At 40.0% G+C, this 121,896-nt stretch overlaps 1 protein-coding gene across 1 annotated transcript; it reads right to left on the bottom strand.

The window, feature by feature from the left end:
• Nucleotides 1-276: 276 nt before the first annotated feature.
• GRM3 (glutamate metabotropic receptor 3) lies at nucleotides 277-105,177 on the bottom strand (the record flags this gene model as incomplete). The annotated part of the gene is made up of 5 exons (XM_081243959.1): nucleotides 277-350; nucleotides 13,937-14,111; nucleotides 25,039-26,105; nucleotides 83,222-84,077; nucleotides 104,710-105,177. 5 exons carry the CDS (start codon nucleotides 105,175-105,177, stop codon nucleotides 277-279), a joined length of 2,640 nt encoding a protein of 879 aa, XP_081100085.1.
• Nucleotides 105,178-121,896: the final 16,719 nt, after the last annotated feature.

The following is a 121,896-nucleotide window of genomic DNA, read 5'->3' as shown; positions in this document are numbered from 1 at the left end:
GACTGACCCTGTTAGACCCTGTCACCAATGCTCAGCTCTGTAAACAATGGTTATTTCCATGTTCTGGGGACTTATTAATAATAGGGACACTAAAATCAGTCTAAAAAGTTCTAGCACGTCACTATATACTGTACAGTCCTTAAAAATAATTTATTGTACTGTTTCTAAAAAAAGGTACTAGGGGTGATCTTTTGCTCTGTTTCCACATTCCGGAGTTGCACGTGAGCACTTTCATCTAACAGCCTAAAATCACGAGAACTGAACTGCAATTCACAATCACAGAGACGAGGTGGTGGAGTCGAGGACTTCCCGCCCGTTGCACACCGTCGGCACATACGTGCTTGCAGAGGCTGGAAAACAGAGCAGGACAGAAAATTCTGGATTAATCAAGGGGGCCACAGAGCTACGGGCATGGATAATCCTAGACACTAGTTAAAAGTAAAAAAACTCATTTTAACTTGGCTTTGGAGAATGCTAGGTGATTTAGTGCTGTAGTAGGTCAACCTTCTCAACGTGCTCTGCTCAAAATTAGTCTGTATCCTGGAACTTACCTCCATTACTGTCATACCTCTTGGAGAGAGTTGATAAGCATAATCACTGTTGAAAGAAGCCACTTGTGGGTTTAGAATTAGCTTTGGTAATCTTTAAACTGGTTAAAATACAGTGTGCAGAATTGAAAGCTCACTGCAGTTTCCTTAGACTGTTAAATTACGTAATATTTTCCATACCTTAATTAATTTTGTTCTCTCTCGGCCGTAAGTCATCTGTGAACTCTACTGCCGTAGAGGATGGTTTGCTATATTTTCATTGTTCAGTGGATAACCTCTGTGAAAATTCTACTGAGGGCTGGGGTGCTAAGAACTTCAATTTCATAATAGTTTGCAGACAGGAAGAAATTCCAAAGGGATGATGCTCTTGTTAATGACAATAGTGACGATGGTGTCGGGGTGTGAGTATAATACGGATATGTATATTCATTCTTTTTATGGCTTGTCGTTTTCCTAGATAAAATTCCTAGCTCCGAACTTGTTTTAAACAAAAGTTTTGTTTTTGTGAGAAGTCTAGGGACAGTTAAGTGATACCTGGTTTGCCCTGAACGCTTTTTCCTTTTCCTGAATGAGAACAAAAGCAAGGAGCCCCATCCTCCATAGGATGAAACTGTATGGCCAAGAGAATCAGTTAGCGATGGCCTCACATTACCTTTTGGAGCTGATGACGTCCCATCGCCTGACCTGTCCATCTGGACACACTCTGCCCGGGAGGAGCTGACCCTCTTGGCTACCTGACCACAGCTCAGGTCAAGCTGCCCAGTCAGCTGTCCCATCCTTTAAGGGCATAGCTCTTGGTTAATAATCAGATAAACCAATTTCATGTCATGCTAAAGTGTTCATGTTCACTATCATAGTGGAAATATTCTTGCTCAATGAAATTGCATTTTTCCTAGGAATTTCTTTAAACACGAAGGAAAAACTAAGTATGAAATTGGATACTACGTGGCATTAAGTGGGGTTACATTCACCATCTTTGGGGCACTGAAGTCTTTCAGCAGACACCGCCCCAACTAGGGAAACTCCAGCCTCTCCGTTTTGCACTGATTACTTGTCTAGGTTTGTGAGAAAATTACAAAGTCAAGTCTGTGTGGCTGCTTAAGGTTGCAGTGGAGTCATGTGACCTGGTAACGCTTTTGGAGATATTTTCCTCTTATCATTTTTAGAATGAGGTTCAGTTTCTTTTACAATATGAGCCCACTAAAAGCTGCAATATCTTGGGGGACAGGGATGGCATAATCGACATTTCCTGAAACTTCTACAATGAAGACATAGTGTGTGCCAGATAAATGCTTGATGGAAGGTGGTGGTGATAATAATTCCAAATGTGAGGGCATCAATTTATTCTTTGCAAAGCTTCTTAGTATACTTTATCTAATTCTCGCTTCATCAAAGCTAGGTAAGGCAAGAGAAAGAACAAGGGGAAACGGAGTCCAAGCAAGAGTGCTCCTGGCTATTCAATATGTGCGTTCTCTGCAGCTTCCTTTTAACCACCTGTCTACTTGGCATCTCCATGTGGCTGTTTAATAGACATTTCAAAATCAAGTGGCCAACGCATACCTTTGGATTCCCTAACCTGTCCCCATTTAGTCTTCCTTTCCTCAGTGAATGGTCTCACCATCTGGCTAGTTATCCAAACCGAAAGTCTAACATTTAAGCTCCTTTCCTTTTTTGTCTCTCCTTATGGGTCAAACCCGTGCTCAAGTCCAATCAACTCAGGCTCCATCTCCAACTACTTCTGTCTCTGCATCCAGCGCCCCGGTCCAAGCCAGCATTCCCTCTCTCTGGGCCCCTGGAATAGTTGCACTACTGGGCTCTCCGTGTCCACCCTTGCTTCCCGGCAATGCTTTCTCTATACAGTAGCCAGAGTATTTTTAAATGTAAGTCAACTACCTACACACCTCCTGTGGCTTCTCTTTGTGCTCTCCTTACTCTGGTTTATAAATCCCAGCACGATTCAGACCATGCCTATCTTTCTGAATTCACCTAATTCTGTGCTCCCGCCCCTACGCTTTTTTGCTTTTGTTCTCAAACACAGAATACCTATTTCTCAGTTTCTGGCCTTTTGTAATAGCTGTTGCCTCTGCCAGGAACGTTCTTCCCTCTCTTAATCACATATCTGGCTCTTTCCTGTCATCCACATGTGAAATGTCACCCTCTGAAAAAGGCTGTCATCAGGCCACCTAGTCTGAAGTAACCAGCCAGTTTCTCTCTGTCACGTTATCCCACTTTAAAGCTGAGTTTTTTCCTTGCCTTTTTTTTTTTTTCTTTAGTGTCTTACGTCTTATACTCTTGACTAGAAAGTGTGCTGGGGCTCTGCTTGTCTTTTTAATTATTTTATCCCTATTGCTCGTCATGGAATAGACACTGTATAAATATTTTCTGAATGATTGTGTGAATGATTGCCTTTCAAAGAATGGGGGGAACCAAGAAGTTTAAAGAAAGAAATAATCTATTATCCTGAAGGAATGACCAGCAATTGTGAGGCCTTTCGGCAGCCTCATTTTGGAGCAGGTTGGCCTTTCTGCTCCTCAAGCCACATGGTGGCATCGACCATCACCCACGTCTGCAAAGAACTGGCTGGGGCTGTGAGCATCCCATAGCAGGCATGCTGCCTTTGACATTTTGGCTAAGCTCTTCATCTTTTCCGGGATCAAGTTTTATTATTTCTGTGCAGGATTTTCATTTTCAGAGGTTGAAGAGGAATGATGTGTCATGGGGGTACGTCTAGGAGAACCAGGGATTAGTGTGTTAGTGCTCTTTGCTGTCGACCTTGAACTAGTCTAATCCCCTCTCTACCTGTACTTTTAAAGATGGTATCAGAAACCTACTCCGATGTTCCCCATGCTATTCTGGAATTTAGTGTAATTCTGTTCTTAAGCGTGCACTTAGGATTTGCTTGCTCACTGCATTCTAAGTTCTTAAAAATTGGGTATATTTTGACCATGTAGGTAAGAAGTATATGGGCTGCAAAGATAGCCACATGGAAAATCCGCAAGCTCATTAGCGTCACACAATCTTCTACTAAACACCCTGTGGACATCATTATGGAAGGTTACAGAATAACCTGGAATAATCTACCTGCTTTGGAGGGACATTAAAGGGAACCTTCCACTCTTTGAGAGGAAGATAATGCAAATTCAAGGTCTTCTTGCAAGGAATAACAATAGCAAAAAGCCCCACAAGACGCTGCAATTATTTTTTTTTCCCTAAACACTTTTTAGTGTATTGAAGGGGATTGTAACTTGTATTTTTCTGCTTCTCTTTTTCTGTTTCATCTGTAGCTTTTGCCAGTGCATTTTTTTATTATGTTAAAAATATTCCCATTTTGGTACATGCTGCTGAGTATAGCAGAGGAAATTACTGTTTTATGAGTTTACCATCTCAATTACTTTGCCTTTCATAAATATTTTACATATGCTCCTGTATTAGCCCATCTGTTATTCCCCAAGGTAGTAAAATATGTGGAAGAGGAAAGTGCTGTCATTTTCGTGTGTGTGTTTGTGATGAGCTTTTCTACGATTTTAATGAAATTCTCACGAGATTTTTAATGGCGTAAGTTTAACCTATTTTCTTAAGTGAGGTGAGGCAGATTTCTATAATCATCCTTTCTGTCAGAAATAAGAGGTGTGCAGGCTTATTTTTGGCTTTTCTGGGAGTCGGGGTGAGTAGCAGCTGTTACTCTAGGCTAACGTGGTACTTTTTGCTATTTAAAGTGAAAAGTGAAGATAGCTGAAAAAAGACCTAATAAGTTCCACAGCTGACCACAGAAGGACCATTCACACCCATCAAAAGGTACGTTTTGCTTCACAAACTTGATGAAGCTTTAGAGATCAACGCAGCCAAGTGGCAGCTTTGTCTAGCACCGTGAAATCCACTTTTCTTGTACCAGTAAAGCAGAGACTGGCCAGGCTTTGGAGAAAATGACCCGATTTTTTCTAACTGGGCCCTCAGTCAATGCTAAGCATATTTATTTAATAGATTCTTATGGATGCCAAGTCTGTTAGTCAATTTAGTGACTGAGACTTGGTTCCTGAGAATCAGTGTGTTACTCTGTGTAGTAGATCAGACTTGGAAAAAAATAAAACAAACATTTAAACAGAAAGGACATTCCAGTCTGTTCCCAGCTGTTCCATTTCCTTGCTCCTGGTGACCCCAAATAATTTCTCCCAGCATGTCTGCTTGTTTAGATATTTTAATTCTGTGGTCATGGAATACAATTTCCATCCGTTATTTGTTGACTTGTCCTCCTGCTTTGTCATTGAACCTCGTTTTTTACTCATCACCTTAATTTACCTGTGCTAGGGCCCCTTGGTCCCATTTCAAAAGAAGTATATGTGTTGATAATGTTGTCTGGGCAGATGTGACACTGCTAGCCACTTGTTTGGTAGCCTTGCTATGTCAGAGATTTCTCAGTGGGAGACTGAGAATCCATTATTAATAAAAGTGGGCTAGATTCTCAGGGGGTGTTTCCCCCTTTAGGACCAAAGTAATTGTCATAAACTGTTACTAGTAGTCTTAAGAGGAAATCATATTCATTATGATGTTGGATAGAAATCTGTAAACATAAGATTTAGTTTCCAAGTGTGGAGTTAGAACTTATGAAAGCAAAGACTTCTTCATTCAGTGATTCATTTCTTAGGAGACGAGATTCATGGGAAGAGGAAATACAGCATGTACCTTTTTATAGACTGCGATGCAACTTAATTACCTCATGAACAGAAATTCCACTTGGTCTTCAACTTAATACCTCAGTCCACTGTTGCCACATCATGAGGTCCTTTCCAATTATGTTCTTTTATTCTCTCTTCCCTCCCCCAAGAAGTACCAAAGTTGGATGCACAATAATTTGTAAATAAAAGGACTCAAGAATTTTTTGTACTCTTCTTCCTATTTTTCATTCTTCTCACATCCTCTTAGTTGCTTAACACCCTCTTTTCTATCCAAATGTGTTTTCAGGCAAGGAGCAGAAACTCATTCACCCCAAGGCTCAAACAACTAATAGGAGCTATAAGTGCTACTACATCTAGGGATCCAAATCAAAAGCCAAAAGGGTTAAACTCTAATAAAATAATGTCAGACATTACTCCTTCTTTCTAGTGGAGCTGATCCTGTCAGCCTCACCTTCCAGTTATCCACAGCATCTGCACACTGTATTAGCTTCCACTGCTACCAACCTGATTTAAGCCACCATCATCTGGGTTAGGCAGTAGCCTCCAGAATGAGGTCTCTGCCTACTTGCTGTCTTATATTTTGCCCACACAGCCAAAACCATGCTTTTAAAGTCAGTTCCTGCCACAGTGCCGATGAAACCCTTCAAGTGTTTTCTCAGTTCTTGCAACAGAAAAGTAAAAGTCCTTACGGTGACTTCCAGAGTCCTCCAAGATCTGCTCCATCTTTGTCCTCATCTCCTGTCACTTTCACCTTTATTCATTTCCCTCTAGCCTCATTGGCCTCTTGGATGTTCTTCTAACTTTGGACCTTCGCATTTGCTGTTACCTCTGTGTGGAATGTCTTTCCCCCAGACGTTCCCCCAGACAATGCCTGGCTCCCTTCTTTTGTTTCCATCGTGTCTCTGCTCAGTGTCATCTTATCACTTCCTTCCACTCTATCAAAACAGGAACTCTCTGCATCCTCAGTCCACCTTACTTGCCTATGTCCCGTATTATTTTCTTCGCATCACTTATCAGCACCTGAGTTATTAAGCATTGTCGGTTTGTCTGTCTGTGCCCCCTCTTGCCTGATTAGAATGCAAGCACCGTGAGTGTAGAGTTGGTCTGTTTTGTTCATTACCACATCTCCAGTGCCTAGAGCTGAGCCTGGGCACAAAAATTTCTTCAATGAAGGAGTGAATTATCCATCAAATTGGTCACATTTACTTGGTTAGTGGTTTCTCTCCCAAACCCTCTGAAATTATTCCAGGTAAGGCAGACATGTTAAAATAATTTTTTTCCATATGAGTAGGCATTTTCCTGCTATAGGCACAGAGATATTTCCATTTATAGATGTCCTCCAGAGAATTTCACTAAAAATGAAAAGGAGGTCATAGAAATAGCATATAATAAATTGAGGTTGGACCCTTTGCTTTGTTTTAAGGTTTTGATCATCTGAGATCAATGTATGGGCAGTATTTGATTAAATACATATTTTCTTTTTTATTGACATATAAACATAGTTCTCAGCATGGTACCCTGTTCCCAAAGGCGTTAATAAATTTGGGGTTACGTGGAAATGCAGATGACTATAGGTATCTCTCATACAATATCAGACTTGCTGGTTTAGGAACTCTCTTTGAGCTACTATGTTTACAATCTGTTCTAATGTACAATACAGAAGGGAAACTGTACAATGTAATGTAATTCAAGAAAGTGATGCTTTTAAAAAACTATGGAAATGAGAGAAATTATATCTGACATAAACATTAACTATATTCATCTGTCTTCATCAAATCACATTTTCTAAGAAACTTAGTGTGTAGCCTCTTTGGAATATCAATGCCACACCTTGTCTGTGTGCAGCCTGGGTGTGGGGATCACTGGGGGCCAAAGATACATGATTTATGCTGTTGAACTCCCTGGTATGGGCTTTTGAGAGGAACACAAGTCTGTACTCATGCTGGTAGAACAAGATGCTGTCATGTGTGGTGCTTAAGAGAAAGCTTTTAACTTGAAAAAAAATCATTGCATGTGCAGATGCTAAGATTCTCACTGTCAGAATAGTCTCTGAGATGAATTTTGTAACTGAGCTGGGGCAGAAAATCCAGAGGCCACAGGAGCCATAGAGCAGCTTTTGAGAGTTTTATCTATGACTTCAGTTATCAAATTCCTTAAAGTACCTAATAGATGGAACCCTGGTTTTCTCATCTATAAATGTGTTTGTTAGAATAAATGATCCTTAGCATCCCTTCCAGCTCCAGTCTGTGTATTAAAGAAGGTGGGCTATAGCTGCTTGGGGAAAACCTAGCAAAACAGTAGAGGTAAAGAGAAAATGATTTAAGGGTTGCTTTAGAGTGGTTGTGAGAGAAGTAAATGGAAATGTCAAATAAAAGAAGGAGAGGTATTAAACATCAATTTCCTAATGTATATAGGGTTACCTATTATAGCTGGAGACTATCCTCCCGTCCTCAATGAGGGAATGAAAGGGAATAGAACGAATGAGGTTCTCAGGAGTGCTGTGGACTTTGCTCTCTTAAGGGAAAATGGATTGACATCTATCTGATTCGGATGTACTAGGTGTATTCTGCCTGGAAGCAAATGGCTCAACTTGCTGAAAACTCTAGGCTCTTCCTACGTTGGTCAGAGAGGATTTATGTTTATAATATACTTATGCCTGTGGCGAAGAAGACGTTCATTTCAGTCTGGGTTGCCAAATAACTTCCTAATTTGCTGGCCAGTCATCATGGGACTCCCTGAACTGTAAAGTGCAGGTATATTATGCTGTTTTTCTGGACTAGCACTGTAGAGAAGAAACTTGGCATTATGTGCTTTTATTTATTTATTTTTTTTAATAAAGTCCTGTTCAGAGTTGAACAATGGCTTGCCCCGGCCAAGCGGGGTATCTTCAAAGCTTGGCCATTGATAAATGCAAAAGCTTATCCTCAGGCACTTGCTTTCTGTTGCTGAAGCTCTGTGGCAAATTATACTGTGAGACTAGAAGACGGTTCCCTCGATCTTTTTAGACTGCTGCTTTCTTATTATAATGTGCAAATGCTTAGTGATAAAGAATAATTCTATTAATTGAGCAGTTCGCACATTACCACCTAGACAAGTGACTTTATGAATAAGGTTGTGGCAGAGAAAATCAATCTCCATATGCCCATGGCTCCTCCGGGACCCAAATCTGGGCATCATTAATTAGCAGAAGCCTCTTGGCTGATCTTAATGATAATGACATACGTACATCTGAATGATCACCATGAGCAAGAGAAATACACATCCCCGTAGGACCACGTCTGGGTACATAATAGCTCTGAAGACTGTGGGACACACTCCATTTCTTTCTTCTCCCCCCAGTCTACGCTGATGCAAACCCATATTAGTGTCAAAAATATTCTGACCTGCGCAGGGCCTATAGCATTTTATGCTGCCAAACCTCACGTGTGCATCCAGCTTGTCTCCCTCAAAATAACACCATTCGCTTACATTCTGCACCCATGCTGGTAGCACAAGATGCTGTCGAGTGTAGTGCTGAAGGGAAGGCTTTTAATTAAAAAAAAGAAAAAATCATTGAATTTGCAGATGCTAAGATTCTCAGCATACGTTCTTGATTGCCTGTCTGTGGGAATCAGCTGTGGGAAGCTCCTTTGCTTCTAAAGCAGAACAAAACAAAAAATGACCTCTTTTTTTTTTTTCCTTTTCCAAATACAAAGGATGTTTACTTATGTGTGTGGGTGTGGGAGCAGCATTATAAATATGAGCTTAGGATTTCAGGGTCTCTGAGTTCTACTGCTATTGGAAGGTGCATTCCCCCCTTGAGTAAATGTTTCTTGAGTGGCCAGGTGCTCCTATGGGGGAAATGCCTTTGAGGGTTCGGAGAGCAATGGGGGAGATGACTGTGCTGGGATGTGGCTCTTGACATCATGAGGCAAAGGATGGGACTTCAAGGGCCCCTCCTTCTCTGAACCCAGGGCCTCCTTTCTCTTTGAGGGCATCTAAGTGGAGCTCCCTGCTCTGCACTGATAGCAGTGGATGAAGCAGACGGGATGGTTTGGGCCAAGGTTCTCAACCCGTTTTCCTCAGACCATCTCTGTTGAACTAGCTGGAGTATCTGTTACCGACCAGACTTCTGACCTTTACCAAGACCCCATGATACAAAGGGTGGGGCCTGGGAATCTCCATTTCAAAGATTTTTTTTTTTTTAATACACAAATACTGGGGACAACTGGCCTATGGGTACACTTAGTGGAGAAAAGTTACTGTTTCCTTTATTTTTATTATTCTGACTCCCACTGTATGTAGTTAATCAGATACAACTAAAATTGGTCTCTTTTGCATATAGTACTATGTAAACATTTCTCAAATGGTGAGTTTTCCAAGATGTCCTTAACGATGTTCTTTCTTCCATGCCTGCTTCTGAGTTTGGCCATGCTTTTCTATCTTTTTGGAGCAACTGCTCAGATTTTAAAACCCACTAACTGATCTTCTTTCTGCTGTCAGCCACCTTAGCTGCTGTCAGGGAGCTCACTTAGACTCCAGAGTGATGTGGTATCTCTGCTACTCTCTCGCCAGAGAATTAACCCTGAATTAATATGGCCGCACCTTCCAGTCAAGGTGACTTCTTGGTATTGCATAAGGTTAAGTGTGTCATGTCACTTTTTCCCTGCTAAGAGTGCAGTACCGGTTGGATTTGGGATTTGGAGAGTGCAGCATAATAAAACTGGACATGAATTCTTTGAGCGGTGGAGTCTGCCTCCCTCCCCTTGAATCTGGGTGGGTTCTGTCATGCTGTCTGGGTCCCATGTGGAGAGGCATGCCACCAGGGCACCATGTATGAGAGTGAATCACTGTGGACCCTCCAGATCAGTTTAGTCTCAGCTGACACCACAGAAGGACCCCAGTCAAGGCCTTGCAGAGCAGGTGGACTGCTCAGTCAAGCCCTGCCTGAATTCCTGCCCCACTGAATCAAGAGAGATAACAAAAGGGATTTCTTTTAAGCCACTAAATTTGGGGGAAGTTTGTTATGAGGGAATAGATAACGAAATGTGTCTGTGTGTGGTAACTCCGTTGCTCTACCACCTTACTCTCGTCCACACATGGGGTTTTTGTTTTTACCTCTGGAGGCACTAAGTCAGAAAAACAGCAGCAATACTGGTAACAATAATCCATTGGAATAAAATGCCTTCAAATACTTAACCAGAAGAACATAAATTATGTGCAACCTAAGAAAAACACATGCTGTACTTAATGAATGCAGAGCAATTTAAGGATTTTTCTTGATTCTTTAAACAGCGTACTTCCCAGTATTTAGGAGGGAAATGGATATTAAATGAGCTAAATCTATAATGGAGGAAACAGGCACTGAAATATTAAACCAGTTGCTTAAATTTTCATCATAGTGGGTCAGTAACACGTTTATACATAGAACTAGATCCCATAGGCAAGTGGCTTTCAAATATCTTTGATTGCAGTTCATAGAAATAAATATTTTACCTGAACCTGGTACCCATACATAAACTTGAGCAAACTTGGTGAAATACTATTTACCCTGTTACATATGATGCACTCTAAGATACTTTATTCTCTTATCTTTTTATATTTTTTATTATTTTTCTTTAAATGTCCAGGTCAGTTTTATTATATTTTATTAATTAAATAATTAATTAACTTGGCCACGCCGTGCGGTATGCGGGATCTTAGTTCCCTGACTGGGGGTCGAACCCGTGCCCCCTGCATTGGGAGTGCAGAGTCTTAACCACTGGACCACCAGGGAAGTCCCTCTATTTCCGTTTTTAAAAAATGCTGGTCAGGGCTTCCCTGGTGGCGCACTGGTTGAGAGTCCGCCTGCCGATGCAGGGGACGCCGGTTCGTGCCCCGGTCCGGGAGGGTCCCACATGCCGCGGAGCGGCTGGGCCCGTGAGCCATGGCCGCTGGGCCTGCGCGTACGGAGCCTGTGCTCAGCAACGGGAAGGCCACAACAGTGAGAGGCCCGCGTACAGCAAAAAAAAAAAAAAAAAAAAAAAAAAATGCTGGTCAAACATGCCAAATAAATTTCATGACCCACTAATGGATTACATTCTACAGTATGAAAAACACTGCCCAGGACACTAACCTTCCTGGGACCAGGGATTCTGTCCTATTCACCACTGTGCTTAGTAATTTCTGGTGTATAGAAGGCATTCAGGCATTTAATGACTTTAATGAATTTCATGACAGTGGTTCCAATTTATTAAAATGGGAGGGATACTAATCACAAGTCAGGAAATCCAGTGTCAACTCTTGAATCATTGTATATCCTTGAGAAGTAATTTCTCTTCTTTTCTCACCTATAAAATAGAACTTGTGATATCTTGTACACATGGGATAAAATGAGCCCACAAATATTAAACTATCGTGAGTAAAAGATAAAGAGTTACAAATAAAAATAAAAGATCAATGGATTCGTTACTTATGCACTTTGAAATGCCTAGAGATACCACTCAAATGCTTCACTTTGTTACTTTACTGCCACTTCTTTAATTTGGATTAATTAGAGGAAAACTGTGGGAAAAATGATATCTAAATTTAGACCTTTTTAAAGAAAAAAATTAAATTTCACTGAGTAACAAAGTAGTCCTAAAATGTTGGGCTGGATAGACTCCTACCTTGAAGTAATAGTTGGGCCACTAGCAGATGAGATACTGAGTGACAGCTTAAGCAGGTCCATGGCAGTTGCAGTACATTGTTTTTGTGTAAATGGACATTTCTGAAATTCTGAGGGGAGACTCGATTGGGTAAAGTGTCCTTGTTAACTCTTCAGGAATTTATTAATTCCTAGTACATACATTAGAAAATGCCACCATATCTAAATTACTGAGGTTTGGATGTATGAGATCTGAAAAGTATCTGTGGAAGACTTAGGGACTCTGCTAAATTGTTTTAATAACAGCCAAGAGCTCTAAGCCTCTTTCTGCCCAGAGGTAAATCATGCTGCATAGCCTAGGGTAATTTTCCTTTTGTTCTCCCTGGAAAGTCTACCAAGTAAGTAGTTCATGGGAAATTTCCCGGCTTGTTTTCTGGATGAAGGAGCATGATAAGGTGGTTTGGTGCCCTGGCTTTGAAATCAGAGAAACTGGCTCTTAAGTTCTGGTTCTGCCACTTTCAATACGTGTGACCTTGGGTAGATCTCCAAGAGTTGTGAGCGTTAAATAAGCTATATCACACGTGCACACATGTATGAAGTACTTAGCACAGTGCCCAGCACAAAGGAAACAATAAATGATAGTTCCTCTTAGCTGTATTATTGTTGTTTTTATTAGTTATCATTATTAGTTATATGCCAGTTCTTTCTGGTCTGGACTAGCTAGCTTTTGTAGTTCAGCTGCTGGAAAAGAGATTTGTTTGCTCAAGAAATAAGCAGGTTTCTTTAAGGTTCAAGGAAAATTATTTCACAAGTTTTACCAGGTCCTGGGACTCAGCCCTCGTGACACCTGGAAATTTAGCCGAAAATGCAATAAGGTCTCCATCTCTATAGCAGCTGAGACGGACGAGTGGTATGCACAGCGCATCACTGGACATGTGCTGTCAGCTATCAGTCTTCCCTTTGTTTGCTAGGAAAAGGGCAGCCCTATGAAATTGTGCACTTTGTTGGAGAAACTGGGGCACTAATGCGATTGCTCACTTTGTGATGCTGAGCTATTTCGAAGTTTCCTTTCTAATCGGCTCAGGGCAAAATTGTGAAGCAGTCATTTGTCTCTGTCACTTCCAGTCCTCCTGCCCCCCACCCCCCTCCCCCCTTCCTCTCCCCCCCTTCCCCCTCATCCTTCTGTCAGTGACTTTCTCCTACTTCATACCATAGATTAGCTGAAAATGGCTTAAAAGGTTGTCCCCTTTAGCTACGTTTGTGTTTTAGATGCCTCTAAAGAATTAAATGATTCTCCAAGGCTACTGTTGCAGATATTTGCAGGCCAGGAGGTGAGAGAATTCTGACTGGGAGTTACCCTGGTATCTTTCAGTTAGCACTGCCTTCTCAGCTGAAAAACCATTGTGTCTTTGTCTTTGAAATAGGAGGAAGATCTATTCTAGCGTTTTCCAAAGTGTATTCCATGGGATGTGCAGTTGATTTTACTGTGATCAGTTACTTTTAAGAAACTGTAAATAACAAAGTGAAACAGGTTTCCCTGCTGTAGAGATTCTTAAAAACCTTTATCATGCTCATGTGAAAGGAGGTGCTTTGAACTTCCAAGTGGGTATTTAGGATGTAGCATTTTCCACCTTATTTGATTATCTTCCTCTTTGAATTTTTATGAAGCACCTTCAGCATCTATGTGACACAGAACATGCTTTATAGAGCACCTATCTAGTCCAACCCTCTAGGCCAACTAAGGAAGGAAATAGTAAAGTGATGGCTCAAGGTTACCTGTTGACCTAGTTGCAAAGTCAGGACTAGAAATTTGGTTCTCTGGCTCTACAACTTGGTCAAAAATCCCATTTATGGTTATGGATTTAATGTCTGTCATCCCTGCTAGACCGCATACTGCCAAAACCGAAACTTGACCTCTTCCGCTTATCACTGTATCCTTAGCACCCAGCACAGTACCTGGCACACAGTGATCAAACCAGCACTTACTAAACTGAATTGAGATTGATTACGGGGATGGACATGTGTTGCCTGTTTCTGTCTATGTCTGTTGCTCTCCTTCTAGCCTGCTCCCTACTCTATATGAAGGGGTCAGTGTCAAGTTCCATACTTACACTGAGAATACGTGGTCCCAGTTCCACTGACACTGAACCTGTTCAGGTGCATTCTGTGTGTGACCACATTCTTCTGGGGTTGAAACAGGATGATGTGCACCTTGGGTGCAAACAAACAGCCCAGGACCACGAATCCACTCAGGCTAACCGAGATGCACATGGTCGTTGTCTGCACCTATAAGAAAAGATTGCCTAGTTAAGTGTCTTGACCATAAATTCAATACAGTGGCCAACTCAAGAGAGCACTGAAAAAAGAGCAAACTGAAAAAACCCAGGTCATCCACAGTTCTGTTCTTATTCTAGCCAAACCAATACAGCAATTATATTGGATCTTCTGAGTTTTGGATGCACATGGAAACATTGCTTAGGATTTGTAAGCAAACACTCTTCGTGTTTGGTGTCCTGAAGGCTTGCCAAGACTTCACACAGATTTTCTTGTTTTGTTTGTTTTCTTCTTTACTTTGTATAAAGATATTTCTGCAGAGCCACTGAAGTCAGAATCTTAAAGAGTAAAATATCAATATTCAATGATGAAGTGACCAGATAACTGATAATTTGAGTCAATCAACTTGGCTTGTTTAAGGTTTACTATATTATGAACAAATCTGGTCCAGTTTCGTATTTCCATTTATCTTTCTTGCTGGGAGCTCTTTCAGCTCTTGGTTTCCCTATTCAACACTGGGGGACATTATCAACTTTCTTCTGGGGTACCTATTCTTTTAATTATTTCATTAGCATCTCTCTGGAATTTTGATACATCAGGTACTCACTGTTCCATCTTTCTGTTCTCCAGGCTTCTATGCACCCATCCTTGACAGAGAATTTTCCCTTGCTCCCTCTTTGCTTCCCCTGAAAGCAAACCTCAGAACTAGGTTTTGTCATCTCTTCTGTTCATTCCCTGGTCTGCACTCTTCATCTTCTCTGCTCTCCTTATTTATCCTGGCTTCAGCTCCCATAGATTTTCTGGAAAATCCCAAATTAGATTCTACATATTTAATCACTTTCAGTATGAAAAATGGAAATTAATTATTTCTTCTATCAGTTTCTACTCAGAGTAACTATGGTAAATCCTAGAGTCACTTTAGAGTTCTTTTTCCTTTTTCCCCAGCCGATGCTATTACCAGATAGCAATAATTTCTCATGCCCTAAAGTGTCTGACTTTCTTCTGTAATCAAAGGAAGCTGAAGACTGAACAGTTAACTGGAAGAGCCACATAACTTTAGAAGACTTCTTTCTGTTTTTGATTTTTAAAAAATCAGGTTACGCTCGTATCATAATTCTTCAGACTCTGGTTTTACTTTAATTGCTGAAAGTAAATCTCTCCTCACTATCTTTTTTTTTAAATTTAATTTTATTTTTGGCTGTGTTGGGTCTTTGTTGCTGCATGCAGGCTTTCTCTAGTTGCGGCGAGTGGAGGCTACTCTTCGTTGCGGCGTGCGGGCTTCTCACTGCGGTGGCTTCTCTTGTTGCGGAGCACGGGCTCTAGGCGCGCGGGCTCAGTAGTTGTGGCTCATGGGCTCTAGAGTGCAGGCTCAGTAGTTGTGGCTCACGGGCTTAGTTGCTCTGCAGCATGTGGGATCTTCCTGGACCAGGGATCGAACCCATGTCCCCTGCATTGGCAGGCGGATTCTTAACCACTGCGCCCCCAGGGAAGCCCTCTCCTCATTATCTTAAAGCTCTTGCTCCCCTAACCACTCCAGTGCTCTCCAACTTGGTCCCCAGTTTCAGGTTCTTCTCTCTTTTGTCAGCTTCCCAGAAAAGTCTACTATCTAATTCCATGATGGAAAAGCCTTGATAAGTCATAACTATGTTATTTATAGCAAGTCCATTACTGATGTAAATTTTTTTTACATATATGTATAATATGATATTAGAACTGTGCTGTTCCTGCCTCGGTTTTGACCGTGGTACCAATGTGAAAGCTATCAGATATTCCAGTGGGGGTGAGACAAGTTCAGATGGGCACATTTTCAAGAAAACCTTCTATAACTTTGAAACTCCTCAGATACTTTAAGTCATTACAAGGAGAGGAGAAAGGAGGCTTCTGTGAGGAGATCTTGCCCAAAGCTGTGCTGTGAATTCCATGCCCTCCACCCCTTAGGGGGATTGTGTCCATCTCTTCACTTAAAGCTTACAGAGGAGGGCGTCACTGTGGCCCTTCACAGAAGGTTTGAGGTTTTTCTGTGGTTGGGAGGATGCTCTGGCTGGGAGCCTGATTCCTGTCTTGAAAATCTAGAAGGTGAGAAATGACTAGTCACTTTTGTAGCAGAGCGAGGAGACTTGCTGATGTATTGAGATAGTCTTTACTCTAAAAATTTATCAAAACAAACGCTATGTGAGTGGTATGCCAGACAAGTTGAGCCATTGTGGGTCGTCTAGGGCCCATATGGAAGGGCCTGGAGTCCTTCTCAGAAGGAGGCTAGAGGGGAGTAGCTGGACTGTGACAACTCAGAGTAGTGAATTGCCAGCCAACTCACTCAAGGACTTGCGGGAGAAAAAGGCCAGCAGGACCTTTCTGATGATCAGGTGAAAACACCCTTTAATCATCTTCCAGGTTACCCCAAGGATGTGTCTTTAGCCACTGCGGACTTAGAGATCATAAAGTCATCCTGTTATGTAAGAACCATCCTACTTCTTCCTTATTACCCTCTAACCGGGCCTGAGAGGGAAATAGCAACTGGTGGACTGGGGAGTGTGAGCTGGGAGAAAGGGGAAGCCAACCACTGCAGCTCCAAGGCAGGCCAGACCTCAGGAGAAAATGATACTGAATGTTACGTCATGATATGATTTGATAACTACATAGGACAAGTCATTTGAATTTCCTACTAGAGACTTTTTTCCATTGAAAATGATTGTAGGACCTTTTGTCACCTAAGGGCACACAAATTCATGGGCCTACCAAGGTCATGAGAGTTTTCATTCATTGATGTATCCCCGGCACTAGGATGGTGTCTCACATAAGGTGAACAGTCAGTGTTTGGATGTATCCACTGGAATTTCCATCCAGGGGTGGAGGGGTGACTAATCTCACCAACTACTAAAGGGACACTGGGAAGCATAACTAAAGGTGCATTTTGGTCATAGTTTATGCTGCATATTTTTCAGTATACCTGTTTTAAATTTGATACCTTTTAATTTTTTTCAAAGCCCAAGTATCAGCCTCCTAGTTTCAGTTGCTCAGTTTCCTCTATAACTCACACTATAAAGAGTCTGTATTTATCTATAATTATTTGTTCTGAGTCTTTGAACACTCCCAGTCCATGCTGCTTTGTTTTCATCTTCTTCAAGCTCCTAGAAACACTTGACATGGTTAATCACTTCCTGGATACATCCTTCCCTCACTGGACAGTTCCTTGTCTGAGTTACCTTTGCTGACTTTTTCTCTTCTACCTGAATTCTAAGTGCTGGAGTGTTTCAGAACTCAGTTTTGGACACTCTTCTCTTTACCATCTCATTGAGTTCCATGGCTGAAGTACCTCCTATGTGGATGATATTCATATATGCAGTACTAGTTCCAACTTATCTTCTGGGCTTCCAGACCTATACATTCAACTGCCATCTTGGCATATTGTTGTGGTTGTGTAGTGGGCAACTCAGAATGAATATGTAAGCAGAACTTGATCCTTTCCTCCAAGTATCTCCATTTAAGTGACACCAAATGCCACCCACTTGTGCAAGCCAAAAACCTGAGAGTCATCCTTCATTTTGCCATTTCCCTTACACCCACACATCCAATCCAGTAGCAAGTTCTGTTGGTCTTTTGGAAGAGAATCCTTTATGGTCTCTTGGGCTTCTGTATGTCTTTCAAGCAGCAACTCCAACTGCCTTTGTTCTGGACTTTCTTTTCAATGGTATTTTTATAGCAAAGAGCCCTAGAAGATAGAGGTAGTGCCTGTGGAACAAAGGACCAGCATATCACTCATTAGAGAAGATTCAGGTTCCCTAATCTATCTGTTCTTCCCTGCAATGCCACCGCTGACTGTGCCGTGGTCATCGTGCCCTTTGCATCTCCTGTGGGAAATGGGGCTCAGGTAACCAGAGCCAGTGCGGAGCTCTGGCTACTGCTGTTGCTTTGAGTCAAAGTCCTTTTTGTCAGTGTCAACAAGACTGTGGCAAGCTAACATGTTAAGTTAGAATCAGTCAAGTAAAATCTCAGACCCTTCAGTCTTTGACAGTTGTGACAGTGAGATTGGAAAGGCTTTCTCAAAGAGGAAGGATGAGGGCCTTGTGGGCTGATGAAGAGGCCTTGAGAGCAGTCCATGGGGATCCGTAGCAAACAGGCTGACCAAACTGTACAGCCCACCAGGCAATAAATAGTGCTCCACTTTATTGCCATTAAAGAAGAGGATTTGGGGGGTGGTTCGCAGGCTGAGTAACAGGAAGTAGATTCAGATAGAGCTGCTAGACCTGTACTGAAATTGTTGCTGACTCACCTCTGGGGGTGGCGTGGATTTCCTCCCTATTCTGGTTCAGGTCCTTGGTGGACAGAAAGTTCTACTCTTTTTTCACATAAAAGTTGCAGAGACAAGCACCTACACTGACCCTGAAAAGAGAAGCCTTCAGAGAAGCAGAGACCAGGTGAGTCACTTGAACTTTGGCTGGCCCCCTTGGGAAATGAGGGAAGAGGGCGACTAGTGCTTGTGAAGGAAGAATGGCAACAGCTAGGCCCTCTTAGGGCTCATCCCTTGCTATAGTCTCTCACGCCAAACTTAGATCCATTCTGCGATGACAGAAGTCTCAGTTTTTTACAGTGGAACCTGGCTGCAGAAAAGGAGCTTTGACCCTCTCTGTCAGATTACCCTGAAACAGGATAATGCTCTGGGAAGCCATAGATGAGGCACTGACCAGTATTTGGGCTCTTCCTGACCTGGATTGGGTTTAAAATGCTGACAAAAGTGCTGCACCAAAGAATGAGACTGACGCAAGGAAATCTGGACAAATTCTTGCAGTCAGCTGCAGCCCTGGAAAGCTTGCTTAGCCCTTATGCTAAAACCGGGCAAGACGCTAAGAGATGTTGTCACGATGAGACAGCAAATGCCCTGGATTAAGATGAACTCCTTGACAAAAGTTGCTACTGTCTGTGCAAGTCAGTGGCAAGTGAGCTGAAATATGCAAACCACGTGGCCCAGGCAGATAGCTACCGATATCTGGCTCTGGCCTCTGAGTCAAGGGGTCCCCAAAGTTGAAATGAACAGTGACAGTAATGATGACGTTGCCATTCAATTCAGGGTTTTGGGTGCTCAGAAACATTGGACCTTCGTTTGGTTGAGCCATGCGTAGCTGCTGCATGCTTGAAACACAGAGCAAATGTGCCTTCCTTCCTGGCATGGAGATGTCCATGCTGCCTGATTCCTCCCTTACTCTCTCCATCCTGATTGTAGCTGCCCTAAGAAGAAAGGAAGGAGAGGAACAATGTCTCCCCATCCCCAAGGGTGGCTGCCATCCATACGCACCAGACCCAGTATGCTGGGAAACTCTGGGGAGGGAAGAACTCAAATTTTTATGCTCTGCTGGTTACAGACAGCCAAGTCACCATCCTACCCAGACCTGTTAGGGAGAAGGCAGGCCTGGGACCAGAATGAGGCAAATGAGGAACTTGCTTGAGATAACACATTTAAGGAGGCACCCAAAACTCAGTAATCAAGACAAGTAATATATATATTTTTTGTGTGGTATGCGGACCTCTCACTGTTGTGGCCTCTCCCGCTGCGGAGCACAGACTCCGGATGCACAGGCTCAGCAGCCATGGCTCACAGGCCCAGCCGCTCCACGGCATGTGGGATCTTCCCGGACCGGGGCACGAACCCGTGTCCCCTGCATCGGCAGGTGTACCCTCAACCACTGCGCCACCAGGGAAGCCCCAAGACAAATAATATTTTATTGCAGTATTTTTTAAAAATAAAAATTCATGCTAGGGCCTCCCTGGTGGCGCAGTGGTTGAGAGTCCGCCTGCCGATGCAGGGGATACGGGTTCGTGCCCCGGTCTGGGAGGATCCCACGTGCCGCGGAGCGGCTGGGCCTGTGAGCCGTGGCCGCTGGGCCTGCGCGTCCGGAGCCTGTGCTCCGCAACGGGAGAGGCCGCGACAGTGAGAGGCCCGCATACCACAAAAAGAAAAAAAAAAAAAAAAAAAAATTCATGCTAAATTCTATGATGAACACAATACCAACCTTTTAAATAAGGTTAAGATCGGTAACAGTGCTGGGCTGTGATGTATTCAAAGTGAAGGCAAAAAGAAAAGTCAGCAATACTGATCTTATCATGATGACTGCTCATGAAGGTGTTACCGGGCCCCCTCTGCACTGCCTACTGGAAATTGGGACTTGTGGAACCTACACAAATGCTGATGTTCCGGCTACAGTGGTGGCTGCGGGTAATAAAAGTCCTTTGTCTCTGAGTTAGGAGTCTCAGGTCTTCTGTCAGCATCCCCGAAACTGTGGCGGGCTAACCTGTTAGATTGCAGGATGGATTAAAAACCCTTCTCGGTCCTTCACAGGTTCTGTCTCCATCACTGACATCCTACCCTGGGCTCTGGCCACCATCATCTCTGACCTATCGCAGTCACTTAACTGCTCTCCCCACCCCTGCTTTTTCCTTTCTGTCATACGTTGTCTTTAGCAGCTTGATTTTTTTTTTCCCTAAAATGTGAGATCACAAAATATGAGATTATTAAACTGCTCCATTTAAAAGTATTTCAGTGGTTTCTTCTTCCATAGAGAACAAAATCTAAACTTTTTGCTATGGCCTATAAAGTCCTATGTGGTCTAGCTGCCCACCCTCCCAACCGCCTACCTCTCATATAAACTCACTCTTCCATCTACTCATTAAACTGTAGCCCGATACACCTTTCTTTTCTAAGACATTTTTGCCTAGGGCTGTTTGCGCTTGCTGTTTCTTCTGTCTAGCGGGTAGAATTCCCCTGGTTGGCTCCTTCCCATATTTCGGTAGGGTATTATGAAATAGGCACTAGTAGGGGTGGCAAACATTTTTTGAAAGAATGAGATGTGATACATTTCTTTAAATCTTCAAAATAGTCAACATGGGAGAATTGGAATTTCTCTGCAAGTACTTAAACCTTGTAAAAATGCTAAAGTCACCTCCAAGTCTGCCTAGGCAAAATGCTTTGCCTGCACCAACCCCAGTAAGAATCCAGCATCTTGATACCTAGAGTACAGTCCTTTGCCTAGCAGCATCTCCATCATCTGGGAGCTTGCTAGAAATCCAGAACCTTGGGCCTCATCCCTTCTTACTGAATCAGAATCTTTAGCAAGATTCCCAGGTGGATGCGCCTTAAAGTTTGGGAAGCACTGTAGTAGCATAACCCCGCTCCCTTCCATCATAGTACTCACCCCTGCATGAGTTATCGTGAATTTTCACTTGTTAATTATTTACTCACCATCTCTATCCTGCTCTCATTCCCCACCAGATTGTAAGTTATAAAAGAGGAGGGGCTTGTCTATGTTGATAGCTGTATCCCCAAGGCCCATAATAAATGCTCAGATACTTTTGGAAGACATGAATGAACGAAATACTCAGTAATTACCATTTAAACTTTTTATGGTAAACTTTCCACCCAAACGTGACTTAGTTTTTCTTTACAACATTTGAACTATGTATTGGATCCCTGATGAATCGGTGTTTGATTCTTATGGTCTCTGGGATGGTTTTGTTGTGATACAGAAGGAGGCAGGCTGGATATTTCTCAAAGATCCTTTGAAGTTTTGTATTCTTACCCAAGTTTTTGCTTGCTCTGTCTTGATGTCTCTTACAGCGTTGACTAGTCTTGCTTGTTCTAGGTTTTACTCCTACAAGTCCATTCTTCATTTTAAGGATAGATAAGTGTGTGATATAGTAGGAAAGGCATGGATTTGGATCCAAAAAACTAGTCCTACTGTTTTTTAACTGTGCCACCTGGGAAGTTAATTGCCCTCTGAGTCTGTTTACTCATCTTTCTAATGGATAATGAAATTCGCTTTCCAGGGTGCTAATGAGAATACGTGAGCTCATGTATGCAAAAGCACTTAGTAGAATAAGGTCTTGGAATTTGGTCAGGAAGGCTTAGTTCCTTTCTTTCCCTCTTACCTTAATCATGTCACTTTTTGCCCAAGTGAGCAACCAACCAAAAGAAAGCAAGAAAAATTTAAAAATCACAAGACCTCAAAGCCCTTAAACATTACTTAAATGAATTCCTCTACCTGGTATAATCTGACCAAGCTGCCAGTTCCCATTCACTTCTCACTAGACTCCCCCTATCTTGCATTTGAGCGTGACCGATATTATTGCATTCTTCTTGGTTCATTTCTATTTTGCCTCAAGAATATTCCCTGTAGGCCCTATATACTCTAACTACCTTACTTGCACTTTCCTACCAAGGTACAGGATGAAAGCCCACCTCTTTAAGGAGATTCCTGGAAAGACCAAGCTCTTACTGATCCAACTCTTTTTTGAAACAAATAGGCATATAAGAGTTTATATCAGCAATTTAATTATAAACTATTCTGTGTTAATCTTGAATTCATTCGTGCTTGTTATTTTTTTCCCAACTGAGATGTAAGCTTTTTGAAGACTAGAATAGTGCTTTATATTTTTTTTATAACTCCCAGTGGGTGGCAAAGTACTGAGTCATAAACCTTGTTGACCGATGGCCAAATTCCTAATGCTGGTACTTAGATTATTATTGGGTACCTTTCTGATGCTGCTGATTCTATCCGAGCCTCATGGTTTCCCTCCAGGAAATTTTAAATCGCAGTCTAAAACAAGGGTCCTGAGTTCAAATACCTATAGGGCTATGCAGATTCATACGTGAGGGTAACCACGTGTAAGCATTCAGGGGCTGGTGGGCGTTGTGGGCAACAGGAGTGAGAGGGCTCTGTCTAGAGGCATAAGCACTACTCAACCAGCTAATTGTGGGTCCCCATGTTTTATTTTGTTAAGAGAAGCCAAGAATCTAGATAGTTATGTATAATTTCTCAATTTTCTTACTTTGGCAAACATTTCAAAACAGTGCAGGCCAAACTAGAGATATCTGTGGGCCAAGAAGAGCATGTGATTCATCAGAGCAGGGAGTTTCAATCCTGACTGCAAATGAGAGTCACTTGGGGAGCTTTGAAAAATCCTGATGTCTAAGCCACAGGTCAGGCCAATTAAATCAGAATATCTGGGGCTGTGCGCCAGGTATCAATATTTTTTTTTCAAAGCTACCCAGTTGATTCAGTGTGTGGTTGAATATGAAAACCTCTGTGTTGGAGGCTCTGGGCTACTGTCTTATTTCTTTTGTAAATTTAGGATTGGGATTATTTGCAAGGATAAGTGAGACCTCAGATGATCTCTGTGGGATTCATTGCCTTAATTAGCATAGCCCTTAAAACACTCAACTCTACAACCTCTGCCCCATTTTCCTTGTAACTTCTGCCCTGTGGTAAAACTTCTGGTATCTTCAGCTAATTTCATTTAATCATGATATTGCTATCATGTTAAAGGAAGCAGTCATTTTTTTATGTTTTAGGAATAAATGCTAGTTCATTCAATAAAATTAAATTTTTTTCTCGGTAGTATTTTTGTTTTATTTTTTCATTAGCTTTTTTGAGAATGAATAGTTTCAAATCATACGTGAGGATAGAACAAATAACATTGTAACTATTTTGCATTTCCAATACCCCAAGTCCTGTCTACTAAGGATGGCTTCCTAAGAACTGAAAAAAAAATCCTTCCAGATCTATAGGAGGAGGATGTGTATAGAAAGACAAAAGATAGAATTGGGGGCATTAAAATGCATTAACTGTAGTTCTCCATTTAATCCCCACACTAGAAAGATACGAACTCCCGTGTGCATATAATCTGACCTTTGATTTTGTTGATTTAGTTCTGATGTCTTCTCTTTTGACAGATTTTCAAAAATTTTTATAGGTAGTCTTATAGAAAGCCTGACCGTTATCCCAACATTGAATGTATATTCTTTATTTTTCTTGCTGCTCCTTTAAGGTGGTCCATAGGTTTCAGTCACAACGTTGTGGATAATTTACTAGACTAGACACATCAAGCTTTGCCAGTCTCTTGATCTCTTGCTTTAAGTAGCTTTGTCTTATTTTTGAGCTGCAATATTCAAGAGCTTGGTAACGTAGGAAGTGCTGATAAACAGAAACATTTGAGGACTATTCCAACCTACAGAGGCAGTTTATTTTGTGAAATCATGTTGTAACAAGGAAACCATAAGGCCTCTGGAAAACTTAATGACGAATTAAGAAATATAGAGAATAAAAACCAATTGCCTTAAGAGGAAAAAATTCTTATACTCACTCATTGGACGATACGAAAATGAGAATTATAAATGTGAGAGCAACTGATTGATGGTTTCAACAACTTGAGAAATTTTGATGGAATCATGAACTGTTTCTTTCAGGAGAGATGGTCATTATATTGAAGCCCAGAAATCTGAACTAAATATTACTGGAGACTATATGAATAATGACTTAATTAGGTTACCTGGATACAGACAGTAAAAGTTTTAACTGATTCAGGGATTACATACATATACCACATCTACAGGAAGTAAAGTTGTAGAAAAAGTATAACAAATATCACATTTTAACTTGTTTTAGAGAAATAATTATGCTTATTTGAAGCTTGAGTGAAAGTTTTTAGATCTTTAAACTGATCCTGGCTAATGTTGCAACTCTGCTTTAATTTACAGATCGATCTGTGGTAGCCAGGTCCTCTCGTGTCTAATTTAAAGTCTTATTCTCTTGTCATTCACTTTCTAAATTAAATTAAAAGTTTTAAGGGGCGTGTGCGTGCGTGTGCGTGTGTGTGTGTGTGTATTATACTTTTCTCCCACTAGATTATAAATTGCTTGAATGACCATGCCATTTACATTTATCTTCCTCTCTGTGCCTAGCACAATGCTTTCCACATAGCAAGCACTAATTAAATGTTTTAAAACATATTGAATTAATTTCCATATACAATATGGTGGTGCATCATGGCATTTATAATTTAGCTACCTAATTGCTGAGATGAAATAAAAGGAGTCTCTTTTAAATTATACATAACAAAACAGTGGCAGGATACAAGAAGAAGGAAAAGGAGAAACCATTCCGAGACTTACTCTGTAGTCACTTGAAGTCACATAAAATATAGGGAGGAAGGCCAACCAGATGATGCATGTGGTGTACATGGTAAAACCAATGAACTTGGCTTCGTTGAAATTTTCTGGGCACTTCCGCGTTTTGAAGGCATACACAGTGCATAAGATGACCAGGACCACATCGTACGTAAGTGAGAACAACATGCTGGAATCTTTGACATTGCATTTTAAGATGACTGTTTCCCGCTTCTCTGGAAGGGTATACCGCCTGGTGCCTGGAACCTCCAGGATGAGCCACACAGACACTACCACAATTTGCACCAGTATCAGACCCAGGCAGATGAAAACCTGAGAACTTGGGCTGATGAATTTTGGCCTCTGAGCGCCATTCTTTACCCCATCGAAGACACGGGCAATGCAGTTTGTCTTGGTCAGCAGGGCTGAGTAACAGACAGCGAAGGAGGTCCCCAGCCCTAGTCGGCGCAATGTACAGATGACTGGTGACGGCTTGGAAATGAAGAAGAATGTCATGCAATAGGACAGGCCAACCCCAAACAACAAGATGTAACAGAGCTCCCGGCCTGATGCTTTGACCAAGGGTGTGTTGTTGTGCTTGATAAAGACAGTCACAACCATGCATGTACACATGAAACCCAGGCAGGCAATGGAGACTGGACCAATGGCCCAGGCATCTTGCCACCTGATGTAGTCCTCAGGAAGGTCAAAGCAGCCAGATAGGTCTGCAGTGGGCCACTGCCCAAGGCCGCAATCCATACAGGTAAACTCGTCAGCCAGGTATTCGTAGGGCTCGCAGGGGATGCAGATCCAGCAGCAGACATCCCCTGGTTGCATATTCTTCATTTCATTGGGTGCACAGGGGTCGCTGCACTGGGACGTGGGGATTGAGTTCCGGGACCAGTGGATAGAGTCGACATCTACTGATAAGGTTTCTGCCCAATGACCAACCTTCAAGTAGGAATACTTGCCGCCCATGTACTGGAAGTTGAACACGTTGTAACGTCCTATTCCATCTCCAAAAGTGTCAAACTTGACAATGCTATCTGCACCTTTATTTGGGTTGAATGGAGCTGTGACATGTAAAGTAAAAGAAAAGAAAAAAAAGAACACTGTTTAGGTGTCTTAAGTGTGATCGGTCAATGACTTTATACCATACACTTAGCAAAACTGAGATAACAGGGAATAGGAATTCCAAGACTGAGACAATTTATCAATTACCATTGAATTTGCATATTAAAAACTACTGGAGTCTTCAAGCATTCATAAATTCATTCACTTAACATTCCTGAGTGCCTCCTGTGTGCCAAGTGCCAGTGATAGTCATGAGTACAATACAGTGTCTGCCTTCAAAGGAGCTGATAATTTAACAGGGGAACCGGTGAACATGTAGTCATATTTTAGGTGGTATATAAATATTCATTTCTTGAAAGATTCCACAATAGGAATTGGACAAAACTTTGAATCTCATCTCTATTACGTATTTATATATTTATGTATAGAAATTAAATATTTTCATGAACCTATATAATTAAAAGGAGGAATTTTTCTCCTTCAAATCAAGAAAAAATGTTTCATTGTAAATGGATGGTATGTTTCTTTTAAACAGTTTAGATAATTCAGAAGGAAAGAAAAAAAGAACACTCATCCATAACCCTTCAACTGTAGTATTTTCATGTTTTGGAAGCTATTCATTCTGACTACATATTTGCATGTGTCTGTGTATAGCATACTCCTATCCACATACATACAACCTGAATATTTTGAAGGCACCTACAGTAGAAGCTAGGTAATTGCTTTAAAGCTTGTTCCTAACTGTACAGGATCGGTAGCCCTCAACCCTGTCCCTTTCTTACAGCCAGTGCCTAAGAGCAGCGTGTCTCTAAGCATCTCTGGTTCCTCTCTCCTCTCTTCCAGCTGCTGCTCATCGGGTCTCTCTTGCCAACATCAGCTGCCATTCTGTTCACCATTTTTATGCCACCTTCTCTGGTCTACTCTGTGCCTCCTATTTCACACTGCCTACCTTTACTCTTTCCTTAAACGTAGAAGAATGAGGCTGATGTCTCTGTTGCACAGACAAACTTTATTAGTCAGGGTAGGCTTGCCTCTGTTGGTAAATAGACCCCAAATTGTTTAAGGGCTCAAACACAATGGAAGTTTATTTCTCCCTTGTGCAGTAGGCTAAGGTCTTGGTTGGTGGGTATCTCTCCTCCACACAGTGATTCAGGAACCCACGTTCCTTCCATCTTGAAGCTGTACCAATTCCTAGGGCCTCCTTCTCATCAGCATCCATGCAGTGGAAGGAGAAAAAGAGTATGAATTAGGTACACTTGCTTCCTAAAAGTATAAACCTGGAAGTGGCACGTGATTTAATTCACATTTATTGACTAGAAATTAGTTACAGGGTCACACCCAACTTCGAGAGCAGCTGGGAAATGTGGCTTAGCTGATGTGCCCAACTACAGCTATGGATGAGAAAGGGGAATTTGCAGGACACTGCAGTCTCTTACTCTGCAGGTCTTTGCTGTCTTTACTACCTCCTCCCTGAGCTCCATTCTGTCTTCTCTGGGGCTCATGTTGTTCCAGCCAGTGGGAAACAGCTTACTCTTCTTGGGTCTAGTTATTTTATGGAGGAAACTCCCTCAATGAGTTGCTTGGGTCCTTGGTAAAAGAAAACCTCACATTGCACCTGATAGCTCTTGCCTACGTAGGATGTATAGATGCTTCTAGAGTGTCAGGCTTGGTGTTTCCAGTAATGTACCATATATAAAGTCTGTTAGCAAATGTAATTCAATATGCCACATTTATTCCTCACTTATTATGATTTATTTTCTGCTAGTGATCTTGTTATCTCACTTACATTTGACTTTGCTAAACTTCACCTAGTTTTCTGCCACATTCTTCAAACCCATCACCTATGTCTGTGTGTGTCTGTACTGCAGTTGGGGATTGGCTTCAAGTTCATCGCGAGACACGCTGTAGTCGTAGATGAGTGCATGATTTTGGATTTAGATGGACTATGCGTGATTCTCATCTCTGCCTTTTAATAGTTGTATGTCCTTAGGCAAGTTAACCTTTCTGACTCTGTTTCCCAATCAACAAATTATAATATAAATACAAATTATAAATAAATGTAAAAATGCTAAATAAACTGATCATTTTCTACTGGTTTATAACATTTGCCAGATACTAAATTGTGGGATAATTCATTTCTCTCTGTTATTTGTTGTTTCTCTTGATCTCTTTCCACAGCAGTATGATCTTTTTTGCAACTACTACGGCTTTAGACTATGTTTTAATATGTTAGAACAAATGAACATAGGAGTTGAAACATTATTGCTATATTTTCAGGAGTAGGAATCAATATCACGATTCTTAGATCACATAAAACTAAATTTATTTAGTCCATGCTTAGAAAAATTTCATTAAAAATTTTAGAGACTCCTTTCACATGTTACAAATAAATAAAATGTTGAATATTTTAACATAGTTTACATCAAGTATAAGAACCTCAGATGTGTTATTAATTTTTTTATTCTCAACTACAGTCAATCTCCACCATTGTTCAGTGGATGTTGTTAGGTCATTCTGGAAAAGATTTGTAAAATAAATATATTTTATAGCTTTAAATATTTCACTATTTTCACAGCTATTCTTGAATGTAAAGATTCTTAAGAATAATATATTTGAAAGGTGAGAAAATTGGTTGTTTTGCATAATCTGAGCCGGAGAGGGTTATTGATAAGATTGTTGGCATGTGAGCTAATAATATATACACTAAAGATGTAAAACATTCCTTTTATAAATCTTTTTCGGAAATCATCTGATATCATTAACTGAATATTGGAACAGACTGGTGGCCTAGTTGAGAATAACAAAACTAATAACACATCTAGGGTCTTAAATTAACACTTGATGTAAAATGTTTTAAAATAGTCAACATTTTACTTATTTGTAACATGTAAAAGGAATACCTGAAATTTTTAATGCCTCTTTTCTAAGCATAGAATAAACAAACTTAGCTTGATGTAACATAAGAATTCTGATATTGATTCCTACTCATGAAAATCTGGTAATAATATTTCAATTTCCATTTTTTTCTTAATCGTTTGAATATACAGAGCATTGGTAGGTTTTTTTTTTTTTGCGGTACGCGGGCCTCTCACTGTTGTGGCCTCTCCCGTTGCAGAGTACAGGCTCCGGATGCTCAGGCTCAGCAGCCATGGCTCACGGGCCCAGCCGCTCCGCGGCATTTGGGATCTTCCCAGACCGGGGCACGAACCCGTGTCCCCTGCATCTGCAGGCGGACTCTCAACCACTGCGCCACCAGGGAAGCCCGGTAGGTTTTTTAAAGAGCCTAAATGAGGACTTTAGCTCTGGCTTTTACAAAATATAGGCACTTTTTAAAAATTGGAGTACAATTGCTTTACAATGTTGTGTTAGTTTCTGCTGTACAAAGAAGTGAATCAACTATATTTATACATATATCCCCTTCTCGTGGACCTGCCTCCCCCCACCTCCTTCCCACCCATCTACGTCATCACAGAGCACAGAGCTGAGCTCCCTGTGCTATACAGCAGGTTCCCATTAACTATCTGTTGTACACATGGCAGTGTATATATGTCAGTCCTAATCTCCCAATTCATCCCACTCTCCCCTTCCCCTCCTGTGTCCACTCTTCCATTCTCTGTGTCTGCGTCTCTGTTCCTGCCCTGCAAATACGTTCATCTGTACCATTTTTCTAGATTCCACATATATGCGTCAATATACGTTTGCTTTTCTCTTTCTGACTTCACTCTGTATAACAGACTCTAGGTCCGTCCACATCTCTACAAATGACCCAATACCCTGAGAAAACCATATTTCAAAAAGACACATGTACCCCAATGTTCATTGCAGCACTATTCACAATAGCCGGGACGTGGAAGCAACCTAATGCCCATCGACAGATGAATGGATAAAGAAGATGTGGCACATGTATACAATGGAATATTACTCAGCCATAGAAAGGAATGAAATTGGGTCATTTATAGCCACTATTTTTCATTAGGCTATTTTATTTTTTAATTTTTTTGAATTTTATTTTATTTATTTTTCATACAGCAGGTTCTTATTAGTTATCCATTTTATACATATTAGTGTATACATGTCAATCCCAGTCGCCCAATTCATCACACCACCACCCCACACCCACCACCAATTTCACCCCTTGGTGTCCATACGTTTGTTCTCTACATCTGTGTCTCAATTTCTGCCCTGCAGACTGGGTCATCTGTACCATTTTTCTAGGTTCCACATATATGCATTAATATATAATATTTGTTTTTCTCTTTCTGACTTACTTCACTCTGTATGACAGTCTCTAGATCCATCCACGTCTCTACAAATTACCCAATTTCGTTCCTTTTTATGGCTAATATTCCATTGTATATATGTACCACATCTTCTTTATCCATTCGTCTGTCAATGGGCATTTAGGTTGTTTCCATGACCTGGCTATTGTAAATAGTGCTGCAGTGAACATTGGGGTGCATGTCTCTTTTTGAATTATGGTTTTCTCTGGGTATATGCCCAGTAGTGGGATTGCTGGATCATATGGTAATTCTATTTTTAGTTTTTTAAGGAACCTCCATACTGTTCTCCATAGTGGCTGTATCAATTCACATTCCCACCAACGGTGCAAGAGGGTTCCCTTTTCTCCATACCCTCTTCAGCATTTGTTGTTTGTAGATTTTCTGATGATGCCCATTCTAACTGGTGTGAGGTGATACCTCATTGTAGTTTTGATTTGCATTTCTCTAATAATTAGTGATGTTGAGCAGCTTTTCATGTGCTTCTTGGCCATGTGTAGGTCTTGTTTGGAGAAATGTCTATTTAGGTCTTCTGCCCACTTTTGGATTGGGTTGTTTGTTTTTTTAATATTGAGCAGCATGAGCTGTTTATATATTTTGGAGATTAATCCTTTGTCCATTGATTCATTTGCAAATATTTTCTCCCATTCTGAGAGTTGTCTTTTCCTCTTGTTTATGGTTTCCTTTGCTGTACAAAAGCTTTTAATTTTCATTAGATCCCATTTGTTTATTTTTGTTTTTATTGCCATACTCTAGGAGGTGGATCAAAAAAGATCTTGATTTATGTCAAAGACTGTTCTTCCTATGTTTTCCTCTAAGAGTTTTATAGTGTCTGGTCTTACATTTAGGTCTCTAATCTATTTTGAGTTTATTTTTGTGTATGGTGTTAGGGAGTGTTCTAATTTCATTCTTTTACATGTAGCTGTCCAGTTTCCCCAAAACCACTTACTGAAGAGACTGTCTTTTCTCCATTGTATATCCTTCCCTCCTTTGTCATAGATTAGTTGACCATAGGTGCGTGGGTTTATCTCTGGGCTTTCTATCTTGTTCCATTGATCTATATTTCTGTTTTTGTGCTAGTACCATATTGTCTTGATTACTGTAGCTTTGTAGTATAGTCTGAAGTCAGGGAGTCTGATTCCTCCAGCTCCGTTTTTCTTTCTCAAGATTGCTTTGGCTCTCAGGGATCTTTTGTGTCTCCATACAAATTTTAAGATTTTTTGTTCTAGTTCTGTAAAAAATGCATTGGTAATTTGATAGGGATTGCATTGAATCTGTAGATTGCTTTGGGTAGTATAGTCATTTTCACAATATTGATTCTTCCAATCCAAGAACATGGTATATCTCTCCATCTGTGTGTATCATCTTTCATTTCTTTCATCAGAGTCTTATAATTTCCTGCATACAGGTCTTTTGTCTCCTTCGGTAGGTTTATTCCTAGATATTTCATTCTTTTTGTTGCAATGGTAAATGGGAGTGTTTTCTTAATTTCACTTTCAGAGTGTTCATCATTAGTGTATAGGAATGCAAGAGATTTCTGTGCATTAATTTTGTATCCTGCAACTTTACCAAATTCATAGATTAGGTCTAGTAGTTTTCTGGTGGCATTTTTAGGATTCTCTATATATAGTATCTTGTCATCTGCAAACAGTGACACTTTTACTTCTTCTTTTCCAGTTTGTATTCCTTTTATTTCTTGTTCTCCTCTGATTGCCATGGCTAGGACTTCCAAAGCTATGTTGAATAATAGTTGCGAGAGTGGACATCCTTGTCTTGTTCCTGATCTTAGCGGAAATGCTTTCAGTTTTTCACCATTGAGAATGATGTTTGCTGTGGGTTTGTCATATATGCCATTTATTATGTTGAGGTAGTTTCCATCGGTGCCCACTTTCTGGAGAGTTTTTATCATAAGTGGGTGTTGAATTTTGTCAAAAGCTTTTTCTGAATCTATTGAGATGATCATATGGTTTTTCTTCTTCAATTTGTTAATATGGTGTATCACATTGATTGATTTGCATGTATTGAAGAATCCTTGCATCCCTGGGATAAATCCCACTTGATCATGGTGTATGATTCTTTTAATGTGTTGTTGGATCCTGTTTGCTAGTATTTTGATGAGGATTTTGGCATCTATATTCATCAGTGATATTGGTCTGTAATTTTCTTTTTTTGTAGTATCTTTGTCTGGTTTTGGTATCAGGATGATTGTGGCCTCATAGAATGAGTTTGGGAGTGTTCCTTCCTCTGCAACTTTTTGGAAGAGTTTGAGAAGGATGGGTGTTAGCTCTTCTCTAAATGTTTGATAGAATTCACCTGTGAAGCCATCTGGTCCTGGACTTTTGTTTGTTGGAAGGTTTTTAATCACAGTTTCAATTTCTTTACTTCTGATTGGTCTGTTCATATTTTCTATTTCTTCCTGGTTCAGTCTTGGAAGGTTATACCTTTTTAAGAATTTCTCCATTTCTTCCAGGTTGTCCATTTTATTGGCATAGAGTTGCTTATAGTAGTCTCTTAGGATGCTTTGTGTTTCTGCAGTGTCTGTTGTAACTTCTCCTTTTCCATTTCTAATTTTGTTGATTTGAGTCCTCTCCCTCTTTTTCTTGATGAGTCTGGCTAATGGTTTATCAATTTTGTTCATGTTCTCAAAGAACCTGCTTTTAGTTTTATTGATCTTTGCTATTCTTTGTTTCTATTTCATTTATTTCTGCTTTGATCTTTATGATTTCTTTCCTTCTGCTAACTTTGGGTTTTGTTTTTTCTTCTTTCTCTAGTTCCTTTAGGTGTAATTTAGATTGTTTATTTGAGATTTTTCTTGTTTCTTGAGGTAGGCTTGTATTGCTATAACCTTCTCTCTTAGAACTGCTTTTGCTGCATCCCATAGGTTTTGGATCTTCGTGTTTTCATTGTCATTTGTCTCTAGGTATTTTTTGATTTCCTCTTTGATTTCTTCAGTGATCTCTTGGTTATTTAGTAACATATTGTTTTGCCTCCATGTGTTTGTGTTTTTTAAGTTTTTTTCCCTGTAATTGATTTCTAATCTCATAGTGTTGTGGTCAGAAAAGATGCTTGAAATGATTTCAATTTTCTTAAATTTACTGAGGCTGGATTTGTGACCCAAGGTGTGATCTATCCTGGAGAACATTCCGTGTGCACTTGAGAAGAAAGTGTAATCTTCAGTTTTTGGATGGAATGTTCTATAAATATCAATTAAATCTATCTGGTTTATTGTGTCATTTATAGCGTGTGTTTCCATATTAATTTTCTGTGTGGATGATCTGTCCATTGGTGCAAGTGAGGTGTTAAAGTCCCCCACTATTGTGCTACTGTCAGTTTCCTCTTTTATAGCTGGTAGCAGTTGCCTTACGTATTGAGGTGCTCCTTTGTTGGGTGCATATATGTTTATAATTGTTATATCTTCTTCTCGGATTGATCCCTTGATCATTATGTAATGTCCTTCCTTGTCTCTTGTAGCATTCTTTATTTTAAATTCTATTTGATCTGATATAAGTATTGCTACTCCAGCTTTCTTTTGATTTCCATTTGCATGGACTATCTTTTTTCATCCCCTCACTTTTAGTCTGTATGTGTCCCTGGGTCTGAAGTGGGTCTCTTGTAGACAGCATATATATGGGTCTTGTTTTTGTATCCATTCAGTGAACCTGTGTCTTTTTGTTGGAGCATTTAATCCATTCACATTTAAGGTAATTATCAATATGTACGTTCCTATTACCATTTTCTTAATTGTTTTGGGTTTGTTTTTGTAGGTCCTTTTCTTCTCTTGTGTTTCCTAGTTAGAGAAGTTCCTTTAAATTTGTTGTAGTGCTGGTTTGGTGGTGCTGCATTCTCTTAGCTTTTGCTTGACTGTAAAGCTTTTGATTTCTCCATTGAATCTGAATGAGATCCTTGCTGGGTAGATTAATCTTAGTTGTAGGTTCTTTCCTTTCATCACTTTAAGTATATCATGCCACTCCCTTCTGGCTTGTAGAGTTTCTGCTGAGAAATCAGCCATTACCCTTATTGGAGTTCCCTCGTTTGTTATTTGTCGTTTTTCCTTTGCTGCTTTCAATAACTTTTATTTGTCTTTAATTTTTGCCCATTTGATTACTATGTGTCTCAGCGTGTTTCTCCTTGAGTTTGTCTTGTATGGGATTCTCTTTGCTTCCTGAACTTGGGTGGCTATTTCCTTTCCCATGTTAGGGAAGTTTTCGACTATAATCTCTTCAGATATTTTCTCAGGTCCTTTCTCTCTCTCTTCTCCTTCTGGGACCCCTCTAATGTGAATGTTGTTGTGTTTAATGTTGTCCCAGAGATCTCTTAAGTTGTCTTCATTTCATTCTTTTTTCTTTATTCTGTTCCATGGCAGTGAATTCCGCCATTCTGTCTTCCAGGTCACTTATCCATTCTTTTGCCTCAGTTATTCTATTGATTCCTTCTAGTGTAGTTTTCATTTCAGTTATTGTATTGTTCATCTCTGTTTGTTCTTTAATTCTTTTAGGTCTTTGTTAATCATTTCTTGCATCTTCTCAATCTTTGCCTCCATTCTTTTGCTGAGGTCCTGGATCATCTTCACTATCATTATTCTGAATTCTTTTTCCAGAATGCTGCCTATCTCCACTTCAATTAGTTGTTTTTCTGGGGTTTTATGTTGTTTCTTCATCTGGTACATAGCCCTCTGCCTTTTCATCTTGTCTGTCTTTCTGTGAATGTGGTTTTTGTTCCACAGGCTGCAGGATTGTAGTTCTTCTTGCTTCTGCTGTGTGCCCTCTGGTGGATGAGTCTATCTAAGAGGTTTGTGCAAGTTTCCTGATGGGAGGGACTGGTGGTGGGTAGAGCTGGCTGTTGCTCTGTAGGCTATTTTAAATCAGTGGGTGCAGATTATAGGTAGAGTTTCACCAGTTTTTTTTGCTTCCTACCTTTTTTATTGTTGTTGTTAGTGGCAATTTTATTTTATTTTTTATTTTTAGGTTTTAATTTTTTGTTTTTATATGATTTTTACATGTTACTTTCCAGTTACAGTTATTACAAGTATTGGCTATATTCCCTGTGTTGTACAACACATCCTTAAGTCTGTCTAATACCCAATAGTATGTACCTCCCACACCCGTCCCCTATTTTGCCCCTACCCCCGCTGGTAACCACTAGTTTGTTCTCTCTGTGAGTCTTCTTCTTTTATGTTATATTCACTAGTTTAGTGTATTTTTTAAGATTTCACATATAAGTGATAACATACAGTATTTGTCTTTGTCTTTCTGACTTATTTCATTTAGTGTAATGCCCTCCAAGTGCATCCATGTTGCTGCAAATGGCAAAATTTCATTCTTTTTTGTGGCTGAGTAGTATTCCATTGTATATATATACCACAGCTTCTTTATCCATTCCTTTGTTGATGGACACTTTGGTTGTTTATGTCTTGGCTATTGTAAATAATGCTGCTATGAACATTGGGGTTCAAATTAGTGTTTTAGGTTTTGTTGCATATATACCCAGGAGTGGGATTGCTAGGTCAACTACTTTCTGACCTTTTTATTTTGAAAAATTTCAAACCCACAGTAATGATGAAAGAAAAGTATAATGGACATGATTGCACTGGAATCACCTAGAATTAATGAATTGTGAATGTTTTGTCACATTGTACGATTCTTGCACATATGTACCAGGAACATGTAAATGAATGTTGGTAGTACTGTATATAAGTGAGAAAAAAAAACTGGAATCAACACCAGTTTCCAACAGCAATCACAAATTATTTTGTGGATTATTAACAATATTATATTGTTGTGAAATTAAAGTAACAACAGATAAGTGTATTTTAAGAGCTATAATGTGTGAAAAGGCAATGTAACTCCACTTTCATAAAGTTCTAAGATAAGGAACACTAAGTTGTAAGATAAACACATCTAAACGTATCATTTGGGAATACATACAGAAGTGATAAATGAATGGTAATGAATAAACTAAATGAATGAAAGTGACAAAATTCAGGATAGTGCATATGGGATGGAGTGGTGGTATGCAAAGGATGGGATAGGGAAGAGCACAAAGGTGGATACCAATTTATTATATTTTGTTTCTTGTTTGGATGGGGTGTTTTTCATGGATGATTATTTTATTGTTGTGCTTCATAAATTGCACTGAGTTAAGTATATTTTTTGTATGGTTTAGTATTTCATAATAAAAATATTTAAAAATTAAAATTTGAGGATATACTATTCCAAACACAAATAAAATATATTAATTAATCTTGTCATTCTAGGGGACTAATGCTGCAAGATTTATTTCTCCTGGCTCTCCCATGTGGGGACTGGGAATGTTGTAATGATCAGTTGCTTCTGTTGATACAATGAATTCCTAAAAGATTTGCTAAGACATATTGGAAAAAATAGTTTATATATAGAAATTATAATCAGAAAGAAAACATTCCACTTAAATGGCATCAAAAACAAACAAAAGAAACCACCTCAGGATAAATTTAACAAAATAAGTGAAAGACCTGTGTGAACACTAATGCTGGAATCAGTGAAAAGACATACCACGTTCTTGGATAGTATTTGATTCTCTCTTAGTTGATTTTAATAATAATAATGATGATAGTAATAATTTATAAATAATAAATTTCAATAAAAATTCCAACTTTTATATTTATATTCCAACTTCTCTGAAGAGAAATGAGGAAGTGTTCTATGTTGCACATATTTTGAAGCTATAAAAAAAATCTAAAAGTCACACAATTATCTGTAAAACAAAGTATAATACAGTTAATTTAACATTTAATATGCTATCTTTTATGTAAATGGAGAAAACAGAAGAATCTATTCTTTTTTCTCTTCTATGCATAAAGGAACTCTTGAAGGATGCCCAGGGATAGCGGTTATCAATGTCAAGAGATGCAAAGCGAGCAGATGCATGACAAAGATAGGAGGGAAATTTTTACCAAATTCTTTTATATGTTTTTTGTATTTTGAAGCATATGATTTTATTACCTATTCAAAATATAATAATAAAAAAGGAAAACATACATTTACAGTCGAGGATCACCAATATTTGAGTAAACTTCCAACCTGAAAGAGAAAGACTGAAACAATCAGAAAAGGAAACTTGGATAGAATAGAGGCAGCGAAGGGAGCAAAAGATGAAAGCTTTAAAACAATAATGAGCTCAGAGAGATAAGAAAAGATGCTGTGTGTATGAGATAGGTACAGTCTATTCTTAAAAAGGAACATTCAGAGAACAAGAATGAACTTTTGGAAATGAAAGCAGAAAGAGAAATTCAGTATAAGAATTGAAAGTTAAATTTGAGAAAACTCTTAAAGTTTGACAAAAATGCTGAGAAGCAAAGTAGAAGATAAAACAAAAAATTGAGAACATTCTGTGGAATTTCAACAGTCAATCAACAGACCTTTGAGAAAGACAGAGAAAATGGAGGACATTATCAAAAGAGTCAAAGTAAATAATTGAATGAACTTGGCCTGGGAAAGGGTGACAAGAGACTATTGCTCTTTCTTATAAGCTTGTCAAAGTCACGTAAAAAAATTATGTACTTTTGATAAAAATAAATTATAAAGTTGAAAAAAGTACAAAGAATAATTGAGCTAGGTCAGCTTGCAAAGTAAATAAATTAGGAAAATGATACTGCTGCAAATATTATCACAAGTCCTTGACAACTGGGTGGTGAACAAGTAAATAGTCCTTTGGTGGAGTTTTGTTTTTTAATATAAATTTTCCCCTTACTAAATTTGTCTTGTTAAATATCTAACAAAATGTGGTCTAGTGTCTAGATCGTTTAAATCAAGAAAGCATATTAAAGTCTTTCAAATGAACACATTACAAATTTTAAACAAAAATCCATTGTCAGCAGAAGTGTCCTGATCTGTAGTTTGGAATAAAGGGCTGCTATGTCTATACTTAGAAGGAAAAAGGATGAAAGGAGAACCTAGAAGAAAAAGGAAACCACGTCGGTCAAATATTTCACAACGGAGAATAGTCATCCTGTACCGGAATGCTGATCCAAACACGACCGGCCTGAGAGGGTAGGAAAACCAAGCGCTTTCTCACGTGCTGCTGGGGTGACTTGAAATGACAGAGCAGCGTGAAAGTATTGATCCTGTCGCCTTCCTGATGCGCTTAGCATTGCCTCTGAGTCAGATGACTCATCTGGGAAATAGTTCAAGTCCAGTGAACCGGAAGCATGGTTCTCTGGAGCTGAGCTGTACAGGAAGCTCTGGAGTTTCTTATTTCTCCAGTTGAATCTCCCCAAGGGAGCAAGCATCACTCAACATGGAAAAGTAAATCACTTCACCTTCGTTGTTGTAACAGCACGAAAAAACCCAAACTAAAGGGGTGGGGGGAAGAACTGGAAAGATGGCGGAGTTTTATTTTATTTTTTCCCCACAAAGACTTAGAGCCTTCTCCAAAATCTGCTTCACTGCCCCTAGTGCCTCAAAATCAGGCCCTCATTTTACAGAAGGAACCTGATCTGGCCTTGAGTCAGGAGAATGACTTCTCAGTTTAGGTCATCAAACGATCAGTTCTGACCCCAGTTTCAAATGGATTTATTCGAGAAGTTTTGTACCAAGGTGACCAGCCCTCCTAGGGCTCATTTCATAGAGACAAGGCAAGTCTATGCCTTACAAATATCATAGGTCAATAGCAGGAGAAAATTAAATCAGTTATTTTTTCCTCTCAGACAGAAGTCCAATTAAGGTCGGACAATAATGTGGCTCTTAATAGGCTCTCAATAATGGGACTATAACTGCCGCTGCTTGGGTTCGCATCCATAAATACTAATGAAGATTGCAAAAGCTACCAGCAGCAACATGGCTCCAATTTTACAACCAGGCCATCAGTGAAATTTCCGTGCACTATTTTGATGGATTGGAATAAAGACATAGATGAGAAGACAGAAAATGGCTTTTCCTTTGAAAGACCTTGTTAGGGGTCAAGGGGTAAAGAAATCAAAATCCTTTGGCTAGAGCCAACAGAATCTTTTACAAACATCCTGCGGCAGGAAGACAGGAAAGAATAAAAATGAATCCTCGGCTATCTGTAATTAATTTACCTACCGATTAGGAACACAATTGCTGAAGCGTTTCCATGGCTATTTATCAACTGAGAGTAGCTGCCGGGGCACAGCACCTTCTAGATGTCTGAGGTGCTGTCTCACACATGAAAAATGCTCGGTAAGTACCTAAGGTGCTAGCGAGAGTGAGTGTTCTAGAAAAGCTATTGAAAGAACAAGCATGTTTTAGGGTGTTAAGACTTCGGTAAAGACCTCTCTTCAGTTCTCCTGAAAAGTTAGCACAGATAACACTTCTGATGCTTCATTATGTATTTTACTGGTTTCCCTACCTAGTATCTACATATTATGGCTGACATGTTCAGCACTCAAGGCAGCTCAGAAAGGAACAATCTACTCTTAGACTAAGAATGAAGAGTGTGGAGGCAAGGCACAGAGAAGATAGCAGTGAGTGGAAATTACTGAGATTCCAGTCTCCCTCAACCCCAATTCAGGGAGCAGGCTTAAGGCCTACCTTTGCTTATTATTTTCATTTTAGCTGGAAGGTTCACGGTGGCCCCCAAATCTTTGGTTAGGGACCCTCTTTAATGTGAGCTAATGTAACTCTCACATCTTTTTCTACTCTTTCTTTCCCAAGTCCTGATCTCCATTACATAATCTACTGCTTTTCTCACATTGCCCTATGATGGGATTTTAAAAAACTTTTAAGGGGAATACATATACAGAAAAAGGGTAGAAATAAGAGAATTGTCACAAAGTGAAAACTCCCATGTAACATTATGGATGTTAGGAAAGGGAACATTACCAGTCCCCTTGTTCCTGTTCTACCCTTCCTTCTTCCCAAAGATAACCACCATCATACCTTTTAGGACCATGAACAAGTGTTACCTGATATTAAACTTTAGATGAATGTAGTAATCATAAAGTATGGATTATGTTATTTCTAATATCTTTTGCTCTAAATTAAGTTGGGTGAGATTCATTCAAGTAGTGTTAAGGTATATTTGGTTTACTTTTATCGCTGTATAGCATTTTAGTATATAGATGTGCCACGGTTTATTTAGCCGTGCTTCTGTTGATGGACGTGTATTTTCTTTTTTAAGTCTTTAGCTTATATGAATAATGCTGCATCTTTAGCTGGGTTATCCCAGAAGTAAACCTTAAGACTAGATTTGGGTTCAAATAGTTGATTTAGGAGTTTATAGGGAAATGGAGAAATAAGATATAGACAGGAATGAATCCAATACAGAGTATGTGGATGAGCGCCAGTGGGCCTCATTCTCCCTGGGGTCCTTTGGGAAAGATCATAGAATGGGGGTTGGGACAGAAAACCACAGGTACTCACTAGCTTGGATGGAACAGCTCTTGTCTGTCATTGGTTGATGGCTGCTCCAGGAATTGTAACTTCAGGCCCTTTCAGCTGCTCTAGGTAAGGCACAGCATGGCCCTGTGGCCAGAGAAAGCTCCCTGGCAGAGAGTCACAGATTAGGAAGCCCTTGACATGTATGAGAACAGAGTGCTAAGGGGATTTGGGAGAGGCACAGAGAGCATCTCCTACGTGCTGTGACCATTCCAATCCATGTGTGCATTTCTGGTGTGTGTGTGTGTGTAGGTGTACAAGTGTACATATATGTGTACATGTATGCAGTAGTGAAACTGCTATGTATATGAGCTCCAGTTGCTTTACTTCCTGAATGTTGCTGCTTTTGAACTTTAGCAGTTCTGGTGGAAATGTAGTGATATCTCAAACATTGTGCCATTAGGCTACCAGTTCCTCCTCTGTGCTGACAGAGTGTCCTGAACATTTAACTTTAAGGAAATGGAGTACCTCTTGGGAAAGTATCTACTGTGTGTCCATCTCTTCACTAGATCCTAAGCCTCTCGAGGCTAAGGACAATGTCTCATTCATCTTTGTACTCTCATGATCTAAGGCAGTGCTGGGCATGTAGTAGGCGTTCACTGATTGTTCCCTAAACTGATGATTAGACTTATTAGACTGAAAAGCATCATTTTGGGAACTTCAAACACATGGCAACGACTGAGCCATACCAGAGCCCGCTTAAACATCAATCTTAGGAAATGGGCTTGCACTTGTGTTTTGATAGTTTACTGTATTATTATGCAGCCAAGGTTAAAAACCAGTGGTTCTCAGCCAGGGGTGATTTTGCACCCCTAGAAAATATTTGGCAATGTCTGGAGACATTTTGGTGGTTATGACTCTGGGCGGGGGCTACTGCTGCCGTTTAGTGGGCAGAGGCCTGGGGAGCTGCTAACCGGTCCACAGGCACAGAACACACCCTCACAACAAACAGTTATCCGGCCCCAAATGTCAACAGTGCCAAGATTGAGAAACCCTGGTCTAGGGTAATACCTGTTTGGATTTTTAGAAATATTTTGATAATCTCAAACCTCTTTAAAAATTGAAAACACCCATGCCTGAGAAATTCTTTATTGGTGTTTTAATGTTGAGGTTATGACTATCTAGTCTTTTTTTTTTCTTCCTACAGTCATTACCAGCTTACAGAGTCCTTTCAGCCTTCTTCGAAGTCCTCTCCTTTTCATGTTTGTCAACAGCTTTATTGACCCCCGTCCTCACCTTCCTCTCACCTCTACCACAGACCCCATTTCATACAGATCTCCATGATTTTCCTTTTATCCCATTTGAAAAACCGGTCAACCTCGCTGGGTGTCTCCTTGCCATCAATCACCTTGTAGGAAAGCAGCACGCTCTTGTGTGTCGCAGGGGTAGGTGTCGTAGACCCTTTAAGAGCAGACTCACAGCAAGGAGAGCTGTTGGTGGGGAAAGCGGGAAGGGGGGTCCCTGCGGGAATTTTCTCCCCCTTTAATGTCATGTCTCTGGCACAAACCTAAGCACCCAAGAACGCTGTGACTTTGCAACAGTTACCAAAGGTTTTCAATTTTGTGAAAAGAAATTCTGAATTCTGAGGACGAATTTAATCTGTCCTCGTGTTTGTAAAGGTGACTATGTCACGTAGTAGAACATAGATTAAAAATATGCTTCCCCCAAAACAAAGTTGGATGCAAGTACAGGACCACGACTTTGTAAAAAAAGAAGGCACCCATTTCCCGTTGTCCTGCCCTTAAATCACTTCGCCTGCTGGACTCTAGTTCTAAATCCTGCAGGAGAGTGAAACGTGATATGGACAGAAGGTGAAAACGCCTGAGAAACTCCCTCTCAGAGAGGTGATAGTCAGTCAGCAGTGCAAACTATAAAAAAAACTCATTTGAAAAATAGTTGCAGAGCTAATATTCTGAAGAACATAATCATGGTCGCAAGAATACTTGATAAAATGAGCTTTCCATTTTTAAGCAAACAGTATACTACTTCATATAAAAAGCTGAACAGCAGAAATTTTATTCAGCCTTCGAGGATGAACTTCCAAAGATAAGCACATCAGCTTAGCATGCAGTAACTGCAAGTTCTATGGGGGCAGCAAATTAATTTCTAGTCTCTTGCTTTATGCATGCCTGGACATGCATTTGACTCTTTGGGTGATATCCTGCAAAGAGAATACAGGAAAATAAATTACTTCTCCTCCCAGCATGCGGGTCTATTGTTACGTTGTCATGTTTTTCCTCAGCCACCGTAGGGTAGCCGGGTCTTCGTCTTCACTGAGAGGGCTGCGTCATTGAACTCCCATATTTTAAGTGACCTTGTCAGGGCATCAAGCACTTTCACACACGGTTAAAAATCCCAAACCCACATCTCCCTGAAAGGGTTTCTGTTCCACTGGAAATAATTAAGGTGACAAAATTGAAAGTAATTGCTTTACATTTTCACCCCAATTTGTGCCATAATTTCTATTTTGAATTATTCTAAAAATAAGGATGCAAAGGGTATCATAAATCTGGTTATTTTGTTCCTTCTTAGAAAATATTCCTAGAAATTATTCAACCTCAGAAATCATTTTAATTCAGATGTCTTCCACTCTTCCTCCAATTGTGTTAAAAGTAATAAAGTAGATTAAAGTAACTGGCTAATAGAACTCTAACATATCCCTTATATTATAATTATATAATATATTGATATGTAATTATCAATTATATAATTAGACAATATAGACATAGTATCGATAGCATTTATTATATAACATATTAATATATACTTATATATAATGTATAATTGTTATGCTTAAATGATATGTTAGGATTCTATCACCAAGTTAATTTTATCTATTACAAAATCATATATATATATATATATATATATATATATATATATATATATATAATTTTCTTGCATAAATTCCCACATTTCCCAGATGGTATTTTTACTGAAAAACCACGGGATGGAGCATTGTTAACATCCAGGACTTTACCCAAAGTCATCCTTGAAATCGATGGAGAACATGATAGTATTTGCATATCAGCATCCAAGCAGGTGTGTAATTATGAAGGAGACACAAGTGTCCTTGGGGCTCTTCCATTTCCTTTTTTTTCTGAGCATGCCTTCTTGTTCCCAGTACCCCAGCTTCCCATGTAGCCCTAGGCAAAACCAATTCCCATCAAAGTATTGTACTAGATTCTGTTTAGGTTACCCCTTTCAGGGCTATTCATATTGAAAGAGATCATAGTCAGAGGACAGTGTGAAAGGCCATCCTGGATACATTATTGATGATGGAATCTGATATCTCAGTGGAGAAAGAATTTTATGCAGAAGATTTGTCCATCTTTCCTAAAATAATATCCTTTGGGGAAAAAGGAATGCTTTTATTCCCAGATCATGTTTTACCCTCAGCCCTAAGAAAGGGGAATTTCTGCTCCTTAGTTTACAACCTTTTCCATCTTATCTTTCTCCTCCACAAGAGAGAATCTGTGGATGTGATTGGCAAAGTCCAACATTCATGGATTGTCTTTCCCTATCTGGCAGACTCGCAGTGATGAAGAGAGACAGGAAGGTGTTCTTCTCCCTCCCATGGCCAAATGATGGAGGGACCAACCTCTCATGGCCGGCCTGGGCCATCTTCATGCCCATGTTTGCACTTCTAGTCTCCAGGCTATGCAGACACGGTGGCCTTTCCTAACAGCTCTGACCCTCCTCCAAACTCTCTGTTGCCCCTGTATGGGGTGGGGGGTGGGGCGGAGGGCGGAGGAAGTCCTGATAGTTACTCCTCATGCAAATGGATGTTTGGATAAGTAGGCTTGGAATCTGCTCTAAAGATCCAGCTCTTTAGAGAGGGGTTGTGGGAAACCAAAGCCTTTTTGCTGCTTCTGGCCCCTGCCTAGTATTCTAGCTATAATATCAGAGCAGTCTCGTAGGGAGAGGGGTGTGGGAAGGAGATCAAGCACTTGCTCACTTCTTAACAAAAATTGAAGTTTGTTTCCTCTTGGCTGTTGATCCTTATGTGTTAGAACCCAGGAGAAGAAAAGGAGAAAGTAGGATTTGGCATAGTTAATGACCCATTTTCCCTGTTAGTTTTTAGCTTATGACATATCTTAAAGAAAGGGCAGAGAGCAATAAAGAGAGGGGAATGAATCTCAATTATTGGAAAAATGGTTTAATGGCAGCGTTCAAATGTCAAATGTTTGTTTTCTTTCAAATGAAGTTACAGGGCACATGTACCTGTGCTAGGGGAGAAAAGACAGGGAAACATTATAGAGGAAGCTGAGACAATGGGAAGGGAGGTGATGAATACTGGTTGATCTATTTTTTCCCTGAAACTGGAGAGTGACTGCTGTTTTTACCTTAATTCTGGCTCTCATTACACTATGTACAAGATGAACAGCACCTCATGTGATATCTGGAGCACACAGGGAGTGCTACATGATAGAAAACCATTATTGTTACTATGGACTATTGTGATCGCCTCCTAGATGATTTTCTATACTGGTCTCTCCCTTTTTTCCTGGTTCACACTCCTCGTACAAGGTCTTTAAGGCATCACAACTACCAGTAACCATCACTCCATGGCATGAGGGCCTAAATGGCTTTCCTGTTGCATCCAGCAACATTGATGGAATTTTATTTTGTGCCTTTTGGGGGTAAAAACGAATGTTCTAAGAAAAAAAAGTTCTATGATCAAGTAATAAGCCAGGTTAACATAGCTAAAGAGATTTCATGACTAGATGCAGGGTCAGTTCTTAGAGCATCTAACTTGTGAATCTGTTTTAAGAATCATCCAGAGATTGATATGGTATAGAGCCTTTCCGCAAGTTTTGGACTTCCAAACTTTATTTTATTTATTTTATTGAAGGATGCCTAACATCTTGTGTATTGGTGTATTTTGGAACTATACCCTACAGAATAAAGTATCACAATGAATTGCACAGTCCTGCAGAATCCAGTCTGCCTCACCGTTTGTATCTTTCACTTTATCCCTTCACAACCCAGAAGAAATCCTAACAGCCCTCTTTCTCTTTGCCATGATGCAGCCTGCATTTTTCCACCTGTGCAGCTTAACTCACCTTTCCGTGTGCTTCATACGCCCTTTGTTACCCGTAAGTGCCTGTAAAATTGCTCACATCCTTCAAGGCCAGCACAAATATTGCATCAGCTGCCCTTTGCTGGATCTTAGCCGGAAGTGTAATTCCTCTCTGTGATGTATAATGTTCCTTTTCTTTGGAACTTATCATCTTTCTCTCACATATAATTTTTTTTCTCTCTCTCTTCCATTACTATCTTATCACTATGTTCTGAGCTCCTCAAGGGCAGAAACCAAACTTTAGTAACTTTCAGACAGAAACTGTAACCTGAGATCTATAGGCTAAGATCAGCCTGAGAAATACATTGTATTTGTCCTTCACTGTATTTTCAAAACACCTGAACTAGCATCCTTTATTAAAATATTGAGAGAAAAGTTTAGATTTTTTTCATATCTTGGAACAGAGAAAGACCAGGCAACCCTGGGCCTTAATGAGAAACAGCTATGGTTGGAGGGAGTTGCAGTTCAAATACATACTTGAAGTATTTGAACTTCCACCCCTCAAACAATGCCTAATACAGAATAGGTTCTTGAAAAACAGTTGTTTTAAGCCAGGTGTAATTACCTCAACACATATCAAGGGAAAGGGAAAAAATCCTATTAAGTGAGAAAGAAAATTTTAGATTTTAAAATTTGATTTTCTTTTCAAAGTGAGGAGAGAGGGAGTAAATGAAGGAACTGTGTGGGTGGAGAATGCAAGTAAACAGGTGATGCTTGACCATATGTAAACTTTCTTCTGGGATTCCAGAGCCCATGGGTACACCTCTAGCAGAGAATGATTCACAGTCAATAAGTTGTTTATTTGTTCTGGGGCCCCCGTCTATACTGAGAGCCCCACGTGAACTGGGGCTGTGTCATGCATCATTTTTCCCTGGAGCCTGCCTGCCTACATTGGTATCTTGGTTTCATCACTTACTGGTTACTTCACTTACTCATGTTTCAGTGACCCACAGGATTCCTGGGAGCATTATTGATAGTACTTAGGCCAGTGTCTAGTGTATAGACAGGCTCCATAAGTCTAGGCTTGTTTATTAGAGTATCTGCCCTCTGGTAGGTAGTCAACAAATGTTTGTTAAATGAACGAATCAATGAATGAATGAGTGAGTGAATCAGTGTCCACCGTTGTATAGCCACTGTGTTGTCAGCCAGCTGGTTCTCTGAGCCTTGGTTAATGGCTTAGGTCTGTTCCAGTAATTATGCTAGGAACCATAGCTAATCTAAGAACCATAGTTCTTTAGATTGCAGACTGCATTGACCTAAATTAGACTAAAACCACCTAAATGTTTATAACGTAATCTATTTCTTTCTAGTTAAAAAACCCTTTGCTCTTTATTCAGCCTGATACCATAGAGTATATTATCTGTAATACTGTCTTCCTTTCCAACTTTGCAAATTGCTTATGAATTAGCTGAATCCCACCCTACCGCCCTGAAACCTTACATATCTGTTAGAACTGGCTGTCAACACATACACACACACACACACCCCACACACAAAGCTAGAAGTAGTGAAGAGATGTTGGACCTCATCTGCAGGACATAATTTTCTCTATGGAAATGAGGAAGAAAGAACCCGTGACTTTGTCCCTCTGTACCTCTGTACACTTTTTGCTAGAAGGTGGGCATTGGGGATGTTGAAGAAGAAAGAGCCTGGGAGGCTTGAAGCATTTGCTTTGGAGAGTTTGTTCTGGTTCTGCTTTCCTAGCTGTCCTTTTCTTTCAGAGAACCTATGAAATTTTTGATAGCAGGGATTTTTGTCTTATTAATTGTTAAAACCTTTGTACCTAGCACTTAAAAATCTGTTCCAGAGGAATGGATAAAGGAACCAGAAAAAGAAAGAAAGAATGAATAATATGAGGCAGAAAGCAAGGGACCTCCCCAAACATCAGCGGATAAGTTGATAAAACTCTTATAAACATATATGGCAATAGTATATATTATTATAGTATATTATTATGGTGCTATAAATATGGTCACAACACTCTGAAGAAACTTTGTATATTTAGGGTTAATGCTTCAAAGCTTTCATCTGAATACTGAAAAATGTTTGGAAATGAAGTAGATTATCTGCTTGAATGAGGTACTTAATATATATTACCTAATGAACTTATTTGGAAAAACCCAATTTAAGGTTTTAATTCATTTCCATTATCTATTTTTTTTTTTTTTTTTTTTTGCGGTACGCGGGCCTCTCACTGTTGTGGCCTCTCCCGCTGCGGAGCACAGGCTCCGGATGCGCCCGCTTAGCGGCCATGGCTCACGGGCCCAGCCGCTCCGCGGCATGTGGGATCCTCCCAGACCGGGGCACAAACCCGTGTCCCCTGCATCGGCAGGCGGACTCTCAACCACTGCGCCACCAGGGAAGCCCTCCATTATCTATTTTAAGATAATGACTTAGAGATAAGGTAACACCTCCTCGCCTCTCCACACAAGACCAAGGCTGAGATCCAGATGGAAATCGGAGAGCACTTGGCCATGCCCTAAATGCAGGTCTGGTCTATTCCCACCAGGACTAGCCACACTCATAGCTATTTCTAGGCATTGGCATTGAATGTCAATTAAATTGTGACTACCTAGTTTTCTTTCCCACAACATTTATACCCTTTCCATGTGTTATGAGCCAGAAACCTTCTCCACATCAAAACTTCCCCCCAGAAAGGGTGTGATTATTGGTTATAGAGACCGGAGTATAAATTTAAATCACTGTAAGAGTTCGATCATATGTTCATTTTGTAAAACTCTGCAATCATATTGTAGAAAATGAAGGCTTTGTTCTAGTTAATGGGATTGAATATGGTCATCTGGGAACATAAGTTTCGGAAGGGTGGGAAGAATAAGTTCAGGGACAGTGGGGACTCTTTCTCCTCTCCAGGTTTACCTAGAGTTTGGCAGATCCCATTTTACTTTGATTTCAGAGTACCTTCTGTGGAGTGTGGAGTGGAAAGGGATTTGTGTGTGTATGTGGGTTTGCTTTGTTTTTTGTTTGCGTTGTTTTTTAATCTCTTTTGGTTTTGACTATTTTCACTGTAGCGAGGGCTTTCCACTTCAGAATTAATGACAGACAGCTTTGGAAGGAGGTGGCGATGACTTGTGATTTTGGCATTCAGGGGCTAGAACATTATACATCTTTGATCAAAGGCCTCTGAGTAATTGCACTGCAGAAATTGCAGTTTGGAGGCGAGTTCATTGTTTGGTTGCTTATCATAGGCATTGTGATGTGTTTGTACCCCTGGGCCTGCTGGGCAGCCTGGTATCAGCTTCACCTCAGCCCCTCCATCTCTGACTGCTGCTGCTACAGTGGTCAGTTTTCAATACTTTTCTTCAAACAGGTTCAAAATTGTCCTTGGAGCATTTCTTTTGCTGGCTTTCAGGTGTATGATTGTCCTTAAATGTACTATATGGTAACTCATTTGAAGTGCAAGCAATAAGCAATAGCATTTTCAAGGTAGCAATTGGAATGAATGTAAATTCCTTTTTTTTTTTTCCTGAAAGCTTCTCTTGATAATGTATGATTTGAGAGAGAAGAAATTTGCAAAAACTTTGTTGCAGGAATAAAGGGGAAAGATGGAAGACAATTTTTTTTCCTGAGATTTACTGCTTCCCACACATGCATAAAGACATACAAACAATGACAGCTATTACTCTCTTTTTTCATTTTCATCCTATGAATTCAGCAAATGGCATCAAGCGTCTCTGGCTGTGATAATTGCCACAGAAAGTGAAGTCTTCTTTCTAGTGGAGTAGTTGGAGCTATTGGAGCAGGCTCGGCAGGGATACATTTTGCAGGCAGATACATCTTACAGCAATGAAGTTGGAGACAGATGTTTTGGGGTCACTGTGTGATGGCTGGGGGATACCCTACGGCGTCTTTGCCCAGTTCCCATCAGAGATCTGGTCAATGAGATAACGATTTGCTGCCAGGAAGAGAAGCTTACGGTCAAAAGCATACATCTGCAGGTCCAGGAAGCTGACCACATCATGCGCCATTGCTGGGTCAGACCTTCCTCTTTTATTGCTAATTGTTGTATCTAGTTTCTGGATTGTAGGTGTTGCTGGGAAGTGACTAAGGCTGCAGGCTTCTTCTGGACATTGAGGCATTTGGCATACATGCACCTTCTTTTACTGGATAATAAATGCCCTTGTTCTAGTACCTTCTCAACAGTTCCTTCTTATACTCATGTAAGGAAGGAATCATAAATTATATTTATGATTACTGCTGTGTATGCATCTATTTGAGTTGTGCTAGTATCCACTCTTGTGCTTTCCATACATCATCTCATTTAATTTAACCCAATAAAGTGGGTCCTTATTGATATTTACAGAGGAGGGAAGTGAGCGTGAAAGAGGTTGAGTCATGAGACTAGTATGTGAATGACTCAGAACCAAACCCTGGTCTGTATGACTCCAGCACCTGTGTTGTGAACTATGGTCTATGCTATCTTGGCTCCGCAGTCCAGTTTACATATTTGTTCATGGTGCTTCCATAAACATTGAGTTCATCTACCGTGATTTTCACATGCTGATTTAGTTGTCTTGAAGGCAGAAACCATGTCTTATGCATCCTTACTATTTAGCACAGTAAGAGACACATAGTGAGCATTTCAATAATTGTTAAATGAAGATTAGGAATGACAACCAGGGCTTTTAGGCAAAATAAGCAAACACCTTCAGAGTGTGATTTGAAAATGTCTATAAATGGGACATTTGAGAAGGAATTCATTTTTCTCCTGTCACCATGGAAAGCAGTGATCCAGACTAGAAATACTGCAGTCTGCAATATGAGAGAATGTCTAAGGAGACAGCCATGTGTTGTGTGTGTGTGTGTGTGTGTGTGTGTAATGCATGGTCTACTTCAGTAGATCCAAATCCCTTTCTGGCTCAAGGCTGCATACTAGATAGTTGCTTTTGTGGTATAAATGTCTTCTGGATAGATTTAGTGTTATTGCTTTGAGCTTCTCATTGATTAATAACTTTTGAGACCATTTTGTGAGTTTTAATTGTGAGCAATTAAAAAATGGCTTTTTTTTTTTTTTTTTGCGGCACACGGGCCTCTCACTACTGTGGCCTCTCCCGTTGCGGAGCACAGGCTCCGGATGCGCAGGCTCAGTGGCCATGGCTCACGGGCCCAGCCGCTCCGCGGCATGTGGGATCTTCCTGGATCGGGGCACGAACCTGTGTCCCCTGCATCGGCAGGCGGACTCTCAACCACTGCGCCACCAGGGAAGCCCCCAAAATTGCATCTTTTTAATTAGGGTGAAGGGAGAGGTTGAGAAACTTTAAAAGACCCTGAATTCTCTCCATCTTCCCTGATTCACACGCATTAATTCTTTGACTTCTAGGAGCAACCCGTGAGGCGGGTTCCATTACTATTCCATTTACTAAAGCAGCTCAGAAAGACTACATTTATGGACTTCCAGGGAAGGAGACTTTGCAGCCTAGTAAGTGACTTTCCACACTTTAGTTGAGACCACCTCCATCCCTTCGCCACCCCAATCCATTCTCCACACTGTGGCAAGAACAATCTTCCTAAAACCATATTTGCTAGGTCCCCTCTTGATCAAAACCTGTCAGTGGGCTTTTGCCTTCATGAAAAATAGTTCAAACTCCTCAACAGGAGACTCGATGCCTTTGACAATGTGATCCTTTTACTTCTCTAACAGATGCTTAACTGTTCACTCCCCCTCCTTCCTTCTCCCCAATGTGTGTCCTCACTACTTGTGTCCCAGACCATCCTTCTCAAGCTCTGTGCTCTGTGAGTACAGAATCATTTTCCACTCCCTGAAAGTTCCACGTTCTTGCCTTTTTTCCTTTCCTTTACCTGACTCCCTCTAACTAATCCTTATTTATGTCTCAAGATATGTATTATTTTTTGCTGCCCCCCCCAAATTAGGATATGTGACACTCCTTTATATCCTCATAGTATGTGATTCTAACTTGAATTGATTCATGTATTTGTCTAGCACCCAGCAGATGCTAAGGCTGTATGTGTGAACAACATGCCTACGATCCTTGCCTCCATGGAGATTATCCTAGTGGGTTACAAACAAACAAACAAACACATACTCTAACTTCAAATTGTGATCAGTAAGTGCTATGACAAAAAGTCAAGCAAGGTAATGGAGTAGAGAATGACGGGTCATGATGGTTGGGAGGATTCTTCAGGGAAGTAATATATGAGTTGAACTTGAAGACAGGAAGGAGTTAGACATTCGAGGCTCTGGAGGAAGAATATTCTAGATTGAAGCAGCCGAAAATACAGTTTCTAAGGTTGGAACACACTTGGAGTGTTTGATGGACAAAAGAAAGCCCGTGTGGTTCATGCATAGAGAATAAAAAGAAAGTGGTGCAAGATATGAAGTTGTCATGGCAGGCGGGGGACTGGATCCTATAGGGACTTATGGACCCTGGTAATGTATTTAGATTTTATTCTATCATCACTGAAAAGTGTTCAGGGGATATTCTGATTAGAGTTACATTTTTAACAGCTCACTCTGGCTACTATGTGGAGAATGAACTCTAAGAGCGTAAGAATGGAGACAAGGAAAACCATTAAGCTCCAGTTTCAGGGATTAAAGCAAGAGATGGAGATGGATGGCTTGGAAGAGGAGTACAGACAGTAAGAAGTGGTCAGATTTAGGAAATATCTTTTTTTTTTCTTTCTTTTTTTTTTTTGCGGTACGCAGGCCTCTCACTGTTGTGGCCTCTCCCGTTGCGGAGCACAGGCTCCGGACGTGCAGGCTCAGCGGCCATGGCTCACGGGCCCAGCCGCTCTGCGGCATGTGGGATCCTCCCAGACCGGGGCACCTGCAACGGCAGGTGGACTCTCAACCACTGTGCCACCAGGGAAGCCCAGAAAATATCTTTTGAAGTGGCGCCATGAGCTGAACATTGGGAATGAGGAAAAGAGAGTCAATCTTTGATTGGCTATAAAATTTTATTTAAATAAACAGATGATGGTACCATTAACTGAAATTGGTAAAGGAGTCGTTGTGCATGTTTGTGTGTGTGATTGTGTGTGTTTTGGTGCAGGGAGGAGAGGTGAAAATAAAGACCTTTGAGTTGGATATGCTAAACTTGAGATATTTTTTGGCTATCCAAGATGAGATGTCAAGTCATTAAATATACAATTCCATATGCCAGCAGAAAGGTCAGGGATGGAGAAAATTCATTTGTGAATCATCATTACATGGATGATGTTCCGTGTTAAGGATTTGATGCGATAACTATACAGAGAGGATTGGTAGGATGGAGCTTTTGGGCATCCCAATATTTAGAGTCTGGACGCAGGATGAGGAGAAGAAGCCTGCCAAGGAGACTGAGAGAGAAGGGCCAAAGAGGAAGGAGAAGACAAAGAGGGTATGGAATCATGGAAGTCATAGAAGAATAGTGTTGTGAAAAGAAATAGAAGCCATAGAAGCCTAAAGAGGAATGAATAAGGAAGTGAAAGGTTCATTGTGTCCAAAGTAGGGTAGATTTATCACACTGTATTGTAGTCACCTCTTTACTCGTGTGTATTCTCCAAAAGATTCTGACTTTCTTGAGGGTAGACATTGACACCTTTCTAGCCTCAATGTGTAGGTACCGGGCCTAACATGTACTGGATGCTTATTAAATATTTACTGAGTGGACAAATTAACACTGAAGCCTAACAAGACAACAGCTGAACTCTGACTAGGCTCAGGAAATCTGAGAAATATTTGCTGTTCCTTGCACTGACCTCCAGCCCAAGTTATACTTTAAATTTTCTGTAAAGGTTAATATAAAAAGAAATCAGAAGCAGGCCCCAAACAGCTCATTGAATAAGATTCATTAAAAAATGATGGACAGCATGACAGGTTATACCATACAGGAGGGAGTTGGGGAGAATGACTGAGCTATATTTCGAGGTAATTTTATATTCATAAATAAGATTGGAATTGTAGCTCTGCTTTGATTTGCCTCACTGAAAGTGAAAAGGTAGAACTGAGTATTTCCCCACGGGAAATCTAAAACTGAATATAGCATAGATGGTAATAGTGTTTTTGCATAATTTTCAATAATGTATCATTTTATAATTTAATAACAGTCCTAGGGAAATACATTAGAAGGGACACACAGAGCATTTAGGGTTCCTTGGAGAAAGGTATTCATAAGTTTAAAATTATTGTGATAATTATTAGATAAGCAGGAAACTTAAAGCTACATCTGATCTACACCTTGACAAGGTTCATTTCTTCTGAGCTCTACCTACATTCCCAAATTGGAGAGAAGAATGAGATATTTTTTCTTTTTGTTTTTGTTTGTTTGTTTGTTTTTTAACATCTTTATTGGAGTATAATTGCTTTACAATGGAGTGTTAGTTTCTGCTTTATAACAAAGTGAATCAGCTCTACATATACATATATCCCCATATCCCCTCCTTCTTGCATCTCCCTCCCACCCTCCCTATCCCACCCCTCTAGGTTGACACAAAGCACCGAGCTGATCTCCCTGTGCTATGCAGCTGCTTCCTACTAGCTATCTGTTTTACATTTGGTAGTGTATATAACTCCATGCCATTCTCTCACTTCGTCCCCACTTACCCTTCTCCCTCCCCGTGTGCTCAAGTCCATTCTCTACGTCTGCGTCTTTATTCCTGTCTTGCCCCTAGGTTCTTCAGAACCTTTTTTTTTAGATTCCATATATATGTGTTAGCATATGGTATTTGTTTTTCTCTTTCTGACTTCACTCTGTATGACAGACTCTAGGTCCATCCACCACACTACAAATAACTCAATTTTGTTTCCTTTTATGGCTGAGTAATATTCCATTGTATATATGTGCCACATCTTCTTTATCCATTCATCTGTCAATGGAGAGTTAGGTTGCTTCCATGTCCTGGCTATTGTAAACAGAGCTGCAATGAACATTGTGGTACATGACTCTTTTTGAATTATGGTTTTCTCAGGGTATATGCCTAGTAGTGGGATTGCTGGGTCATATGGTACTTCTGTTTTTAGTTTTTTAAGGAACCTCCATACTGTTCTCCATAGTGGCTATATCAATTTACATTCCCACCAACAGTGCAAGAGGATTCCCTTTCTCCACACCCTAGCCAGCATTTACTGTTTGTAGATTTTTTGATGATGGCCATTCTGACTGGTGTGAGGTGATACCTCATTGAAGTTTTGATTTGCATTTCTCTAATGATTAGTGATGTTGAGCATCCTTTCATGTGTTTGTTGGCAACCTGTATGTCTTCTTTGGAGAAATGTCTATTTAGGTCTTCTGCCCAATTTTGGATTGCATGTTTTGTTTTTTTGATATTGAGCTGTATGAACTGACTGTATATTTTGGAGATTAATCCTTTGTCAGTTGCTTCATTTGCAAATATTTTCTCCCATTCTGAGGGTTGTCTTTTCATCTTGTTTATGGTTTCCATTGCTGTGCAAAAGCTTTTAAGTTCCATTAGGTCCCATTTGTTTATTTTTGTTTTTATTTCCATTTCTCTAGGAGGTGGGTCAAAAAGGATCTTGCTGTGATGTATGTCATACAGTGTTCTGCCTATGAGTTTTATAGTGTTTTATAGTGTCTGGCCTTACATTTAGGTCTTTAATCGATTTTCAGTTTATTACTGTGTATGGTGTTAGGGAGTGTTCTAATTTTATTCTTTTACGTGTAGCTGTCCAGTCTTGCCAGCACCACTTACTGAAGAGGCTGTCTTTTCTCCATTGTATATTCTTGCATCCTTTATCAAAAATAAGGTGACCATATGTGTGTGGGTTTATCTCTGGGCTTTCTCTCCTGTTCCATTGATCTATATTTCTGTTTTTGTGCCAGTACCATACTATCTTGATTACTGTAGCTTTGTAGTACAGTCTGAAGTCTGGGAGCCTGATTCCTCTAGCTTCATTTTTCTTTCTCAAGACTGCTTTGGCTATTCGGGGTCTTTTGTGTTTCCATACAAATGGTGAAATTTTTTGTTCTAGTTCTGTGAAAAATGCCATTGGTAGTTTGATAGGGATTGCGTTGAATCTGTAGATTGCTTTGGGTAGTAGTCATTTTCACAATGTTGATTCTTCCAATCGAAGAACGTGGTATATCTCTCCATCTGTTTGTACCATCTTTAATTTCTTTCATCAGTGTCTTATAGTTTTCTGCATACAGGTCTTTTGTCTCCTTAGGTAGCTTTATTCCTAGGTATTTTATTCTTTTTGTTGCAATGGTAAATGGGAGTGTTTTCTTAATTTCCCTTTCAGAGTGTTCATCATTAGTGTATAGGAATGCAAGAGATTTCTGTGCATTAATTTTGTATCCTGCTACTTTACCAAATTCATTGATCAGCTCTAGTAGTTTTCTGGTAGCATCTTTAGGATTCTCTATGTATAGTATCATGTCATCTGCAAACAGTGACAGTTTTACTTCTTCTTTTCCAATTTGGATTCCTTTTATTTCTTTTTCTTCTCTGATTGCTGTGGCTAAAACTTCCAAAACTATGTTGAATAATAGTGGTGAGAGTGGGCAACCTTGTCTTTTTCCTGATCTTAGAGGAAATGGTTTCAGTTTTTCACCATTGAGAACGATGTTGGCTGTGGGTTTGTCATATATGGCCTTTATTATGTTTAGGTAAGTTCTCTCTGTGCCTACGTTCTGGAGGGTTTTTATCATAAATGGGTGTTGAATTTTGTCAAAAGCTTTTTCTGCATGTATTGAATTGATCATATGGTTTTCCTCCTTCAGTTTGTTAATATGGTTTATCACATTGATTGATTTATGTATATTGAAGAATCCTTGCATTCCTGGGATAAACCCCACTTGATCATGGTGTATGATCCTTTTAATCTTTTTTTTTAAATTGTTACCATACCGGCTAACTTTTTGTTTTTGTTGTTCCTTTGAGAATTTCTTCATCCTATTTCTCAGTATTAGAGTAAGTCAGGTTTGGTTCTGTGCCTTTTCCTCTTTCCTCTACAGTTTTTTCCCTAAGCCGTCTTATCTGTTTCCTGTCAGTTTAAATATGCCGGTGATTCCTAAATTTGTCTCTAATTCAGAAATGGCCTCTTAAATAGATACGTTCAAATCCTACTGCTTACCAGCCTGTGTATTCTTGCAGGTAAGAATCGATGTCTGTTTTATCCATCAGTGTGTCCAAGTGTGTTTGATACTTAGTAAGCTTCAAGAAATGTTTGTGGAAAAGCTGTACTAATGATGTGATGGGGAAGCACTGTACTTTTCTTGATTTGCCCCATTACTTATTGAAAGCTGCTGTCTTTACTGGAGTGCCCACTGCCCAAATCCTGCTTGTCTTTCAAAGCTCACTTCAAAATTCTGCATCCTCCATGTGATAGTGTATCTATTCAGCTAGAAGGGACTTAAATCCCTTTTAGGTTCTCGTGAAACTTTATCTGGCCTTTCCCATGGTATTTAGCCATGGATGAATTAATGCATGAAAAATAGAATCGAAAAATTTCAATGCTGAACCTACTTGTGATGAAAACCAAAGTTTTTCTACTCACTGCCTCAGTCTGGAACCTTTTCACTGTGCTGGATCATTTCAACTTTTAATTTTTGTTCTTCTCTAACATAAGTTGGCAGTAGATAGAGACTGAGAGTTGGTTTCTCTTTGTGAGGAGATCGGGTCACCTCTGACTAGAGAGACATTTTATTCTGAATTAGCCCAGGACAGTCCCAGTTTATGCACGTTGTTCTGCTGTAATTATTCACAGCGCTCTCTTTCACTCTCAGAAGTGTCTGTGTTGAATGATAAAGTGTATATTCACACAACTTATAAGGGTGTAGAAAAGCACAGCTCTTGACAAATTTCAAAGTGCTTCGTGTATGGAAAAAAAGGAGAATAGTAATATGCAATTCTGTAAAACATAAATAATTTCCCCAGAATCTGCATTTGCACGTGATGGTGGAAACTTGACTGCCCTTATATCCTTTTGCATAAGGGAGATCCTGTTTATTTTCTTAGGGTCAATTTTGCTTATTACAACCTGTAATGTTACATTTGAATAGGGAATATAGCTCAAATTCAAACATACCAACCAATGGTTATCTCTTACGGGGTGTTAAACAAATCATCAAAGGAGGCCACTGGCATTTGAATACAACTGAGAGACGTCCCACAGATGATCCCCCATATACATCTCATCTCCCTAATTGGTCTTATCCTATATAAGGCTTTTGAAGCATTTTCCTAACTGCAGGCAAGTTCCTAAAAGGATATACATGTTTTGTCCAGCAGATGGTGTGTTTGCAGCAAATTGTCATTTTCTCCCTCTCCCCACCCCCCAAGGAAATTAACCACCAGGTTTCTGCCAGAACCTGCCATATTCAGGGTGATGTATGATGCTGTTAAAATAAAATATAAAGGTTAGAGAAAGATCAGTAATAAGTCCTAAATTGAACATAGATTTCAAGAAACGACCTCTAAGAGAGTCTAGAAATTAATAGTCCATAATATGATGAAAAAGCCCAGCTGACATCAAAGGAACCTCTTGCCTTCTTTTTAAAGAATTCTGTTTAATGCATAATTCACTGAGCCCATGAAACATTCTGGGAAGCTTTTGGATGGATATCAGCCTTTTAATTCAAAATTACGCACTCTGGGAAATGGCTGGCACCGAAGGTGGCAAGCCTACTAGGTAATTTACACCAGCGATCGAATTGCAATTACAGTGGAGATTAAAACATGACTTTAAACAGCCTAACTCCACCCTCAGGGCTACTAGCTGTTTGGTAAACATAGCAAGGGAGCCTGTAATTAAAAATTCCAACTTTCTTCAGCTTTGTTAGGGTGACACTATGAAATTCCAAGGGAAAGGGAAGAACATTTCATTTCAAGTAGTCTTTGGAGGGTAGCTTTGTATCTTCAAGAAGGTATATATCTTCTGATATTATCTACCCCATCCTCTACTAGTTGTTTTTTGAAGTTTATATTACTCTTGTTTCTTTAAGAATAACTTGAAAGCTTTGCAAACCTGGAGACAATATAGAGGGGGCGAGTACATTCAGACTGTGACAGTGACACAGCCATGTAATTTGAGGTGCTAACACCTAGGCATGCATGGGCTTTATAAAAAATCACTGTCGGGCTTCCCTGGTGGCGCAGTGGTTGAGAGTCCGCCTGCCGATGCAGGGGACATGGGTTCGTGCCCCGGTCCAGGAGGATCCCGAATGCCACGGAGCGGCTGGGCCCGTGAGCCATGGCCGCTGAGCCTGCGCATCCGGAGCCTGTGCTCCACAACGGGAGAGGCCACAACAGTGAGAGGCCCATATACCGCAAAAGAAAAAAAAAAATCACTGTCATTTGTGCACATCTTTTGATTATGCTTAGATGGTTTATAGTCTACTTTCCCCAGAGGAGCTTTAAAAAACCATCTGGTCTGGATTTGGGGGGAAGCACAAAGTAGAGGGCTAGGCAAAATGATTCAGTGGGGAAGGTAATCCTCGCCTTTCTCCTCCCTCCTGGGTACCAATTCCTTTAGATCCCCTCTCCATGTACATTCCTTCAGGATCTTGCCCTCAGCAGCTCACACACAACTAGGGTTCTAGCTGATAAAATGCCCTATCTCTTGGGAGGTCTTCAATTGCCAAAGTATTTTCCTCAGTAGAGGAATGAAGTTAACATGATGGTATGGCAGGCGGTGCTGCCAGAGTCTCGGCCAGTAGGACATGTCCATACCCATCCTACCTAACATTTGGAACTTTAATAGGGACCAAGATGTGGCCTATTAAATAACAGCACATCTGTTTATTTGTTCTGCACTTTCAGTGCTTAACTCATGCTTTATTAATATCTTTGATTTCAACCAAGCCAATGTGCTAAGCTGACCCCAAACGAATGGCCACTTGAATGTTAACAATGCTTGAAAAATGAGGTTGATTTAAAATTTAATTCGTGTTATCTGAACCCTGAGGTAAGTAACTGGTTAAATGATGAGGATATAAAGGACTCACATTTAGCTCTGTTTCCTTGTAGGAACTTGCTGGACTCTAAGCAGATTGAGAGATTAAGATATTTTGGAGGAATCCCAAGATGTTTCATTTCTAAAGACCCAGGAAGGGAAAAGTGTTTTCAGAGGCTCTCAGAAACATAATTAATTACTGAGTTAGGCCCTTAGAGACAGGAACTGCTTCAAGCCTGATATGGACCTTTTATCTAGTTAATTAGCTTTATGGGGAGAATTTTGCACATTTAGCAGATGAGTAGAGATTTTTATGACTTGAAACACAATACAATTTATTTTTATGTTGTATTTTTAAATTAGGGGGAAAAATGAAAATAATCTCAGAACTTGGAAATAACTCAAGAAGTTCTGATAATAATGAGGGCCACTGTGATTAGACTTCATTCTGTCAACCAAATTGTATCTCCAAAGGAAAATAAAAATTTTAGTGCCCTTCAGATAGACCACATCATTCAAGATAAGGGGGTTTTAGTGTTACTCAGAAATTTATTTTTTCATTGTATAGAACAAACTGGTTCTCTATAATATGAGATATATGAATATTATATTCTCTGTAATATAACTGGACTCCTAAAAGCTGTCCATAAATCCTTTGATCCTAAGTCCAAAGTGACTGAGGAGAGTTTATACCTACAGTCCCATCATTTTTACTAAACATATGAAGTGGTAAAATGGGCATATTATTCTCTTCCCAAATACACCGATTTTTCTGCATCAAAAATCTGCTGGGATGGGATTACCCTTGATGTTCCCTGCACATGCTCTGAGGATCTTCTCAGCAGCTATGTTCTCCCTCACAACTTGAATGCTCACTTTGATTCTGTTTAGATTCACATGGGCTTTGAAATCAATGAACCACCTGTGGCTTGGGACAGAAGTTTCAACAGCAATGCTTTTATGAAGAGTCAGTTTTCAGTTCTTGATCGGAATCTTAACATCTTTTTTACGAATCATCACAAGGTCAATAGGCATCAGAGATAAATTACCAATTCTGTAGCCCCGCACTCCAAAGTTTCCCCTCTTTGGTCGGTTGCTTCTCCTTGTTTCTTGATGCACAACTGCTCAGCACAAGGACATGGGCTTCCCCACGTTCTGAGTCATGCTGTCTGTGAGAATCAGCAGAACTTGATCAGCGATGCTTGATCTCATATGTGTGTTGCAAAATTGGTCACTTTTCTCAACACTTAGAAAAAATGATCTCACATCTCTTTTCTCTTACAAGTATATCTCCTTACTAGCTGTTAACATTCTTGCCACTTTTAACCTTTCAAAATGGGGTAAACGCTTTTCATAAAAACACTTCAAAGTAACAAAGTGCAGTGGTTGTGGACATGATGGCCACATGCAACTGCTCATGCCCTCATTTGATGGTGATAGAGTGGGTAGAATTTTTATTCCAGATCGTAACTTCGCTAATCTGAATAAAAATTAAGAAGTTTAAAATCTGTAAGTAGGGAAGCTCCTATTATATATGTCCTATATTATATAATGTATCAATGGAATATATATTTATTATACAAACTTTCTCTTATTGATTGAAATATGTCTCCGGTTTCCTCGTCTAGCAAATGAGTACAATGAACTGAGGAGAAGGAAGAGACAGGAAGCAGGCTATCAGATGGGTGTCAGGGTTCCTAGTGCTTTCTGAATTCAATCAAAGTGACTCCACTTTTATCTGTCTTCAATATTGTATTTCTTAGTATAATACTGTTTAAGAAATAGGTGAATTTTTTAAAAGAGCTTGAAAACTTTGAGTAATCTCAAAGGTTCCACCCCATTTTGCTAAAAGAATCCGCTCAGTGCGAGTTCTCTGGGAGCCTCTCAGCATGTGGGATCAGATGGTTGTGAGGTAACATCAAGAACATCGTTCAGAGTTTTTTCCTATTTTGCCTCCTATTTGCCATGGAGGCATCAGGTAGGTAGAAGAGTATCATCCAAACTGCTGAATCTCTCTCACTAATCTACCTTCAGCAGTCCCTGGAGATGACACTTCCTGGAAAGTAGGGACGATGCAGGAAGGGAAAATCAAATACCTAGGCTAGAGAAACAAAAAAATGGTTCAGAGAATGATTTAGTTGCTTTTATGTGTTCTTTTAGGACAAGCTAAAAATGTCTTAAAGTTCAAAAGTTGATTCTTTGTTTTAGCAATCTGAAAAAAATTTGAAGACATAAAGCTACATGGGTTTTTTTTCCAGCTTTTCAGTAAATTTACTGTTGCCCCTGACCATGAACGTTTACTCTAATGATGGCTTATAAAGCAATCAGATGGCATCTCATGTGCTATAAACAAAAATTTATGGTCGAAATGAGTTGCTCTCAATTCCTGGTCTGCCTTCCCTACTTCTTACCTGCTGTTTCCCTTATGGTGAAATTCACATGAAAATGGATATTCTGGGCAATTTTATTTTGAACTCCAAACAAACAGGAAAAATGACATACTGGCCAGGGTCGATTAAAGATGCTCCCACAGGATGAGAAACAGTATTGACTAGATGAAATTTTGATGAAGTGGGGAAAATGATCCATTGTTTCAGTGGTACTAAAAGATAAAGTAAAGAAACTATTCTGTGGTGATTTTGTGAAAAAAAGACGGGAACTTATTCCAATGGGTGTATTTGTGTGTGATGTGTGTGTGTGTGTGTGTGAGAGAGAGAGAGAGAGAGAGAGAGAGAAATGAGGGTTTTAATTAAAATTTTCTTTAAAAAAGGAAGGTTCTTTTCAAGAAAGATTCTTTTATTTGAGGACCAGAGAGCTTGGATAACTTGCTTCAAGACCTCAGGGCTGGTTAATCTCACAACTTGGGGCAGACCTCACATCTCCTGATTCTCTGTTCAGTGTATTTCATTTATATCACAATACTTGATTATATGCAGTTAACCTTCAATTAGGGTTACCTTCTAGACAAAGTTATTAAGCAAAAATTGGCTTCGGGAAAGAAGACATTTCCAAACTTACAGAGGGAATATTTTCAGTCAACACGTTATGTGAAGTGGTTTCCAATTTGGCGGAACCAAGCAAGATTACCTTGTCATTCTCAGTGAAGCAGACCCAGAATATGAAACTCTTGATGACACAAGATACATCAACAATGTTTTTCTTCATGATAAAAGCAGTATTTATAAATTTCTAGCAGAATGTCATTTCTGAAATTTCACTTTATACCAATGTTGCTCTTGAAAGCAAAGTTTGTGCTTGCTAGGTTCCGGAATGTTGATGATGACCACAATCATATAATGAGTTTCAGTATTTTTTTCTTAAGAAATATCGAGCAGAATTTTCTAGTATCTTGACCTTTTGACACGGAGTGAGACTGAATAAACCATCACAGGCCATAATCTATGCAGTTTTCCCCAGAATAGAAAATCCAAGGTCATCACAAACCAAAGAGCAAGAGATTCCATCCTTGGGGGAGAAGGCAACGGCTTTAGCTTGGGGATTTTTAAGGTGTCTTACATATTACACTTGTGCAAATATTTACCCAATTTTAAAATGTCTTACTCCTCAAGTTCCTCTTGAGAGGGCTCTCTTGAGCTAATCCTACTCTTTTCTCAATCCCCAGCTGAAATTTGCATTACCTTCAACTGTGTTTAATAAGCACAGTTCATTTACAAACGGTATAAAAATCAAATGAGATACTATATGTACAAGTATGTTTTTAAAATGTAAAGTACCAAACAGGTGATTTTATTGCCTTAATACTTCTAGCCTTTACTGCATCCTGCTTTCACGTTATGTTTCAAGATATATGCTTGCCTCTTGCAGCTGATTAGTGGTTGTTCAAGGGTAGTAATCACATCTTTTTATTTGTCCCCTTTCCAGTGTCTGACATAAGAAAGATGCTTCAATAATTGTAGTAGAAATGACTTAATACTTTGATCAATGAAGCGCACAACATTTTATGATGGTTTTATCATTAATAATAAATATTATGGGGACAGAAGTAGGCCACCTTACTATCACTATTATGCACAGGAAGTGCAAGAGGCCAGAACAATTTGAGGACTGACTCAAGTCACACAAGTGGAGTAGGGGCCTTGTGCTGTGGGGAAGACAGGTTTGCAGAGAAAAGAATATCCTCTTATCACCATGACATTCAGGGCTAAGCAAGCATTGCTCTGTGATTTTTTTCTTTTTGTAGATATGATCAACAGTTGTATGGTAGGAAGTCTGGCTGGAGAGAGCACAAACTTCTATAGAACCACATTGTTATTTGGGTAAGTACTTTTGTCCAGTTTTGAGTCTGGAGTATAAAAATCACAACTTTATATGAAAAGTAAATTCATCTGTGCTTTGTTGGTAGCGTACAACAGAATGGATTCTGGTTCTAGTTGAGTACTTTGAAGATTTTAACAAAAGGTTTACTCTCGTGAAATTAAAATGTCTTAGAATCTTCCGAATTTATAGAAGATAGGTATTAGGATGCCAACCTTGACAGGCCTCTTTAAGTTTCTTTATTAGCTTTTCTGATGGGTAATCATAATTTTAAAATGTGCCCTCTTCTAAATCTTCTCTGTGGCTCCTGTCACCTCTCTCAGAGCCTCCTGATGGCTTCTAATATAACTCAGAGTAAAAGCCAAAATCCTTAAAAGGTCCTCCAGAATCTGGACCCCACTGCCTCCCTGACCTCACCTCCTCTCTCTCTTCTGTGCTAACTCCACCCAGCCACCCCGGCTTCCTTGCCTTCTTTGAATACTTCAAGCAGACTCTCGCCTCAGGCTTTGTTATTTGCTTCCTGGGAATGCTCTCCCCTGTGTGTCCACATGGCTTGCCCCCTTGCTTCCAGGTCATACACGAAGTTTCCCCTGACCACGTTATATAAAACAGCAACTACGCCCTCACACACCTGGGATTCCATAGTCCCCTAGCCTTGCTTGATTTTCCTCCTTGTGACATGCTGTATATTTGCTAGCTTATTTATGGAACATCAGCTCTACAAGGGTAGGGCTTTTGTTAGGTTTCGTTGCTTGATTCCTAGTGTCTAGAGCTGGGACTGATGTACAGAAGGTCAGCAATTAATATTGAATGACTGGGCTTCCCTGGTGGTGCAGTGGTTGAGAGTCCATCTGCCGATGCAGGGGACACGGATTCGTGCCCTGGTCCGGGAAGATCCCACATGCCGCGGAGCGGCTGGGCCTGTGAGCCATGGCCGCTGAGCCTGCGCGTCCGGAGCCTGTGCTCCGCAACGGGAGAGGCCACAACAGTGAGAGGCCCACGTACCGCAAAAAAAAAAAAAAAAAGAAAAAGTGTTTTAAAAATAACAGTGTTAAATGACATACATCTTCACAACTATTGTTAGGATTTTAGGATTCTGAATTTTTGGCAAAGTCTTCATTTTTAGCTTCTTGACTGAGTGAGCTCTTGTGATGGGCCATCAAACATGAGGGACAAGAAACTAAACTCCTTGCCACACTGTGGCTTGAGACGTGGTAAAAAGGGATGAGCCTATGCACTCATGGAATTGTATTAATTCATTCAATCCCTGGTCTAATAGCTTGGATGACTAAATTAAACTGAAGAGACCAGCAAAAAGGAGTGGATATCTACTCCTGGGATATCCACCTCTTGTTTTCTTACTTCTGTTTTCAAATGAATTTATCTTACTGCACTTCTAAAAGTGTCTGTCAGAATCCTAAATATTGCTGCAGCATTTTAAATAAAATTATGATATAATGTTCTAAAGAAAAATAAAACAAAGTAGACTTTCCGTTACCTTTTTTTTTTTTTACACTGTTTAGCTACTAGATAAATTCATCAGTAAAAGACCCTTGCAAGAAAAAGAACAGAAAAAGAACTTAGTAAATTTCTGCACTGAAAAGGGAGGAATTGAATGGAGGAGGGATTATCCATAGGATATACTTATAGGAGAATTTAGGTAGGCAAAAGCAGTGAAGGAACTCATCTCTGGAAGTTGGCACTCTTGCTTTTCTTTTAGAAACATTTTATATATGTGTGTGTATATATATACATATGGCTTTTTTGTTTTGTTTTGTTTAAAATATTTCTGGAGTTGACACAGCGTTCTTAATGAATAAAAATGAAGAGGATATAAACAACCTCATTATCCAAAAGCTTGTTTTTTGATGATTGAGACATGATAAATTTTCTTTGTTTTCTATTTTTATTAAAATTGAGATAATCAAAGATTAAGGTTTTATTAGACTATAATATTTTAGGGACAGAGAAGATTTTTTAAGTACCGCAAGAGGCTGCTACCATGTGATCATCGGTGATCGGATAACCTATAAACAAATTTTGTGACAGAAAAATTCTTAAAAATAAAAAGTTGTAATTTCTGAAAGTACCAAAGGTATATTAAAATTTTTTAGAAAGAAAACCTGACTTGTGATGTGTGCTACAAAACAACCACCACTACCCAACAATAAGAACACAACAGGAAAAACATGAAACAAATCAACCCACAAAATTATTATGGTCTGGGATGGAAATTCTGGAAGGTTTTCAGACCCAGTATTTTCCCTCTTTCTTTTAACAATTTACTTTTAATTAAGTGTTAAGGTTTATAATTAGAATGAGACAATGGGGTGACAGGAAAGAAAAATGCTGTCTTAAAGAGCATTTAAGACACAGTGACCTATAGGCTGATTACTCTTTTTTTTGCAGTTTACTATAGATTCTCAGAAATAACAGTATGATATCATGAATATTGATCTAGTGCAATTTGATGCTCTCAGAGGAAGGAGTGAAGTATATAATCGGAGGCTGCAGCTAAGAGTCATTCTTTATTGATGACACCATTATGGCAATTAATGACAGAGTTAACAAATTCATTTTTGGATAATGAACATTTTGGAGCAATTTTTTATTTTAACTGCAGCTGCACACAGTAAGCTAAGCCAAATGACAATGGGGCTGCCTCCTTTTTCTCAGTAAAAACTCACTTTTTTCTCCTTTGTAAGCAATAGTGGAAAATTGTGTGTGATTAGGAAACAGTCTTACATTGGCTTTGGACACTACTTAGCTTTGCAAATTTGAGAAAGTGATTTAATTCCTTTGGGTCTCATTTAAATCTTTAAACTTGGGGAAATAATATCTACTTAGCTGACAGGATTTCTGTGAGAATTAATGAATGAAATATAAAATGGCTATTGTCAGGCAGGTAGCCATCAATAATTTCTGGTTTCTTTTTCTTTTCATCCCTTCTCCAGATTAACACTTTACTGGTTTTAGCTGAAGTTCAGGGTTAAGATAATAACACAAACAATGTGATTTGGGAACATTTTATGCATTTTTATAGAAAGAGATTGAAAAGGCACATTTCAGATTTAATCTAAAAAATCAGATCAATTCTTGACTATTTAATTTTAGTTTCCAAAAGAGGTCTGAATTTAATGCAAGTTAAAAAGAAATGACACATTTAAAAAGTTATTGATATGCTGGTGTGGAATGATTGCTTCACCTGGAAAATCTTCTTTTCCCTCTCCACTTCTAACGAAATCTTAGTCATATCCAGTGTTATGTCTTTTAGGAAGCCTTTTCTAAACTCCTGCTCTCTGTTGATTTCTCCTTTGTACCTACACACTATTCTACTTGTTCCTCTCTTAAAATGCCAAAGATAAAATGCTGTATGGTGTAAGTTATATTCTCTTACTGCCTTTACTAGTCATGAAGCTACTTGAGTGCAGAAAGGACTTAGTTACTCATTTTTTGCATCCTTTTCTGTACCTGGCACTAATTCACCCTGAAAACCAAAGGTTCTCTGAAAAGTTTCAAAATTATACTATTTTTTTTTTTTTTTTTTTTTGGGGGGTATGCGGGCCTCTCACTGTTGTGGCCTCTCCCGTTGCGGAGCACAGGCTCCGGATGCGCAGGCCCAGCGGCCATGGCTCACGGGCCCAGCCGCTCCGCGGCATATGGGATCCTCCCAGATCGGGGCACGAACCCGTATCCCCTGCATCGGCAGGCGGACTCTCAACCACTGCGCCACCAGGGAGGCCCTATACTATTTTTTAATACAGCAATTATGTTTGTCAAAGAGCACAAACTTCCAGTTATAAGGTGAATAAGTTTGGGGGGAATCTAATGTATCCATACAGCGTGGTGATTATAGCCAATAATACTGTATTGTATACTTGAAAGTTGCAAAGAGAATAGTTCTTAAATGTTCTCACCACAAAAAAAGTAATGGTAATTCTGTGATGGGTTGGAGGTGTAAGCTAAGGCTATGATGGTAATCACTTTGTAATATATATGTATGTCAAATCAACATGTTGCACACTCTACACTTACAAAATGTTGTATGTCAATTATATCGCAGTAAGCTGGAAATGTTTTTTTAAATAATAAAGAAAAATATTAATGGCCAGTCTTAGAACATTTAATCATACTTGGGTCAGTGGCTTAGTTTGTGGATGAACATAAATTTGTATTTGAGATGTTATTTTGCAAATTTAATATAGGGTGAACTCTGTGCTAGTAAAATTGTTTATAGTTTTTGGATGGAATTAAATATTTGAATATTCTGAAATGTTATTTAGTACTATAACTTCTGGGGACTCTGCCATCTTATCAAATTCTAATTTATCTTAGACAGTGAAAACAATCCTTTAACTATCATAATTTTTTGAATGAAACACACCTAAGTGGAGTGTCTTTGTTACTTCAGGTACAATGCTAGGTATTTGGGGAAAAAATGTGAAGGATGACTATGTACTCTTGCCTGGTGATGTCACATATAGTAACTAAAGATACTGTGGACATTTGTTAAATGTTTAAAGTAAGAGGGAGGTCACCCTCCTACACTGTTGGTGGGAATGTAGATTGGTACAGCCACTATGCAGAACAGTAATGGAGATTCCTTAAAAAACTAAAAATAGAGCTACCATATGATCCAGCAATCCCCCTCCTGGGCATATATCCGGAGAAAAACATGGTCCGAAAGGATACAGGCACCCCAATGTTCATTGCAGTGCTGTTTACAATAGCCAAGACAAGGAAGCAACCTAAATGTCCATCGACAGAGGAGGAGAGAAAGATGTGGTACATATATACAATGGAATATTACTCAGCCATTAAACAGAATGAAATAATGCCATTTGCAGCAACATGGATGGACCTAGAGATTGTCATACTAAGTGAAGTAAGTCAGACAGAGAAAGAGAAATATCATATGATATTGCTTATATGCAGAATCTAAAACGAAATAATACAAATGAACTTATTTACAAAACAGAAACAGACTCACAGACTTCGAGAATGAATTTATGGTTACCAGGGGGGAAGGGTGAGTGGAAGGGATAGTTAGGGAGTGTGAGATTGACATGTACACACCGCTGTATTTAAAATGGGTAACCAACAAGGACCTACTGTATAGCACAGGGAACTCTGCTCAATATTATGTAACAACTGATGTGGGAAAAGAATTTGAAAAAGAATAGATACATGTAGATGTATAACTGAATCACTTTGCTGTACACCTGAAACTATCACAACATTGTTAATCAACTGTACTCCAATATAAAATAAAAAGTTAAAAAAACAATAAAGAGGGAGGTCAGAAGAGTGACCTGTCCTTGAGTTGCTTAGCCATCTCCTCAGTGCCTACCTCAGCATATAACATCAGTTTCCTTAATCTTCAGAAGCTCTGCACACTGCTTAGGCATTATGAGAGTTTTGCTAGGTTCCTAAGATGGTTTACTAAACCCAACTCTGGGAGACTTCCCATAATCAGATGCTCCATTAGATGACAGTCTAATCTTTTTTTTTTTTTTTTACATCTTTATTGGAGTATAATTGCTTTACAATGGCGTGTTAGTTTCTGCTTTATAACAAAGTGAATCAGTTATACATATACATATGTTCCCATATCTCTTCCCTCTTGCATCTCCCTCCATCCCACCCTCCCAATCCCACCCCTCTAGGTGGTCACAAAGCACCGAGCTGATCTCCCTGTGCTATGCGGCTGCTTTCCACTAGCTATCTGTTTTACGTTTGGTAGTGTATATATGTCCATGCCACTCTCTTGCTTTGTCACAGCTTAGCCTTCCCCTCCCCATATCCTCAAGTCCATTCTCTAGTCTAGGTCTGTGTCTTTATTCCTGTCTTACCCCTAGGTTCTTCATGGCATTTTTTTCCCTTAAATTCCGTATATATGTGTTAGCATACGGTATTTGTCTTTCTCTTTCTGACTTACTTCACTCTGTATGACAGACTCTAGGTCTATCCACCTCATTACAAATAGCCTTCTATTTCAGTATGTGATTGCCACCCTAGTCAGGAATTTTTTTCTGAACCCACTGAAAATACTTCTTTTCTCTATGTTGGCGTTCCAGTGTTGTGTTGAGGATGAACATTAGCAGAAATACATATGAAAGTGGAAAAACGTGTATTTTCAACTCAACTCTGATAATATTTCCAGTGATTAGAAGCATTTAGAAGACTAGGTTATTGTGGGATAATACTGGGTGTCCCAAAGGTCACGAATGTAGGCTAAACTTGTTTTTGAAGATTGTTATATTTTTTAAAAAATGCTCTGAATATTTTCTTCAGCCTCCAGACACCTTTACTGGTGATGTCCTTGTAAATATACTACAGTGTCCCAAAGTCTGGACACATGGAGGAAACAGCATATTCATTGTACTTTTTTTTTTCCAATTAGCAAGGTGGTAGAATCCATTTCTTTCATACTTTATTGGGGATGATTATATTTTTCTTCTTCATAGACAGGATGGCTTTTCAAATGGATCAAGAAAAATTAAGGATTATGAAATAATAATCATAGTAATAACAGTAACCACCATATAAGCATAATAACAAGCAGCAGTAGCAGAAAGCTCAGGCCAAAGTGGACAATTAGTCTTTCTAGAGGCTCCTGTTCTCCATTGTGTGACCTTACAATGAGAATCATTTCTCAAGCTTCTAGGCTACCAAAGCACAGATGCATGATGCATAAACAAATAAGTAATCACATGAGTGGTGTCCTTTGGGGGTTTAGATCTTATTCTGGTGACCCCAGGAAGCTGACCAGAGACAAAGGGGCCAAAAAAATACAGGATATTTATCTTTACATTTTTGAAAATGCTTTTGATCAGCAGAGCTGGAACAAGTTTCTGTGCTTTTGTGGGAACTACAAATGTTCCAGGGGAGGAAGCGAGATCAAGAGCAGTTTGCTCTTTCAGGAACTTCAAAGCCCATTCATCTAAAGATGTGGCCATTACCATTTTGGCTTGCTCGCTGTGCCTTGGATGGCCCTGGACTTTTCAAGAGGAGAGCCTTGCTGGGTTGGGGCCAGCTCACACATATTCCTTAGAGTGCAGTGTCCCAGAAAATCTGCCCTTCCCAGCCTGTGCTCTGTGATTACCCCTCCAACCAGGAGGGAACTTTCTACCTACGGGAATGAGTCAGACACAGAGGTGAATGGGGCAGCAAGGCTGGACTACCCATTTTCTGCCTCTGCCCCTCTTTCAGGTGTGGACGATTGTAAACATACGAACAAAGCTAGACCATCTCCGTGAGGCTCTGGGCCTCTGATCTCAGTAGTCTGTCTCTTTGCTGGTACCAGGAGATAAGTGTGCCACAAAAAAAAAAAAAAAAGAAAAGAAAAGAAAGAAAGAAAGAAATAGAGAAAGAAAAGCAACTAACAAACGAATGGCAAAAATCCTGTCACAGCTGTGTGTCCTACTATCCAGCCCATTATGACTACCAAGTCCAGCAGTAACAAGGAGATGCCCTCTTCACTTATAATTCAAGCCTTGGGAATAAGGCTTGAATTAAGATTTGTTCAGTGAATTTAGATTTATTCTGGACATAAGATACACAATGATTTTCCAATCCAAAGCAAAACTCAAAACCAAAATAGAACACAAAATTTAAGGCAAGACCCTACTATTGCAGCCCCACTAATTCTTTTTTAAAATTTTTATTTTATATTGGAGTATCATGGATTTACAATGATGTGTTAGTTTCAGGTGTACAGCAAAGTTATACCTATACATATATCCATTCTTTTTCAGATTCTTTTCCCATATCGGTTATACAGAATATTGAGTATAGTTCCCTGTGTTCTACAGTAGGTCCTGTTGATTATCTGTTTTATGTATAGTAGTGTGCATATGTTAATTCCAACCTCGTAATTTATCCGCACCCCCCCACACACCTACTTTTCCCCTTTGGTAACCATAAGTTTGGTTTCTAAGTCTGTTTCTGTTTTGTAAATAAGTACATTTGTGTCATTCTTTTAGATTCCACATATAAGTGATATATGATATTTGTCTTTCTTTGTCTGACTTACTTCACTTAGTATGAAAATCTCTAGGTCCATCCATCTTGCTGCAAATGGCATTATTTCATTCTTTTTTATGCAGCCCCACTAATTCTGCTTCTATACTTTGAGACTGTTCTGCGGACTGGCTGCTGGTATAAGCCTCATGAAGCTGGGACCCCATCTGTCTTGGTAACTGTTGGGTCCCCAGGTCCCAGCATAAAGTCTAAACTTATCTATGGAATCAATGGCTACATTCAGGACCTTATGGTTTGCTCTGTCACCTATTTATTATGTGATCTTGGATAAATTTCCTGTTGTGTAAAATTCTCAGTTTTTCCATTCTCAAACATTTTAGCCCAGGCCTGCAGATCACGCAAAGGAACATTATGAGTGTTATTCCTAAGATAATGCATCCTTGACGCTGGCTGTGTCTTGGAGCACCTCTGGCAGCATGCACAGTAAGTGGGAGTGCTTTCTTTTTTCTTTTTGTTTGGGTGCACTCTGGTTACCACGTCACCCTGACAGGTGAGTTCACTTTTATGTGCTTCAGTAAGTGAAGATCATAATGCTGACATCCTGAATTTCCACCTCTGTCAAGTGAGGAGTAGAAGCAAGTTCATCTTTCAGGAAGGCCTTCTGTAACTCTATGATTTTAGTCTATTCCATTTTCTGGGACTCGTCTCAGAATAAAAAGTGAAAGAGGTTATATTGTACTGTGAACACATAAAATGACAGTGACATTGCATTTCTTTAAAAGTTTAATAGCCCTCTCTGTTTCCTCTGTTTGTGACTGCCTTGGGTGGTTTAAGCTTTCCTTTTACATGATGAGTGCATGGAAATTTATTCAAAATAATTTGGAAAAGTCTCGTGCCACGAAACATAGTTCTCATTTAAATATTTATTTTAGAATTCAAGATGACTTGGCTCTTTCAGATGGAGAAATTTTACTAATAAAAAATGCTTTGAAGCTTTTTTTTTTTTTTTTTTTTTTTAATATCCTAAGGTGTAGAGTCTGAGGCTCAGCTTCCAAAGTTTGGGTGTTTTATGAATCACCTTAGCTCCAAATAATTGAGAAAGTGTCCCAGGAGCATTAAAGGGATAATAAAAAGGAGCACAGGAAGAAACGTATTTTGAACTTATTTACTGATCGTCTTTCATTCCTTTAATAAACATTCCATTAATAGTGAGAGTACGTCAGAAACTGTGTTAGGTGTTTGGGATCAAAGTCCTCAACTTCCCAGAGTTCTTGTGTTACGTATAAAAGCAGCACTGGATCTGATGACTTGGATTTCAACCTTGTTCCCTGCCACTAACCAGATGATGATCTTGGGCAAATCACTTTCACTTTTGGGGCTTCATCTATAAAACAGGGACAAACAAGAGATCCACTCCTAATGCTCTTTGGTTTTAAATTTGCCTCAAATACGAAGATAGAACATAACTAATGGACGGTGCTTAGGTTAAAAAAAAGCCAGCCATTCTAGAAGGCATATACTTTTCTTTCTTGAAATTAATTTGTTAATGAAAAAAACATACACATTTAATTTTCACAAAAAAGTCACATTATAAATCTATCAACTGTTTTTCTCATTCTGTATTCCTTCAGTAAACATTGATATAATGTGCAACACTGTACCCGAAAATGTGTTGGGTATTTGAGATCAGAGGTGAAACATATGTTCTCTGCCTTGGAAAAAGCTCACAATCTAGTAATGGAGATAGAGAAGGAAATATGAATTTGGGTGTTAAGTGCTATTTATAATCAACAAATATTTACTGAACATGTATTATGCTTGGGCTACATCAGTGAATAAAACTGACAATAATTTCTGTTTTCGTGGAGTTTATATTCAAGTGTGAAGATCAAACAATAAAGAATAAACATGAAAATGTTCATGTGGTATGAGAGAAGGTGAAAAAATCATGGAGTAAATAAAAGTAGAGCAGGTTAAAGGTAAATGGTGGGGTTGGAGGCAGTGAGTTGCAGTCTTAAGAAGGATTGCCAGGTGGGTCTCAGTAAGAGGCCGGGGTTTAAGTAAAGCTTGACGGAAGTAAGATGTCTGGGGAAAGGGCATTACAATCAGAGGGAACTGGGGGTGGGAAAGCCCTAAGTTTGGAAACAAAGGTGGCTGGAGTGAAGTGAGCAAGAGGGAGAGCAAAAGGTGATGACAGAGGAGCAGCAAGGGATTGCGGGGGGAGGGCAGATCAGGTAGGACCTTGTAGAACATTGTAAGGACTTTGACTTTGACTGTGAGTGACATGGGGGAACTCCCTAAGAGGTTTTGAGCAGAGGAGTGACTCGTTCTGGCTTACACTATAAAAGGGCATCCTGGCTGTTGTGTTGTGGCTGTGTTGGAGGTGGCCAAGAGTAAATCAATTTGGAGACTATTCTAGGGATGCAGTGTTGAGGTGTTGCTGGCTTGGACCAGGGTAGTAGCAGTTGAGATGGAATAAGTGAAGGTGCTAGATAGGGCAGAAGGGGCTGGGGTGAGAGTGTTCTAGGTGGAGGAAGCAGCATAGACAGAGGGGACAAAGGCAAAAATAAAGGTGCATGCTTGGCGAACTGCAAGTAGTCTTAATGGAAGGAAGGGTGAATGCTGTGTGTGTGGCAGGAGATGAGTCTAGAGAGGTCGTTAGATCTTACGCCAGGAGAATTTACTGTTTAGAAGAATCTTTAGCAAAGCATACTCTGCCAAATCTCTTTTGCAAAAGGAATATTCATATTGGGTTAACTTCAAGGAATACTCATGGTGGCCATTGCTGGAACTTGCTAGTAGGGATATACCAAGGGACAGAGGACTATTCTCAGGAGGCTTAGCTCTTCCATCCTGAGAGGGCTAGAGCTCTAAGGGCATTGGCTACAACTGTCTGTCAGAAGAATCCCGGAGTAAATGCATGGACTACAAGCAGCTGGCTGGAAGGGGACTTTTTTGATCTGAGCAAAGATTGTGTAGTGTTTGCTAAGCATTCACTATTGTGCCTAGTCCACTACCTCAATATTCAAGTTAGAAAATCAGAGATACTACTTCAGAAAAAAAATGTAAAACAGACGTGCTTTTCAATAGCTGACTAGGTTAGCCTTATTATTTAATATACATATTTAGCTAATTCATCATCTCAGTATCCTCAAGTAGTAAGGCATTTTCTTATCCAAGTCTCACTGCTATGCATATGTACCTGGTGGCTGGTCTAAATTCCCTGTTTTCTGTAGTTGGAGTCTGTTTTTCACCCTTCTATTCTCCTCAGAGAAGGAGAATGATGGGCAATTTTGAGCGAATTGAGAAGGTGAAAATAGCACTTTGTGGTCAGGTCTGCACAGCCAAACTAAATTGTAGAATCAAAGTCAGTAATTGAACAAGTAGGCAAAAAGAAGATCCTGTTGGGTGATCCTCTCGGCCTGAACCAAGATGGTGGAGTAGAAGGATGTGCTCTCACTCCCTCTTGTGAGAACACCAGAATCACAACTAGCTGCTGGACAATCATCGACAGGAGGACACTAGAACTCACCAAAACAGATACCCCCACATCCAAAGACAAGGGAGAAGCCACAATGAGACAGTAGGAGGGGCTCAATCACAGTAAAATCAAATCCCATAACTGCTGGGTGGGTGACTCACAGACTGGACAACACTATACCACAGAAGTCCACCCACTGGAGTGAAGGTTCTGAGCGCCACATCAGGCTGCCCAACCTGGGGGTCCAGCAACGGGAGGAGGAATTCTAGAGAATCAGACTTTGAGTGCTAGTGGGATTTGATTGTAGGACTTCAACAGGACTGGGGGAAACAGAGACTACACTCCTGGAGGGCACACACAAAGTAGTGTGCGCATGGGGACCCAGTGGAAGGAGCAGTGACCCCATAGGAGACTGAACCAGACCTACCTGCTAGTGTTGGAGGGCCTCCTGCAGAGGCGGGGGTGGCTGTGGCTGACCGTGGGGACAAGGACACTGGCAGCAGAAGTTCTGGGAAGTACTCCTTGGCGTGAGCCCTCCCAGAGTCTGCCATTAGCCCCATCAAAGAGCCCAGGTAGGCTCCAGTGTTGGGTTGCCTCAGGCCAAACAACCAACAGGGAGGGCACTCAGCCGCACCCATCAGCAGTCAGGGGGATTAAAGTTTTACTAAGCTCTGCCCACCAGAGCAACAGTCAGCTCTACCCACCACCAGTCCCTCCCATCAGGAAACTTGCACAAACCTCTTAGATAGCCTCATCCACCAGAGGGCACACAGCAGAAGCAAGAAGAACTACAGTCCTGCAACCTGTGGAACAAAAACCACATTCACAGAAAGATAGACAAGATGAAAAGGCAGAGGGCTATGTACCAGATGAAGGAACAAGATAAAACCCCAGAAAAGCAACTAAATGAAGTGGAGATAGGCAACCTTCCAGAAAAAGAATTCAGAATAATGATAGTGAAGATGATCCAGGACCACGGAAAAAGAATGGAGGCAAAGATCGAGAGGATGCAAGAAATGTTTAACAAAGACCTAGAAGAATTAAAGAACAAACAAACAGAGAGGAATAATACAGTAACTGAAATGAAAACTACACTAGAAGGAATCAATAGCAGAATAACTGGGGCAGAAGAATGGACAAGTGACCTGGAAGACAGATGATGGAATTCACTGCTGCAGAACAGAGTAAAGAAAAAAGAATGAAAAGAAATGAAGAGAGCCTAAGAGACCTCTGGGACAACATTATATGCAACAACATTCGCATTATAGGGGTCCCAGAAGGAGAAGAGAGAGAGAAAGGACCTGAGAAAATATCTGAAGAGATTATAGTCAAAAACTTCCCTAACATGGGAAAGGAAATAGCCACCCAAGTCCAGGAAGCACAGAGAGTCCCATACAAGATAAACCCAAGGAGAAACACGCTGAGACACATAGTAATCAAATGGGCAAAAAGTAAAGACAAAGAAAAATTATTGAAAGCAGCGAGGGAAAAATGACAAATAACATACAAGGGAACTCCCATAAGGTTAACAGCTGATTTCTCAGCAGAAACTCTACAAGCCAGAAGGGAGTGGCATGATCTACTTAAAGTGATGAAAGGAAAGAACCTACAATCAAGATTACTCTACCCGGCAAGGATCTCATTCAGATTCGATGGAGAAATCAAAAGCTTTACAGTCAAGCAAAAGCTAAAAGAATTCAGCACCACCAAACCAGCTCTACAACAAATGCTAAATGAACTATAAGTAGGAAACACAAGAGAAGAAAAGGACCTACAAAAACAAACTGAAAACAATCAAGAAAATGGTCATAGGAACATGCATATCAATAATTACCTTAAACGTGAATGGATTAAATGCTCCAACCAAAAGACACAGGCTTGCTGAATGGATACAAAAACAAGACCCATCTACATGCTGTCTACAAGAGACCCACTTCAGACCTAGGGACACATACAGACTGAAAGTGAGGGGATGGAAAAAGATATTCCATGCAAATGAAAATCAAAAGAAAGCTGGAGTAGCAATACTCATATCAGATCAAATAGACTTTAAAATAAAGAATGTTACAAGAGACAAGGAAGGACACTACATAATGATCAAGGGATCAATCCCAGAAGAAGATATAACAATTATAAATATATATGCACCCAACATAGGAGCACCTCAATATGTAAGGCAACTGCTAACAGCTATAAAAGAGGAAATCGACAGTAAGGCAGTAATAGAGGGGGACTTTAGCACCTCACTTACACCAATGGACAGATCATCCAAAATGAAAATAAATAAGGAAACACAAGCTTTAAATGACACAATAGACCAGATAGATCTAATTGATACTTATAGGACATTCCATCCAAAAACAGCAGATTACACTTCCTTCTCAAGTGCGCACGGAACATTCTCTAGGATAGATCCCATCTTGGGTCACAAATCCAGCCTCAGTAAATTTAAGAAAATTAAAATCATTTCAAGCATCTTTTCTGACCACAACACTATGAGATTAGAAATCAATTACGGGGAAAAAACCATATGAAACACAAACACATGGAGGCTAAACAATACGTTACTAAATAACCAAGAGATCACTGAAGAAATCAAAGAGGAAATCAAAAAATACCTAGAGATAAAAGACAATGAAAACACGACGATCCAAAACCTATGGGAGGCAGCAAAAGCAGTTCTAAGAGGGAAGTTTATAGCTATACAAGCCTACGTCAAGAAACAAGGAAAATCTCAAATAAACAATCTAACCTTACACCTAAAGGAACTAGAGACAGAAGGACAAACAAAACCAGAAGTTAGCAGAAAGAGAGAAATCATAAAGATCAGAGCAGAAATAAATGAAATAGAAACAAAGAAAACAATAGCAAAGGTCAATAAAACTAAAAGCTGGTTTTTGAGAAGATAAATAAAATTGATAACCCATTAGCCAGACTCATCAAGAAAAAGAGGGAGAGGACTCAAATCAATAAAATTAGAAATGGAAAAGGAGAAGTTACAACAGACACCGCAGTAATACAAAACATCTTAAGAGACTACTACAAGCAACTCTATGCCAATAAAATGGACAACCTGGAAGAAATGGAGAAATTCTTAAAAAGGTATAACCTTCCAAGACTGAACCAGGAAGAAATAGAAAATATGAACAGACCAATCAGAAGTAAAGAAATTGAAACTGTGATTAAAAATCTTCCAACAAACAAAAGTCCAGGACCAGATGGCTTCACAGGTGAATTCTATCAAACATTTAGAGAAGAGCTAACACCCATCCTTCTCAAACTCTTCCAAAAAATTGCAGAGGAAGGAACACTCCCAAACACATTCTATGAGGCCACAATCACCCTGATACCAAAACCAGACAAAGATACTACATAAAAAGATAATTACACACTAATATCACTGATGAATATAGATGCAAAAATCCCCAACAAAATGCTAGCAAACGGAATCCAACAACACATTAAAAGGATTATACTCCATGATTAAGTCGGATTCATCCCAGGGATGCAAGGATTCTTCAATACACGCAAATCAATCAATGTGATACACCATATTAACAAACTGAAGAAGAAAATCTATATGATCATCTCAATAGATGCAGAAAAAGCTTTTGACAGAATTCAACACCGATTTATGATAAAAACTCTCCAGAAAGTGGGCATAGAGTGAACCTACCTCAACATAATAAATGCCATATACGACAAACCCACAGAAAACATCATTCTCAATGGTGAAAAACTGAAAGCATTTCCTCTAAGATCAGGAACAAGACAAGGATGTCCACTCTCACAACTATTATTCAACATAGTTTTGGAAGACCTAGCCATGGCAATCAGGGAAGAAAAAGAAAGAAAAAGAATACAAATTGGAAAAGAAGAAGTAAAAGTGTCACTATTTGCAGATGACATGATACTATACATAGAGAATCCTAAAGATGCCACCAGAAAACTACTAGACCTAATCTATGAATTTGGTGAAGTTGCAGGATACAAAATTGATGCACAGAAATCTCTTGCATTCCTATACACTAATGATGAAAAATCTGAAAGAGAACTTAAGGAAACACTCCCATTTACCACTGCAACAAAAAGAATAAAATACCTAGGAATAAACCTACCTAGGGAGACAAAAGACCTGTATGCAGAAAACTATAAGACACTGATGAAAGAAATGAAAGATGATACCAACAGATGGAGAGATATACCATGTTCTTGGATTGGAAGAATCAATATTGTGAAAATGACTATACTACCCAAAGCAATCTACAGATTCAATGCAATCCCTATCAAATTACCAATGGCATTTTTTACAGAACTAGAACAACATATCTTGAAATTTGTATGGAGACACAAAAGACCCCGAATAGCCAAAGCAGTCTTGAGGGAAAAATGCGGAGCTGGAGGAATCAGACTCCCTGAATTCAGAGTATAGTACAAAGCTACAGTAATCAAGACAATATGGTACTGGCACAAAAACAGAAACATAGATCAATGGAACAAGATAGAAAGCCCAGAGATAACCCCACGCACCTATGGTCAACTAATATATGACAAAGGAGGCAAGGATATACAATGGAGAAAAGATAGTCTCTTCAATAAGTGGTGCTGGGAAAACTGGACAGCTACATGTAAAAGAATGAAATTAGGCCACTCCCTAACACCATACACAAAAATAAACTGAAAATGGATTAAAGACCTAAATGTAAGGCCAGACGCTACTAAACTCTTAGAGGAAAACATAGGCAGAACACTCTATGACATAAATCACTGCAAGATCCTTTTTGACCCACCTCCTAGAGAAATGGAAATAAAAACAAAAGTAAACAAATGGGACCTAATGAAACTTCAAAGCTTTTGTACAGCAAAGGAAACCATAAATAAGACCAAAAGACAACCCTCAGAATGGGAGAAAATATTTGCAAACGCATCAGCGGACAAAGGATTAATCTCCCAAATATATAAACAGCTCAGGCAGCTCAAAATTAAAAAAACAAACAACCCAATCCAAAAATGGGCAGAAGACCTAAATAGACATTTCTCCGAAGAAGACATACAGATGGCCAAGTAGCACATGAAAAGCTGCTCAACATCACTAATTATTAGAGAAATGCAAATCAAAACTACAATGAGGTATCACCTCACACCAGTTAGAATGAGCATCATCGGAAAATCTACAAAGAACAAATACTGTAGAGGGTGTGGAGAAAAGGGAACCCTGTTGCACTGTTGGTGGGAATGTAAATTGATACAGTCAATATGGAGAACAGTATGGAGCTTCCTTAAAAAACTAAAAATAGAATTACCATATGATCCAGCAATCCCACTACTGGGCATATACCCTGAGAAAACCATAATTCAAAAAGACACATGCACCCCAGTGTTCATTGCAGCACTCTTTATAATAGCCAGGTCATGGAAGCAACATAAATGCCTATTCACAGACGAATGGATAAAGAAGATGTGGTACATATATACAATGGAATATTACTCAGCCATAAAAAGGAACGAAATTGGGTCATTTGTTGAGACATGGATGGATCTAGAGACTGTCATACAGAGCGAAGTAAGTCAGAAAGGCAAAAACAGATATCGTATATTAACACATGTATATGGAACCTAGAAAAATGGTACAGATGAACTGGTTTGCAGGGCAGAAGTGGAGACACAGATGTAGAGATCAAACGTATGGACACCAAGTGAGGAAAGTGGCGGGGGGCGGTGGTGGTGGTGTGATGAATCGGGCGATTGGGATTGACATGTATACACTGATGTGTATAAAACTGATGTCTAATAAGAACCTGCTGTATACAAAAATAAAATAAAATTCAAAAATTAAAAAAAAAGGTCCTGTTGTTTTATTTATCCAAATGGCCTTATTTCTTCACTTTTCTTGGCCATTTAAGACTCAGTCAGTGAAACGAAGGAAAATATTTTGCTTACAGATAACACCTTGTAAAGGCTCTCTGAAATCCAAGAGGTTTCTTTCTATTAGCTGTTGATGAGTGGATATATTTGTATATTTGCATACTAGAATAACAGAGTTAATTAATACTTGTGGTGCATAAAGATAAATGGCTACCCCAAGGGTAGTCTGAAAGGGGAGAAGGGTGCTAATCTTATTCATCTTTAAGAATTAAGTGCATTGTAGATGTTATTTATAGATACCTGGGAGTTCATTTATATTTAGAGTAAAGATATTCTTTTTTACTGACTGTGGTGCAGTCTTATATTCTGGAGATGTCAGTGTGAACGATCTGGGATTTTGAGATAAATCCTGAATAAACAAACAAACAAACAAACAAACAAACAAATAAATAAATAAATATATGGAGAACACACACACACACACACACATTCCTATATGGAATATACCTGTGGGAGTACAGGGCACAGCAAAGTTTTAATCTTTACCATTCACAGTGGTCATTCTAATGATAAAGATGGTATCCGTCAGATGAATAGGAGGAAATACTGACATAATTGATCTCCGCTACTTTTGGCTCCCTCTGGGTGGAATGAAGAAAGGATGTGCAAAAATGCAGTCTGGTAATTTTTGTTCTTATTTTCAAGGCTAGTTTAGGGGTTAGAGTTCTAGAATAGGAGCCAGTTGTCATGAGGTCTTTTCTCAGTACTACCAGTGATTTTTCAGGCCGTTTGACTTCTGAGTGATTATCTGTAAGGGAGATGTGAGAACTGCCACTTGCTCCAATGGTAGTATGATTTGAGCATACAAAATTCCATGTCTTGGATGATAAATCAATTGAAACAGACTCTGCAGACTAGAATGATGCCCTAGTGGCATGGGAAATGATTATCAATTTAGACAATGAAAGCATTTTATCATTGTAATATTTTTGGCATCAAAATCTTTTGTGCCCAATAATATTACTTACCATTTTAGGATTTAGGATTAAGCTAAAATCCCCAAAACTGGTACCTTAATGCACTGATATCACATGCATCTTAGAAGAGAATACAGTTCTAAAGATTTCTTGCTGTTTACATATTAGTAGTGCATTAAAACACAGTGCTATTTTGAGAAATGTTTAGACCATATTTATAAAGAAATGAAGGAGCAGCGATAGCCACTTTGAATACACCTTTGGATGTTCACGTCTGTATCAGAATGACTTCCATCAGTCTTCAGTTTGCTTAAAGTCAAGCTCCCAGGAAAAACAGTTTCATTTCATAACATCATTTGAGAAAATCCACAGCTCTTAATACTGACATGGAAATGTTGCTGTACAGCAGAAGACATAAACTCAAATGCCTGGAATCACCATGCTCTGAGTATCTTTACCTCTCCCTCCCTAATTAGGCTCTGGGAAAAGACTGACTTTTTTCTCTCCCCAACTGAGAAAGTTACGAGATTCTTTTGGTCAAATCACCCAGAAGGAAAGCTTGGAAGTTCATGTCCCTTAGAGAGTTGCCAATTCTGCTAAAGAAGATTAAATGCCCATATCACACGTGTCATATCCTACAGCTAATCACAAGAAAGAGAATAAATGTAGCATGGCCCGCGTCTAGGCAGCTACCACAGATCAATCCAGCCTAGGGGGCCTTTCAGTTTTATGTGGTGTACCAGCCAAGATATTCACTCAAAAATAAGTAAGAACATCAAAAAGCCATTGTATTGCATCTTGGAATATTTCACAGTTTGAACCCCTTGTGTAGCTCTGAAAAAAAAGATTTCTTAGTCGGGGGCAGAGGTATTTGATTCCTCTTTGATTCACTGTTCACACCATAGAAGATGATTAAAGGCTCCTCGCTTACCTGTGAAGTTGATTTTCAGCAAGTAATCCTTGTACAACTTCTTCCCGTCCAGGATCCTCATGGCGTCGCAGAGCTTGGTGGTGTTGGGACAGAGGGTGCGCTGCATTTTGTGCAGGGCGTGGGCCATGGCGTACACCGCGTTCACCACGAACATGATCTTGGATTCTTGCTCGTAGTTGCTGCTGTCGATGGCCAGGTGCTTGTCGCAAGGGCGCCGGTGGTTGTGCTTGTTCTGGAGGCTACACTGGAACTTCTGCTCCCAGAAGTCCCGGAACCAGGGGTTGCGGTGGTTGCTGTAGGGGCTGAGGCTCTGGAAGTAGCGGTCGAACTGGCGTATGCGCTGGGAGGCTAGCTCCAGGGTGATGGCGCCGTCGGCCACGTGCTCGCTGCCCTTGACAATGCTCTCCTGCGCGCCCCAGCCGTCGCTTGCCACCCAGGTGAAGGAGGTGTTGGCGCGGCTGGCGGCGGCGATGAGCTCGCGCGAGTCGTCGCTGCGCATGAAGAGGACCACGACACGTGCGTTGGGCTTCTGCAGGAGCTCGCGGATCACGCTGTCGTAGGACTTGCGGATGTTGGAGCGCCCCACCTTCTCCGACGTGGCGATGCAGATGTTGCGCATGCGGGCTTCCTGCTCGAACGCCTCGATCCCTGTCTCCCCGTAATCGCCCTCGGAGGCCACAGTGGACACGTAGGTCCAGTTGAAGAAACGCAAGATCTCGGCCATGGCTTTGGCCTGGTAGAAGTCGGGGGGCACGGTCCTGGCAAAATAATCATAGCGCGACTTGTCGCTGAGCTTGGCGCTGGTGGACGCGTAGCTTATCTGCGGGATCTGGAACAGCCTCAGCAGGTTGGCCACCTGGGGGAGGGAGACAGGGGAGGTACCATTTTTAGAAACCCGGAGGTAACTGACTGTACATGAAAGATGAAGGATAGCAGGCCTTTACCCAGCTCCCTTTTCACCTCTAGATTGCTAAGCTTTTCTGGACGCTTTGCCAGATACTTCCCTGGATACTGTATTTGGAGTATTAGGAAGTAGGTCCCAAACAGGTAATTCAAGGGTGGGGAAAAGATAAAGAGAAATGAGAAGGGCACTCCTCTTTCTCTCCTAGACTTTATAATAGACGCTGGACCAGGATTCATCCTGTTCAGGTGTCCCAGTGAGGTTGTTTTAAGTTTCTGGGGTCCTCTTATAATTCAGTCTAACAGTGAACTACAGTGAATTGGCCAAATTAGGTTTTTAGACAACTTGGCTGCAGCTGTATAGAAAGAGGCTGGGTGTTGTCTAATTCTCACTTCCCCCTCTTTTGCTAAAAACAGCAGTCTCTGAAAGAGTTTAATTTGGGAACTGTATACCACATGGACAGTCCACATTAGACATTTATTATCTAGGTTAAGCCAAAACAAAAAAAAAATCCATTTTTTTTTGGTCCATGCCAAAGTTTAGGCATATGACTTTCTAAACTTCTGACGAGCTTGACCAACATTCTCTTTGCCTTTTCAACATTTTGTTTCTGTTTGGACTATACACAGTCCAAGGATACAAATGCTATTCTTATGATATTTTTGACTAAAAAGCAAATAAGGAAGTATTGAGGACCTGGTCAAAAAAAGAACCATTTACTTTAAAATGTTTACTTATTTCGAATAAAGAATGTAAAATTGGGGGCTTCCCTGGTGGCACAGTGGTTGAGAGTCCGCCTGCCGATGCAGGGGACACGGGTTCGTGCCCCAGTCCGGGAAGATCCCACATGCCGCGGAGCAGCTGGGCCCGTGAGCCATGGCCGCTGAGCCTGTGCGTCCGGAGCCTGTGCTCTGCAACGGGAGAGGCCACAACAGTGAGAGGCCCGTGTACCGAAAAAAAAAAAAATGTAAAATTGTTATAATTTACCTGTCAGTAATATTTCACTGTTTTTATTTATTACAGAATAAAAAAGGAAAGTGACACTAGCATATCAAGGAACATTTTATGCTTAGAGTATTTGTGAAATTTATACATTTTAAAATATTTACACAGATTATATGTAAATCTAATAAGTTTGTTTTTGTTTTTCCTGGCTACCTACCTCACGTATTCTGAACATTTCTATCTCTTCACTGACTTTAGTTACATAATATACTAAGTGGACTTCAATTGGAAACAACGTTGAATATTCCAATATACTCTACGAGTACTTTGAAGTTTCCCTTCTGGAAATTTTGGTTTCAGGTTTATATTTGACATGTAGGAAGCACAGCTTGAAATAGGCAGCTGTTAGCAAAGAGCACAAGTACTATCAAACAACTGACAGCTGAGTCCTGGTTAATCATCATTTCATCTGGCAACAGAAACCAACAGCCAAATTCATACCCAGCCACGTGGCATGTTCTTAGAGATCGTGCCTGCTATTAAAGCCAACGCTTAATGTGGCCCAGAGCTATCAAAAATGTTTTTCATATCTTTTCAAATCCTGGTACCTCTCACGTAACTATAAAGAGAACAGCAAGAAAATCTGGTGCTTAGCACACAATATAATGCAGATTTAGGATCCAGATATTTTTTGCATTTGGTAAAGACTCTTTTTTAATATATATCCTAGGATGTGAGTGAATTTTGGGGAATGGAGGTGAGTGGATGGGTGAAGGCTAGTATGCCATTTACTTTTTCTTTTCTCACGCCTAGACACCCTGAACAAAATGACCTCTATTGGTTCATTTGAACAGGGGGGTGTTGCTTGTTTACTCAGTCTGATTGAGATGGCACTGAGCCAGTACTGTCATCACTTCTGTACTGAGTACCTGGCTTCTTTCGGATGCAAGTACCACTGTGGCAGACTGGTGATAAGAGCCCTGTCTGTGCATGGGCTTGGCTTGATTCTGGAGTTTCTGGGTGACACTGGAGAGGCCATCTCTTCTGGATGCTACAGTTTTCTAATCTTCAGGTTCTATTCATCAGGACCTGAACCCCTCAGGGAGGCAGAGAATGAAAGCACCTGAAAAATGCCCAGAGACATCATTTTCTGGCATCTAGGAACCACAGTGAAAGGGTCCTAAACTGCTGAAACTTTTTTCTCCCGGAGGGATATGAGTAATGAAAAGCTGCTGAAGAAAAAAGTTCTTGTCTTTTGACGGATAGGGTCCTGTGGCTTCATTCTACCTCTCCAGGATATCTGAGAACAATTTACAAACAAGGCAGACTGTACAAGACAGTGAAGTAGCCATAGAATGATGGAAATATGGAGAAGGTTCTCTGGGCTGGGAAGGAGCACAGTGAGCTGTAACATGGGTGGGAAGATGGTGGGTTAGAATAAAACTGCAACTATTGCCATCATCTTAAGAGTAGTTATCTGATATACACACTACTGTATATAAAATAGATAAATAATACAGACCTACTGTATAGCGCAGGGAACTATATTCAATATCTTGTAATAACCTATCATGGGAAAGAATCTGAAGAAGAATATATATATACACATATATATCTGAATCACTTTGCTACACATCTGAAACTAACACAACTTTATAAATCAACTCTACTTCAATAATAAAAAGAATAGTTATATGTGTGTGTTTAATGAGGAAACTACAGCCTACTTTAGAAAAAGGAGGCATATTTAGTGAGCTGAACATGAGAATGGAACACTCATAAAGAAATAAGTGTAATCTCAATTGTGTTATCTATATTAAATAGCATGGAGCAATCATATAGTCAAAATTATGATGTTCAGAGTTACATCAGAAACACATGTGATGCATATGAATGATAGAACGAAGTGTTGAAGTCCTTTTGTCATGGTGAACTGTTCATTTTAAAACTAGTTTCCTTAGATTATAAGAGTCAAAATGCTTAAAGTAAATACTACAGAAATCAGCAGATTATAAATCTCCCTTCCTTTCCCTCCCTCACCCACCCCAACCTGATTTCTAGAGAAGAATAAAGTTCTTTGTTTGGTTTGTGCATTTTCAGAATGTATTTATACTGTTGTAAAACCAGTTGCTAATGTACTGGGTATTTATGTGTCTATTTTCTCCTTTGATATTTACAACTGCCTTTTATGATGGATATTGTTTTCTCCATTTTAGAGATGCACAAACTGAGTTCTGCTAGATGAAGAAACTTGTTCATAATGATATGATTAGAAAGTGAGGGCAAAATCAAGATTCAGAAGCAGGTCTTTTGACCTTAAGGACCCTGGCTGTCCTCTCATCACCTCCTGCCTGCTGTCTTCTGTGTGACTTCGAATCTGAGGTCTGAAGCACAGAAAGACACCCACGTAGGAAGAATAGGTGGGAGGAAGTGAAGCAGTGTTGTGGTTTACTCCATGGATCACCTAATTGCTATTAGGAGCTTCCTTTTTAACATAAAACTTAAAACTAGGGTTGGGGGATAGCCAGATAATTGTCAGCTGGGTGTTTCCTGCCTCATTTGCCTAAAAACTGGGTATCTGAAATGTTCCTGACTTGCTTTGCTGGCCATATGGTTTCTTCTGTGAAACCATGAAGAAATAAGGGGACTCCTACATTGGACATCATTTTAAAAATAAAAGATCGTTTTAGGATGGGGAAATAATGTAGACTTTTGGCAGAAAGTTACCCAATTACAGTTTTAGTAGGAGTGGAGGAAGGAAAAAAGATCTAGTTATATCCTTTAGGAAAAAACCACTTTAAAAGTCGAGATATACTTCTCATGGTTAGAAACTCTAATAAAAAGGTATATAGCTTAAGAGCAATATGAAGACTTAAAAAATAATTCAGACAACACATAATAGTCTCAATAAGACACAAGAGACAAGACCTCCAAAGAAGCCACTGGGTTGCTAGGCTCCAATGGGGCATTTGAGTGTTGAAAGGACTAGTGAGAGGATGAAAACTGTAGGTGTGTTAGGTCCTTGGGCAGCCTCGTGGACCACGTAAAAGATTGGCAGGAACCTGTGAGGATTAGGGAGACTAAAGCACAGAATGTGAAAATGGAGTGATTTTTGTTGTTGTTGTTGTTCTTTTTTTTAAATTACATTTTAGGAGAAGGTGTGGTGAGAAGAGAGAATCGCTGGATGAGAGAGCAGTTTCCAAAAGAGTGAAAGAAAGACACTGCCCAGTGTCTTTCTTGCTCCTAAGTGAGAATGTTTCCTAATCTGGAAATGGTGAAGCAAATATATGAAAAAGTTCTCTCACACCCAAGTAGGAGAGAAGACCAAAAGAAAAGCCCATAATCAAGTAAGTTTGCCTCCAGTTCTGAGTTCTGGAAGAAATTGCAGATTAAATTAGATAATCATTATTAATAATTTCTGAGAAACCAATAATGGGAGGACTGTCAGAGGGTAAAAATGGAGGAGTAAGGGCAAATTCAGCAAGTATAAATCAGGAATAAATATAAATCAATAACCATGATACACTTTGGTAATTTTCTAAAATAGAGTTTCCAGTAGAGAGCAAGCAGGCACTTAGAAATGAACAAGACGGTTACAAGGAATCAGCATGGATTCACTAAGAATGAGTTTCACTAGAGTCTTTTTTTTTTTTTTTTTTTTTGCGGTACACCGGCCTGTCACTGTTGTGGCCTCTCCCGTTGCGGAGCACAGGCTCCGGACGCGCAGGCTCAACGGCCATGGCTCACGGGCCCAGCTGCTCCGCGGCATGTGGGATCTTCCCGGAGTGGGGCACGAACCCGTGTCCCCTGCATCGGCAGGCGGACTCTCAACCACTGCACCACCAGGGAAGCCCCTCACTAGAGTCTTTTCAACATTAGTTGAACCATTTAGGGAGGAGTTGTAGCCATGGCCTGTGACTTCAACGGATATTGGTGACATTACTTGGACTCTTGTAAAAAAGGGAAAATGATAGGAATTGGTTGAAAAAGTTAAATATACTAAAAGAGAGCAGCTTGGAAGAAAGTCTGTATGAGGTGGTCAAGTGAGATTAAATTTTTATCAATGACTTTGGAAAAAGATATAAATAAGCTCTAAGATCATTACATTTTAGAGCTAGAAGAAGGCATGAAGATAATCTAAGCCTTTTGCTTTATAGGTGAGGAAGCTGAAGCTCACAGAGTGAAGTGAATTTCCAAAATTTACACAACCAATAAGCAAAAAATTAAGATTAGAGCCCAGTCTCTTGATTTTTCCAAAGGTCTAGTCTCCTTCTCTGGCAATAAGGTGGTATTACATAGGGAGAGATGTATGTTTGTGGATTTAAGTTAAAATTACACAAGTGAAGAAAGACTAAGAAAACTAGGGGAAAATATGAGGATACACATGCAAAGTTGAATGTTGCGAAAGTCCACCAGAAATCCAAAGGGGGCTAAAGTCAAAGAGGGATTATTAAGCGGTTTGCTCTCTTTATATATGAATTTAGATCTACTGGTGTAGGTATATTATCTTCTTTAATCCTCATAACAATCTTATGAGGCTGATACTACCATTATCCCATTTTACAGATTGAGGGACTGAGGCACAGAGCAGCTAGGGATCCTGCTGAAGAGCCCCTAGGTGATAGAGACAGGACCTGATCCCAGGCATTTGACACTATGCTCCACTTCCCACACTTATTCGATCCATTCCGTAATTCAAGCTCTTAGCCTCTGCCGTATGGGATTCCTCTCATTACAATATAGCAACGATATATTTCAAGTTATAGTATGTCTGTCTTTTTTCACTTCTCAATGCACTAACTCCTTGATTGGAGGACCATGAGCAATCATTCCTTGTTATCAAAAGTATACTTTTTCATTTGTCAGTCTATACTTTGAGATGCTTCCATAGACATTTGTTTACTGACTGACCATCTAGAGAGATAAGAACAGTTGTCTAAGAAACCAGGGGACATTTCAGCTGGGAGTTTGAAAGCTTCAAGCTATAAATATCATGATCAGGTTTGGCTTTATGATTTATGTGAGAAACACCAAGACCTTATGGCAGAGCCTGTTGTTTCCTAGGGCCTGAGAGGCCACATACAAGTTTTGCAGAAACCCTTTCTGCATGTAGCGTGTACTATAGTTTTATGTTCAATGTTTAAACACCTTGGGGTATCCACTTTCTGGGTGGTTTGAATTTATTCCAGACTATGTTGTGCAATGTTTTCACTGTAACCTCTCAAGTCACAAACGTATGACTTTTTTTTTGACCCGAGGAGAAATGCTTAAGGTGCTAGGCTTGGCCAGCTACTATTATGTTTTCCAGTAGATGCTATGGTCTGAAATGAGTCTTTTTGTCTCTGTCCCGTTTTTGCGGTTTTAAGCTGGAGTTATTTAGGATGGCTTTCACCAGCAATAGTTGTCCACCAAACCAATGGTACATGCTGTTGAACTTCTGCTACCATTTTCCCATTATTTTCCCCTCCAAATGAACTCAACTCTATATAGTTTCTCTATATACTTATTTCCTCAAATCTATGAGCCTTTGCATGTGTTGTCCCTTGTGCTTAGAATGACCTTTACTACTTGTCTGTTCAGTGAATCCATTCAAGGGCCCCTTCTCTGAGAAACCTTCCTTGCTTTGTCACTTCAGGCCAAGTTGTGTGCCCATCTTCTGAGACTCTGTCACTCCTTTATGTATTTCCCTCATGGCACTAATCAAAGTGTATGGTTACTTCTAGATCATTCACTAATTCCTCTACTGGAGTGAAAACTCTGAAAAACAGGGAATGAACATTGTTAATCTCTGTTTCCTCGATGTCTTGCAGAGTAGAGAGATGCTCCATATTGTTTGTTAAATAAGTGAGTTGATAAATGAGTTGATCGCTTGCTGCTCTTTCATGTGACCTTTCCTAATTGCAAGGATACATTTCTGTGGGAACTCCCCCCCCCCCCAAACTAGCTACCCACCAGCAAGCAGTGTAAAGCTCCTCTCAAACACTACCTATAAACAATATTCTGCGCAGGGTGGATCCTTCACTAATCCTTGTCAAGTTTTCACCAAAATGAGATGACACATAGACAACTGGCTTAGACCTTGAGGTAGCTGAAGCAAAGGTTTTCATACCATTAAAACCAATTTCTCCAGATTAGCTCTGTGTAACTAACTAGGAATATACTAAAGGAAGTCAATATTATGCCAACTGGATCTGGCCATTGCACCAATTTCCTTTGAGCTACAAAGGTGCCTTTTTGTCTTAAGGAAGACAAACTAAGGTCCTACCGTGGAGCCTTAGTCCTCAAATCACATAGATCAAAAGTAGGAATCGTATAAACATATACCTAAGGGAAGACTTCATCAAATGAACACTTACTAAGCTCTGCTGATAAGGTAAGGTTTTTCTGGAGACAAATGCATTATGTACAAGATACGTAAGCAGCCAAACACTCAGCGCTCACATCAGTTGCTCAGTTCTTATTCTTTCTTGGGAATGTCTTTCCCATAATCAATAGCCAGCTGTGAAGTGATGCTACTGTAGGCATCCAAACCATCCTTATTCACTGTTGGGAATTTTGAGTTAAAGACCAATTTATTTGGGAGTTTTACTTCTGACATTTTTCAGCAAGTCACAGTGACTCTTTAGAATTCCAGGTGTCATGCTTCATTTCAGTGATGCTTCGATCATGAGAATAAAAGAATGTAAACTATGGGAAAGAACTCGGGTAGTCTATTCTTTGAGGTTGTGGAAAAAGGGAATATGAATTGGAAATTTCTGAGTCACCTGTGAACTCCCACATCCTGTGGTCACTCTTCCCATTCAGGTTATCCATGATGTATCCATTTTAAACATGAGCATCATGCCTTCTGTGGTGACACAGTGCCAAACATTTTTGTTTTCAACAGAAGACAAAAAGGCTTATGTACGTCTAGTGTCCGGTAGAAATAAGTTTCCCACTAAAGTGATTGTCCAAGAAACGTGCTATCTGCAAAGCTGAACTGTATACATTTGAAAAATAAGCCATTGCTGCTGTCCTGGGAATTAGGAGACTTGATAATAACCTCCATGGGTTTGCCTTTGCATTCGATGCTATTCCCATATCGCTTTGGGGCTGTTTTCTAAGAATAAGCCTACACCTTTAATTGTTTTATCACACATGCAGTGCTGATTGCTCTGTTTCATTCTTTTAATTAAGTGATTATATATAAGCCCGGAAGAGTGCTGTACTTTAAACCATCTGCTACCTTATAACCCATGTAATTACATAAAGCCAGTTCTAAAAGTTGTGATGGGAAGAGACCTCAGTGACCCTCATATTCAGATTGATCAAGCGTCACTATTAGCTGTACAAAATCCCAGATTGGCTTGGATTTTAAACTGAAACTGGAGGTGATGTGTTGTTGAGAAACTGCCTGAGGAATTCAAGCTGCCCATAAAGGAAGCCAATCATATTGTTACTGCAGAAAGGATTAGTCACTTTTTTTTTTTTTTTGACCAAACTGCCTACAGCACATCTGGGAATATTTTACATGAAAAGAGTTGACTGGAGCCCATGTTTGAAGGTCAGAGATTAATCTGGATTTAGGAAAACATGTAATGGAGGGTAGCAAATGCCAGTTTTCTCAGTTTAATCTGCAGAAGTCACTGATTCTTACATGCCATGAGCACAAAAAATGCTCTAGTCAAAGATTTACACTGCCATTCCCATTAATGGTATGACTCAGTCCTGATGATTTTGCAGGGACGTTCCAGACAAAGGACTCCTTAGTAATGGCAGAAACCTTCATAAATGGCTTTCAGTAACCCTGATTTCTATCCCTCCCTTTCCTGAAATATTTGCACTCGACACCTGTGGTTTGCAACTCAGATAGGCAGACACTTTCATTTTCTTCCTTTGTGACGAAGGATTTTATGAATAGCAAGCTTAGCCATTTTGGTGTCACTGAGGCTGAACTGCTATGCAGACCATGTAGGATCCCTTGGATCACGTTTTTCTGGGAGACTGGCATCATCAAACATGTCAGGTTTCTCCTCGTAAGAAACGCACGTTTGACAAGGGTCTTTCTCCCTTACTAACAAGGCACCATCTCAGGAATGACTTTGCTTCCAACTAGACTTAGCAGGTACTTAGAAGAGGAACGAGATGGTATTTTGCCCACTGAATCAGCCTGTATCTGCTCTTTGCTCCTTTCCCCCCCGTGAACTAACTTTCAAGAGAAATCATGGAACTGAACTGGCTTGGATTGCAGTCTCTAACAGTAAGATCAGAAGGTGTGTGGCATATCTGGTCCAGCGTGCATTAGTGTTTGCCAGCGACACCTGAGAAATGATGACTCCAAGGATAACTTGACACCAACAGACCTGTTAAAAACATATCCTTTAGTGCCTTGGATATTGATTTTTGACAATGCCTCTTGAGGATTTAACAGAGCCACAGTTGAACTAATCCATATTTTTCTGTGGCCCTGAAGTCACTTGTATAACATAATATGATAAATTTAGTCCTATCAATAAAAAGGCACTCCTATCCTTTTTGACTGTTAACCAAGGTCCAAAAGCTGTTGGGTAAGCGTGGGAAGAGCTAAGGGCTGTAGCTTAATTAAAAAAAATGATTAGTATTTATTTCTGAGGTCCTTTGCAATAATTTAGGGCAGATGGCTATATACCATATTATTTGTAGCAAATAGAACTATGTTATTCATGGTGTTCTTGTTAACTGTTCATTACTTCAACAGAACTGGCGGGTACAAAAGCAAGTAGTATAACCATTCGGTGCATAGGACTGGAATCAAACCAGCCCCTTCTCTCACTAGCTGCATGAATTTAGGCAAGTTATTTTAATTCCTGAAGCTTCAGTTTTCTTATCTGTAAAAAGGGATTCAGTAGTCTCTGGTTTATGATTTTTTTTAAGGATTAAGTGATAACACATGTGAAGCACTTAACTCACTGGCTAGCACATAGTTAATGTTCAAAAAGTGTTGGAGGTCATGAGAATGGCTAAGCCAGCAGTCATTCATTCAGCAAACTTCAAGCAGTGCTCATTATACAAGGTGCTATTCTCAAATTTAGGTTGTCCTAAGCTGAGTAATGTATCCCCACTATCTCCTAGGAAGTTGTAGTCTCTTGGGGACAAAGAAACATCACAAGGGTAAAATTTTGAGATAAGTGTACACATACTTATACTAAAACACAGGTGAAGGAGCAAGTTCAGGTGAGTCATGGCAGGCTCCCATGTAGAAGTAACATTTAGACTTGATCTTGAAGAGACAGTGAACAGTTATCAGGCAGAGGAAGGGAGAGGAAGTTTTCAGGCAGAAAGAAGAGCACAAAGACAGAGATGGGCAAATGCACTTTTGCTTTAAGAGCAGCAAATGGTTCAATATTATCAGGGTACCCAGTGCCCTGTAGGGTTTAGCAGGGTGAGGAAAAATAGAAGGACAGTGGCTGCACTGCTAAGTTTTTTATACACTATGCTAAAGAGTTTGAATTTTTCTTCTTTAAGAGATAAAAAAGACATTAGAATTTTTAATTAAGGGAATGACATGACCACAGTTCTGTTCTAAAAAGGCCACAGTGGATGACATCCAACTTGAAAAGAAAGAGTCAGGGAAGGGTAATCAGATGGACGACATACTCATTCTGACTCAGGCTGTGAGTTCTTGAAGGCCAGGGACCTTGTAATCCCAATAACAGTGAGTGAGTTAATAATAGAAAGGACAAGATCAGAGGTTTAAATAAAAGTTGAGTCCACTTAAAACCATTTATTTGGTTGGCGGTAATTACTCACGTACTCATGTCTTAATTTGTTCTCCTGTTTATGTCATTACAGGTCACCTTGAATTCTTCTTGGAAAGAAGCAGGTCATAAATAATTTTCATCGTTGGAGACTATAAAAAGGCTAAAGAACTTTTAAATTCCTGGAAGCATCTCAGAAAAAAGAGCATGAAGACTTTCTTCAAGGTGGAAACAAAAACTGAGAGTCAGGTAAGTAAACTTTGATAACGGTTGAAATTCACTGGATGGCACCCACCTGTATTTATTGTCGCATTTCTTTAAATCTTATATAAACAATATTCCTTAAAACTACTGTGTCGGGCCTCCCTGGTGGCGCAGTGGTTGAGAGTCCGCCTGCTGATGCAGGGGACACGGGTTCGTGCCCCGGTCTGGGAAGATCCCACATGCCGCAGAGCGGCTGTGCCCGTGAGCCATGGCCGCTGAGCCTGCGTGTCCGGAGCCTGTGCTCCGCAACGGGAGAGGCCACAACAGTGAGAGGCCTGCGTACTGCAAAAAACTCCCCCAAAAACCAAAAAAACCCCTACTGTGTCAACATAGGTAATATGTGCTTAATTTACATGGTGGTTTTATTTCGATGGAAAGTTACTTTTTTGTAGAAAAATTCTGAACAAATTGTAGATTATGTGTTCCTTCACATCTGTTTTCCACACTGGGAGAGCTTAACTGCATGGTTTGTATTCTCTGAGGCCTCATTGTGAACCTAATGGCAGCTACCCAGATTGGAGGCGTAGTGCTTGGGAGGGGCCGGCTAGCCCCTGGGATGTGTGCCCTGCAAATTCGACCCTATTAAGTGATGGCGAGTGTCTCAAGATGCTTTGCCATTCTGACCGCTTGGCAAGGAAATCTGGTCTGTGTTTGGAACGTAATTTTTGAAGGTGTTCTTCCTATTGTATTTTCCCCTGTGTTACAGTTCCCTCTGCGGGAATGTAAAGTCAAGGAGCTGGCATGAATCAAGCCTTTGTCACTAGTAACAGAGGGATTACCATAATATAGCAGGTGGTGATGTCAAAAATAGCGACAGCACAATTTTAGTGTTCAAAGTCCCACTGCTATCCCGCCTGGAGTAGCAACGTTTACTTAGACTTTAACTGCAGGTGTTTTTGGAACATATTCTTAGATTTTCCAAGTCTACTAACTGGAAAAATACTCTGTAAGTTTTCAACTGCATTTTTCTCAGACCAGTAAAAGCACTTCTATTACATTAAATCAATGGACTTTAATTATTATAAACTGCTAAGTGTTAGCTCTTTGCATATTGAAATACTGAGCCTTGTACATATTGCTCCATTAAAAAGACACATATTTAATAGTGATTCGGAAAGAGAACTTTGTATTGTTAAAGCAAAATCACAACTTTGTTTTAACTGAACGTGTCAGCAGTCCTACGTCGATGAGCTTACTGATTAATCTGTAATCATATTATAAAACACTTGCTGATCTTTCAGGAGTGCCTGTGTCCCTTGATTTTCATCTCATGACCTCCATCACAGATGTGTGACCACCACAGAAGCTGGTTCTCAGCCATGGGCCATTCTATTGCCCTGTGGACAGTAGTCCTGAGAGTAACCTCTTGTTTTTCACGAGTAGTTTCCAAATAAACACATGACAGAAGGAGAATTAATTAAGGAATAAATTAACTCCAAAGCAAAGGAAAGGAAATAGTGCATCTTAGATAATTACATCTGGCGAGAAATTTCTACAATGAAACAGTGTTAACAGAAACATTTTTTTTCCCTTAGCTATTGTAATTTTTAATTTTTGAATTTAATTTTATTTTTTAACGTCTTTATTGGAGTATAATTGCTCTACAGTGTTGTGTTAGTTTCTGCTGTATAACAGAGTGAATCAGCTACACATATACATATACCCCATATCCCCTCCCCTCTTGCATCTCCCTCCCACCCTCCCTATCCCACCGCTGTAGGTGGTCGCAAAGCACCGAGCTGATCTCCCTGTGCTATGCGGCTGAGCAAAAGCATTTTTGAATTTCTCTCGCTGTTGCCTCTCTCTCTGTGATAAAGTCCTTGAACAGCATTGCCCTTTTTTGGAGGAGGAGAGCAGGAGCAATGGAGTTTTCAAAACGTCAGCTTGGTGAGATTGCTTTTGCGTGAAAAGTCTGGGAAGGAAATAAAAGATTCTATCAGAGATAACTGTTGAGTCGGGTTTTTCTGAAGCTTAGACTACGTGAGGGGGTGAGGCAGTGTCGGAGGCAAGCTATCTGGATTTTACTGTTGTAAAGTGGTAGAAGCTTGAACTTGGCGTTTGACCTTCATGACCCTCAATTCCTCTTGGAACTACTCCTCTTGCACTGCAGATGTTAAAAGTTAAAAAAGCTAACAGATAATATCCACTAAAATCTAAAATGTTTAATTCTCATTATGTGTGGACCACTATTTTTTTTTTTTTTTTTTTTTACTGTTTTTCATGTATTTTCTCATTTAATTCATGCAATAGCCCAGTGAAAGAGGTACTATTCATATCTCAGTGTTAGACATGAGGAGAGAGGTAATGAAGGATCAAATAAATCTGAGGTCATCTGCATCCGGAGTTGTAATCACTGAGCTGAACTTTTTTAAGAAGGCACGGTCAAAATGTGTAGTTGTATCCGTGCTGTGATTGTTGTATTTGCAATATTAAACTCATTAAAGGCAGCTATCATTTTTACTTTTCTAGTGATAGAGACACTAAGGATAGATTGGTAAATGGATTTCTAATGCTGTCACTCTGCTTTGCTTAAGTACAGGATGATGTTTCCTTCTCTTTTGTGTTAGCTCCAAGCGTGGTATCTGGCCTAGTGGACCCTGTGCATATTCTTTATGTGGAGAGACTGCAGAGAGCTTGATTAGAGTAAGGATGGGGCTCTAACCTAATCTGGAACGGCCCTGGGTGCCCAGCTATGCTGAGTCTTGGGTAGTTGTCTCTGGGAATAGTCAATCTAAGGACAAGTGGAGTGGAACCCTTGCTACTCTCAGATCAAAGCACCTTTTGTGGCACGCGTGTAGGCAGTGGAGGTGGGGAGGGTGGGGGGACTTTTGTCCCACAAGCTCACTTTGCTACAGCATCTGGCTTTTGTATCAAACACAGTTTTCTGTTGTAGGAAAATGCTGATTTTTCATTTACGGTCTTCCAGACTGATCTAAGAGAATAGGTAGGTCGTGGTTGTGATCTGCAACCCAAGATTCATTCAGGGATGCCTTCTGGACATGCAGCAGGATATCATTCTGTTAGTTCTTTCCATTCGTTCAAGAAGCATTTACTCTCAACCTGGTAGAGGCATTGTCTTCGGTGCCCTCAACACAAAGACAAAAGATGTGGTTCCCAAACTCAAGTAGCTTATAGTTAGGTGGGAAAATAGATATGCAAAGGAATAATTATGGTTAATAAGCTAGTAATGGAAGTGTGTGCTTAGGTCGTGGGCGCTTGGGCAATGTTTCTCAAAAGGGATAGGGTTTGAGCTGAGAACTGAAGGAGAGAAGGATTTGGCAAGGCCTACAAGACAGCTGAGGGACAGTGCCTTCCAGGTGGAAGAAACACTGGTCTCCTTTTTAGGAAAGAATGAGCAGGTAGTACACATCGGTAGCCGAGAAAGCAACTTGCCAGGGACACTTCAAAGGCAGGCTTTCCGTTCGCACGGATCTAAAAGTCTTTTTCCTCTTCACCTCTGTTCCTTTCTGCTCATTCTATCATCTTCTCTGGTCACCTAGGACTTATGTCATCAGCTGATTCTCCGGTCTTACACTTGTACCTGTTTTATGTATGGATTTGATATTTCCTCATTTGCTTACAGATGCCTCAGGGGCTTATAAGATGTCTACTATTTATAAATTTTTTGATTGAAGTATAGTTGATTTACAGTGTTTCAGGTGTACAGCAAAGTGATATTCTTTTTCAGATTCTTGTCCCTTGTAGGCTATTACAAGATATTAATATAGTTCCCTGTGCTATACAGTAGATCCTGTTGTTTATCTATTTTATATATAGTAGTGTGTCTCTGTTAATCCCAAACTCCTAATTTATCCCTGCCCCCCCTTTCCCCTTCAGTAATCCTAAGTTTGCTTTCTGTTTTGTAATAACATTTATAAATGTTATTTTGCATGTTCTCTGCTTCACATTACCTAGAGTCTACACAATAGTGTTCTTGCTGAACCTAAAATATATAAGCTTAATAAATGCTTATTTTCTGATGAAAAATGATTTTATGAGTGCCCTAGTTGTAATTGGTACACAGTCGAGATGCTTGATTCACCAAATTCACACAAATACTACCATAATCAAGTGAAGTAACAATTGATTGGACTTCTTCAAATTAATCCTGATGGAAAAGAGTCTGTAATTTATTTTGCTTCGTGTTTCAGACACTGCCTTTATAATCACTCATCCTAATAGAGTATTTTGCTTGAGCGACGTATAATTATAAAAGTAAGAAATGCCCTTAAATGCAACATAGTTCAGATACTAATATGTTGCTTCGGTCTCCTCAGTTACAGGCCAGCTTTTGTTTGAATAAACTCCAGTGACCGAGGACTCATTTCCTTACATCCTCGTCCTTCAGGACTATCCTGTCGTTTCTAATAACTCTTCTTTATGTTGGCCCTGAATATGCCCTGCTCTAAATCAGTGATTGTCAGAGGGAAAGGGGGATAACTTTGTAATTTGGCAGTGTATAGGAACATTATGGGATGTCACAATTTAGGGTGCTGTTGGCATGTAGTCCAGTGGGGAGGGACCAGTGATGCTGCTAAACATCCTGCAATGCATAGGGCAGCTCCATGCAACAGGAGTATCCAGCCCAATAGTGACAACGTTGAGAAACTCTGCTCTAGGTTAAATTTGTTTATCCACAGAAAAAGCTTTTTTTTTTTTTTTTTGCTGTACGCGGCCCTCTCACTGCTGTGGGCTCTCCCGTTGCGGAGCACAGGCTCCAGACGCGCAGGCCCAGCGGCCATAGCTCACGGGACCAGCCGCTCCGTGGCATGTGGGATCTTCCCGGACCGGGGCACGAACCCGTGTCCGCTGCATCGGCAGGCGGACTCTCAACCACTGCGCCATTAGGGAAGCCCAGAAAAAGCATTATTCTGCCCTCTGTAGTCTGTCTGATACTCGGACACAGCTAACCGTATGAAGCCTTTTGTAACCCCAAGTCCTTCAACTATTTTTCTGACGCTCCTATAATAAGAACAACAATTCATGTGTGATTCTTCCCAACAGACTTTGAATTTAAAGGAGGAATGAATCATGGAGGGAGGGCGATGTTTAATACAAATTGACCAGTACGGATCCACTTTCACACTGTGGAATTAGGTGGAGGAGGAATAATAGAGTGGTGAGTGTCTTTTTGGGCTGTTCTTCGTACCCCATGTAGAAAAAATCTGGGAAACTTACCGCAAGGGATTTAGTTTGAGTTATTCTTCTCAGAGACATGATGTGAGCAACGGGTGGCATGTCCAAATCCATGTCATGATAAATGATATAATGGCCACCTCCCAGGGTCAGGAGTTCCTGGGATGTGGCTATTGCTAAAAATTCTGAAAAAAGATCTGTTTCCCAAGCATGGGAAAGAGGTCGTAAGATCCTTTCAAGGCTCTCTTCTGCCCTTTATATGAGCTATCTAACCCAAATACCCTTTTGTCGCTGAGGTCACTTTAACACTCTGGGATGCAACAATAACTGGGTCAATTAATGCCTGTCCTCTTGTTGCAGCTGAACTTCGCTTTGGTAAGGCAAGAAAGACGGAGGAAAATATACACCCTCTGAAAGGAGTGAGGAACATTTGGGGGAACATCTCAAGAGACATTTTTTTTTGTTTTGACTGAACAACTTAGGAGCTCTAACTACAGTCTATTTGAAAGAACACAAACGTAAACATTGCTTCAAAATAGTACCACATAGACAATTGCCTCACTAAAGCCAACCAGCCTGATTCTCTTCCTGAATAAATACTACTTTCCCCCAAGTGGGTGGATTGCAGGCTTATAGACGAGGGCAGAATACAGTCTTAAAAATGCTTTGAAAAGAAGCTTATTCACCAGAGGGGGTGAATAGACCCCACGTATATTTGCTAATAAAGAAGGATTTTGATGCTAGTTTTCATTGATTACCAAATTTAAAAATCAGTCCTGTTGCTTTAGACAAGAGACCACCACAGAGTGGTTTGTCTTACTTAATAAGAGTGTTGGGAAAATATCCCGTGTTTTCATCAATGGTGATACAGGTTAACTCAGAAAATCATTAAAAATTTCTCCTTTCATGCAGTTTTCGCTATCTGCAAACTGCCTGTTGTATGAATGAATACAGCAGAGGATATCTCCTCTGCTGACTTCTAGGAGCATTCTTCTTTAGTAGGAAGATAATGAGAGAACCAGAAACGGGAGAGAAAAGTGCCTGCTGAAGCATTCCCACCAATAAAGCTATTCAGGCCCAATGGGGAGATGATAACTTCTAAACTGAGCCAACCACAAAAGATAAGATGCACAGATTTTATCATTCTTGATAATTCTGTCTCTCAAGAGACAATTTTGTGGCTGAAAACTCTGTGCTGTGGTTTGGGACTTGATGCAACAATTAGATAAGTGGAATCTTTGAAATTGTGTGGTGGATTTCGTACTAGTAGATTTTTTTCTACAGTTTAACCCTCTTTTCCTCCCCCAGCTTAGTTCAAGCAGAGGCACTTTCCAGTAAACATTTAGGAAGTCATAAGTAGTTCGAAATGGATGGCAGAGGTGACTGATGGGCATGGATCTTTGCGGCTACCAGCTACACACTGTCACCACGGTTACCAGAGGATCAGAATCAATCAGTCCAGGAAAAAGAGTACGTGAGTGTGAGGGGCCCCCAGAAAAAACCTCTCTTCTAAAATATCTCTCATTTTTGTACAGGAGTGTCTTAAAATCACCATTAGCAATCTATTGCTTTGGATTGCTGTTGACTATTCTCTTTTTTTTTTAGGATTCTTATTAAAAGACATGTGTTTCACAAGGATAACACACTTAAATTCTCAGCTATATAAGAGCCCCTAAGACCTCTTCGTTCACGGTGCTTAGCTGGAAGCAAGGCCCTGTGGCGAAGGGTTCCTTGGAAGGCTGCCTGGAGATCACTGTGTAGACAGATGGCTCCACCTCCCTGCTTACTTTGGCCGAGGGGACCAGCGTGAGGTCTAATCAGAGCCTGAGCGCCTGAGGACCATGGAGCGGGGAGTGAAGCCCTCTCTCTCCTTTCTTCTCTAGCTCATCCCCTTACTTCTGTCAAGGTCTTTGCCCTCTTGCTCACAGACATCTGCCATATCTTTCTGATGGGTTTCCTCAGATCCAGCCTTTCATGCACACTGTGGCTCAATTAGCTTTTCTCTAGTGCAACTTTCATTCTCTCAGTCATCCTCAAAACCTTCCTAAAGGTCATTTCTTACTTTGTGAACCCCATGAATGTATTGTGAATTGTAGTCACTGTTATTTCATGATAGTACTGTACCCACAGCCAGAATTCACATTCCTCGAGGTCAAGGCTGTGTTCTCTATGACTTCAGGGGTCTCTCTAACCCCTGCAACAGGGCAGGATGTACACAGGGAGCTTTATACAGATTAACTGATGGATGAAGCCCATGGGGAACCAGCAACGATTTCATGGGGCTGCTTGGCCACGGAGTTGTTGTTAGATGTGGCTCTCCCGCTGCTTTTTCCTGTGATTTTAGGGCCATAATAGTTACTGTTTATTGAATCTGTTAGTTTTTTGGTAAGGCATTTCCCACAGATTCTCTCAGTGTAACCTTTCAACAACTTCTTCAAGTGGATGGTTTTTCCTTATTTTACAGGTAAGGTAGTAAATGCTGGGGTTGGAATTCAAACCCCAGTCTTGCTGATGCCAAAACCTTTTCCGTATAGCATGATAGTTTTGGTTTCTTTATTTATATTGTGGAGACAAAAGCCATATCAGCATTTGTGACTTTACAGTGATATGGACCAGATAAGTGAAATAATAAGCCAGGTCCTTTGATGATTAAGAAGTGGCTTTTTCCCCTGTGAACAAGTGCAGGGTTATAATAAGCTACATTTTTTTTTAAGATAACCTGACCTCTTTTGAGGAGTTTATAGGTAATAAAAAAGTAAAATTAGATTAAAAATCTATTTGCCTAGCATAGTTTGTTAGTTATTTTGGATTAATAGATATTTACACATCTGCTGTGGAGTGCTATTTACTGCATTGGGAGAAACTAAGGTCAGAAAGACATACTTGTAATTCTTTACTAGTGGTAATATTGAGTATAATATAAATATTTATAAAATGTTTGGCACTCATCTGGTGAAAGTATTATTGAAGTATGACAGATATACATATTTTAGTTCTCTCTTCTTAAATAGCAAGTTCCGTCTTACCTGATCCAAGTATAGAAACAGTGGCGAAATTAACATGATATGCTTTGAGATGTGCAGTATTTTCTATCCATCTAATGAAGTCAAAGGGTGTTTAGGAAAAACCAATTACCCTAATTACTTATAATATGAGTGTGTACACTGTAGAAGGAAAGAAATTTGCAGTAGCCATTTAGAACAGCACAGAATTGCAGGTAGAATTTTAAATGCCATGAATCTCTGATATAGAAATAAGGTTATTCCAGTGCAAATAGAACCAATTTAAGTGGTTGGCGACCTATACAGACAACATGTGTGTATTATGACTTCCTTTAGTGCTTGAGGCTTTGATTATAGTCATTTGGTAGGAGGCAAAGTATTCACTATGTGACTCTTATGGACTTTTATTACTGCCACATTCACTAGGAAAATATTGAAGTGACATATAGAAATCACATAGGACAGTTGAAAGAGCCCAAAAGCACAAAAGATCTATCTGAGTTCTAGTTCATGTGCTATCTACCAATGGGAGTTTTCCTGAAACCAGTATTTCTGGGGCTTGGGAAATTTGAGGATGATGAATTCTCAGCCCTTTTCCGCCTCTAATTCTGTGACCCTGTGAGCATTGCAAGGGTTTGACTAATACGTTCCTTCTTTCCCTAACAAAATGATGAGAACCAATTATCAGCTTTTTATCTAATTTAAGTTATGTGCTAAATTGTTCCCTGTTTTTTTTTTTTCCTTTGGTAGTAGTTATCTGGCTTCTGTGCATACATTTTCAGGTTTATACCATGAGAAATTGTTTATAATTTATCTCTGAATAAAACAATGCTTGGGAAAAAATTAGTGTGGAAAAAAGTAAAGCTCAGTGATTTTGTACTTTCTTTTGCTTGATTGTATTGATGACTTCCAGTCATGACTCTGCAGTGTATCCACATCCTTTGTGATGTAATTTAGCAGCAGCACGTGTATTGTGGGTAAGCACATATTTCCCTGCTCCTTGATTCTGGGCTGAGCCTTGTGAGTTGCTTTGCCTGGAGGGATGTTCACAGCTGTGAGGCATGCAGAAGCTTGGGAGGGGCCTGTACAGTGAAATGTGCATTCTCTTGCATCTCTGTCATCACTCTGAGAAAAACATGCCCGGGCTAGCTCACTGATTCCAGGCGGAGGATAAGGGACAAACTGGGAGCAGAGTGACCTGCAGCTGAACCTATAGCCTTCGTCATCTCACTCCAGCCCATCTTCAGACTTATAAACTATAATAAGCAGTAATTGTTGTTTTAAGTCAATGAATTTTGGGGTAGCTTTTTATGCTACAGTAGCTACCTGATATATCTCTAAACAATTTTCATTGCTAAAGTACTGTTCTGTCTGCAAATCTATATTATCAAAGACCCATAGCAAGGAACAATTGCATGGCTAATATCATCCATTGATGAAGCTCTTAGGATATTCTCCTCTTGTTCTCCCAAGACATAAAACCAAAGAGGTACAGTGTTTTATCAGCAGCACTGCCAATCTTACCTGTATGGAAACACTGCTGTAAGAGCCGCCAATGACCCCTGCAATGAACAGTGGGATATTTTCCTGAATGGCATAGGATCCATCCGGACACATATACTCAGCTTCATCCACTTTAGTCAAAGAAGCCCTGACAAATTCCAGTGATTGCTCTAATGCGTAGGTATCCCTCGAGCATGTATCCAAAATGTGAACCCCCAGCTTCACTCCTGGGAGCAAGTAATTGTCTTTGTTAATTTCATCAATAGCAAACAACATGGCTTCCAGGCGTTGGATCCCTCGATCTTCATTGATTCGCCCACATTCTTCAGTTCCAGTGCCTTTTTCATTAATAGGAAATAGGCCCCCTAAAACGAGGTCACCTTCTATTTTAATCTCCCTCCTCAGAAAGTTATGGTCCCCTAAAGAAAGTAAAAGTCCCTTTGAAAACAAAGCTAAAGTAAGAACTTGGAGTCTTGTCAACATCTTCATGAATCCCGTATCTGTACCTCTGGGAGATATCAGTGGATGGAGCCAATGCTGCGCGCTAGTCCTCCTCTCTCATTTCCAAACTGGATCTTTGTTCTGTCCTTCATATAAGGGAGGAACAGACTAGCAGAGGCTGTCAGCAAATTCCTAAAGAGATGATAAAAATTAAATGAACAACAATGGTAAAGAAAGCAACAGTGATTACATTGATGGTCTCCATTCAGACCTTTGGTGTGATAATGACTCAAATTACCATCTGCTAAACACATATGGACCATTGCACCAGGCACGCTTCCAACAAGTATTCTCTGCCCAGTCCTTACAATACACTGTGATGTAGCTCTTAGTGGTCCCACCTCCCAGAAATGGACACTGAGGACTAATGAGATAAAGTGACCTGACAACGTGAACTTAGAAGGGAGTTAGTGGTCAGACCCTGGTTTTTCTAATGCTACGTTCACTTCACTCCCTCTTCTGAGTCATTTACTTTGCTATTGGTAGGGCAGCAACTTGGTTATCAGTCTTTATTCCTTGTCTTTCAACTCTAAACAACTCCTTCTTACCCACTCTTCCCTTTCCATTTGGAAATAAAACAAAACACAATGGTAACTCTGTCCCTGTGTCTGCCTCTCTGCTGCCACAGCCCTGTCCTCCCTTCATAGCTGACCTCTTCACAAGGATTGTCCGCAGTATTGTCCCCACTTGCTGTCACCCCAGATGCTCTCAGTCACTGCAGCCAAGTTTCTGCCCCCACTGTTCTAACAAAATGGTTTTGGAGAAAGCGACTACCGATCTCCTCGTTTCTAATTCCTTTAACCCTTTGTAATCCTCATTTGACTTGACCTTAATTGAAATCTTAACTCTTCTCTCCGTGTTCCGACTTCCTAGGCTTCTCTTCTCATGCTGCATGTCTGACTACATCTCAAATTCCCGGCCCCACCGCAGTCCTGGGCTACCTTAATTAGTGTTCACAGTTTCAACGATCACTTACCTGATTCCTAGGTTAATTGCCTGCTAAACAGCTCAACGGACACATCCCTCTGACCCCTCAGGGTCTACCTGTTATAAACTCCCCCTTATCTCTGTGAAGGGTTCTTTTCTGTACCCAGGCTCTCGAGCCAGAAACCTGCACAGAAGAGCCCTTCCCATTTCCACCTTTCCTATTTTCTTCCCATCAGCCACAAATTTCTGTAGAGTCTACGTGCTAAACATCTTTCAAAGCCACCTTCTTTTTTTTTTTTCTTACCCATGAAGCCAGGCTCTTGTTATCTCTAGCAGGACCATAGCAATAGATTCCTAGGGAGCTGATGCCAGCCCCCAAAGCACCGTTTTGTGAGTTAGGGAAAGATAACCTTCCTCGAGTGCAAAATTCTAAAAGTTGTTATTGTATAACCTGTAACATAGTTGTAACATTAGTGATGGAGAAGGTGCGATGCCTGCTGGCTGCCTCTTTCAGCTGGGGTTAGGCAGCTCCTGGCATGGGCCTCACATTTCAGGGAGCATGGTAAGCATGAGTTCTGGGGTTTGCACAGGACATTGGAGCTTAGGACAGTTTCATAAATCAAGCTTCTTTTTACATGATAGGCTCGAACATGTGCATCTTTTAGGAGTCAGGCAAAGCCCTCCTGGGGGATCATGTTTTTTTTTCCCTGGGGTCTTTCCAGGGAACTTTCTAAAATCCTGGTGTGGAGCTATCTGGTCGCATGCCCACAGAAACCAATGGACCTAGTGTTGTACTCTTGACACCCGGCTCCCTGGCAGTAGAGCAAACACTGGTCAGCACAGTCACTCTGTGTGACCACCCCCTTGGCCCCTAGATGACGTAAGCTTATTACATTCAGAGTCAGGTGAGAGGCGGTAGCGCAGGGACTCCTGGAGCAGTCTCCTGACAGGGCACAGTTGCATGCTCTCGTGTGTGTGGTCATGTGTGCCTGTCTGCTCTCCCGCTTTTGTGCATGACTGTGTATCGGTGAGGTTTTATGGAGGAGGGGGTCTCTCCTGGCTGCTCCCCGGCTCAATCAGGATGCCTGAAAGGCACACCACTGGTGTACTCTCAGGTGTACTAGGAAATGTTAGCAATCTGAATGGTGCCCCATTGGAGGAAGTGCTCTATCTAATGTATAACCTTAATTGCTGTTCAGAGTGCCCATCTCCTGTTAATCTATACTGACTTCCCCTTGCCTCTAGGGTGAAGAATGGTCTTGATCTTGGAATGCTCCATGATCTTGAACCTGGCAAGCTCTCAAGTCTTTCTGTTTACCATGCCCATCGACTTCATCCCACATCTACCTTCAAACCTTATGCTTCTGCTATTTGAACTATGTTCACTTCAGAGGATGACTTAGATGGTGCCGACCCCTTGCTTCTGCTCATGTTGTTCCCTTTGCTGGGAATGCCCTTCTACACCATTTGTCTGGTAAGCACCCACTTAGCATCTACGACCTTACAGTCAGTACCAGGAAAGGCCAAGAGTTTTTTCCGACCTTCCTTCCCCAGTCATATTGTTTACTTCCTGCTTTGTATTCCTGCTGTAGCTAATTCAAGAAATATTTTGTGATTACCGTTGATATTTGTTTCCTTGTCTGCTCATTAGGGATAAATGAAATGGCACAACTTTTAGGATTTTTAAGGTTTGAAGGAAAAAATAAAACTCAGCAAAAATATCCAGACAGGAACTAGTTCAGTGTTTACTTCAACATTTTTGACATTTCTCCCTTCTCCTGTTAGCAGTGCCCTTTAAAACCTGGCTTTCCACATGCTTTCTGTTCCTTTTTCATGGGGCAAGTGAAGTGCTGTTTTCTTGAGACACACAAGTCATCTGGGTTTGGTTTGGTTTATTTAGGTGTGAACCTCAGCACTCAGAGCGGCAGTGATTGGCCTGCTCAATGTTAACCTAGAGCCTCTCTGGGATATCTGCCACAGGGCACCAGAAAATCTAATAATAATAAATTTTAAAGAGGTTGATACTGTAGTAGAATTTTTTTTTTTTCATATCAGTTTCTGGTCTCTCTTTGATTTTTATGTGCAATTCCCTTTGAAGCAAAACTGCCATGGAAGGTAAAAGGCACTGCGGTCATTATCACTAATGATAAAGAAGCTGAAATTGCCTCTATAAAATAATTGTTTTATGTGCCTAATAAAAGAGAATAGTTAATTAAAAGAAGATCATCAACGCAGTCTTAACCATCTATCTATAAAAGATGTAGATATCTCTTGAATATGAAGGAAGTTTGACTACACAAAGAGTAAAGATGACCGTGTAGTCTATGGAAAGCTTAATTCTCGCTTAAGAGGATGCTCTTAGCCAAAGAAGACTTCAAACGAAACATCACATTATGCTGAAAGTAGTAGTATGTGTCAGTCTATCTGTTTCACAAGTAGAGGCTGTGTTTTATTTATCTTTGTGTATCCAGGGCCTGGCATAGTATCTGCAATCCAGAAGATATTCAATAAATATTTCTTGAAGGAATCCAGACATCCATGATAATGCTGTTTGCAAATGACTCTTTACTATTTTATTTGTGGCATAGAAAGTGGGAGTTAAAGTACAGAAATCAGTTGTTTTATTTTATTACCTACCTAATCATCCCAAATGATCTTCCCCTATTATGCTCTTTGATGGTAGGACTGCCAGCAGGTAGTACTTTTTATACATGCAGGAGAAAATGCTGCCTTTGAATTTGAAAGTTGTAGCTGAGGCGGGTCTATAAGAAGCCAAGAAAAATGTGGCCTCAAGTTGACCTACATTTACTTAAGTTTTTGGTTGGGAGAATACTAAATAAGGAACATGCCTACTTTCCTATTTCAGAGCTTCAGAGATGCATTCACTCATCAAATATTTATTGAACACCTACTTTGTGTGTGCTGGGCCATGAGCTGGATACCTAGGATAGAAACTTTAATTGTAAACAAATGAACATTATGCCTGCTGTCAAATAAGTTAAATGTTTGGATATTTTTATACAGAGAGTGATGGAAACGTACTCATCTCTGTTTCTTCCAGTTATCTCCACCATTTGTGAAAATCTTCACAATAAGTTTACAGTTACCTCTAACATGGTAATTGTTAAGTTCTTGATTCAAAAAGCAATTCATGACATATTACATATATTATGTACGTTTAAAAATTAGATATACAGAACTTAAAAACAAGTTGACTAACAACCATGTCATGTAAAATAGTTTTCCTTAAGCCCTCTGACAGGGTGTCTTTAAGTAGCACTCAATGCAGTCTTAGAGAATTACCAATTAAAAATCAATTAGAGTAATGTTTAAATAGTCTTAATATTTTCTTATTTACCTTTTCCTTAAAGCAGAATTTGAAATGATTAAGACTGTAGGGGCATGCATAATTTAAAAATCCTTAGCATTATTTAAAATGAAGCCGTAAGAAATGGAACGAACAGGAAATTAAAACTTAACATTGAAAAATAGACAAACACGCTTAATTCAAGGCAACTGTTTATCTCTGTGTAACAGTTTATTGGATTGTGGGAAAGGGCATCCACTACTTCTTTTCAGGTTCCTTTCATTATAAATCAGCCAGCAGCACATTTCCCAGATACACAGACTCCCTACTGCAGCCACATTCATACGCAGCCAGAGAGTTGCAGCTCTGCACTCAAAAGTTCTCCGTTCAGGGACGATGAGTGGTGTGTCAAGCATAAACAAGCATGTGTAGCCCTCTCTGTAGGCAACCTGCTCACCAGTGTTTTATTAATTGGTGCATTAATAGAATCTTAGGGGTTTGCTGTGAATATAACCCCTGAAAGATGTGGGCAGGAAGTATTTCTATATTCTGCATATGCTAATACATATTTTCCTTCCTCTCTTGACTTCACCCAGGGACTTAGTGTCAGAAATGCAATCCAGTTTGACTCAATGAATAAGTAGTTTATCCAGGGGTGATCTAATGCCAGAACCACTCTTACTCTTTCCTAGAAATAAGTCCTTGAGTTGCTGAAAGGCTTCTGAGTGTGCTCAAAGCCTGCACACCCAACTGATCTGGAGAAAATTTAGGGTTAGTGCTAGCATGTACAATTTGGCTGTACATTTGATTATAAAGTTTTCAGCTTCCAGAATTGTAGGCAACAAGAGACATGGCCTTTGTTCTTAGACTACCATTTTCAAATGGGTAAAGAGAGGCTGTAGCCATACTGGTGTTTTTAATAGCAGAATGTATTACTGAACCACTCTACTTCATTTAAGAAATTATTATGAGAAACTGACTACTTAATATCCAATCATTCTTAGCAGATCTAGCTTAAAATTTCTATTCCTTGTAAGCCTTCTGTATTACTTCAGCTGTAAGGTGGCCTAATTCCATTTGCTTAATTTCCTTATAGTTTGCGCTATGTTTATTATGATGATCATATTTTGTTTTATATTTATTTACATAGTTTTTTAAAATTGAAATCTAACAATTGGAATTTGTTCTTCTTTCCTCATTAGATTGTAAGCTACTTGATATCAAGGTCAATGCCTTAGACAATGTTGTATTTTCCACAGCAACTAATGTACATTATTGCCAAATGATAAATTCTAAATAGCATCTAAGTTTTTGAGAGATTGATCAGAAGACTGGAAAAATGATTTGGAAATTCCATTCAGAGAATAAAGAAGATAGCTGAAAAGATCCGTTTTATTTTTTTTCAAAATGATGCTATCATAGGTCAAGATTCAACTTTGGCACTAGAGAAATTTGGCCTCCGTAGCTCTAGTCTTTCCTTTAAATTGCTAATCTTTAAGGAAAAAAATAAAGTAAAATTGGAAAAGTTGAGAGCACTTGGAGGAATTAGAAAGATTAGGAAATGCATTGTCCCTCTGAGAGAGATTAGGAGGAATGGAAAGCAGCACACCAAATAACAGGTTATGTTCCATGAACGTATGAATGACAAGGCAGAAGAGTGGAGGCCAGGCCTATGTATTAAGATTTGAAGTTAGGAAGGATAGTTCTGCTTTCTCTCAAGTTTCTCTAGTTTGAGGAAGATTGAAATCCCACCATAAATAAAAGATTTCAAGTAACCAAAAACTGAAGTTGAGAACTGGGAACAAATTGATCAGACCCTTTCCTGTGAGCCTGTTTTATTCATAGAGAAGATAAAAGAAGCCCAGGAACCCTACGTGACTACAATGAAGAGGGGGACACTACCAACGGGGATGATGGAGCCAGAAAGCGATGCTGATGCTGCCAAAAGGAGACATGCCCACTTCACTAAATGGCCTTGGACAACCCTCCCCACCTCACAAAACATCAGGCCTCCAATTTCCTTTATCTTCTGAATTTAGAGGGAAGTGTCTTTATGAGGTAGGAAAACGTTGACAGTTGTGCTAAACTTTGGTCCTTAGGGTAATTGTTGGTAATTTACTTAAACAATAATATTAACTTGGGTTGGTCATTCAATATATATTATATTAAAGATTCATTTATTTCCCTTCAAAGTCAATCTTTATTTTTGTAAATATCAAAGTGTGCATTATTTTCCTGTGTGTGTGCGTGCGTGTGTGTGTGTGTGTGTTGCTATTTCAGCTGTTTTTTCATCCTCAAGTTTCCTAACCCCATTACCAGCCTTGGAATTGGAGCCCCCCCAAAGCCCCTGGAGTGCACCTTTGTCCTTTTCCTCTTAGAAGCTGCCAAGTCTACTAGAAGTTACAGGTTTGTCAGTGTGAACAGAGTACAGAAACTGGGTTTTTCAAAAGCTTTCCTTCTAGCTCTGGACAAAATAGTGAAGGGGAAGAAATGGAGGAATATTATTCACAGGAGAACATTTTTACCTATTAACAATATGAACCATCAAGTGGATATTATTAGTAATGTCCTGTGTGTATACTGCCCTTCCTCTTGAATAATGTCAAAGTGTTTTGCACAATGAATTAACTCTTATTGCTTCCTGAGTAGAGAGAGAGAGAAAGTAGGGCAAATTACTCAAGATAGTAGTGAAAAGTAAATACAGAATTAGGATTTAAGAAGACTTTAATAATGACTTTCCAATCAGGTCTTACAAAAGAGAATGCATATCACACATGTTTCTGCAAAAATCTCACCCCCATCTATCAAATTCTCCCGAGTATGGAAATGGTAAAATGTTTGAAACAGCACTATCTTTGCCTGGTGCTAAGTGAACTCTTTAGAGTATCTGTAGCCAGCTTCTGCATCTGGCCATGTCATAGTAACTGGTATTAGATTTGCCCTCCTGCTGAAAATAGCTATAAAGCTGGACAAAACATACAAGGCAAACTGTGATCTTTGAGAAAAAGAATCACACAAGGCAAGTGCCATGATTACCCTATTCCCCAACATTCTGCATGGGAGTGCTTTTCTGCCACCAAGCAGTGGCAGCCGTATTGGCCTCCAGAGGCAGAAACTAGAGTTCTTGGCTTCTGAAGTGGTTGCAATTTGTGGGGCAGAGAGCCGCATGGAAATGGTGAGCCTAAGGTCTGTGTTGTGCAAGGGTTAGGCTGGTTATACACAGAATGAGACTCAGTGAGGCCTGGCAGAGATCATTTTCCTGCAGCAGGGTTGAGAGGGAAATATCTATATCAGAGGTCATACATACAGAGAGGTATTGGAGTTCCAGCCCAGTTGGAGTAGAGAGAACACACTGGGCATTATTGCACTTTCAATAAAATTCCCAGAAAGTTTACCCTCCATGTGTAAGAATCAAGCTCTGGAATAAGGGGCATGCCCTAGGACTACATCCAAAATACACCTGCCTTAACAAAGAATAAAACTAAACTTAACAAAGCTAAAATGATCCACAGTTGTTTAAGTACCTGCTAAGGCAAAACTGAAAACTCTTAAAGGAAGTTGACATACTTGAGCCTGCCTGCAATATAATTCCACAGTATACAACCAAAAATCACTTGACATGTAAGAAAACAGGAAAATGGGACCTGAAGTAAAGAGAGAAATCCTTCATTAGAAAAAGGTCCCAAAACTTAGCAGATAAGGACTTTAAATAGTCTATTATAAAGATAAATTTGTTCAAAACTTAAAAAAAATGAATGAGTAGATGAGGAATCTCAGCAGAGAATTGAAACTATGAAAAAAAGCTGCAGAAAGTTTAGAACACAAAAGTAAATATCCCAAATAAATATTTAATTATCTAGTAAATATCTAAAATAAAAACTTCATTGGGTGTATGTAGGGGAGCACAACAGATTGGAGATGGCAAAATAGTCAGTAAACTTGAAGATCAATGAAAAGTAATTATCTAATCTGACCTAATAGAAAAAACACTGAAAAAAATTTCACTAAAGCTTCAGAGTTCTTTTGAATAGTAAGTGGTGTAACACAGGTATAATCTGAGTTTCATAAGTAGAGGAGGAAGAAGAAAAAAATACTTGAGGAAATAATGGCTGAAAATTCCCCCGATTTGGTGATAAACGTAAGATTATAAAACCAATAAGCTCAGCAAACCCTAAGCAGGATAAATCCAAATAAAACCCACGTAGGCAAATCATTGCCAAATTGATAAAACCAAAAATAAAGCGAAAACTTTGAAAACAGAGTGGAACAGCCCAATTAGTGGGTAACAAAATGAATGAGGAATCACTTTCATCAGAAACAATGGTGGCCATGATGCAATGGAATCTTTAAAGTTCTGGGAAAAAACTGGTTAAGTATCCCAGAATTCTACTTCTAGTTCAGATATACTTCAAGAAGGAAGGTAAAATAAAAACTTTTTTCCAGGCAACTAAAACTGAGAGATTTCACTGCCGGCAGACTTACAGCAGAGAAATGCTAAAGGGATTACTTCAAAGGAAGAGGAAATGGCACCAGAAGGAAAATCAAATCAACAGGAAAGAATGAAGAGCACCAGAAATGGTAAGTATGTGGTTTAATGTAGAAGAATACCTGTAAGTCTAACTATGGAGTATTGTCACGATGAGTTCATGAAAATTATATTTGTCACAAATTAAAAAATGGTAAGAAAAGATGAATTCCAATATTATTTGGTTTATCTTATAGTATGATTTTACTTCTCCCTGTGTGTATATGTTTGCATTTATCCTAGATCTGTTTTTCTTTAACATCTTTATTGGAGTATAATTGCTTTACAATGGTGTGTTAGTTTCTGCTTTATAACAAAGTAAATCAGCTATACATATACATATATCCCCATATCTCCCCACCTCTTGTGTTTCCCTCCTGCCCTCCCTATCCCACCCCTCTAGGTGGTCACAAAGCACCGAGTTGATCTCCCTGTGCTGTGCAGCTGCTTCCCACTAGCTATCTATTTTACATTTGGTAGTGTATATATAAGTCCCTGCCATTCTCTTACTTCGTCCCAGCTTACTCTTCCCCCTCCCCGTGTCCTCAAGTCCATTCTCTACGTCTGTGTCTTTATTCCTGTCCTGCCCCTAGGTTCTTCAGAACCATTTTATTTTTTTTTAGATTCCATATATATATGTTAGCATACGGTATTTGTCTTTCTCTTTCTGACTTACTTCACTCTGTGTGACAGACTCTAGGTCCATCTACCTCACTACAAATAACTCAATTTTGTTTCTTTTTAAGGCTGAGTAATATTCCACTGTATATATGTGCCACATCTTCTTTATCCGTTCATCTGTCGATGGACACTTAGGTTACTTCCATATCCTGGCTATTGTAAATAGTGCTGCAATGAACATTGTGGTACATGACTCTTTGAATTATGGTTTTCTCAGGATATGTCCAGTAGTTATCCTAGATCTTGTTAGTGGAAAACCTTTATACCCCTTCTGGAGTTCTGCTAAAAGAACAATCTCTTAATTCAAAGGCCATGCTTCTGAATGTAAGATGGGTCATAGCTGACAGCATGTTCTTCTTTATGATATAGCTGCAAATAGATTCAGTCAAGGTTGAAGCCCTGGTGGTACACACTGGTATAGTTGTTCTAGTTGTTAAAATATTGAAGTACTTTCATCCAGGTGGTGAATAGTCAAGCTACCAAGCCCTTTGAATATTCCTCCACTTCCCTGACTACTCTCATTCCCCCACTGCCTCCCTCAATTCCTTCATGGCCCAGCTAGAAAAGTGTTCCATTCTGGTAGAGTTGGGTCTTTAGGTTCCAGCTCCAAGAGGTATGGTTGCTGTTCATTTTCTTAACTTGATGCCATTTGTTAAACTTTTTGCATATCACCCCTGAATTGACTTGCTGAATAAGATGTTGGAAATTTGGGGAATGTTTCAGTTTTAAACAGAATTCTTGTCAGCTTGAACAAAACTGGATTTTTCCTTGTAGTTTGATGGATTAGCATCCATTTCCAATTTTTCTGGAAACCATGCCACAGTTTTCCTTTGGAAACCAACACTTATGTTCATAAAGCAAGGTGAATCCATTCCTGGCTTGCTAGGTGGCTTGTGACACACATGACTAACCAGAGTGTGATATGTACTTGACCACAGGAATTCATTCCAGAATGAGCCTGTGACCAAATCATTGCTAACCAGGGTTAATGTGAGAACATTTTCTAGAACCACCAGGAGAAAAGCATCCTCTTTCTGTCAGAGTGATGTAGAGGAGTGGATGTAAGCCTGGAGCTGCTGGCAGCCACCTTACCACCATGAGGCAAGAGCCTGTCTGAGATGCAAAGCCAAGAGATGGAGAAATAGTGAAACCTGACAGTATTGTACATGCTATTTAATCCACTAAGATTTCCCAGTTATGTGAGATCATAAATTCCTCTTTGCTTGTGTCAGTTTGAAATCTGTTTTATGTCACTTTTCATTAAATGATTCCTGAATAGAACCTCTCTTGTTTTCCCATCTCCTCCCTTAAAGATACAAAAATTTATTGAGCAACTACTCTGCCAGAAACTATAATGTTCTAAATAGATTATTTTATTTAATCCTGTAACTTTCCTCCTACTCAGTTATGCCCTTCCACAGATGCCTGATGCTGTCCTGCATCTCAAATGGTACCAGGGTTTGTGATCGTTTCCATTGTGTTACCCTATTTATGATGGGTTTTCCTAGAAATGCAACTACTCCAAAGTCATCCATTCCTTCATACTCTTATCAGAATTCCCATTTTCTCAATTCTCTTACTTATCACAAATAAAGTCATCTGATATATTAAGCCATCAGTTTTTAGCACATTAGTGCAAGTTACTTTGTTACCTATTTAGGAATGGTCAAAGTTTTAAATGGGCCAAAACATTGGCTTAAAAAAAGAGAAACATTTTTAATCATGGAATTTTAGATACCTCAGTGTACACACAATGAAGTTTCAGGGCCTGATTAATATTCTTCAAGTTATAATAGCTAAGAACCCCATGCTCAAATAGAAACAACTTGGATATATATATTAGACACTGTGGGGTTGGGGGCTTAGACTAATTGCCATGAAATAGGCAATTAATTATCATTGACAAATCATCTCCAACCCTTCCAGTTAGTGACATGACTTTAAAACCTATTTTCTCAGTTTTTGCTGAAAATTTTGGGGAAGTGTATTGGTGTGCTTTAGTTGGTTGGTATGAGCTCTCATGAGCCACTCATCCATAGTTCCCCAGTCCGTGTTCAGCGATGTCATGTTGACAGCTTCAAATTGGCCACGGTGGGAGTATTTACAGTGCAGAAATCAGCAAATGTTAATAACCAGTCCCTTCACAAGTCCCAAAGATGTAGTTGTTAAACATTTAGCAGCACACCACTGGTGGTAAATTTAACCATGTGGTTGTAAAGTCCATTCCTAGAGAATGAAATAAGAAGAGCTTGGGAAAGCAGTACAGTATAATGCTTTAGACAGTGTTTTTCTAACTGCAGATCACAAGCTATTCATGTGTCATGAAATATGTGAGTGAGTTGTAATGAGCATCTTAAAAGGAAATAGAAAAGTTTAAAATATATTAGTAAATATCAAAACAATGATCTAAGGCAAGGAGTAAGGGTGAATATTATTTTCTAAAACGTTTTTCATGTGTATTTATGTGTGTATGCGTGTATGTTCTGGGTTACAGTGTAAAATAATTTCTGGGTCATGGTAAAAAAAAATGGCTTGAAAGCCACTGTTTTACAATGTGGGCTCTGTTGTCAAACAAATGTCGGAATCTACTTCCTGGCCTAAGCATGTGGCCCACTCTCTGCCTCATTTTACACATGTGTAAAATGGAGACAAAATTAGCACCTATCTCGTGGGGCTGTTTTTAGGACTAAATGAAATAATTAACATGTAACATTAGCTCAATAATTGTTAGCTACTATTAGAATGATAGTAGTGAGGATAATTCGTCAACGGCTCCAGTGAATTTGGGAGGTATTCTGGACTCTCCATATAACCACATCTAGTTCAAAGCTACAGTTGATCCAGGACTGGATACCTTTAACTACCTAGTCTATTTCCTCCTTTAGTGAACAGACCACCTAGTGCTAATCCGCAGGCATCCTGTCTTTCTCCTGGCTGATGTTAAGGAGAATTGTCACCTTGGGGAACTGCTGGCTGCCTGAGTGAGGCAAGGTGGGCCCTAACTTCTAAGATGTCCAGTGAATTCTAGATTGTTCAGTGTTTATGTGTACTAAGGACCAGAAAATTCCTGGAGAAGATGGAAAGTGACCACCTAAGAAAAAGACGCAGGGTGCTCACAGCCAATTGATTTATTCTGCTTCTTCCGAAAAACCTGTTTTCATCCCTGCTCCCTTGATTCTCTCCTGTCATATTGAGTTTTATTGGAAGGCGCTGGAAACCTCTTACTCTGGGTCAATCCGGACTAGGACGTTAACTGACTCATATGCCAAGAGCAGATAGTTACTAAGATTCTGCCAGCAAGACTGTCTTAATTTTCATGATCCCACAAGCATTAGGGGCCTCAGCTACAGAGGGTTTGGGCCCTTGTGGCTGTACTAATGGTGTCTTTAAATTCCACGGCAACTCCCCTGCCTGTGCCAACAAGTCTGCACTGCCTTCTGCCCCCGTAGCCAGTCCCTGCCTGCCTTTCAGGGAGAATTGATCCCTTTGTCTTAGTCCACATCCAAATACGGGGACCTGCTAACACACAGCTGTAGCTTGAGTCATAGATTTTCAACTAGCTGGACTCACGTGTCTCTTGGGTAGCTTGAACTTTTAAACTGGTTCTAACAACCTTAATCTGTGTTTTAAAAAAGGACCAAGTTTAACACAAAGTCTTCCTGTAACACAGCCTCAAGGTTTCCTTTCCTTTCCTCGTATACTGCCCAAGTTACCAGCATGAAATTTTGGTGCTCTGTTGTTACACAAAGACCCATTTCCCCAGACAATAAAGGGATGGCGAGTCACGAAAGAGTGCCTATTGTATGAATCTGCTTATATAAAAGCCAAAACCAAGCTAAAGTCATCTATGGTGTTAGAAGTGAGGATGGATTTCACTCTTGGGGATGTGGGAAGTTAATGACTGGAAGAAGCATGAGAGTGCTTCTTGATTGCTGGTAACTTTCTGTTTATTGATCTGGGTTCTTGTTTCATGGGGAGTGTTCAGTTTGTTAAAATTCATCAAGCTGCACAATTATGATGGATACACAATTAGAATGGATGAAGTGTATGTATATTACACTTCAGTGAAAATTTAAAAAGAGAAACAAGGCTAAAGTGAAAAAGAAGTGGGAATGGGGCTGCTCATTTTTTAAAATGATTTTATGACAAACTGGCCACAGAGGTACTGACATAAACTTACAGCTGTGGGCTTTTTGACAACACCAGCCCTGATGAGAGAATCCTTTAATGCCTGGTGAGAGGCCCTGGTGGAAAATGAGGTGACTTAACTTTATCGAGAGTGAGTGTGGGCGATGCAGAGAGAGTCCTCCTTCTCATTATAATAGGAAGCCAGGCGCTTTGCTTTCCTTCCTGCATTTAAGCAAAAACCAGGAATCGGAGTGTAATTGACACATACACCAGTCATAAGCAATCTGACAGTCGGTACCTGCAATTTTTTTTGTTTGTTTGTTTGCGGTACGCGGGCCTCTCACTGTTGTGACCTCTCCCGTTGCGGAGCACAGGCTCCGGACGCGCAGGCTCAGTGGCCGTGGCTCACGGGCCCAGCCTCTCCGCGGCAGGTGGGATCTTCCCGGACCGGGGCACGAACTCGTGTCCCCTGCATTGGCAGGCGGACTCTCAACCACTGCGCCACCGGGGAAGCCCGGTACCTGCAATTTAACAGCTCAGGCTGGACGGGACCAGAAAGGTGAACAGCGAGCTCCAATGAGAGGAGCTGAACTTCAGGCGTGCTGTGAAGTGAGGCAACTGAGGCTTTCATAGTTTGAATTCTGAAAAGCAAGGGGAACTAGTCTTTGGTTTTCTGATGTTCCAGTGTTCAATAAATTCTGTTTAACATTTTAAAATAAATCTCTTACTGTATCTATTACATGCTAGGCTCTCTGGTACGTTCTAAGGATACAAGGATGAGTGGGACAGCATCCTGGCCAAGTACAGTAAAAATATGGTTTCTTGGGACCATGGTAACCATCAAAAGCTAACTTTGGAATGTAAACCAGATTGATTTTGGCAGAGCACCCCAATGTGCCAAACCTGATGACGACCCAAAGACTCCTGCCCTCATTGCCATAATCGTTTGCTTCTCCCACACAGGTTGTGATAGATTACCATTTCAAGGTAGGATGGCAAATCACCTGGCAGAGTTCCAAGGGCTGCAGGTACCACTGCCTTTTCCATAGGCAGTTCATCTTTGAGTCTGATCATCCTGCCTTCTGTGATGCCTGGTGCCATTTTAGACAAGTGCAAAACTGATGCCCACAGAGACCAATTCATGGCCCAAGATCAAAATGGGAGTAAGTAGCAGTGCTGAGAATATATCTCCAGGCATTTGCTTCTATTATCTTCCTTATGCTCCATGTTTGTGGTTACCATGGGCTTTCATTTTTAAAAAGGTCACAAATAATTGTATGGAAAGTTGATTTTAATTATCCTTCTCATCCCATCTTTTAGGTACACATTATTTTCTCTATGCTCAAGCCTTCACCAAATCCTGATTGCTGTTTGTTTTTTTTGCGGTACGCGGGCCTCTCACTGTTGTGGCCTCTCCCGTTGCGGAGCACAGGCTCCGGACACGCAGGCTCAGCGGCCATGGCTCACGGGCCCAGCCGCTCCGCGGCAAGTGGGATCTTCCCGGACCGGGGCACGAACCCGTGTCCCCTGCATTGTCAGGTGGACTCTCAACCACTGTGCCATCAGGGAAGCCCCTGATTGCTGTTTTGATCACAGTAGCTCCAAACTTGGCTTTCTTTTCTCTGTTGCTACTGTTAGATGACATCAACCTTCTATTGATCTTTGTTTCAGACTGCCGCAGCTGCCTTCTAGTTGGATTTCACACACCTCTCTTCTCTCCACTTCAGTCTATTCAACATATTGCTCTAAACTTGTATTCTTTACCTGTGGTCATTTGAACAGATTCAGACATCTCCTGTCAGTCTAAGTTAAGTGTTAGCATCACCAGTTTCGATCACTTTACCCATTCACTTCTTTTCTCTTCTCTTTTACAGACCATTTTCTTTAGCTCCTAGGAAACACCAACATAACATTTGGTGCTTTCTGTTGTCATTCTTAACTCAGCATAATTTTCTAGTCTGGACACGTTAATTCAGTTGGTTAGCTCATGGCACTTAGCGAAGTCTACATCATTTGATTTGTCCCAGTTGCATGATTCTAGACAGAACTTGTGTCACATGTTTGGTCATAGTCTGTATTGCAGAAGCCTGCTATTGGTCATAAAGTAAACTGTTGGACACTCTTCCTGGCAAGCTTTGAATAAACCAGTTATTGTAGCTAAACTTAGGAGAGCTAGCAGGTCTGTGTAGGTTAGTATGGTCTTTTCTAGCGATGGATGATGTATTGCCAGGCAACACGTAGCAGGTGCACCAGAATGATTTGTTGGCTATAAGTGACTATTTTCTCGTTTCTTTCACACTTTACAATAAATCGCAGTTTTCTTTTTCACTATATCCTCATTCCTGAATGGAAAATGTAGTTAACATTTTTTTGGGCTTATTTGTAAGTTGTGCTGATTTACTCTTCCCAAGATTTCTGTTGTAAATAGATGAGTAAGGCTGGCTTAGGGGCAGACTTCAGCACCTCTTGTTCAGGACTCCTCGGTCACTGAGCAGTAGAACAGATCTGTCTGATTCCCAGTTCTTTGGCCTTCCTTTTATTACTCCCTGCCTTTGAGAGTTTTGTCCAGATATCCCAGGGAACAGATAAGAAGAGCGTGAACTATAAGACACCTTCAAGTGACTTTAGTGTCTTTCTTGTGCTTTTCTTTCTTTGAATGCATTTGTGTTTGCTTCACTTAGATTCCTAAAGTATTATTGCCTCAAAATATTTTGTCTCAAGTCTGTACGGGTTCTAGTTTAGTTTCAGGAGACCCTTTCTTCTAGGCCGTGACTCTTGGAGATGATCCTAACTAGGGAGGGGACCTTTGAACATGAATTTGTTTCTACACCTGGCACCCACTAGCCTTCTCACCATGGCCATCTTTGGAGCCAAGTCCATCCACTGTCCAGTTGTTTCTTTAACTTGTGGCTTAGCACAAGCCATTTCCACCTTACTGTTTAGCAAACATATCGAGTAATAACCTTGGGGAATTTCAAAAGCCCTGAACTGCAATTCCTGTCTGCAGTTCCTGCAAAATTATCCCAGTGGTGTAGATGCTGAACTAGCCAAGCATCCCCTCCACAGCCTGCCAGTGACCCATTTCACAGTGGGAGGGCTGCCACTTTATAAGGCCTGTGGTGCCTTATACACAGATGCT

This window comes from Mesoplodon bidens (assembly GCF_964165515.1).
Source record: "Mesoplodon bidens genome assembly, chromosome: 9".
Lineage (NCBI taxonomy): Eukaryota > Metazoa > Chordata > Mammalia > Artiodactyla > Ziphiidae > Mesoplodon > Mesoplodon bidens.
Note: the sequence above shows the minus strand (reverse complement) of the source record. Positions and strands in the feature narration are given on the sequence as shown.